We start from the raw sequence: 144179 nt of genomic DNA on the forward strand, positions 1-144179 counted from the left end.
AGAACTTTCAGCCTGACTTGCATGAAAAATGTTGGGTCTCCAAATTTGTACACACATTTGAAAGGATTTTAAAAAGTCACCATAGCAGCAAACATGGGACCCATCTGTGATTGACTAATCTAGCTAGGGGGTCTACATTTTTTAACTGGAAAGCTTGACAGTAGATCTGAAAATCTGACAAGGCAAGGCCATTGTCATACAATTTTCTCTTGAGCTTTTTCCGGGATATTTTTGTGCCCTTGGACACCCATATAAAGCTAGAGACCCTCCCTTGCAACTTCTGAATCTGTTTAGTTGGGAATAGCAGCTGGATTGTATTAAACTCAAAGGTCAATTTTGGGAAGATCTTCATCTTGATGACTTTCACTCAGCCATAAATACCCAGGGGGAGATTCATCCATCTCCTTAACAGCCCGCCAATCTCTTAACTGAGTTTAGCAAGCTTAGCCCCTTGGAGCTCATTAAGATTTTGTGTTCCCAAAATCCCTAAATGTCTGATCTGGTCTTTCAAGTAAGGGGTGGAGCTTAACTTCAGCCACACCATTACCTCTGTTTTTTCTCTATTTATAGAGTAATCTTAAATTTCCCCCACAGCTTCTGCATGCTGCTCAACCATGGTGATCCTACATTCCAGGTTTTCAGTATACAGGATTTGCGTAAAGAGCGAGGTAATTGAAAAGTCAGCAACAACAACAGGAAGCATGGATCTATCTAGACAGGTCATCTGAGGTAAAGGGCCTATACACATATCAAATAATAGTGGGGAGTGTGGACATCCTTGCCCTGTAACCCTTTGGATCATAAAGGAGTGGGGCAGGCCACCATTAATCAGTACGCTAGCCATTGGGGTCCTCAGGGTGTTGGGGTCTGTGTCTTCTTTATAGACTGTTATATATTGTTTAGCATCTCTAATTGTATTTCTTCAGTTCGAGTCAACAGCTTTCCTCTACCCTGTTCCACCAACATATCAATATAAATACCAGATGTACTTTGTTCTTCCAAACTAAGAGCTTTCCACTGCTTCTGGCACATTAAAAGTTTTGTAATTTACTGGTGTACCCTCTATGACACCAACTAAAGTACAAAAGGCTCAAGGTTGCATTGTATTTCTTTATTCTTTTTTTATATGTATATGTGAGCAGAGCATAGGTGCTTTCCATCCACACCAAACATGATCTACTGCTCTTCTCCTTTTGCCCCTCCCTTTCTGGTTCAGCCTCCTTTCCTGTCCCGTAGCTTTCCCCTACCATGGTCCAAGTGCCCTGTTCATGGATGTGTACCTTACAACAACATTGCAACTGGTATTCCACTTGGCTTATATTCTTTGTTCAAGGATACCCTTATATTACTTTTACTTTCCCTCTAACAGTGCCCTCAAAATTGAAGTGCATTGCGCCTGTCCCAACCTGTCCACTTCACTTCTCTTTCTTTCTGGGCAATACTACAAGTCAGCTCTCTCTCCTTCTTCTGTGCCTTTCATTTTTCATCAAATGAGATCTTATAATATAGCCCCTTAGATATGCTTTATAAGCATCCCACATGATCTAACTGTTGGCACTATCAGTGTTAAAATCAATGAAGTCCCTTGTCTTCTGTCTTAAATCCTTAATAACATCTCCATTTAAGAGAAGAGGCCTATTGAGTGTCCATCTCTTCAGAGGTTTTAACCATTGGCATATCTAAAGAAAAAATCACAACTGCATGATCTGAGATTATTGCTGAATGATGCCCCACTGATTTCACAAGATGAGCTAGTGACCAATCCAGCAGGAAGTAATCAGTATGCAAACAGTGTCTGTACATTTTACTATAGTAAGTGCAGCCCCTTTTGAGACTGGACTCCTATCTCCATATATCAACCAGTCCTATATTGGTCATTATATCCTTAGTTTTGTCCTGACTTTAGTCCTGCTTGTGTAGCTACTCTTTGATGATGTATCCAGGTCACTATTCATAACTACATTGAAATCCCCTCCCCCACTATATATGGGGAGGAAGATTCCATCAAATGCTGCTCTCATTTATTCAGATGGTATGGTTCACCACAATTGGGGGCAATAATATTCTATGAAGACCCATTCAAAGTCTGCTATGCCAAGGAAGCTGATTTCTACCTGCCAGACTCATCAGATTTCTAACTAATTACTCGGATCCTGCTATTTTTCTTTACTACTATTGCCACCTCTCTTGTGCTTCCCCTTTGATATGACAAAATAACATCCTGCACCCAAGAGCACTTTTTAAAACACTGTTCATACTCCCACCTTTCCAAATACATTTCCTGTAATATAATCACCTTAGCCTGTACCAGCCATTTGTTTTTCTTGGCCCTTAGTCCATTAACATCTAGTGTAACCAAATCAACTGCAATACCCATCGCCATTAACAACAACCTCACTTTGAACCCTGACACAAACACAGTCATCCTCCTGGAAAACATAACGCTCAAAGAGGACTTTTATTTTCCTCCCTAATGCTCCCACACCACGTGTACCCCCTTCAGCAACCTACTGAGCTATTTGTGGCATCAACCTCCTGTCTTTAGAGGCTCTCCTAGGTCAAAGCCAATGTACTAATTCTAAGAAAAGAAAAACAAAAAAGGAAGAAAACCCTGATATACTAATTATTTCATCAACTACCCTAACCTACCATAACTTGGAGCTTTTCCATCTTTATAAAGCATAGCTCAGTTCCTCTATACCATTACCTTTCCCCCCAAACCTCATCCCAGCCAACCCATCAACTCTTAGAGGCCGCTGATTGCTTAATCTTCCTGATAAGATAATCAGCATCATCTGTCCCTAAGGTTGTGCATCTCATTGGAACACAGGACCTTCAATATAGTTGAAAGTTTGGACTGAACAGAAGCACATAGACTCCTTAGCTCTTCCATCTTTCCACCTAGCTAATGCTATCTCTGTGCTGTTACCCTCCCAATATCTGATCTGACCTGATATGGGAAACTCTCATACGAGAGTAACTTGAGATTTAGGACAGCTGAGAGGATCCGCTCTTCAATGCATACGTCTGGAATGTCACTAAAATTCTCCTTGGGGCTTTACGATTAGGGTTCTGACTAAAAGGGTTTCTGTGTATCCTCCATATATCTGCTTCAAGGTTAGGATCTGATCTGTCCTCAGGATTTTTATGACAAAAGTTTTTAGGTCAGAGACCTCTGTTCCTTCCAGAACATTCACGATTCTCAGGTTGTTCTTTCTTGCACAGATCGCTAATCTTTCACTGTTGTCTCTCAGCTGCTTGTTCTGATCTTTTAAAGCTTTAATTCCCTGTGAGTTCTAGGTGACCTCCGGATTCACCTGGGCGTCCTTTCGTCTGAAAGATGTGTGCACTAAGCTAGCTTGTCAAATTTGTCTTGCAGTGCATGGCATGTTCAACTGATATTTTTTGGATTTCATTCCAAGATCTCAAACCTTTGCATGATGTCTGATTTAAGAGACAAAAGAATCTCTGCTAATGAGGAACTTTCCCATTCAGGAGATCCTGTAGTCCAATCAATTCTTATAGAAAGCTGCTCCATTGACTGGCTAGATGGTGGTAGAAGTGGCTGCAAAATGGAATATGCTTTCTGAAAGTGCTGCACCAGATAAGACTTGGTTTATATTGGATATTTCAACTGGTGTCAAAAAGGGGGTTGGGGGAATGATCCTACTATCTCTTTGACTAGCCCCACCACCTCTCCCAGCTGTTGCACCCCTGCCTGAGAAACCTGAACACCACGTTTTCCCTAAGGATTATCTCTACTTTCTTTCACCTGCTTCTCCATAATCTTTAAGTAAGAGTTGAAGGAGGGAGAGGACCTTATTTGGGGTTGCTTTAACTTGTCTCCTGAGTCATGACTCCCTTCCCTTGTAACTTGGTGTGCCTAGTCTTTCCAGAGGCTTTTTCTACTGGAGCACTAGCAATGACACTCTTCTGTTTATTTCCATTCAAAGGGAGACCTGCTCCGTTTGCTCTTGCAGACCTAAATGCATATCTATTTAAATATTCTTTACGTGAAGTCACCATCTTCTATGAGACTGGCAGCATAGCGGCAGCCACACATTCACATGTTTGATCTAATTGCTCTCTCCTCCCCACAAAAGCATAGGCAACCCCTCCAGGTGTCCCCCCAATCCCTCATAATAACCTGGGCCTGCTTCTCTTTAGCTTGATCCATGTTCATTATGGAAACCTGATGCTCTTTGCTTGGCCGTTCCATGAAGGTGAAGTCTGTCCCAAACCACTTTTGACTCCTGCTACTGCCAACTCTGCTCACACAGAAGTTGTGAACTGATTTGTTTCTCCTCAGGACAGGGGAATGGGCAGGTCAGAGAGGCATGAGAGGAAAGGAAAGGCTTTTCCTTTCCTTTCATGTCTCTCTGAGCATTCCTTCGCTTTGCGATCCTGCTGCAGGAATGCCCACTAGACACCAGGGACTTTGTTTACATTAAGTAAACAAACAAGGGGAGTGGTCCCTTGGGCAAGGGTCACTCCCCAAGGGGAGGTTGGTTTTTTTAGGCCATTTGGGGCAGATTGGCCACTTTTAATTAGGCCGATCTGCCCCCAAGGTGGGCAGAAACCACTAGACACCAAGGATTTCTTTTTTTTTTACATTTTACATAAGGGGAGAGACCTCTTAGGCAAGGGTCGCTCCCAGGGGAGTATTTCATATTAGGCTATTTCTGCCCCCCCCTGGGGGAAGATCGGCCTACTTTCATTAGACCAATCTGCCCCGAGGGGGGCAGAAACCACTAGACACACCAGGGTTTTTGAAAATTATTTTAAATAAGGGGAGCGGCCCCTCAGGCAAGGACCTTTTCCCATGGGGGCATATTATTTTAGGCCATTTCTGCCCCTCTTAGGGGCAGATCAGCCTATTTGTATTAGACCCTTATGCCCACAAAGGGGGCAGAAACCACTCAGGCACCAGGGATCGGTGTGAGTCTTTTTGTTTTGGGGGGCGGCCCTTGGGCAAGGGTCATTCCCCATGGTGGCACATTACTGATGGGCATCTCTGCCCCCCCTGGGGGCAGGTCAGCATATTTTTGTATGGCCCATCTGCCCCCAAGAGGGCAGAAAGCCCACTAGACACAAGGCAAGAATTTTTATTTTAAAAAAGAGGGTGGAGGTATGGCCATACCTCAACCCAATAAATGGGGACAAAGCTATTCTGCCCACTCATCCACCCCGAGGGGCGGCAGAAAGACTACTAGATGCCAGGGAATTAAAAAAAAAAAAAAATAGAGCAGTGGGAACTTCCAACCAGTACGGGCATAGTTATGTCCCCCCCCTCAACTGAAGGGGGTAACAGTCTTTAACCCCCCCTGCAAACTAAAGGATCTTATCCCAAAGGAAAGCAAGAGGACATTTGATTATTTTGGGTTTTTATTTTACATTTGGGCCAAGAAAGCTTGGCTAACTCCCAATATCATCCCGCTTGGAATGGTGAGCGGCTGCACTTTTTGGACTGTGAGACGCTGCCACCTAGAAAAATCTACCAGACCTAGACACATCTGAAAACTAAACATCTCGGAGAGTCCAGGGTGGTGTGCTTCACATGCACCCCACACTATTTTCCTACCCACAATGCCCTGCAAACCTCCAACTTTGCTTGAAATCACATATTTTCTTCCTACATTTTTGTGATGGAACCTCCCGGAATCTGCAGAATTCCATAAAATTCCTACCACCCAGCATTGTTGTATCCATTCAGATAAAAGTTCTGCCCCACTTGTCAGCCTAAAAACTTTTTTTTCAAACTTCCCTTTTGGACCCACTTAAGTTCCCTCTCAACTCTGACATGTTTTTGGCCCTTCTCTGTCACAGGCACTTAGCCCACCTACACAAGTGAGATATCATTGTTATCGGGAGACTGAGGGGAACGTTCGGTGGCAGGACATTTGTGCTGGTGCAGTGATGCCACACAGAAATGTGAGGAAAATTTGATTTTTTAGGTAAATTTGAGGTTTGCTGAGGATTCTGGGTAAGAAAGCACTGGGGGATCCATGAGGTCACCTCTCTGGACTCCTTCTGATGTCCAGTTTTCAGAAATGTCTAGGTTTGGATAGGTTTCCCTAGATGGCTGCTGAGCCCCGGACCAAAAACGCAGGTTCCCCCTTGCAAAAACATGTTGTTTTGTAATAGATAATTTTGATGTGTCCATGTTGTGTTTGGGACGCTTCCCTGTCGTGGGCACTAGGCCTACCCACACAAGTGAGGTACCATTTTTATCAGGAGACTTGGGGGAATGCTGGATGGAAGGAAGTTTGTGGCTCCCCTCAGATTTCAGAACTTTCCATCACCGAAATGTGAGGAAAAGTTTTTTTTTGCCACATTTTAAGGTTTGCACAGGATTCTGGGTGACAGAACCTGGTGAGAGCCTCACAAGTTGCCCCAACCTGGATTTCCCTAATTGCCTAGTTTAAAAAACCCACAGGATTTCTAGGTTTCAGTAGGTGCTGGCTGAGCTAGAGGCCAAAATCCACAGTTAGGCACTTTCCAAAAAACAAGTCAGATTTCAATGAAAAAATGTGATGTGTCCATGTTGTGTTTTGGGGTATTTCCTGTCATGGGCACTAGGCCTACCCACACAAGTGAGGTACCATTTTTATCAGGAGACTTGGGGGAACACAGAATAGAATAACAAGTGTTTTTGCCCATTGCCTTTCTCTACATTTTGTTCCTTCCAAATGTAAGGCAGTGTGTAAGAAAGAAGTCTATTTGACAAATGCCTTATTCACATGCTAGTATGGGGACCCCTGAATTCAGAGATGTGCAAATTACCACTGCTTCTCAACACCTTATCTTGTGTCCATTTTGGAACTGCAAAGGTTTCCTTGATACCTATTTTTCACTCTTTATATTTTACCAAATTAATTGCTGTATACTCTGTATACAGTGAAAACCCATTGCAAGGTGCAGCTCATTTATTGGCTCTGGGTACCTAGGGTTCTTGATAAACCTACAAGCCCTATATAACCCCGTAACCAGAAGAGTCCAGCAGACATAATGGTATATTACTTTAAAAATCTGCCATACCTGGAAAACGTTACAGAAGAAAACGCGGACAGAAATGGCTGTTTTTTTCAACTCAATTTTAATATTCTTTTAATTCATCTATTACTTTCTGTATTGCCATCAAGTAAGATTTTTGCATAGAGCTTCCCTGCCGTGTTTTGTTCAGCGCTGGCAAACTCCAGGTGGGCAGCTGAGTGCTCTATAAAACGTTAATAGTAATATTATGGATTTTCTTATGTGATTTCTCTGGGGCTATGTAATTTGTGCTCAGGGCTCTGTCTTTAAAGACTCACACATAGCCCTGATCCATTAATCAGCCCTTTTAACGCTAATAAGTGCCGATAATACAGAGGAACCCAACATCAAACTGAATGACTATCTTCTATTTACAAAGAGTTTGCAGGATTGTGACAGCAGAGCTACTTTTTAGGTAACTACTTTAGAGCTGAAATTCCCAGATGGAGATTTACACCTCAGTTTACGCAGATCACATGTACCATAATTCTAGATAATGCAATTTACATCCATTATGAGAGGTCTTGAACACACATTGGAACTTTCATGCAGGGTATGCGATTGGCAAGCTCTATCAAAGTCCACAGACAACAGAGCTGTTGATATGGGTATAAAACTTAAAGGCTCTGACATCAGACATCATAACTACCTGAAGAAGCATATCACAGAGAGGTCATGAGCACCACACTACCAAATACAACCTGAATTTGGAAATTTTGCAGGATTAGGGTCTGATTTAGAACTCAGCGGATGGGTTACTCCATCACAACCATGACGGATATCCCATCTGCCAAAATTTAAATCCCATAGGATATAATGGGAATTAGATTTTGGCAGACAGGATATTTTTCACGGTTTTGACGGCGTAACCTGTCTGCAGAGCTCTGAATCAGGCCCTCAATCCTTATAGGTCTTATGGACTCAGTTCTCAAATAACAATGCAGTCTATCCTGTTACAGAAACGTTACAGGACCAGCCCTAGAATAACAGAGATAACTCTCTGATTATATCACACTTTGGACACCTTGGAGATACACACATCACTCAGGCCACAGATAGCACATCTACTACTACAGGTAGACACTTATCACAGGTAAAGGCCACAGAGAGCAGAACTGTCTGTCAGGCTACATGAATCTTACGGTCTCAGCCTTTAATTGCAGAGTTTCTCCTATTCCACCTATTGGATTAGGCCTAAGACTGTAAGTGCATTGCACTGAGTACCCATATCTTACAGGCTAAACCTGCAGAGTAATGAAAGAAGTTACATATTTTAAAGGTCAACACAACGTTTTTCAGTTCTCAGAGAACCTACAGTTTTATTCACTATAAAGCAGTACTTTCTCTTAGGTGACAAAGAGGTAACATGGTTAGGCCTAGAACAATGGAGCTATTGAACAGGTTATACATATTTTGAAGGCACAAACCTTAGACAATAGTGCATTCTGTGATACTAGAAAGTTCATACAGAAGCATGTCTTAGTCCCTCTTTTTGAGTGGGGGAATGGGGATAAATTCTGATCTCTATACAAACAGGAGTTTGCCTAGAGATCAGAATTCCCAGTATTCAGTAAATATCACACCTACCAGTGCAGAGGGACGGGGAGCAATTTGATGACTGTGCAAGTAGATCTAGGCTGGTGGTTCCGGTATTTAACTGCTCCGGTCAGTGGAGTATAACCTGGGGGTGCACTGACTGAGTGCCACTTCATACATGATGCTTAATCAGTGCTCTTTCTGATGATCTGTTTGCCACTGTACCCATGTCTGTAATACAACACTGGCACATGGTGGTATATTATTTTCATGTGGCCAATGTACCCAATGTGTGCCCAACTCAACGTTTTTTTTTTTATCTGAAGAAAAATATGGGTCAGAGGATGAACCAATATTCAACACTGTGACCATGGAGCCACATATACATCTTTGCAGTCCACCGAGACATCAGACCTATAATAGAGGCTCAGGCCTCACACCAACAAAGCTATTCCTCAGTTGCACAGATCTTGAAGCATTACGCCTTCAGAGAAGAGAGCTATGCCTCCCATTACAGAGATCCAGGTGGGGCTCAGTAGCATTACATGAGGTTTCACTGTTTGATGAATCTTCTCAAAGCTTTCCACACAAAATGTTCAATCACCTCAGCTCCTTTCTGGAGAGTTTTGGAGTGATTTGTCAAGCAGGAGGCGAACAATCTGATCGGCTGGCCACAACGTCAACCAAAATGTTGTGACTGCAATTAAAGGAAATGGGGATTTGGTTCCTGTGTCTTGAACATTTTTTAAAAATAAGATGTAGGGGAAAGGCTATGGGTATCTCCTTGCCTTTGGGACCCCAAGGTTAAAATGAAAAAAAATGGCGGTGGACATGTCCACCAGTGCTCGCGCATCACCAACCAAGGCCTCTATTGAGGTCCAGCAGGACCGCTGTGAGACCCAGCCAAATTTCTCGAAGAAAGGAAAGAGGGTACAAGTATCAGCAGGGGGAGAAGAAGGAGAGTATGTTGGTGGAGAGGGAAGAAATTGAGTAGAAAAGGTGAAGAGACAGGCTGGCACCAACAGTATGGAATAAGAATGAAGGGACAGGAAAAAGGAAACATAGGGGGAATATGCAAGTAGAGGAAATTTAAAGGGGAGTCAACTCCTAACTAATGAGATAACAGTGAGAGAAGGGGTTATCAGTAACTGAAGGAGAGAGCGGCAGAGAGAAAGAGAACTGGATACAAGGCACTAGGAGTGTACAAGATTGAGAGAATAATGTTGTCAGACACAGAAGGAGAGAATAGGATGGGGAGAAATTATAGATGTCAGTCCATACAGGTGAAGAGAAGAGAGTGAGACAACTATGGTGCCTTGGACAGGGCTGTGAGTATTAGGGATGACAGGTGCTTATTAATGGGGCAAGAAACAACACATTGAAGACTACAGAGAACCAGACGAAATATGGGATTGCCAATAACATCAGGCACATTTACTCTAGGGACATCAGAGACATTTGGAGCGTGTCTTCCTCCATTTCCTTTTGAAATTAAATGAGGGCATGAAAGCTGTCCCAGCCCATCAGAGATTTTGATGAACCTTATGGTCAGACTATAATACCTTCATCATGAAAACTTTGTTCATACTGGAGCAGTAAGGTAAGTTTGGTGTTTCCTTTTGTACATTTATTTTTCATATCTATGACATTGTGATCTATTTGAATGGCAGCTTTCCATTGTTCTCTGATGGAGTAATCTTCCTCCCCTGATGTGACTGCTGCTTTGTACACTTGCCATGCTGCCCCCTGGCTGATTGTGTGTGGCTGTCTCTGGTAATCTCCCATGCCTAGTTTTCCTGTCCGCTGTTTGGTTTCACATGCTGGTGATGGAGATTTTTTGAAGGAAAATATAGCATTACCATGAGCAAATGTCTTGCTTTCAATGTCTGCATTTAAAGTGTTCTGTCGGCGACGGGATGCCCTTAAGATCAGTCATTGTGAGGGGGGTCTTCATGGGTGTGAGCACTGCGTGGAACAGGTGTACTTGCACGTTTTTAGCTTTTTTGTTTGTGAACAATGGAGGTTCCAATACATTCCAGTACTTTCTTATACGTTTGGAAATAGCAGTGGACACTGGAGAGCAAGGTGTAACACATATAAGTCTGTCAGATTTGGTTTCGATGTTAGTTGTTAATAATGCGTGGGCAATATCATGCCATTTTCATGGATCGTTTGACCAGGTTTTTAGGGAAGCCGCTCGGTAACAATTTGTTCGAAAGGACTCTGCGTCTTTAAAGTAAGCTACTATTTGTTTGCATTTGTGTCTGATACTTAAGAAATGACAATATGGGAAACAGACACATAGAGCAAGTAGGTGATAACATGCATAAGCTGATAAAGTATTCCTTTCAGTAGGTTTGCGACACAGAGTAGTGTAAAGATCATAATTTCCTGTTTTAATTGTCATATCCAAAAATGAAATGTTAGTGTTGTGGCTATGTAAGGTGAACTTGAGGTGCGGCAATGATGAAATCGAGCGAGATCAGTATCATACTGTTTATAAATAGTAACAATTTCATCAATGTAGATTGTCCAGAAAAGTATATTATCCCTGAAAGAAATCTTGGGAGTCAGGATAGTTGTGGATTCAATACTGTCCGTGTATAAAATGGCAAAATTCGGAGACAAAACTGCTCCCATAGAATGTTCTCTTCATACTTCATCCACTCCACAATGTCCTTGTGTTTCTGCATCAACTCCACACTCATTCTCAAGGCCTACATCACACACAAAACAAAGATTAACTGCTAAACAGCGACCCTGTTCTGTATGGTCAATACCTTCGGTCCAGATACTGACTTCAGAACAGACTTATGAGCACTGATCTTGTCCTATCACACTCAGACTACTACGTTTTTGCATTCAAAACACCCATGCCACAGCAAAGTCTTCAGGTAGCACATCGATAACAAAGCAGCAGCATCTCCCTCCAAATTAGAAGCCTGCGGCTGAGCTCCAAGAATCTGACACACAATGCCATTCTAAATCCAGAAGGTAAACTCCCTTTTATTGGTTCAGAAACAGCCCAAATTTACCTCCATAAGCAACAAATAATTGTTTTATAGCTCCTTCTCCCACTCCATCTGAGGTACACACCCCTCCCGTTCCCCTTATTTTGTCTCTCATCTACCCTGCCTGCCGGTACCCCTCTACGTAAACCTGGCTGTCACCCTCCACATTCCACTCCCTACTCACCAGCTCTCAATTCTAATGGAAGGCATTCTGCTGTACAGTGCCCTGATGCTTTATGCTAGATTAATAGAAGGGAATAATACCTTCATTTTCTCCACCCTAGAAAAACACTTACTCCTGCTTCTCACTGTAGTAGTTTTGCATACGTTTTTCTGTGGGAAAATAGGGGCCTCATTTACAAGGCCCATGGTGCAGGGTGGCACAGCAAGTGCCTTGCTGTACCTCCCTGCACCACTAGAAAGGAACAGAAATGCACTGTATCTACAAGATATGGCACATTTCTGTCCTCTCTCTCTGTGCTGACACACAAATTGCTGTCATGCACCAATGCAGGCACACTTGCACCATGGTGCAAGTGTGCCTGCAATGCGGGGATGATTGTTTTTGTGCAGGAAAAGACACCTTCCTGTACAAAAACAATCACAAGAGGTGTTTTTCTGTTTCTATTTGTGCTGCAGAAAGAAAAATCAGGGAGAAATAAAGATATCTCTCCCTGTTATGTCACTCTTATGACACCCCGAGGTGGTGTAAGAATCTGATGCATTCTCAGTAAATCTGGGGATGCGTCAGATTTCTTCGGGTTCCATGGGTGCTGTGTGGAAACACTCCAAGCAACACCCATAGCATGCACCTCTCATGCAGTGTTATGCGCAAAAGGGGTCCATATTTACAAGGCTGTGAAAAGCCACACAAGGTGGCTTTGCATGGCTTTGTAAATATGGGCTGGCACACTGTGCCACCACAGTGTCAAAAATAATTATGCTTTGGTAGCATAGTGTGCCACTAGGGCCTCATAAATGAGTCTCTAGCTGTTTATTGTGTGTCAGTAGCCACTAATGGATGAATTTATAAGTGTTGATTTAAGTGAATGAATGACCTTTACTGCACGATTACTTAAAATCATTGCAATGTTCCAAAAGATAATAAATAACATGGGTCAAAAAAGTTAAAAGTCAAATAAAAACAGAGTACAGAAAAGCTAAAAAGAAGATGAATAGGTTGTAGGACCTGCAGTTACCACTTATCCACAATTCCCACTTTTTTAAAGAGAAACAATAAGAATAACAAGAATTCAAACTGCATTTCCCATTTCAAATTCTCCAATCCTCATACATGATAATTGTATTAAATGTTAAAAAAGGTTGAGTTCTAGCTTAAGACCCTGGCCTCTAAAGTGCTAATGTACTTTTTATACCTCAACAGTTTTAAGTGCATATGTTTGGTGCATAAGGGCTTCTACACCACCCATGTCAGTCTGGCCTCATGTCTGGTCACTTGCCATTTGGTCTTACATGCCACATTCGCACTTTGAGGCCCTTTTAATTCACTCACCCAGGAGTGCTCCTCTGCCATATATTTCCCAAATTTGGTCAGCTCTAACGGGGAGCTGCAGGAGAACAATGTTGTAACTGCAGCTGCGCATGTCGGTACCCCTTTTGACAAGAACATAGGCTTTAGCAGCTTGCTGCGTGGATGTAGCAAGGCTGGACAGCAGCAACCCAAGTGCAACAGAGACTCCTCTCTGTACTTTCAAAGTCTACATTTGACTATATGTGATAGAGATTTCCAGCCTGTGTTTAGTTTTTTTATTGACAGGGACACCAGCCTGGCCCATTGGATGTCTTTTAGGCATTTTCTTCCCAATGCTTGGTTCATATCCTTGGTTCAAATATGGCTGTGTTCTATTTGCCTCATAAAATGTCCCTAAGTCTGGCTGCTTAGTATTAATTGAATACCTTCAGGGCCACCCATACGTTTGAATGCCTACATTCATGCCACCCATGCTACTGCATTCACATAGCAAAACATTTGCCATATTAGCAGCTTAACTGTATTTGCTAGTTCCATTTACAAGACTGAAGGTCTGTTAATCCAGATTCTCTGAATATGAATGTGAAATATATTCTCATAGCCTTCTGCATTTGGGCATCTAAGTAGAAATGTAAGCCCTTATTTATCTTTCATCATGCAGCACAATGCAGCAAGACAACTTGCTGCACTGCATGAAATGGAGAGGGCAAGAATGTGCCATATCTATTGAGATAGGGCGCATTCCTATTGTCTGCCTGTGCGGGTGAAAAATCAGAAGCCTAGCACCAACACATGCACCCTTGTGCCATGGGGCAAGGGTGCCTGTGTTACAGGCAAGATTGTTTTTGTACAGGAAAGGATAACTTCTGGCAGAAAAGCAACCCTTAGAGACACATTCCTCTTCCTACGTGTGCTGCAGAGTACAAATATTTCTCCTTGTTGCGCCTCTGTTGGGAAGGCTTCCAATCTGATGCATTTGCAGGTCTATCAGTGTTGGTAAATCTTTGATTACCTTATAACACATTAGTAAATGCTTGTGAACACCCATGCTCCACCCATGTAAAGTCCCCACCACATAGATTAAAGGAAGCAGTGAATTGCTCTGCCTTGTGTTCCCTCAGATTTGCCACACCACACACAATGGCCTTGCATGGCTTGGTAAATCTCATCTAGGTTTTGTGTCACCCTTGCGTTACCTTGTGGGGTAAAACAGTGACGCAAAACTTTGATATATAGGATGTGTGCAATCATTTGTGAATCTGGCCCTTTTGTGCATCTGGCTTCATGAATTGAGTTTGAAGGCAGACTACAATTCCTGCCTTTTTAACTTCACCGTAGATAAGTAACTTGTTCAGAGAAACTGGATCTACCACACCGTATACGTGCACACTGGAATACTTTATTCAAAGAAACATTCTTTAATGGATGTTTTTTTTTTAGAGTGAAAATGTACTTTAGATGTTATATTTTTACATGAGGGCACCCTGTTGCTCTAAAATGCTACTGTTAACCTCTGAAGTCTAATGCTTGCAATTGCATGTTGTTTTATTTTAACAACAGCACAGTTTCAGGATTGCTCACAATTTTTATGTACTCCTAAAAGCTTTTTGGGTCAAAATAGGCGTTTGACAGTAAAACAGAAAACCTGTTAAAATGTCAAAAGTGGCTAGCAAATAGCCCTTTTGGGCACTGCGAGGGTCTTATGCCATTAGTTTTGCCAACCAGAAGGTGAAGCAATCCTTTTATCCACATTGCACATTCCGCTGAGGAAATGTTAATTAATTTCTTATAGGCCTTGTGCACAAATCACCTATTTCTGCTGCCTAGAAAAAAAACATAGGGTGCCCAGAAAAAAAAAATACAGCAAGTCCCAAACCAGCTGTAAAATCTCACACATGAAGTGCATAGACAAATTAATCATTTAAAGCAAATCTCTTGATTTAAACAACAGTGAGAGAAATCTCCCTGCTACTCCCATCTGGATTTTTCTGCCCTTTTATCAGCAGCGGCCACCACAAATCTGAAGGAGAGGGGTTGGAGGTGAGGCTCGTGGGACGGAGACAGAGGGGAACAATAAAAAATAAAAAAATAATCTTAATTTATCGCCATCTCCCGTCCTCTCCTGCCGCCTCGCGCCTGTTCCCTGGATGTGGTGTCCCAACATGAATGCTGGGACACCAGCACAGGCTCCCAGCAATCCTGGTGCTGCTTTCATGCTAAACCTAGCATGAAAGTGCTGGGATTGGTCTGTGTGGCTTAGACTGCCACTCAGACACAACCCTGGGGTCTGTGCAGTTTCTTCAGCCCGGCTGTTAAACACAGCTGGAGAAACCTAAGTGTGCATGTGTTTGACGGCCTGAGATGGCCGGCCAAACAAAAATGCGCACTTAGGTGCACTCTCTCCTAATCCCCCCTCCTACTTCCTGTGGCCCTGCCCTGCCCCTCCCTGCACTGCTGGCTGGGCCAGCAGCAGAAAAATAAAATGACTATGGTTTTGGCTCAGCCAGGGGGGCGATGCTCCTTCACCATAGCAAAGGAGTCGCCCCTGCCTTTTATTCCTCTCACCATTTTTCCTATGGGTGTCTCCACTCGATCTAAGCTATTTCCACCCATATGCCGTCCACTGCTGTAATCTTCCTCCTTCTCTTCAGATGGCGCTTTTGATTATGTTGTGGAACGTCCCTTGGATCAGATTGGGCACCAAAATAAAAGCAGCCCCTACTACGAAATCAGATAGCCCAAAAAGTTGACCTAATTTGGAAATCAAGCAGTTTTTAACTTGTTAATACATGCTGTATAGCTGTTTTGCACCATTGATACTCCACACATTTCTGCTTGCTGCAGGGAGTGCTTGTGGCCATATTGTCGTAGTTGGACTTGCGCTTCTAGGTGAGACTGCTGGTTTAGGGATGACAGCACTTTTGTTTGTAGGCAACTGAGTCACTCCTACAACAAGTCACATCTGTCGGCCCAACCCTCCCTCCTCACAAGCAGTACCTCACCAAAAACCCAAACAGTAAAAGGTGATTTCTGGTTGCCTTACGCATAGACCCGAGAATGCGAAATATGAGGGGAGTCGTGGTGGAACGGAACTTATCCTTTTCTAACATTAGTAATAAGTCTCGGTCACACACAGCCATTAAAGGAGCTGCAGGAAGGTTTGCAATAGGTTTGTTGAAAAGACTGCAATCTATGGTAAAATGCATGAGCTTCAATGATTAGGATAATGCCTAAAAAAATAAGCTTGATTGTAAAGATGGGAGTCGTGAATACAAAGACCCCCATCATCTTGTAATAAACATGAAATGTAAAATCCCTAGCGTGGAGAACCTAATCTCTAACCTAATGAGAGCTATGTGTGTTAAACCTAATCTGACAGTACCATGTCCTTGAAAAGTTCCTCCCAACCCTCGTTACCTTGGAATAAGATCTCTAGGTCAGACGCCATGGTGACACAAAGGCTGGGTCTGCATCAAGGCAACGTGCAGCACAGATGGCTTCGATAGCATCAGGTAGGAATCCCTCTGATAACCCTGTCTGTGTGAGGTGTATTTATACAGACCATGTAAGACCCCTGATGAAGGTATGGTCCAAAACAATAGATAAGGAGGCATACTTGTGGCGGGAATTATGTAAACAATCCCCAACAAGTGTACATTATGTTCCTGTCACCTATAAGTGAGAAGGGGACATGATGTGCCTACCAACATACATTACTTGATTATGACACTAATAGTGAAGCCTTCACAAAGTAGCACTGATAACGCAAATCAAAACAGTACTCTAATTCTAAACAAAGGCAGCCATCTTAAAACAAATATTAAAATAAATAGGTTAAGACAGAGCGGACTAAGTAGGTTAATAGTCAGTAGGTGATGGGTGCACAGGCCTGCAAGCCGGAAGACTAAGCTAAACTCCTGAGACCCATTAAAACTAAACAGGATAAAGTACATCCTCCCCATTGCCGGAACAAGGGTGACGCCATAATAATGATGCCATAGAAGGTGTATGAGTCCAAGCTAAAATGCTCTGAGATAAAAACATCTAATAACATTTTATTAAAAACTAGCTAAAAACATACAAAGAGATCAAATGTCGATCATGACAAGCATAGCATGCCAAAGTTAATCTACTTTAATACAGCAATTTGGCATAACTTTTTAAACTTTAGAATTGGGATCTTAAAGAATGTCTCCGAAGTCATAGACTGTGAGCACATCCAGGAATGACGCCACATCGTCAGATCGATGACAGGATAGACAGACGTGTTGTTGTTTCTTCTTTGTAGAAATATATCTTGTTGGGTAGTGAGAGGGAACCGGAGACTACCCAAGGGACCTCTGAGTCTACTGTGCAGGATCGGCTACATGATGCAAGTTTACGTCGTCTATGGAGACAAATCTGTCTGCTTTGAAACCTGGCAGCGGTGGTAGAATGACAGTTCTGGTGCCTTGTATTCACAGGACTGGAACTGGTGCTCTGTAAGGTGGGCCAGATTCCTTCTTCACAGCAATCTTCTCACAAACCAGATCCCCAAATTTAGGAATCCAACCGGTAGAAGTTGTCGCCAAATCCCTTATTCCTTAGGTGGCAGCACTGGTGGATGAATTATCATCATGAAATTGCTGAAGCTCCTGTAAGACAGTGAGACATTCATTTATGTCAAAAGGTGCGTCTACTGTCACCATACCAGGGTCATCTTCATCTGGGACATACATAGGTATCCCAAAGAGGACCTCATAAGGAGTGCGTCCTCCCAAGGACCGGCTTGGCAGATTATTCAGCGCTCTCTGGACCCCATATGGGTGATGATGCCAACTGCTGCCTGAACCCAATACTATAGCTGTTAAGGACTGCTGTAGATCACAGTTCCTCCTCTCCACAACAGAATTACCCTTGTGATGATATGGGGAAGAATAATAGAGTTCAACACCCATCGTCCTCATGGTGTACCTGAATGCCCTAGAGGAAAAGGCAGGACCCTGGTCCGAGTGGAATGCTGCAATGGCATATGTACCGACAAAGACCAGGAAGTCCTTTATAACAGTTTATGCCCACAGGAATCTAGAACAAGAATCAACAGTGACTAAGATGTATTTGTATGCACCATCAGGTTGTAAGGGACCACAGTGGTCCAGGTACACACATTGTAGTGGTCTATTGGACACTATGGGGGATATCTGCAGTGGGTGTTTGGGGTTTGAACCCTTTATTTGCTGGCAAATGTCACAGCAAATAGCACATTGCTCAGTCTGTTTGCATCCACCAGGCCACCAGCAGCATTTCTGCAAGAGTGTTATTGTGGCCACAACACCAGCAAGAGCAGATGCAACACCCTCATGCGCTGCTTTGATGAGATCTAATCTCTGGTCTTGGTTGTGGATCACTCGATCTCCAACCCCAGGGATTGCTGCAAAGGCAACATTCTGTGCACTGATATGATACGAATACTTAGTAGGGTATGCTTTTGGGAGAGGCTTGCCCTCAACCGAAGCTTTCACATCAACCAGAATTTCATTATCCAATCTCGTCTGACAACGAGTCACTGCAGCAGCAGAAGCTGTAGCTACTGCAGACTTGGCTACTTCATCAGCGAAGGTGTTTCCAATAACATGTACTCCTACACGTTGGTGGCCAGATGTATGGACTACATGAGCCTCTGGTAGCCTATCCTTAAGATCAGCAACCCTCCCCCACAGAGTTCTGTGTTTTATTGTGTTCCCCTTTGAGTCTCTGAACCCGTTCAACCGCCAATGAATAAGATATTAATTGGAGGACTGGACACAATAGTATGAATCACACACAATCAATGTGAGCTGTTCTGGATCCATATGTTCCAGTGCCAAGATAAGACCTTTAAGCTCAGCTAACTGAGCTGTGCAGTCCCCCAGGGTCTGCGTGTAGGTATTGGGAGGGTGCAATACACGATCCTTCATCACTCTGCACATGGCTGCGCAAGCAGCTGAGAATTGATGTTTTGTACCTACAGCTGGTTGTGCTGAACCATCAGTGTAAATGACAATTTGGTATCTTTTAAGTGGCAAGATGTTAAAGGTGTGGGGTACTCTTGTTCGTATTGGAGGAATTCTTGTGTTTGAAGTTTGGGTCAAAGATGTAATCAACATCAGTGGCAGTCAGGGAGGTTGCCCATTGAATCCAGTGTGGATGTAATGTCTTAGAATTAGGAACACTTGCTTTAGTGATCACCTCTAAGGCTGGCCCCGGGGCAAAAATAATACTGTGTTTCCCTTGGGCAAGTGGCCTCTCCTTAATGACAGCCATCTGTACAGCAGTTAAAATCTTTTCTGTGGGTGCAAAGCATTATTTTGCGCTGGTGTACAAGTGTGACTTGTATGTTATTGGCACCGTGTGACCCTCATTAAAGGTGACATAGGTGTACCCAATGGCACCAGCAATGATTCTGTTGACCAAGTTTATTTTGCTGTCATGTGTGTGTAAGTGTTCACTTCTAGCATTACTTGTCTATCAACTAAGGATGCACATGTGTTCAATTGTGCAGTGTCTGCTTGAGAAATCTGGTCGAATTAAATCATAGAGTGGCTTGATGCGTTGTGCATAATCAGGAATGCAAGTTCTGGCAAAGTTAAAGAAACCAAGTAAAGACTCCAGTTTCTTAATAGTGTTTGGTGGTTTGAGTTGAACACACTTTTCTAAAAAGTGTGGGGCCAGGCTCTTGCCCTCGTTTGATAGCTTGTATCCCAGGAACAATACATTGAGAAAGGCTATTTTATTTTTTCTAAAATTGAATTTGTAGCCAAGAGCTGCGAATCCTAGGATGATCTGATCGACCCTGGCAAGATGAATGTTGAGGTTGTCATCCGTAAGATAAATGCCATCCACATAGAGCAACTCCTCTGGCTCAATATCATGCAATATTAATGTGGCACGGGCTGAGGACAACCCTGGGCTGTTCTTTTAGCCTTGCGGCAAACTGCAAAGCCATTTTTGTGAGCCAAATGAGAATGTACTCAGGTCCCAACTTTCATGTGCTAAGTTTTGGCAGAAAAAAATGTTGTAAATATCCAAGGGTGTTTTATATTTTTTACGCACTATGTTGTTAATTAGTGCAGCGCTGTGTGCATTTTGTATTTCATAAGTGTGTGTATAGTTGTTTAAGTGTCTGTAATCTAAGACTATTCTATATGAATGGTCTAGTTTAATATATTAATGGGTTATTCATTGCAGAGACACATTGCTCTATTACTCCGTGGTACTCGAGCTCATCGAGAATTTCTCTCACTGGAGCTTTAGCCGTGTGTTTAACATGATATTGGGGCTGAGGCTGGGGTTTAGACCTAATAGGTATTACATGGTAGGGGGAATCTCTATTCCATCCTACGTGGTTGTGGTATAGTTCAGGTGCCTGCTCCTAAGCTCAGTCAACAGCGTAGGCTTCTTTTACCGCGTCCAGAACAAGATCTGAGAAAGAAGGCAAAATTACATCTTCCCCATATGGGGGCTTATGGACGTGTTCAGCTTACTCTCTCACTACGTCTATCCAGTGTGTCTTGAAAGGAATGAGAGAGACGTGAATCAGTATATCTGTCAGGAGCCTTTATATTTTCTCTGCTTCTGAGATTATGGCCCTCATTACAACCCTTGCGGTTGGTGATAAAGTGGCGGTAATACCGCCAACAGGCTGCCGGCAAATACCGCCAAATTATGGCCATGGCGGAAAGAGCTCGGACAGACAGACACTTTAACACACCGACCGCCAGGTGCAAGTCAATGTTCCGCCCACTGTATTAAGACCCTTGAAACCACCACCTTTTCCGGGGCGGTACCAACGACATCAAAAGCTTGGTGGAAACACTGCACAGAAGGGAAATGACTCACCTGTGGTGACTCAGGGAAGACCCACGCCGCCATGGAGCCGGAACTGCATATATTCCCAATGTTGTTCTACGTCCTGCTCCACCACGAACACCAACGACGGTGAAGACGACCTCGGTGAGTACAGCCACCTAGCACACAGGGGAGGGGGGAGAGGAAAAAGAGAGTGACACACAGACACAACATGTAACACCCCCACCCTCAACACCATACACACAATCAGATGCAATAATAAAACATTTTTACCCCGTACCTCTCAGGAATAATTCAAAGGCAACACGAAGAGATAAAAGTGAGTGCAAAAAGAAAAATAAAGTAGTAATACGTGCATCCAATCTAAAAATATATACACATTTACAAATCAAGGGACACTGCCCAGTCCTTAATGTTCGTGGGCCACAGGGCCACATCACAAAGTCCAATGCCCCACTTGACTCCTGCAACAACACAGAGAGAACACTGCAGGGGCATCAGTTTGAAAAATAGGCAGGCACCTCAGGGGGACAGGCAACGGGGAATGGGGGGGGCTCAGCTGGCAGGTAGAACTACACCATTGGTCCTGGAGGGGGCAACATGCCCTGTGCTTGGTCCTGGGGAGTGCAAGGCCACAGTCGCTCAAGCGGGTGACTGGCCCACATGCTCTGGAGAGGGCAACATGCCCTGTGCTTGGTCCTGGGAGGATGTGGTGATTGGATGGCTTCTCCACTGGTTCTGGAGGGGGCATTGTGCCCTGTGATCTTCATCCTGGGGAGGATGGGGTGAGTGGATGGCCTCTCCACTGGTTCTGGAGGGGGCATCATGCCCTGTGATCTTTATCCTGGGAGGATGGGGTGAGTGGATGGCTCCTCCACTGGTTCTGGTAGGGGCATCCTGCCCTGTGATCTTCATCCTAGGGAGGATGGGGTGAGTGGATGGCTTCTCCACTGGTCCTGGAGGGGGCATTGTGGCCTGTGTTTCTGATCCTTGGGAGGATGGGGTGAGTGGATGGCTTCTCCACTGGTTCTGGAGAGGGCATCATGCCCTGTCTTCTGATCCTTGGGAGGATGAGGTGAGTGGATGGCTTCTCCACTGGTTCTGGAGGGGGCATTCTGCCCTATGATGCAGGTCTTGGGGAGTGCAAGGTCACAGTCTCTCAGGTGGGTGTCAGTCCCACAGGATTTGCAGGGCCAGCCTGCACAACAGTCAGACTACACACTGCCTGCCGGCGGTGATGGCTGCTCAGTGGTGGTGATGGTGATGTTGCCGCTGGTTGTGGAGGGAAGATCCTGCCCATCCCCTGCAGCCTCTGGCGGCTTCCCACTGCTGGTGGTGGTGCTGCTGCTGGTGGTGGTTGTGGGGGTAAGCTCCTGCCCATCCCCTGCAGCCTCGGACATCTGCCCGCTGCTGGTGGTGGTGCTGCTGCTGATGCTGGGGGTGGTTGTGGGGGGAAGCTCCTGCCCATCCCCTGCAGCCTTGGATGGTTGCACCACCATGGTTCGTGGTGGGGGCTCGAACAGAGTCCCAGCACCAGGCCCCTTGCCCTTTCTGGCTGCGGGTGCAGGCCCCTTGCCCTTCCTGGCAGCAGCTGAGGATAGCTCCTTGCTCCTCTTGGCAGCAGCTAGGGATGTCACCTGCTCCTCTTGGCAGCAGCTGGGGATGACTCCTTGCTCCTCTTGGCAGCAGCTGGGGATGGCTTCTTTCCCCTCTTGGCAGCAGCTGGGGGTGGCACCTTGACCTTCCTGGCAGCACTTGGGGCAGGCACTCTTTCCGTGTGGCTGCCTGGTGCTCAGGATCCCTTACCACCACGAGTTGCTGGGGACACCACTGGGCCCGTGGACTGGGTGGCTGAGGTGCTTGCCTGGGTTTTACACACCCTGGCCAGACGTGAAGGACAGGGGGTAGAGGTAGTGAAGAGGTCAATGGTGGAGAGGAAAAGCTTCCTTGGGACATTGGGGCAGGAAGAGGGAGAGGGTCTGGGAGTGGAGGAAGAGGGAGTGGTTGTAGGAGGCGTCTGTCTGCTGTGTTTGAGTGCAGCTGCATGGGCTGGATGCTGTTGTGAGGTGGATGGCAGTTAGGTGTCTGAGTGCTTGCGTTTGTGTACTTTGTGAGGAGGGGGCACAGACACAGTGGGAGAGGACACAGGGGACATGTGCATGGCTGTTGGGGTGGTGACTGCCAGTGAGGTGTGTATTCTGACGAGTGTGCTGGTGATGGGGCTAGTGGATGAGGATGTTGTGCATGTAGGTGTGAGTCTAGATGCAACTGGGAGGGAGGTGGAGGATGAGGAGGAGGGGGACACAGTGGAAGCAGTGGATGTTGGTATGTCTTCATCTGAATGGTGTTTGTGTGAGTGCCTGTGGAATGATGTGTGGTGCCTGCGTTTGCCTGTGCCACTTTTGTTTGTTGTCTTGTGTGCATGCTCATCTGCCTGTGTGCTTGGGATAGGTTGGGGTTGAGGGGAATGGCATTGGGTAGAGGAAGTGGGAGGGGGGTGGAAATAGGGACAATGGCTGCCATCACAGAGGAGGCCAGAGCCTGGATTGATCTCTGTTGGGCGGCCAAGCCAGTGTGAATGCCCTCCAGAAATTCATTGGACTGTTGCATTTGGGCTGCCATCCCCTGGCTGGCATTCACAATGGTTGACTGCCCAAAAGAGATGGATCGCAGGAGGTCAATAGCCTCCTCACTCAGGGCAGCAGGGCTAACTGGGGCAGGGCCTGAGGTGCCTGGGGCAAAGGAGATGCCCACCCTCCTGGGTGAGCGGGCATGGGCTACTCGCTAAGGGGCTGCTGGGAGGGCAGTTCTGGTACAGGGTGGTGGCTGTACCTGTAGATGGGGTGGGCACAGAGGTGTCCACCACCACCAGGGAGCTTCCATCCTGAGAGGTATCCATGTCCGAACTGTCCCCTCCAGTCTCCGCCGTGGTGCTTCCCTCGCCCTCCATCCCATTGGTGCCCTCAGCGTCGGTGGAATCTGCCTTCTGGGTCCTTTGGGATGCAGCTCTCTCCATCGCCGGTGCCTCTGCTCCTCCACCAGATGATGCAGGGACAGGACGACAAAACAAGAAAGGGGGGAGGGAAACAAAGGATACACTTGGTCAATAGCTGTACCAACACTACCGTTGGCGTACCCAGCACCCTCACTCACAGGGAACAGCCCTACACACTTTGCATGCCACAACCAGTAACAATGCTACTCACCAGGGCATGGGGAGGGACACATACTGCCCACTGCAGCATACTAGGGACCCACACAGCTCTGCCCAGTAGTGGATGCCTACTAGCTAGGTTGGAGGAATATCACATCAGAACCCTGCCAACATGGGACCTACACTGCAATGTCAAGCCTGGCCTAGGGTCACCCACAGACACACATCCCCCACCCGGCTACCACCCCACCAGGCGTAAGTAGTAATGATGGGCACTGTACTCACCCCCTTGTTGCTGCAGTGATGCCCCCAAGCGCCCATCCAGCTCCCGATAGGTCACCACCAGTATGCAGGCCATCAGGGTTCGACGGACACCCCTTCCTCGTTGGGAGGCCATCCCTAGCTGGGCCTCCACCGTCTTCCATGCCCAGAGTCTTAGGTCCTCCCACCGTTTGAGACACTGGGTGCTCCGCCTGCCGTAGACCCCCAGGGTCCGCACCTTCTTGGCGATGGCATGCCATATACCCTTCTTTTGATGGGCGCTGACCTGCAAACGAAATATACACAGGGAAAGGTATTAGTTAGACCATCCTGCATGTTACACTCATTGCCCACCATAGCCCACCCATCCCCTTACGCACAGACATGGCCCAGCATATATGCTGCACGCTGCCCAGGGCCCATCCACCAACCCCCCCTACACGAGGTCTTTCCACACACTACTCCATGCATTCATGCCACATGCATCGAGCTCACAGTGTACTCACCTGTAGGTCTGGAGGCCCATACAGCTGTCCGTACTGGGGTAGGACCCCATTCACCAGTTGCTCCACCTCCGCCGAGGTGAAGACAGGGGCCCTTTCCCCAGTCACACGGGCCACAGTAGGTTTCAGACACAGGTCACAGCAGCACATGGAGTGTGGGTCCTCTCCTGTTAAGGTCAGGTAGCAAGTGAGTGAACAGATAGAAAATGGCGGTGACGTCCGTGGAGGTGCAAACCGTCACCGCCGGCGTACATCACCATTGGCCACTGTACCCTGTAGGGCCCAATAATAACCAATGAGGAATTGCACTGCGGTTCCTGACCGCCTCCCGCAACAGCACACAAAGTCAGCGGAATTACCACACTTCCACCTGTCCCTCCATGCAGGACAGGCAGATGCCATTTCAAGGGGGGAGGGGCAGACCATGGATCCTGACTGCGTCACAGATCAAAATTGCACATTCAAGACTTATGCCAACAATACATTAATAAATCACATCATGCATTGAACTGTAGTGGCTAGAATGTACAGATTATGACCGGCTCCTCACTCTTTTGCCCCTTAGATTGCAACTGCTGTGAATGAATAGGAGATGGAGACATCCCCCTGTGTAAAGACCCCTGGTGGACTTGGCAACAATGGAGGACAGGCATATTATCCTCACCTACAGACTTGACAGGGCCACAATCACAGAGCTGTGTGCCCAATTGGAGCCTGACCTGATATCTGCTATCCGTCACCCCACTGGGATCCCCCTTCTTGTGCAAGTGTATCCGTGCTCCATTTCTTGGCAACTGCTTCTTTCCATGTGACAGTGGGTTTGACAGCAGGAATGTCACAGCCAATGTTCTCAATAGTGCTGACCAGAGTGTTGTCTGCCCTGATTAAACACATGTGCAGCTACATCGTTTTCCCCCAAGTGGAGGATTTGGCCACAGTGAACGCTGGCTTCTATGCAATGGGACATATTGCCAACATCAGTGGGGCGATTGATGGAACACATATTGCATTTGTCGTCCCCCCTGCAAGAATGAACAGGTCTTCAGAAATCATAAAAGTTCTCACTCAATGAATGTGCAGATGGTGTGTTTGGCAGACCAGTACATCTCCCATGTCAATGCTAAGTATCCAGACTCAGTGCATGATGCTTTTATTCTGAGGAATAGAAGCATCCCAAATGTGATGGCCCAACTCCAGAGGCACAGGGTGTGGCTAATAGGTGAGCCCTGGTTCCCACCCAGTGGCTATTGGTGTATGGGTATGGTGTGGGCCGTATGGCATAGTGTGAGGCTAACAGTTGTCCCTCGGAATTTGCAGGTGACTCTGGTTACCCCAATGTCTCATGGCTCCTGACCACTGTGAGGAATCCCAGGACAAGGGCAGAGGAACGTTACAATGAGGCACATGGGTGAACAAGAAGGATAATAGAACGTACCTTCGGCCTCCTGAAGGCCAGGTTTCGGTGCCTCCATCTAACAGGTGGATGCCTATGCTACTCACCCAAGAAGGTCTGCCAGATAATCATGGCATGCTGCATGTTGCACAACCTTGCCTTAAGACGCCATGTGCCTTTTCTGCAGGAGGAGGAGGCTGGAGATGGCTGTGTGGCAGCAGTGGACCCTGTGGACAGTGAAGATGAGGAGGCACAGGATGAGGATTAGGACAACAGAACTGCAGTGATACGTCAATACTTCCAATGACATACAGGTAAGACAGTGGTACTTCACATTTCATTGACAGTTTTGTGTTTGACATTGTTACTGGCAGGCTGTTATTTCCCACTTCTATGCCCACTCACTGTACCCTTTGACAACTCTTATTTGCAGATGTTGGTGCCCCACTATCGCTCCTGGTTTGTTAAACGAATACATACTTAAATCATTTGACATTCTCCATACTTGTATTTTTTCAAAGGGTGTTTATTTAAGTGCTATGAAGAAAAGGGGTTAGTGCCATGGGCTGGGGTGTTGATGGAGGAAATTCCAGGGTAGAGTCCAGTCTATTGATAGCACAGGTGCATTGTTCAAGGGGGCATAAGAAGGGGAGCAATGGCAGTTCAAGGTGGACAGGGTGACAGAGTGGGACACAAGGGTGACATTCAGGAGAGTCTTACTTCCTGGAGGGGGGCTTAGCAATAGTCTCTGGCTTATGCCCAGATCGCAGGGAACATTTGCGGGGTGGTTCACCTACTGCAGGGGGAGGGTTGCTGGTGGCCTGTTGGTCCTGTGATGGGGCCTTCTGTCCACTAGCGGCAGCGGAGGTGGAGGGCTGTTCAGATGTTTGGCTAGTGGCAGGGGCCCGCTGGTGTGAGACTGCCTCCCTCATAATGGTGGCCATGTCTGCCAGCACCCCTGCAATGGAGACCAGTGTGGTGTTAATGGCTTGCAAGTCCTCCCTGATCCCCTAATACTGCCCCCCCTGCAGCCGCCTGTTTTCTTGCACGTTGTCCAGGATCTGGCCGAGTGTATCCTGAGAATGTTGGTATGCTCCCAGGATCTCGGTGAGTGCCTCCTGGGGAGTTGGTTCCCTGGGCCTGTCCTCCCCCTGTCGCACACCAGTCCTCCCAGCTTCCCTGTTGTCCTGTGCCTCTGTCCCCTGAACCGTGTGCCCACTGCCACTGACCCCAGGTCCCTGATTGTCTTGGGTATGGGGGGTGCCCTGGGGTCCCTGTAGTGGTGGACACACTGCTGCTTGACGTGTCCTGGGGACAGAGGTATGGGCTTGCTGGATGGGTGCTGTGGTGGTGTTTCCTGAGGGGGGAGTCTTTGTGGTGGCGTGTGACTCGGCCTAGGTAACCAGCTGCCTGGAGGTCCTTGATGGGCCGGGTTGGTCATCCAGATGCAGGCGACCAGAGTTGCTGTCATCACTGTGGGCCTCTTCTGTGGGGGAACTGGATGCTGCTGGCACCTCTTCTCCTGTGACATTGGCTAGGATACCTGTGGGGATGTATATGCAGTGTTATTATTTCTGTGTGTGACATATTGTGCATGGGTGGGTGGCCCTCTACGGTTGGAGGGTAGTAGTAGTATAGAGTTGACTTACCAGAGTACAGTCCTCCTGCTACTCCTGCCAGGACCTCAGGTTGCATGATTGCCAAGACTTGCTCCTCTCATGTTGTTAGTTGTGGGGGAGGAGGTGGGAGTCCACCGCCAGTCCTCTGTACTGTGAGCTGGTGTCTTGCAGCAATGGAACGTACCTTCCCCCGTAGGTCATTCCACCTCTTCCTCATGTCATCCCTGGTTCTTGGGTGCTGTCCCATGGCGTTGACCATGTCCACGATCCTTCGCCATAGCTCCATCTTCCTAGCAATGGATATCTGCTGCACCTGTGCTCCAAATAGCTGATTTCTTCCACCATGACCCTTAGCTCCTCCTCTGAGAATCTGCGGTGTTGTTGTGGTGCCATGGGTGTAGTGTGAGTGGTGTGGGTGAGGGTGTGTAGGGTGATGTTTTGGGTTGTGTGATGTGGGGTGCGTGGGTAGTGTATAGGTGATGGTGGTGTGTGGCTCTGGTTGTGTGAGTGGTCCTGCTGTCTCTCTCTGGTGCAAATGGTTTGTAATCGTAAAGGGTTGTGGGTAATGTGGGTGGGTGTTTTATAGTGGTGTGGGTGTGGTGTGTGTATTGGTGTCAGGTGTGTGTTGTTTGAATTGTCCAATGCAGTGTTGTTTTGTTTGAGTGTGTGTATTCTGAGCGCGGCGGTATGTACCGCCAATGGTTTACCCCATTGGATGTCCACTGTGGTGATTCGTGGGTCATAATGTGGTAGGCATTGTTCTGTTGGCATAATGGTGTGAGTTTTGATATCGCCAGTTTATCACTGACCTTTGAAGTGGTGGAGTTGTGTCTGTGGCTGAATATTGACGGATTGGTGTGTGTGTGTCATAATATGGTTAACGGATATCCGCAGCGGGGTGGTATGTTGGCGGCAGTCAGCATGGCGGTAAGTGGGATTTACCGCCAATGTCATAATGAGGGCCAATATCTCCTTTCGGAATTCTCTGGATGTGGAGAATGTGCTCTTTGACTTTGTCTGTCTATATTATGTTTTTGTTTATACCACGTTTTTTTAGAACCCTCTTGTGCTTGTTTAGTAGTGTCCTTAGGGGTGGTAATCTGAATTTTGGTGTTTTTCGGCTTGACTCCCAAACTATCCCGTCCTATATTAGTATAAATTTCGGAAATAATTTACGGTAGTTGATGCTCCTGTTCCAGCTATGGAATCTCCCGGACGCACTGACGTATAGCCAACGCTACTGCTTCCGCTTTAATGTTACTTCGTATTATTGAGGAGACTCTGTAGAACTTACATATCAGTTTCATCCCCAAATCCAGCAAACCCATGATTGTTTTGAATGTGTTTGAACACTTCAGGTGAATTGGCACGTGTTGGGATACCATGTGTGGTAGTGTAAATTGCAATGAAGACTGTGCCCCATGTGGTGCAGTCGCCCATGGAGGGAACCATTCTGAATGGCAAGCACATTATAAGTATTCTATGTTTATCTTGGGCTCCTGTATGGGGAAACACTGCTTCCAGCTGTTAGTTTTTTGTGCTGTCCAGAATGGAATCTTCTCACATTCTGCGGGTGCTTTGCCCATGATAGAATGTATTGTTTGTGGCTTAATCCTAGTAATGACCAATTAGTGACCAGCTGGTGCAGCCCGGGCTGCGTGGTGTTCATGTTCTGCATAGCAAATTGTACTAGTCGTCTGTAAAGTTGTACTAGCTCATTATAGAGTGTGCATATGTCACCTACTTGCATAGCCTGTACCACAAGATGTGGTGTGTATGTGGCAAACATAGGCTACATTGGTCCATCATTACTTAAAGGACCTAATCTCACAGGTTGTACTACATGTGGTAGGGTGCCATTGAACCAATTTTGATGTTCTTGATAGGAACGGGGTATCTCTAGATACTGATATGCTTGGTACGGCTGCAGTACATTTGCTATTTTGTATGTGTGAAATGTGTATGTTGTAGTGTCTTCCTCCGGGAAGGTAACCCAGGAATAGAATGTTTCTGTTTGGTAAGCTTCATGAGCTTCCATGATAAATGTGACATCCCCGCCCTCATCTGTTAAGCCATGGGCTACTAAGTGTTCTGTAAATGCGTGTCTGACATTTTCTGAAATGTTTATGGCATTAGCCATGTACAGTAATGGGAACAGACATGAAACACCAAGTGGGGAAAAAGTCCTTTTAAGAGTTCAAGCTTGATCAACCTACGGCCTAGTTAGGTTTTCTCTGTTCAGCTAAGGAGTACTTTCCCCAAGACCACGGATGTCTCCGTATAATGGTACTTAGGGTGCCTACTGTGTGTGAGACAGAGAGACTCAGGATATCCGTAAATTAGTGCCAAAACACCATTGTTGGTGACGCCACGTCATAGTTGGACTCTTGCTTCTAAGCAAGACTGCTGGTTTAGGGATGACAGCACTTTTGTTTGTAGGCAACTGAGTCACGCCTACAACAAGTCATAACTCTTGGCTCAACACTCTTGGCTCACAAGCAGTACCTTACCTAAAAACAAAGCAGTAAAAGGTGATTTCTGGCAGCTTTACACATGGACCCTAGAGTGCGACATCTCAGGGGAGTTTTGGAGGAATGGAAGTTATCCTTTTCGCACATTAGTCACACACAGGCAATAAAGGAGATGCAATAAAGGGTTTTCAATAGGTTTATTGAAAAGACTGCAATCTACAGTAAAATGCATGAGCTGCAAAGATTAGGATAATGCATAATAAAAGAGGCGGGATTGTAAAGGCGAGAGTCATGAATACAAAGACCCCCACTATCTTGCAATAAACAGTGAAATGTAAAATCCCTAACATGGAGAACCTAATGAGAGCTAGGTGTGTTAAACTTAATCTGCCAGTACCATGTCCATGAGAAGCAGGCCCCAATCCTCCTTACCTTGGAATGAGGTCTCTAGGTCAGACTCTGTGGTGACACGAAGGCTGGGTCTGCATTAAGTCGACAGGCAGCATAGATGGCACTGATAGCATCTGGTTGGAATCCCTCTGATAACCCTGTCTGTGTGAGGTGTATTTGTACAGACCATGTAGGACCCCTGACACAGGTATTTTGCAAAACAATAGATAAGGAGGCATATTTGTGGTGCCAACTATGTAAACAATCCCCGACAAGTGTACGTTATGCTCCTGTCACCTCTAAGTGAGGAAGGGACACGAAGTGGCTACCTGCGTACATTACTTGATTATGACTCTGATAGTGATGTCTTCACAAAGTGGCACTGATGACACCAATCAAAAGATTGCTCTAATTCTAAACAAAGGCAGCCATCTTAAAAGAAATAATACAATAAATAGGCTAAGACAGAGCCGGCTAAGTAGGTTAAAAGTCACTAGGTGATGGAGGCACAGGCCTGCAAGCCAGAAGGCTAAGCTAAACTCCTGAAACCCGTTAAAACTAAACAGGATCCACTACAATATCAGAAAAATCTACAGTGAAAACCTGTCCAGCAGGCATTAAAATAGCCTCTTAAACAGCTACAAAATGGCCCACTCACTGAACTCTCAGACCAGACCTTCTGGCACAGCCAGATTGCCATATAGGCCAATCACACCCAGGATATCCCCCACAACCCTTCACACTACTCTCCTACGGTTGACCTGCAAGATTATTTTGCTTGCCTATCACTGCATGTTCCAGGAATGTATATATTTTCCATTCTTAACTTCACATCTACTTACTTAGGTATATCTTGGGATGTGGTGATTGCGTCGGTCTAGGAGATGAGAATTTTTTTCATGTGATATACAGCTTTCAGTACAGTGAAGGTATAGCCTCTCCTAGGAGTTCCTCCCTCCCCTCCCTCCCAATTCTCATTTTTTTCTGCCGCCACCTACCTCTTCAACCTGCTCACACAATTGCCTCCTTGGCTTTCTTATATTTGCAGTTTACTTTACTTCATTCCTTTTCTCCTTCATTCTATTTCATTCTTCTAATTCTGTGTTAGCCTCTTGCTTTCTTTGCTTTGTTCAGCCTGTTTCTAAAGTTGAGGAGAAAACAAAAATAAAAATAAAACTTTGGCACAGCCAATGGTTTTGAGTTTATTGTGCTAAAACATGCAGTTTTTGCATATTAGTGAAAACAGATCGAAAAGATTGAACAAGAGTGGACAGAGAGGGCTATCGTTTCAAAATAGTCCTGCATGCAGTTCAAAGCAATAATTTGACTGGAGGGGAGACACACCCAAAAAGCCAATGGTATTAGGTAATAGACGGATACCCCACAGGGTTGACCCAAGACATGTTTGACAAAGCTTGTTGCTGAAAGATGCTGATCGATGAAAGCCAGTGGTTGAAAGGGACCTAAAGCATATTGTTAGTGATAGTTCTATTTAAGAGCTGTAGTGTTAAAACCCAGGCCTGAAAGCAGAAATCTTTGACTGGGAGCCCAAAGCAGCTCTTTCAAAAATGTTCAAACCAACCTCACTATTGTTTTTTTTTTTTTGTTTTTTTCTCGTCGCTCCTACTGTGCCGGCCGCTATAAACCCGTGGGTGCTTCAAAGAGTAACACAAAATGTGGCCCTGGGTCTTAAAAACCAGCCTCCATCACCTCTATTACCAGAATCCTCTAGTGCCCGGTAACGCCCAATAAGGTAAATCGGAAGTCCCAGCCTACAGTGAGTGTATTCTTTTCTCTACACGGATATTCCACCTAGAATTTTATGGTATGATGTTACTTTTTGTGCAACTAGTATGTCGTGTGTATTTGTACAGCACATTATCTCCAGAGAGGGTGCCCTGGCGATGACCAACTTAAAAAACAACTTTAAAATGTTTTTTAGTATCCAGAACCGTCTTTGTTTTTCAGTTGTCTGGGCATTCTTCAAACTAGATTTTGATCAAAACTGTTCAGCGTGTTGGAAATTCTCCAGATACGTTTAGGACAAATCCTGGGGAGAGCAAGACAAAGCTATTATTCAAGGCAATTCCTCAAACAAAAGACGTCCTCACGCAGAGTAAATAGCATGAGCCAACAATAGGGAGAGATGAGAAGAAAATCGGAAACCTGCAGACAAAAAGCAATAAATGCAGCGTTTCACTGAGACATGATAATAGCGTGTCTATTGTGAAAATGTACTAATGATTTCTTGTGTGACTTGTAATTTTCTTGTCCCCACAACTTATCATATTTAACAAATGCTGTTTTTTTTGTAGAGGATGATTTCTATAAACTGTTCGTGACTTAACCCAGTTTTCTCTTTATAAAGTAGATAAGGTACGTTATATTTTAGAAGCCGAATCAGCCCATGGAGTAAGAGGTGCTCATGATGTCGATTGGAAGGCCATTATTGCTCCTTTTTTAGGTCGCAGCCTACCAGACAGCAGAGCTTTCTGATTTGCTAAAGGCACATTGGGAAAGCCTAGGCGAGACCTATTGGATTTGTCAGTGCCTGTTATTACATCATAAGTCTCACTCCGAGTGAATTGGCACCTTAAAAGTGTGTCACTCCGAGTTCTTGTTTCCAAAATATGAATTCTTAACTACAGAGTGAGAAGAAAGTCTGTTTTGGCACCAGGCGACATTTAACAGCAATGGAAGGGTTCGATTACGCAGAGTCCATCACTGCAATTTTGCAATGACATTTCCGAATTGCAGCAATCCCAGTAGTGACAGGCACTTTTGCAACAGTATTTGCAGTAACGTTTGGGCCAACCATTGTTTGCAATGGTAAATTGATGCAAATGCTATTTTTGCACTTATCAGACTGGGCAAATTTCAATTTAAAAATACAATAGCCGCTCTGCAATCGTTTTTAATCAGACACAGTTTGTGAAAAGGTATTTTCCTGGTGAGACCTTTGATGGAAATCCGGCAGTAGGCTGTCGAAACAGTTTTTATCATTTGCGTTCCGCGAGGAATTTAATACTTCGGAGAATATTTATTTTCAAATTTAATGGTCATCATTTTAACATCGCTTTGTAAAAGTATGATTGTAAAATCATTTTAAAGCCACAGAATAAATTACATGTACCCAATAAAAAAAATCTCTCCAGCAAAACCAATAAAGTTAACATTTCTCGTCTATTTTAACCCTGCTAAAGACACCAACGCAGCAAACAAAGTGAACTTTCTATGTGCAGTAGACATTTTGACATTGAGATGAATTGCTGCTCAGTCAATAGGACTTGTGGTGATCACAGGCAGAAAAGAAGCATTAGCAAAGCAAATCGTTTTTGCCTTTTTGCATCGGCAGAAATAAAAAAAATGGTCAAAGCTAAATAGCATGGACAAACAGAACGCGCGTTGATTTACATGTACGCATGTGTCATCGTGTCATCGTGCATACATGAGTATGTGTCATGACGCTACAGCAGCCGCTGCGTGATAGTGTATATGCCTGCACACAATATGATGCGATGAACCCTTTGTTTTTTTTAGATTTATTGTTCCAAGACTGGGGACGCCAATTTTAGTGTGGTACATTTGAAAAAATCTGTACAAAAGCGCTCGAAAAAGAAAGGAACATCCTGGCAGCAAACTGCAGCTGTCAAGCCCTCTAAAATGCTTTAAAAGGTATGCATGTTTTTTAAAAGAGCTCAATGAGGAGTGGCGGGGGAGCAATGAAGAAGAGGAGGACTGTGGGGGGAAGCAGTTCTTAATCTAAGCTGGTGGTTCTGGTGGGACTCACTGGCACTCGTTTCTGGGGACAAGAAGTTATTTTCCTAGTCAAACTTTGAGAGCAAGATAAAGAAAAACTCAAAAGGGGAAAAGAAGGTGGAAAAGAAAGATGGAGAGAGTGACAATGAAAGAAACTAGGAATCAAAAAGAACTTGAAAGATTGAATCAAAGGGGCAGGGAGTGTCACATGGTGGATGAAAGAGGCATGAGGTGGAATCTGGCCTGCATTGCTTTAGCACTCAGCACTCACGAAATTTGATAGTCCCAGCTATGGGTTTCTGAGCAAAACTTTGGGTCTGGCACTTATTCTTTTACAAACTAAGCACTGGCCCGGGTAAAATGTCAGCACTGATCTGCAGGGTAAACATCAGAGCTGCCGAGGCTTGTGGAGCAGCAGATGAAGAGCAGTGGAGATTAAATATAAAAAATAAACCCAGACGGGGGGTGTAGGTAATGAAATGGAATAGATGTGGACAGAGAGTGGAGCAACTCGTGGAGTTTGGGTAATTTAAGGAAGGAAGCACCATATTACTGAGGCAGCCAGAGAACACCTTCCCAAGGTGTACATTAAATGAACAACAAGTATATATCCCCAAATGCAAATAATGGAAGGACATAGTAAAGAAGAAATGCAGTACAGTTGAGAAGTCCAAAAAAAGAGGGGGAAGCTATGGAATACAAAGCAGGGAAATTAGATAGACTAGACAGATCCCCCCTGAAGAAGACAGGGCTTTTTCAAAGCCCACTACTTGTCAATATTTTGATTTTGCACTACCTCCCTGGTGCGGGTCACGACCGGTGGCCTACACCAGGGAGGGGGTGAATAAATCCTTTGGTGCGTCGCACCCGAGGATTATATATATTTTTTTTATATCCCAGGTAGACACGGAAGCTTCCGTGTGTCCCCCCGCCCCCCACGCTGACGTAACAAAGTTGATTTCCCCATCAGAGCAAGAAGCTGCCTTGCGGCCGCTTCCTGCTCCGATGGGGAAAACGGCCTTCCCCACGTTCGGGAAGGCCTCTTAAGAAAGGGGAGAGTCTCCCCTTTCTTACGAGGCCTTCCTAAAAGTGTTTCCTGGCCCCCGGTCGCAGCTGTGCTGCGATCCAGGGCCAGGAAACACTTTCAGGTTTCCTGGCCCCGATCGGCCAGGAAACAGTTTCAGAAGGCCTCGTAAGAAAGGGGATAGTCTCCCCTTTCTTACGAGGCCTTCTGAAAGTGCTTCCTGGGTCCCAGGAAACAGTTTCAGGAAGGCCTCGTAAGAAAGGGGAGACTCTACCCTTTCTTACGAGGCCTTCTGAAACTGTTTCCTGGCCCGATCTCAGCACAGCTGCAATCGGGGGCCAGGAAACACCACTAGACGCCAGGGATTTCACTTGGGGGGGATATTTTTTAAAAAAAAATGTAGGTGCCCCCTGAGGGGGCGCGATCGCACCCCCCCAGGGTAAACATTTTTTATTTTATTTTTTCAAAAATAAAAATAAATAAAAATAAATGGACAGGGGGTCGCCCGTGGGGCAATATTTTTTTTAGTTGTTGCAGGGTTTCCCTGGGGGCCATTTTGGCCCCCAAGGAAACCATACAACAACTAAAAAAAATAGATCTATATATGTATATATATATATAGATCTATATATATAGATAGATATATCTATGTAGATATATCTATGTACATGGATATATCTATAGATAGATCTATAGATATATATAGATATATGTATATATATATATATATATATATATATAGATCTATCTATAGATATATCTATGTACATAGATATATATATAGAGATAGATCTATATATATATATATATATATCACTTTTGTCAAAACGTGTGTGGTTCCCCTGGGGGCTGCGATCGGCCCCCAGGAAAACCAGACCCACATATAAAAGTGATATATATATATATATATATATATATATATATATATATATATATATATATCTATATCTATATATATTTGCCGCCAGTTGTCTTGCAGTTGCAGCTTGCGTCTTCAAAGCAATGCACATACTTCAACTGACGCTTTTCAACTGTAGCTTTTAGGCAGCAATAAAAAAGTCAAGTAAGTATTGTGACTATGTTTCTGCTACAAAAGGGTCAGACTTGTCTAGTGGCAGTTTTAGTCCCATAAAGAAGCACAGAAGGTTTATATGCCTACTGCAAAGAGCAAATCTGTATTTTATGTAAATAGCTGAGTACATTAGTAAAGTCAGCCATTACCTGCGCTATAATACCAATGAAATGTATGTGCGGGGTGGAGGGCGGCTATGGAGAGATGAAGGGCACTTTTGCTGGGTGGTAATGAGGGAATCCGAGGAGGAGGGAGTGGGAGCACCAATAATGATTGTTGGACTGGGCGCAGGAGGTGCTAAAGACTGTGACGAATGGTATGTGACAAGGTGTTTTTTGAGTGTCTTGAAAGAACGTGCTGATTGAGGGAAGAAGCGCAGGTAAGGTGGCCTCTACTATTGCACGTATCTCACACACACCATCGATTTTGTGACTGTCTACGTAGGCTAGTGTTTTAGAGCAACAGTTTAGCCAATAGCAGAGATGGCATCTTGATGGATGACTGCTGCCGGCACTCGGGTTATAGAGGACAGCTCTGACATAGGATCAGAGACTGAGACATCAGATACTGAGACAGCATCTGAGGGATAGGACAATGGCGCAGACTCTGGGAGTGATTTTTCAGTCCGAGGAGTCCCATTCGATAACTCCTCTTCCAGTAAATTATGAGGGAGGTGATGAGGACAGTCCTGCTGTCCCTTCGCAAGCAGTTTGTGCAACTGGGTAATAGTGGGTTAGCCCAACCCAGAGAGCAGGTGAATGCGGCGGCAAGCAGAGAGAGAGAGAGAGTGCTCTCTTGGGAGCTCCCCAATTTAGTTCAGCCCCAAATTCCACCACCCAAATCGTATTGTGGAGACATCAAAATTATCTATGGCAAAACAAACTGGTTTTGTAAGGCAGGCACCTGTGTTTTTGGTCCTGGGTTCGGCGGCCATATAGAGAAACACACTAAACCCAAACATTTCTGGAAACTAGACATTCGGGGGAGTCCACAGAGGTGTGACTTGTGTGGATTCCCCAAAGTTTTCTTACCCAGAATACCCTGCAAAGCTGAAATGTTGAATAAAAACTCTATTTTTCTCGCATTTCTGTCACACAAACTACAGGAATATGCTGGAATCCACAAAATTCCTACCACCCAGTGACTCCTCACCTGTCCTGATAAAAACACTACCCCACTTGAGTGCCTACACCTAGTGCCTGCGTCAGGAATGGATCACCCCAGGGTCAACAGCTGCCTCATGTAAGGACCAACATTGACCGTTGTATGATCTATTCCTGTCGCGGGCACCAGCCCTACCCACACAAGTGATGTATCATTTTTATCGGGAGACTTGGGGGAACGCTGAGTGGAAGGAAATTTGTGGCTCCTCTCAGATTCCAGAACTTTCTGTCACCGAAATGTGAGGAAAACGTGTTATTTTAGCCACATTTTGAGGTTTTCAAAGGATTCTGGGTAACAGAACCTGGTCAGAGCCCCACAAGTCATCTCATCTTGGATTCCCCTGGGTTTCTAGTTTTCAAAAATGTGCTGGTTTGCTAGGTTTCCTCAGGTGCCGGCTGTGCTAGAGGCCAAAATCCACAGGTAGGCACTGTTTTCTATGAAAAAATGTGATGTGTCCACGTTGTGTTTTGGGGCATTTCCTGTTGCGGGTCCTAGGCCTACCCACACAAGTGAGGTATCATTTTTATCCGATTTGTGGCTCCTCTCAGATTCCAGAACTTTCTGTCACCGAAATGTAAGGAAAACGTGTTATTTTAGCCATATTTTGAGGTTTGCAAAGGATTCTGGGTAGCAGAACCTGGTCAGAGCCCCACAAGTCACCCCATCTTGGATTCCCCTAGGTCTCTAGTTTTACAAAAAGCATAGGGTTGGTAGGTTTCCCTAGGTGCCGACTAAGCTAGAGGCCAAAATCTACAGGTAGGCACTTTGCAAAAAACAGCTCTGTTTTCTGTCAAAAAATGGGATGTGTCCACGTTGTGTTTTGGGGCATTTCCTGTCGCGGGCGTTAGGCCTACCCACACAAGTGAGGTATTATTTTTATCGGGAGACTTGGGGGAACATAGAATAGCAAAACAAGTGTTATTGTCCCTTATCTTTCTCTACATTTTTTCCTTCCAAATATAAGAGAGTGTGTAAAAAAGACGTATATTTGAGAAATGCCCTGCAATTCACATGCTAGTATGGGCACCCGGAATTCGGAGATGTGCAAATAACCACTGCTCATCAAAACTTTATCTTGAGCCCATTTTGGAAATGCAAAGGTTTTCTTGATACCTATTTTTCACTCTTCATATTTCAGCAAATGAATTGCTGTATACTCAGTATAGAATGAAAACCAACTGCAGGGTGTAGCTCATTTATTGGCTCTGGGTACCTAGGGTTCACGATGAACCTACAAGCCCTTTATATCCCCGCAACCAGAAGAGTCCAGGAGACAAAACGGTATATTGCTTTCAGAAATCTGACATTGCAGGAAAAAGTTACAGAGTAAAACATAAAGAAAAATGGCTGTTGTTTTCAGCTCAATTTCAATATTGTTTTATTTCAGCTGTTATTTTCTGTAGGAAAACCTTGTAGGATCTACACAAATGACCCCTTGCTGAATTCAGAATTTTGTCTAGTTTTCAGAAATGTTTAGCTGTCCGGGATCCAGCATTGGTTTCACACCCATTCCTGTCACTAACTTGAAGGAGGCTGAAAGCACCAAAAATAGTAAAAATGGGGTATGTCCCAGTAAAATGCCAAATTTGTGTTGAAAAATGTGGTTTTCTGATTCAAGTCTGCCCGTTCCTGAAAGGTGGGAAGATTGTGATTTAAGCACCAGAAACCCTTTGTTTATGGCATTTTCAGGGAAAAAACTACAAGCCTTCTTCGGCAGCCCTTTTTTCCCATTTTTTTGGAAAAAACGAAATTTTCACTGTATTTTGGCTAATTTCTTGGTCTCCCCCAGGGGAAACCACAAACTCTGGGTACCATTAGAATCCCTAGGATGTTGGGAAAAAAGGACGCAAATCTGGTCTGGATAGCTTATGTGGACAAAAAGTTATGAAGGCCTAAGCCCGAACTACCCCAAATAGCCAAAAAAGGTCTCAGCACTGGGGGGGGGGGGGGGGGGGGGGGGGGAACGGCCCAGCAGCTAAGGGGTTAACAATAGACAGCTACATGTGTCTTTAGTGAGACCTAAACACCTGGAATACATAATATTTGTATCAGGTAGATGGTTTGGCACCTGAATCACATTAGTAAAAAACCATGGCTATTAAGCCACAAATATATTGTGCCAATTTTGTGTGCTTTAATACTGCTTGCACACAGCTATGCAAAGCCATCAAAGCAAGGTAGTAGCTGGTGATAAATGCATTGGAAAAGCAGAAACAACTGCAACATGCCCTCAGCTCTTAATAGGAACTATGCGAAATGGGTTCAAATGTGTGTTTCCATTATGGCACATACTAACAGGGAACCACAAGGTGAATCCAGTGAAACTAGATTAAGAAAAACATTAGCACTGGGTATCGGGTGTGTTGTTGCACATAATTGCACTGTGTCACTGTGTTGTTATCCATAGCACACTGTTTTGCATAGAAAATTAAAATCTAGGTATTAGCTGGTAGGAACTGTATGTGCAACCTTTTAGTACGTACAGGTCTCAGTAAACATGCACCTTGCCCAGACGAACCTATTAGAACTCACAGCATTAAAGGGCATATTTAAGAAAAGGGGCGCTGCACACAGTGCAGTAGCAAGGAGATTAGCGTCAGAATTTTTTACGCTAGTCCAGAGTTTTGCAGGATTAGCGTAAAAAATTCTGACTCTAATCCTGCAAAGCTTATTGAGGCCCAGTGTAATCAATGATGTGCCTCCTTTTAATGGTTGCTGGGAGCAGGTGTTAAAAGTGCCGAAAAAAATGATGCAAAGAAATCTCTTAGATTTCTTTGTGCCATTTTTTCGGCCCCCCATAACGGGTGAATGCCCCCTTTAAAAACATTATGCCTTGTGCAGGCATAATTTAGCACAAAGGATTACTAAGTGGTGCAACGTATTTCGCCACTTTGTAAATATGGTGTGGGGATTTTGGCCTTGTTGGGCCACATTAGCGTAAAAAAATGACGCTAATGTGGCGCAAGGAGGTGCTAGAAAAGTGGAGCTGCAGCCAGTGAGCGCCACTTTTCTTGTGGCCCTTAGCGCCCCCTAACGCCACCATGTGTGTGCCATATCTAGGATTTGGCGCACTGTGGCGGTAGTTAGGGAACTCACATCAACATTTTTGATGCTAGTTTGGATTTTTCAGGATTAGCGTAAAGTTTTTTTGACGCTAATCCTGCAAAGCCCATTGAGGCCTCTGAACAGGCATTAAAAGAGCCTTAAAAAATGACACAAAGAAATCTTTGCAAAGCCCCTTTGCATACATTATGCATTGCGAATGCATGATGTACCGCTGCCACACTATAGCCCTCATTACGACCCTGGTGGTAAAACCGCCAACAGGCCGGCGGAAAAGAAAATGGAATTATGACCATGGCGGTTACCACCATGGTCATCCTCCACTTCTCCACTTCGACCGGCAGGGCGGTGACGACCGGTGGGCTGGAGACTTCGGTCTCAAGCCTGGCGGCCGTCACCAGACCGCCGGCAGTATCAGGACCCTGCATACCGCCATGGATTTCGGGTGGTTTGGAACCGCCACGAAATCCATGGCGGTCTGATAGGGGTCTCCCCCACCCCTGAGTCCTCCCCCCCATGCCCCCACTCCCCTGCCACCCCCAAAGGTGGCAGGACCCCCCCTCCGACCCCACCTCCAACATGCACATACACACACCCCATCCCCACCTCCACCCCCAACATGCACATACACACACCCCTACATGCACACATACACTACAACACATACCCGCACACATACAAACAGACATGCACACAGACCGACCTGCACACATTTCCCATACACACAACACCCCCCGCATGCATACACGCACTCACACACCTCCTCACCATACTCACACGCACAACACACAACACCCCCCCCACCCCTCTCCCCTAACGGACGATCAACTTACCTTGTCCGTTGATCCTCCTGGAGGGGACGGGATCCAATGGGGGCTGCTCCGTCGCCAGATCCCCGTCACCAGAACACCACCACACCGAATCATGGGACGTGATTTGGTGGGCGGTGTTCTGATGACGGGCAGTGGAGGTGGAGCAGCCTCCACTTCCCCTGCGACCGCCAGTACGGCTGCTGGCGACTCTCCATCCGAAAAAGGACAGAGGGCTGCCAGCAGTCATAATACGCTGTGCAGAAAACCACCTGCACTGGCGGTCTTCAGCACGTCGGTACCTGGGCAGTCTTTAAAAAAGACCGCTGAGGTCGAAATGAGGGCCTATATCTCAGAAAGAGACCACTTCCCTAAAATGGAACCCAAATATGGCTCATGAAGTGGTCACCCATAAAACAACAGAAGGTCATTTACCATCAGCAGCTGGTGACAAATGGGACAAAACTCTCAGTGCCATATTGTCCACTAGAAAAGTATTAGAAGCCAAAGTGAATCGGTTGTAATTGACATTGGCCTCTTCCAGGAGGATTAGAAGAAGCTGGTAGACATACTCAAGCACACTGCAGAAGCTATGGAGGTGATCCGTCCTGCAGTGAATACGTTGCAAAAACAGGTCTATGACCCAACAGTCAGGGTGAAAATGTTGTAATACAGAGTGAAGGACTCAGAAGGATGCAACAGGAGGAACAATATAAGAGTGATTTGAGTTCTGGAGGGGATCTAAGCAATGGAATTGGTGGCCTTCTTGGCAAAATGGATGAGGGAGGTGGTGACATCCATGGGTCTGACTAAATTCTCCACCTTGGAAAGGCTGCATAAAGACCTTGCCAAAAGACCACCCCAAGGGGCACTTCCCAGGTCAGTGATGGCCAGGTTATTCTCCTTTGGAGTCCATAATACAGAAGGCTAGAGCAGAGGGTAAGTAAGTAAGTAACCTTATTTGTTTAGAGTAATTAAAATCGTACAAAAAAGAAAACAATGATTAAAATCTTAAAATAGCTAAAAAATTAGATAATTGAGAAAAAAAGTAATGAAGTACAAATCAAACTCACCAGTTAACAGCTTTAAAGTGCTTTGTGCACTGTTTAAAGTTTTTCAAGAACCACGAGGTGCCAAGGTTGCTCATTGTTTTTTAGGTTGTTGTGTTCAAACCGACTAGCAACCTAGCTCAAGGTTCTGGCTGGTCCCCAATGAACAGTGTGTTAAAGGAAGAATAAAGTGCAAATTAGCAGCCTTAAAAGTGCTTGTGTGCAGTCAGAGTCAGGTAGAGAGATCCCTGATGGGCCAGGATAGCCTCAAAATTGTGGTAATGATTGTTTTACTATGACTAGCAGTGTGACCGGTGTACCTGACTGGTCCTCAAAGGTAATAAGTTACACAAAAGGACCAGCTACACGTTGGAGCACACAGTTGCTAGTTAGAAGAGTTGTTTTCAAATTTGTTTAAAAATTTCATGAAGTGACAGTTTAGGATAGAGTCGTCAAACTCTAGACATGAGAGGATGTCCTGCCTACATGTGTAGACCCCTTTATCGTTTAACAGAGGTTCAAGGAGATGCTTGCTCTCCTCTGCCATTTTCAGGCTAATGTAGATTACCTGCATAAGGTCCTCTTTATATCAGCTGCATAAGCGGAAGTTTCTGTCACAGGTATACAGCCAAGCAGGTTCTTCTGCAAGAGTTGGAGGCAAGCACAGGTGACACCACAACAATTTGAGCTTCAAGTGGAGAGGGTAAGTGTCGAATACATACGGCACTTGTTTTAGTTTCAAGGAGTAATTTTTGACCATCCAGGCATAACTTCCTTTTGCAAGCTCGACTTTATCTTCTGGCAGTGAGATTTTGGCAAATGCTGAGTTGATTGCTTTTTTGAAGGCACTAAAGGACAACGGTAAGGCCCAGAGGTTCCCAAGATGCAAGCTGGCTAGGCTTCGGGCCAGGTAGTCTTTGAGGCTGTTGCCATACCTGCTGCCACTTGAGTTGTCAATTACTGACCACAGAATAGAATTTAGTGAGCTGGGCTCTGCATGTTTTAGTTTGAAACAACGTTTGACAGTAGTCCCCTGTTGCCCTATGGATTGCCTCATGAAACCAAGTTCCAGCCAAATTTGGCTTGGGGGGATCTCTGGGGCAGGTTTAGTAGAGCAGTGGTTGATAACCATACAGTGGGGATCCTCCCAGACTCCATGGTAACCATCCATTGAATATGAGCATCATTAAGTTGAAAAAGAGCCTGATAGAAAATTACTTGCAACACATGCTGATTTTACCTCCTAGACTTAAAATTGTGGTGGACAGTAATGTACTATTCTTCTCTGAGTCCGTCAAGACCTGGGATTGGCTATAAAAGTATAGAACAGGCTCAGAGAACAGCCAATGTAAAAATCGACTGGTCCCTAAAAGAACACATACACCACAGCCAATCAACAGGAATGCCAAGCGACCAACTAAATCCCAGACTCGGGTGGGTAAAACAGTGGTGATAGAGGCATCTTCAGCATCATAATGAAATAAAGAGAAATCAGATGTGGAAACTTCTACGCAGGTAGAGGTTCAGTTGAGTTTGAAGTCATACGGGCGGTATGTGGATGATATGCTGATGTTCTTGAAGGATGTATCGGCAAGTTTAGACATAGTGGTGCAGTTAGTGAAGAATATGGGAGGCTATCTGGCCTCAGGTTCAACTGGTCTAAAAACCTCTGTATTTCCCAGAACTTCTGCTGTAATGCAAGAACCTTCAGGCCTAGGGTGGTGGAACATAGTGTGGGACAGTCACAACTTTCGATGTTTAGGGGTGAGTGCATATCATGCTGATGTAGACTTCTTGGATGGAAACAGGGGCTGAGCACTACGATCCCTGAGAAGCAACAAAGATTTTTGGAAGACCCTTCAGTTATCAGTGATGGAAAGGATCGCCCTTAACAAAGTAGTAATATTACCTAGATTTTTGTACTTCTTTCTTACTAACGTGTGCATACAAAATAGTTTAGGACAGGACCCTTAAGGCACTTCTAATGGACTTCATATGGCTCTGGCAGACAGAGTTTCCTTCACTGTATTGAAACTACCATTCACTGAGGAAGGCCCGGATGCCCTAGATCTGGAGCTATTATTATTTAGCAGTCCAAATCCAGGGATCGGCTGATGAGTGGATGAGATGCAGCAACCAGAAATAAGTGAACTGGGAACTTCTAGGAATGGTGTTAAGAAAGAAAGGGATAAAGTACTAGCTTAGTACTAGAAGCACTGAGATGCCGGGGCATATGTGTTGAAAAGACAACGTATATACTGCTTTATACTTTCATTATCTGGATAGTTTGTTGCAGGCATGTGGTTGCCAAAGCTGCAAATGGCTGAGAACCAGGCCCGGTTCTAAGTTGTCCGCCAGGTGGCATGACCCACCCAAGATAACCCCTCAGATGACCAAAAGCCCATTCACAAGCAGAAAAACATCTTGTCTTCTTCTCATAATGAAAAAACTATCATAGGCCTCCTATAGAGTTCCAATCAGAGTGTATTTGTGCAATTTTCATCTATAATGCCAATGCCCAGCGCTACATCAAGTGCCTCAGGACAGGGGAGAGGCCAGGAGGATGACTGCCAGGTCAAACAGAAGGGGTACCTGAGACACCCCCACTATATCGGGACCACAGCAAACAGTAATTGAGAGATGAAAACAGTTTTATGGCAGAAACAGTGTAAAGAACTTTGCATTTGCAAGGGAAGTAGGTGAAAATGAGCATCCAAATCAGGATATATACCTTAGTAGTGTTTTTCTCTGTCTTTTCTGCTGTGACATTATTCTTAACTTATGGCCAGGGCCACTGGAATTATGCGACAGGGAAAAACCAAACTATGCAGCAGGACTGATTAAATTATGAGGCTAAGAAAGACAAATTACTCGGCATAATTTTGCACATTTTGTGATAGAATTACTTAATTTTTTTTAATACTGTTTTGGAAAAGTTTATACCTCGTTATTGCCACTTTAACACCGCAGCAGGCGCAGCCCGTCCTTTAGGGCGGAGGGGCCACGCCCCCCCACCTTTTGCCCCTAATGGAGAGTGTCGGTCAGGCTGAACAAAGGTCAGCCTGACAGACACTCTTCATGTTCAGGTCAGGCAGTCAGGAGTAGACATGTGTGATTTGCACAGACTCCTGGCTGCTTGAGCTGAACTTTGCTGGGCTGAAGAGGTCACAGCTCCTGTGGGCGTGACTTCCTCGGCTCAGCAAAGGTGCCTCAAGGCCCTCCCCCGGGTGATGAGGGAAGCGTCACCCATTGAGTTCCACCTGGGTGAGCGTCAATCAGTGACACCTCATCACAGAGTGGGGTGGGGTCAGCAGTCTCACTGACCCCATCCCATTCTGTGACAAAGTTGGGACTGCTGCCTTCCCTCACTGGCTGGAGGGAAGGCAGCAGTCCCAACCCTCCTGGGTTGAAGGTAAGTGTGTGATTGTTTTCAATGAATGTTTGGTGCGTGCATGCATGTTTGAATGCGGATGAGTGTTGTTAATGGATGTGCATGCGCGTGTGTGTGTGTGAAAGAATGACCGTCAGTGTGCTTCATGCCCGCCTCCCTCCTAAAACTGCTGGCAGTATGCTACTCAATGTGTCTAGACACGTTTTTGCAAAGGGCCTTCCACAACGCAGTAATACATGTCTCTGCATTATAGTAACTTCTGATCTTTTTGAGATAGAAGCAACATTTTCATTTGTTAACCCCTTCGCTGCCAGGCCTTTTCCACCTGAGGTGCCAAGCCTTTTTTTGGCTGTTTGGGGCAGTTCGCGCTTAGGCCCTCATAACCATTTGTCCACATAAGCTACCCAAGCCAAATTTGCATCCTTTTTTTCTAATATCCTAGGGATTCTAGAGGTACCCAGGCTTTGTGGGTTCCCCTGAAGGAGACCAAGAAATTAGCCAAAATACAGTGAACATTTCGTTTTTTCAAACAAATTGGAAAAATGGGCTGCAGAAGAAGGCTTGTGGTTGTTTCCCTGAAAATGGCTTCAACAAAGGGTTTGTGGTGCTAAAATCACCATCTTCCCAGCTTTCAGGAATAAGCAGACTTGAATCAGAAAACCCCATTTTTCAACACAGTTTTGGCATTTTACTGGGACATACCACATTTTTACTATTTTTTGATCTTTCAGCCTCCTTCCAGTTAGTGACAGAAACGGGTATGAAACCAATGCGGGATCCCAGAAAGCTAAACATTTCTGAAAAGTAGACAAAATTCTGAATTCAGCAAGGGGTGATTTGTGTAGATCCTACAAGGGTTTCCTACAGAAAATAGCAGCTGAAATAAAAAAATATTGAAATTGATGTGAAAAACAGCCATTTTACTCTGTAACTTTTTCCTGCAATGTCAGATTTTTTAAAGCAATATACCGTTACATCTGCTGGACTCTTCTGGTTGCGGGGATATATAGGGCTTGTAGGTTCATCAAGAACCCTAGGTACCCATAGCCAATAAATGAGCTGCACCTTGCAATGGGCTTTCATTCTATACCAGGTATACAGCAATTCATTTGCTGAAATATAAAGAGTGAAAAATAGGTATCAAGAAAACCTTTATATTTCCAAAATGGGCACAAGATAAGGTGTTGAGAAGCAGTGGTTATTTGCACATCTCTGAATTCCAGGGTGCCAATACTAGCATGTGAATTACAGGGCATTTCTCAAATAGACATCTTTTTTACACACTGTCTTACATTTGGAAGGAAAAAATGTAGAGAAAGACTAGGGGCAATAACACTTGTTTAGCTATTCTGTGTTCCCCCAAGTCTCCCGATACAAATGGTACCTCACTTGCATGGGTAGGCCAAATGCTCGCGACAGGAAACGCAACATGAACACATCAAATTTTTACATTGAATTCTGATGTGTTTTTTGCAAAGTGCCTAGCTGTAGATTTTGGCCTCTAGCTCAGCCGGCACCTAAGGAAACCTACCAAACCTGTGCATTTTTTAAAACTAGACACCTTGGGGAATCCAGGATGGGGTGACTTGTGGGGCTTTCACCAGGTTCTGTTACCCAGAATACTTTCCAAACCCCAAAATTTGGCCCAAAAAACACTTTTTCCTCACATTTTGGTGACAGAAAGTTCTGGAATCTGAGAGGAGCCACAAATTTCTGACTGAGGTAAAATGGTACCTCACTTGTGTGAGTAGGCCTAGCGCCTGCGAAAGGATATGCCCCAAACCACTATCTGGACACATCAAAATTATCAAATACAACACTTCCTGTTTTGGGGGGGCGAGGGCACCTACGTTTTTGGTCCTGGGCTCAGCAGCCATCTAGGGAAACCTACCAAACCCAGACATTTCTGAAAACTAGACACACGAGGCAGTCCTGGGAGATGTGACTTGCATGGATCCCCCAATGTTTTCTTACCCAGAATCCTCAACAAACCTCAAATTTAGCTAAAAAAATCAAATTTTTCCCACATTTCTGTGTGGGATCACCACACCGAGACAAATTCCCTACCACCCAACGTTCCCCTCAGTCTCTCAGTAAAAATAATACCTCACTTGTGTAGGTCGGCCAAGTGCCTGTGACAGGGAAGAGCCAAAAACATGTTGAAATTGAAGGGGAACCAAAGCGGGTCCAAAAGGGCAGTTTAAAAAAAACATTTTTAGGCTGACAAGTGCAGCAGAAATGTTATCATATAGATGAGACAATGCTGGGTGGTATGAATTTTGTGGATTCCTGCAGATTCCAGAAGGTTCCATCACAAAAATGTGGGAAAATTGTGTGATTTCCAGCAAAGTTGGAGGCTTGCAGGGCATTGTGGGTAAGAAAATGGTGAAGCACACCACCCTGGAATCACCCAGATGTTTAGTTTTCTGATGTCTAGGTCTTGTGGATGTTTCCCACATGGTAGCGTCCCGAAGTCCAAAAAGTGCAGCCCTCACAATTCCAAGTAGGACGATTTATAGAGTTAGCCACGGTCTCATGGCCCAAATGTAAAACCAATCCCAAAATAATCAAATGTCCTCTTGCTTGCCGTGGAATGAGATATTTTTGTGTGCGGGGGGAGAGCTGAAAGACTGTGACCCCCCTTCAGTTGTGGTGGCGGCATAACCAGGCCCAAACTGGTTGGTAGCCCAACCCCACTATTTTTTATTTTTTTAATTCCCTGGCATCTAGTAGACTTTCTGCCCCCCTGGGGTGTGGATCCTGGGTAATTGCCCCATCTGCCCACTGCTGGGCAGAATAACTTTGTCCCATTAATTTGGGGCGGGGTATGGCCATTTCCCCACCCTCTTATTTTGAAAAAAAATCTTCCCTGGTCTCCGGTGGGCTTTCTGCCCCTCTTGAGGTCAGATGGGCTTTCCAAAAATAGGCTGATCTGCCCCCGGGGGGGCAGATATGACCAACAGTAAAGTGCCCCCATGGGGATCAACCCTTGCCCAAAGGGCTGCCCCAAAAGAAAACACACACATACACACACACCAATCGCTGGTGCCCAAATGGTTTCTGCCCCTCCCAGGGGCAGATTGGCCTCATAGAAATAGGCCAATCTTCCCCCAAAGGGAGCACAAATGGCCTAAAATAAATTTGTCCCGCCCCCAGGGGCGCAACCCTTGCCTAAGGGGTCGCTCCCAATGTGCGAAATTGGCACAAAAAAAATAATCCCCGGTGCCTAGTGTTTTCTGCCCCCCTTTGGGGCAGATCGGCCTAATAAAAATAGGCTGACATGCCCCCAGTGGGGGCAGAAATGGCCTAAAATAAATTTTCCCCCCAGGGGAACAACCCTTGCCTAAGGAGCCGCACCTTGAAAATTGACAAAAAAAATAAAATCCCTCTGCATCTAGTGGTTTCTATCCCCTTGGGGGCAGATTGGCCTAACAAAAATAGGCTGATCTGCCCCCATGGGGGGGCAAAAATGGCCTAAATACAATCCCCCCCCCCCAGGGGAGCAACCCTTGCCTAATGGGTCACTCCCCATATATAAAAAACAAAAGTAAACATGAAAAAATAAAATCCCTGGTGTCTAGGGGTTTCTGCCCCCCTGGGGGCGGATTGGCCTAATTAGAATAGGCTGATCTGCCCCCAGGGGGCAGAAAAAGCCGAAAAATATTTTGCCCCCCTGGGGAGCGTCCCTTGCCCAAGGGACCGCTCCCCGTATGCACAAGTATAAAAATAAATAAATACCTGGTGTCTAGTGGTTTCTGCCCCCCCTTGGAGGCAGATTGGCCAAATACAAATAGGCCGATCTGCAGAAATGGCGTAAATTTTGCCCCCCGGGGAGCGACCTTTGACTAAGGGGTAACTCCCCATATATAAAAAAATTAAAAAATTAAAATATCCCTGGTGTCTAGGGGGTTTCTGCCCCCTCCCCTCCCCCGGGGGCAGATCAGCCTAATTAGGCCGATCTGCCCCAAATGGCCTAAAAATAATTAGCCCCCTTGGGAGCTGCCCTTGCCCAAGGGGGCGCTCCCGTTATGAGTAAGTATCAAAACATTTTATTCCCTGTTATCTAGTGGGCATTTCTGCTGCCCGATTGCAGCAGAAATGCTTGCAGAGACATGAACGGAAAGGAAAGGCCTTTCCTCTCCTTTCATGCCTCTGCCTGCCCCCTCCTGCGCATTTCTCTTCCGCATCATGCTGGAACCATGCTTCCAGGGCGATGGGGGGTGACCTCTGATGAGGTCAGCACGCGATTGCGTGCTGACGTCATCAGACGTCACTGGGGGGTGGAAGCGGAAGCAATTCCCCTTCCAGCCCTGCCGTATGGGGGTGAGGGGGAGGCCCTCGGGCTGAGCGCCAGTGCTTCCTCTGAGGGTCTATACCAGGACATAGTGGTTACGTCCGTGGCGCCTCAGAGCCGCGCCACTGGACATAACCACTACGTTCTTGGCAGGGAAGGGGTTAAAATCAGCTAACTATGCATCAGATGATGGTTATGTTGCAAATGTGACAAATCCATAACTATACAGAATATGCTGCAGCCGCAGAATCACATAATTCCAGTGGAATGATGTTAAGCAAAAAACAATTATAATAAAGTTTTGACTCTTCTTTAGTGACAAGACTTGTGAAGATTCACTAATACAACACAGATATGGAATGGGAAAGAGCAGTACATGTGCCTATCACACAAAGAAAAGCCATAGCATCAATTCCATGGCAGCACTGGCATGATGTGGTGTCCTGATACCTCTCAATCTCCTGAATTTATCATAGAAGGCAGAACTTGCTAATATAATTAGAAGGGGCTTAAAGAAGAGACACCTCACTTTGTGGCTCCGGTGATGGTGCATGCATTCTTTCCCAATAAATTCTCTCATTTTGCCACGTGAATAGTCAGGGCCACTATATTTATGCATCGTTGTATGCCTAGTTATGGCTTTCTCACATTTGCCACATAATCCATTATCTACTGCATAATTTGCAGATTTTAATAAAAAGCCATTTTAAACTGATCAAAAGCGACTAAGAACACAGCTAGATGTTGCTGCAATGTGAAAGGCACTTCACAAAGGTTTACTAGTCACCTTTCAGTTGCTTTTTGCTATAGTTGAGATATAAACTGTTACTAATGAGATTATGCTCTGTTCCAGGCAGTGTTAACATGTGTAGAAAATGAGAAAATAATAATGTAATATTACCCCCACATTAGCCTGCATAATTTAGTCAACCCTGCTGCATAATTTGGTCCTCCCTGTTGCATAATTCCAGTCGCCTTTATTATAGTATGGCTATTACTCCTTGGGTCCTAAACTGATACAGTAATATACTGGGCTAGTGCACGTGCTGTGGAGATCTTCCTGCAATATTTTACTTCACAAGGTAAAATCTTTCTACTCAGCCTCCATATTTGAAGAAAAAGTAAGTTACTGTAGAAAATCAGCCTTTTCTGCATAGCCACCCAAATTGTTTTCACCTGTTTCTGGAAACTATTTTGCTAATTTTTGAACTCTGTACATTTTACCCCGGCTAAGCAGGAGTAAAGGGCATGTGCTCCCCCATTAAACATGGCTAAAGTGGACTATTCCTAATTGACACATTTAGTTTGCCTGTAGGTCTCTACTATATAATCTAGAAAATGCATCTAAGGCTGGAAGTTAAATGTCACTTGTGGTCCACAGCATCTATTGTGCGATCCACAGTGTGGACCTGCGAACCATGGGTTCAGACCAACCATTGCAACCTGACTGCAGTAATGAAATACCTGCAGTGCAGCCTGTTAAGGTAACCCGTTTGACATGCAATGGCCTCCTTTTTTAAATACAAAAAGTTCTCCCCTATTTTAGGCCTTGGTTTCTACAAGGTAGGGTACATGGCATTTTGAAAGTGGAACACATAGCAAGTAAAAGTCACCATTTCCCTACTGTGACAAGGCCCCAACACCTATTTTCACCATGGCAGGTCTGGCTGTCCTGTACAAAAAACAAGGTACTTATTAAAACATTAACACTGTCACTTTTGGTTTGAGGACAGCAAGGAAAATAAATAAGCCACCATTTTTAATAGTCAATGAAAATCCAATTTAACTGTAAAATTGGATTTTTAATATGTATTAAGGAAAGGTAACTTTTAGAAAGCTACATTTACCCTATCTGAAGCTCCTGGAGGCTACTTTGTATCAGCTCTCAAGCCAGGAGACACACACAGGACCACTTTGACTGCTCTGAGGTCAGCTGGACATGCAGGGTGAGGAATACTGCTCCTGCTTGAAAGGCCTGTCTGAGGCGCATGTAAACATGTAGCACAATTGAAAGGGGTTAAACTGGATCAGCTCATAATGTTTGTGTGTCTGTTTGTAAAAGGACAGTTCTTTGTCTTACCAGACTTCTATCCCATTTTGTGTGGGTCCAGGTCCTGCTTCAAACTGGATTTTAGTGTTCAATGTGAGAGGACACTAGCCAGTTCCATACCTCACTCCCCTACACATCCTCAGTTGTCAGTGCCCAAGCTTAAAGTTCTGAAGGCTTTGACCATATTTGAATTGCCCTGACAACATTTTGGGCCTGTTTGCAGTAGGGAAAGCAGGAACTAAAAAAAAAAAAGAAGGTAGGCCAGGACATGGCAATGTTTACCTCATCCAGGAGCTGCCCCCTCTCACTAGTTAGTGGCAGTCATAAATTTGGCACCCCAATGTGCCCTCCTCAGAACACTGTCTGGACATGTAGAAGCTTAGAAGAGGAATGGACCTGCTGTCTATGACCTTAGCGGAGCCCTGAAGGACTAGAGCTGCTCACTCCTGACCCAGGACAAAGAAGTGGACTCCAAGCCCTTGAATGCAAGGGACACGCTGTCAGTTGGGGAGAGGTCTACACGCTGAGATGGGAAAAAGGTTTGCAAAAGGCCCATTGCACAACTCTGGGATTTAGGGCCAGAAAAATTAGCGACTTGCAAATTGCGAGTCATACCGACTTGCAAATTGCAACTTGCAAAATTGTATGCAGAAAGGTGTCTCAGACACCTTCTGCGACTCGCTATGGGGTCGCAAAGACCCACCTCATGAATATTAATGAGGTGGGTCGCAAATTGCAACCCCATAGCGAGTCCCTGCACTCACAGGGATGGTGGCCTGCTGGAGACAGCAGACCTCCATGTCTGTGACTGCTTTTTTTAATAAAGCAGTTTTTTTTTTTTGAATTGCAATCCGTTTTCCTTAAAGGAAAACAAGTTGCAATTCAAAAAAATAATGAAACCATTTGGTTTCATTTTTTCAGAGTAGGCAGTGGTCCATTGGACCACTGCCTGCTCTGAAAAAATATTTTCAGTGACATTCACAAAGGGGAAGGGGTCCCATGGGGACCCCTTCCCGTTTGCGAATGCGTTACCATCCACTTCAAGTGGGTGGTAACTGCGAGTTGGTTTGCGACCGCATTCGCGGTCACAAAGCAACTCAGCATGGCTATGCGGTCGCAAATAGGAAGGGAACACCCCTTCCTATTTGCGAGTCACATCCTCAAATTGCGAGTCGGTACCGACTCGCAATTTGAGGATGAGCATCGCGTTCGGCCTTTTGCATGCCGCAAACTGTGTTTTTCGCAGTTTGCGACAAACAAAAGGCTTCCTACATCTGGCCCTTAATTTTTTCTGCTTTTTAAGACTCCCAGGATGTGGTCCAGGATATGAATGAACTAGGTGGACCGACAGGTCAGCCTTCTGGGACCTGATCACCCTACAGAATGAGCTGGGAATCAATTTTAATAGAAGGACTACTCCCCAGAGCTATACACATTGTGTACAGTTTGAGTTGTCAGAGTGAAATTGAATCTGTAAAGCGTCAACTCAACATTCCCAACATGGTGATTATTCACGTTGACAAAGATTTTCGCACACATTTAAAATGCATTATATGCAGGGGCGTAGCTTGGTCAGTATGATTGTAGGATATTAGATTCAGAATTCCCGACAATCACGCTGGCGCATGATGTTAAAATACATTATACAATGAGCAGGGTGCACAAGAGGTGCTTAAGGGGCAGTGGAAAGGGAGAGGAATGTACATTGGTAGGTGTACTAAGTGAGAGAAAGTGCATTATTTAGTGAAATAACCAACATTTTTTAAGTCTTTTCAAACAGAGAGAGGGAAAGAGTGTGTGTGCGTTTTTGTCTATGTGTATAATAATTCCTGGTGAAATCCGACACATCACCGTACCCAACTGAAAGCACCTGCACTCAACTAGTTATCTCAAAATATATTTATTCGGGGGATGTAACACCCCGCACACCCTCTGAAGCTATGTTCCTGATTATATGACACCCCTAGGGGCTAGTGTTGGCTTGTGATCCTGGATTGAATATGTAATAGTGACTGTTCAGGAAACTAATAAAACTCAAGAAAAAGGTTTAAAAACATCACTGTTGCAGAAAACCAATAATGTCAGAATTAATAAAATCATAAAAGAGTTTATATAGTGGAAAAATGCCTATTAGGGTGTTGCTATGATGTACCAGTGACTCATCCATTGTCTACACAGGTTCAGCCACCTTATGTTCATCATAGGCATCTGCAGTTGCATCTTAAAATGGTGAGACAAATCCATTCTCAGACCAGGCACAATCACAACTATCATATGTCCTGCATAAATACAGTATATGTGAAGAGGTACATTTTTAAAACGTGAGGAAAAGGAAGCGGAAATGTTCATTCTCATAAATAAAATACTTAATTATTAAAATTCTGGGTGCACAAATTACAGAAACAATTATTGATACCACATTAAATTGTTTTACTGATTTATTTATTCTGCAAAGGTTCATAATAAAGCATGAGCTTTGGGGTAGCTCCCATCTGACCAGTGCATATGCAAGGCCTGAAGGGCTGGTGCAGTGACAGTCACTTTACAGATTGAGCCAGGCTCTGCATGCCATGTAAGTGACTAAGGGGCATATTTATGAAAAGCAGCGCTGCACCATTTGTTTGTGCCCCTTAGTGCTCCCCGAATGCCGTGTGTGTGCTGTATTTGAGATACGGTGCACCATGGCAGTAGTTAGGGAACTTATGTCAGAATTTTCGACGCTAGTTTGGTGCGTTTGCAGGATTAGTGTAAAAAATTCTGACGCTAATCCTGCAAAGCACCCAAAGGCCCACTGTAACCAATGGGAGCCTCCTTTTAACGCCTGCTCTCAGCATGCGTTAAAAGTGCTGAAAATAATTACGCAAAGAAATCTCTTAGATTTCTTTGCGCCATTTTTTCGGGGGAAAGCCTCCTTTGCATGCATTATGTCTGGAGCAGGCATAATGTAGCACAAAGGTTTACAAAGTGGCATAATGCATGCATTGCGCGGCTTTGTAAATATGGCACAGTGTTTTTTGGCCATCTAACAACACATTGCGTTAAAAAAAATGACGCTAATGTGTCGTTAGAATGGCTCTAGGCCCTCTTACATTTGGGCCTAAGTGCCTTTTATGAATTCAGTCGGTAAGCCATAGGCTATGATTCCTGCTCCACTGGTTGAAGAATACTTGCAGGGTTTACAGATCCACCTGCCTTGCAGGGATCTCTAAGGTCGCACTGAAATCACAGATCCTTTGATGATCGGATGCCATGTTTAAAAAGCCTGCTCAGCAAACTTATTGCAACATCAAATTCCTAATTATGAGCTTATTCTTGCAGAACAAAATAACAATGGTCCAACCCACAAGGAGCTTTCTCCCTGCGCTTTTTTTCATTGAGAGATTTCTGTGCCAGAGACCACCATGTCTCGCATGGAAGTCCCACACTGTGATTGTCACCCTCCCCTCAATAGGACAGGATGACGATTATAGTGAAGCCACAGCGCTATAATGGACACGCCCTTTATGCAGAGGTTTTTGATGGTAAAGCCAGCTGAGGTTCTGTTTCACCAAGCTCTACATGCCCCCCTAAATCCCAGCTCGACACGCCTTACTGATGCACCGACCTGTCATATTTCTCCTCATAGCCAGTCAGAACTCGTGAGGCCATGCGCCTGACCTGCTGCACTGCTGCCTGGATTGATTGTGTACTTGTTTACTGCTGTTTTCTGGTAACGGTGTGTCTAAGGCCTAAGGGATCCTAACGTGGCATAGCCGGGTGACATTCCGCGACCTCAAACAATAAAACTTCGGTATTAATTAATTTATTTAAAGAAAAAAACTAAAACAAGAAATACACAGCCATAAATATGATAAAGTTGTATTTACTCCACATATGGGATGAAGGTAATCGGCATTAGAATGCATGAAGAGGTGCCCCAAGGGCATTAAAGCGCCTGGGTGTGCTTGGCGTATAGAGGAAGCAGCTGAATTCTGAGCCTTCTTTTTATAACTATAGCCCAATAATAACAATAGTAAGTGTTTCAGTTTGTTTTTTAATGTTCTCCTTTTACTGTGTGACTTTACAGCTATACCACTTGGGCATGATGTGCCCTAAACAGAGGAACCTTTCTCAGCCCAATGCACATTGTTCAGTGCAGGTGACTCGCAAAGTCCAGTAACTCCATTAACCCTCTTAGGATCAGAACCTTTACCTACAAGAGACATGCAAAACTTTGTATTAGAAATATTAACTCAGTGATCTGGAACCAATGGGTCCACAAACATCTCTGTTGTTAGTATATTAACCCCCTAAGCTGGGTCGCTCATATGCAGGACGCTCTACCGGCTGTATTCCTTCTCTTTTAAATTATTTTATGTTTTCTTATTGTCTCTTGTTAGTGAGCCCCAGCTCAGTGGAGTAGCCAGTGTCATGATCCATGTGTTTCCATCAAACTTGATAACCGTCAGTACCCAGTTTCCTTGGTGAAGGCAGCATTTAAACGGGCTAAGTCCTGCAATAGGGATACTTTGCTCTCTACCACTCCTCGCAATTTGGACACTAAACTCACATGTGTGTCTAATTTTACTCCTATGTCCAACTCCATCAAAAAAATCGTGAACAAGAGGTGGTCAATCCTATGTAGTGGGGGTGAACAGATGCCCAAACCTCTTTTTGCCTTCAAACGAACTACTAATATCAAGGATTTACTAGTCCAAACTAGACCACGTATCACCCCCCCACCAGTCCGCCAGAATGTACTGTGGGATACTCTCCCTGTGGTGGGTCACTTTCCATGTGGGAATTGCAATGTCTGTACCTTGACGAAGAGAATGAAAACTGTTGACCTTGACCCCATAGGCACTTGGCGACTTGTTAAACACACCAATTGCAATACCCGTAACTGTATATACATGATTACCTGTCCCTGTGGATTACGTTACATAGGGATGACCTCCAGAGCAGTTAAGCTACGGATCAATGAACACCGTAGCAACATTAGATGCGGCCGCATTACTACCAAATTGAGCCTCCATTTCCTTGAGGTCGGACATGGTCCCGATGAGATGTGGTGGGTTATTCTACAAACAAACCCATCGAATTCTAGTAACTCCCTATTCGAACTAGAGCAACCGTGGGTGTTTAAACTGCGCACTCACGTAAAGGGTCTAAATGATGATATCCCGTGGATTAGTCTGACCAAGTAAACACTCTGGTAGATATATCCTATTTACCCTTTGATTCCCAGCAGTGGCTACACTTATTTCAGATGTGTGCTGAGTTGTTCCCCTGACCACATTTACAGTTACTACACCTAGCTAGCCTGCTCCTCACTGGTCCATAGTATTTATCAATTTTTTCAAAAAATGTTCTTATTTGCCTCCATTGTCCCGTTTTCCATACTCTTACAACTAGTTACATCGGACTACCGCAATCTTTGTGAGTCCTTTGTTTATTTTTATTATCCAGGACTCTGAACTTGCGAGTCCTTTCTCTCTGTCTACACACCTCTAACCAGCACGCATGCGTCCTGGTAACTTCCTAGTTCCGGGTTACACTGTTTATTACCGGCGCCTCCGTGATTCCCTTTACTTTCCAGGGAACACGGACCCGGGTAGATGTACCTGCCGCGACGGCAGCAAAATCAAGTAAGCGACTTTGGTCTCTGGTCTCTAAACAACCCGTCTTTACTACTTACAGACTTGGGTTTGTTCACTCGTTTTACTCCATACTGACCATGACTCGCACGGCAGTTTATATTTGTTTTTTGACTTAATGATGCTGATTTGGGCTAATAGGATGCCTGCTTTCTATCCTGTTTCCACATTCATTCTTTACATAACCAGTACGTTCGATAACCTGACAGATGTTTGGTTCCATTTATACTGATTCCGTGCATTTTCCTTTTTCTTTAGAATAATGTTACTGCCATTTCAGATGGGTTGTTTTACTACTACAACTCCTGGGCATTCTACTCAAGGGTAGCAAGTTGCTTTTCCCTCAACGTACTATGTGAACCTCAACATATAGGTTTTAACTATTTGTCTATACCCTCATGGTTTGTGTATCCCTGCTACAACCAACCGTTATATATATAATAATTCTTTGTTCTGTCGTGCACTTTTCCTGCAGATTCTTTTTGCGCTCGACCAAAGGTCTGTGTGGCCCTATGAAGCGCTTTTCCCTAATTGGGTTGGTAAGTTGGATATGACTTGCAATCCTATAGATCTTACTCCGCACCTTTTTCACCAGCACTGTACAGCACGGTTACCCACCATCACCTTTCCCTCCCTTGACATTATTCAGTGTCCGTTTTGATGAATAACCTGTGTACCTTTACTTTTTAGGGCGACGGTTAAGAAAAAATTCCTTTTTTATGTGAGTGATTGGATACCTTCATGATAATTTCTGAATATATTTCCAGACCTCTCCCTTTTCTTATCTAGGAGATACTCATAGCTGTTTATTGGTCCTGATGAAGCATCACTGGATCCGTATGGACCACCAGGATGCGAAACATGTTGACCCACGATAGGGATGGTTCCCCCACCCTTTCTTTGACTAGTTTGATACAGAGTGACTGAACATTATTTCGGTTTCACTCCTGTGACCGCTTTTAACCTTGGCCCCTTTTTCTTTGCATTGGGTTAATAAAGTAGTTACCCTGTGCCGATTTAGAGAGTCAATTTTAACCATCCATTTTTTTGATCTCCTTCTATACATTTTCCCACATTTGGGGTCACGGCTTCACCACTATAAAAGATCTCTGGCAAAGAGCCCCCCCCTTTCGGGGTGGTGCCCGTCAGACATTGCAGCGCCGGTCTGACGAGGAGCAGCTCCGATGATGAAGCATGACATCCCTTGGGATGTGTGAGGTGCCTTGCTCCTAAAATTTAGGACCCCCTCTACGGTATCCTCTAGTCTTCTCTCACACATTTGGAACAGTGTATTATATATTTTTGACCTATTACTTGGGAGGATATACACTGGACCATAATACCTCCCCATCCCTCCTATTTTTTGACTTACTAGTACAGCAGCTTAGCTGTGGGATTCCCTTTGTTTTCGTGTCACTGAACACCCTAAGATGGATAATTTCCAAGGGCTGAGTTTTGACGACGACATAGTATCTGCAATTCTTCAGACTCCTTCCATTCTGGGAAGTGATGGTGCTGGACCTTCGGGCCCTTCGAAGGAAGAGTGGAACAAATTGTCTACACTTAAACGTGACCTTATAAAAACTGTCCTACATGGGACTATTATGACCGAATACTTGAGAGCAAATATAGCCCCTAATGGTCTCCTTGTCTCCAATATGCCCAGGATCTTTCTTCAGGACTTGGCCTTTAGAAAAGACTGGGCTCAGATAGCATGGAAATGCACCAGGGACTGGCTGGTGCTGATTATCAATACATCAAAACGGTTGGCTGACTCCATTATGGTGCAGATTACACACATGGAGGGCATGCTCAAAACCACAGTTACACTGGCCTCCTTCAAAAGCCAATTAACAGAAATTAACTCTGAACTCAACGAAACTAAGGAGTTCTTAACCCAACAGAAGATCACAAAACTACAGAAAGACATCTCGCTGTTCAGCCGCGAGAAAGTTTATCCATATATTACAGATGACTACACCTGCGAGACACACTCTGTCTCCTCAGACGAGTCATTTTCATCATTGAAGAAACCACGGAAATACAGCAATAGTTCCTCCTCGGACGGATGGAGCACGGATAATGAGGGCAATCATCCATTCTACCACTATCCACAATACCCTCCGGGACAACCCTTAGCCTGGCAACAATCCTTTCCCTTCTTTCAACCTCGCCCGATGTTACCATACTTGCCTTTTTTAGGCCACGGCCAGGGCAGAGGAAGAGGCAGAAGGAGAGGAAGAGGCAGGAGGGTACATTGGGCACAGGACGAGCCACAAATGGTGACCCGCAGCCAGGGGAAGAATCCTCCAAATCGGATTTAGTGGTTAATCTCTCTTCCAGAACTCTCTCACCTACTGAGATGCTGGTTTTGAACAAGGGACTGGGTTTTGTACCCACACCAAAAGAAAACACTTTTCGTCTCCACTGTGAAATGTCTCATTTTTTTAGGAAAATTAGATTACAATATTTCTTTAACGACAGACCCAACATTGAACAACCTATGGACACGGGCCTTAAAAAAACATCAAAATGTATGCCCTGTGCCTCATCAGTGCCTTGTGAGGTGCTGGCGTTCGAAAAAACAGTCTTGAGTGACCTGTCTGCACTACAACCAAAACACAGCTTCTCCAATGTTTCTACTATTGAAAGAGATGCTCTACGAACACTGGCCTCTGACACGAGCATAGTTATCAAACCTGCGGACAAGGGTGGAGCAATAGTGGTAATGAATTCCACTGATTATAGGCAGGAATGTCTACGCTTACTTGGTGACTCGACTTATTACGTCCCTATCAATATGGATCCCACGAAGAAACTACAAATTGAAATACGTGGCATTATAGAGGAGGCTTTAGGCAATTCATGGATTACACGCAAGGAAGCAGAGTTCTTGGATACTGAGAATCCACGTACTCCCTACTTCTACTGCCTTCCTAAAATTCACAAGAACAAGATCCCTTCACCGGGTCGCCCGATAGTATCGGGTATAGGATCTGTCCTTTAGCCCCTTTCTGTTTTTTGTGACCACTTCTTACAACCTATTGGACAGACATCTACCACCTACCTGAAAGACACTAAAGACGTCCTTAATTTGATAGATACCATCAATTCATCTGTGCAGGTTCACGCTTTAATCACTCTGGATGTCGAGGCCCTATATACCAATATCCCGCAGGAAGCCACGTTACAAGTAGTTGAAATTGCTCTCCAATCAGCTAACCAACCTTTGACGTCTCCAGTACACTTCATTATGCACTGTGCAGCTTTGGCTTTGAAAGAAAATTTCTTCCAGTTTGAGGATTTTCTTTTTCATCAGATTCGCGGGACGTCAATGGGGAGTACCTTCGCCCCCAGTCTTGCCTGTTTATACATGTTTGATTTTGAATCTCAATTCATACTTCCAGACACCAACCCATTCCAGGCACACATCAAACTATGGCGCAGATACATTGACGATATCCTGGTAGTGTGGCAGGGCCCCCTCACTGAGGTTGAACATTTTACTACATGGATTAACACTCTAAACCCCTACGTACGCTTTACCTCCGCTGTGTCTGACACTCAGATACCTTTTCTCGACCTTCATATCAACATTGAAGGGGGTAAACTACATACACACACCTATCAGAAGAATACTGATCGTAACAGTCTCTTGCTGTATGATAGTCACCACCCTAAGGCCCTAAGAGATAATCTCCCATACGGTCAATTCCTTCGACTCAGACGCAACTGTAGTACCCCACATATGTTCAACTCCCAGGCCAGAGATCTTTCCATCAAACTTGATAACCGTCAGTACCCAGTTTCCTTGGTGAAGGCAGCATTTAAATGGGCTAAGTCCTGCAATAGGGATACTTTGCTCTCTACCACTCCTCGCAATTTGGACACTAAACTCACATGTGTGTCTACTTTTACTCCTATGTCCAACTCCATCAAAAAAATCGTGAACAAGAGGTGGTCAATCCTATGTAGTGGGGGTGAACAGATACCCAAACCTCTTTTTGCCTTCAAACGAACTACTAATATCAAGGATTTACTAGTCCACACTAGACCACGTATCACCCCCCCACCGGTCCGCCAGAATGTACTGTGGGATACTCTCCCTGTGGTGGGTCACTTTCCATGTGGGAATTACAATGTCTGTACCTTGACGAAGAGACTGAAAACTGTTGACCTTGACCCCATAGGCAATTGGCGACTTGTTAAACACACCAATTGTAATACTCGTAACTGTATATACATGATTACCTGTCCCTGTGGATTACGTTACATAGGGATGACCTCCAGAGCAGTTAAGCTACGGATCAATGAACACCGTAGCAACATTAGATGCGGCCGCATTACTACCAAATTGAGCCTCCATTTCCTTGAGGTCGGACATGGTCCCGATGAGATGTGGTGGGTTATTCTACAAACAAACCCATCGAATTCTAGTAACTCCCTATTCGAACTAGAGCAACGGTGGGTGTTTAAACTGCGCACTCACGTAAAGGGTCTAAATGATGATATCCCGTGGATTAGTCTGACCAAGTAAACACTCTGGTAGATATATCCTATTTACCCTTTGATTCCCAGCAGTGGCTACACTTATTTCAGATGTGTGCTGAGTTGTTCCCCTGACCACATTTACAGTTACTACACCTAGCTAGCCTGCTCCTCACTGGTCCATAGTATTTATCAATTTTTTCAAAAAATGTTCTTATTTGCCTCCATTGTCCCGTTTTCCATACTCTTACAACTAGTTACATCGGACTACCGCAATCTTTGTGAGTCCTTTGTTTATTTTTATTATCCAGGACTCTGAACTTGCGAGTCCTTTCTCTCTGTCTACACACCTCTAACCAGCACGTATGCGTCCCGGTAACTTCCTAGTTCCGAGTTACACTGTTTATTACCGGCGCCTCCGTGATTCCCTTTACTTTCCAGGGAACACGGACCCGGGTAGATGTACCTGCGGCGACGGCAGCAAAATCAAGTAAGCGACTTTGGTCTCTGGTCTCTAAACAACCCGTCTTTACTACTTACAGACTTGGGTTTGTTCACTCGTTTTACTCCATACCGACCATGACTCGCACGGCAGTTTATATTTGTTTTTTTACTTAATGATGCCGATTTGGGCTAATAGGATGCCTGCTTTCTATCCTGTTTCCACGTTCATTCTTTACATAACCAGTACGTTCGATAACCTGACAGATGTTTGGTTCCATTTATACTGATTCCGTGCATTTTCCTTTTTCTTTAGAATAATGTTACTGCCATTTCAGATGGGTTGTTTTACTACTACAACTCCTGGGCATTCTACTCAAGGGTAGCAAGTTGCTTTTCCCTCAACGTACTATGTGAACCTCAACATATAGGTTTTAACTATTTGTCTATACCCTCATGGTTTGTGTATCCCTGCTACAACCAACCGTTATATATATAATAATTCTTTGTTCTGTCGTGCACTTTTCCTGCAGATTCTTTTTGCGCTCGACCAAAGGTCTGTGTGGCCCTATGAAGCGCTTTTCCCTAATTGGGTTGGTAAGTTGGATATGACTTGCAATCATATAGATCTTACTCCGCACCTTTTTCACCAGCACTGTACAGCACGGTTACCCACCATCACCTTTCCCTCCCTTGACATTATTCAGTGTCCGTTTTGATGAATTTACCTGTGTACCTTTACTTTTTAGGGCGACGGTTAAGAAAAAATTCCTTTTTTATGTGAGTGATTGGATACCTTCATGATGATGTCTGAATATATTTCCAGACCTCTCCCTTTTCTTATCTAGGAGATACTCATAGCTGTTTATTGGTCCTGATGAAGCATCACTGGATCCGTATGGACCACCAGGATGCGAAACATGTTGACCCACGATAGGGATGGTTCCCCCACCCTTTCTTTGACTAGTTTGATACAGAGTGACTGAACATTATTTCGGTTTCACTCCTGTGACCGCTTTTAAACTTGGCCCCTTTTTCTTTGCATTGGGTTAATAAAGTAGTTACCCTGTGCCGATTTAGAGAGCCAATTTTAACCATCCATTTTTTTGATCTCCTTCCATACATTTTCCCACATTTGGTCACGGCTTCACCACTATAAAAGATCTCCGGCAAAGAGCCCCCCCCTTTCGGGGTGGTGCCCGTCAGACATTGCAGCGCCGGTCTGACGAGGAGCAGCTCCGATGATGAAGCATGACATCCCTTGGGATGTGTGAGGTGCCTTGCTCCTAAAATTTAGGACCCCCTCTACGGTATCCTCTAGTCTTCTCTCACACATTTGGAACAGTGTATTATATATTTTTGATGATCCATGTGTAAACAAGGAAATGCCTCACTTGGCTGATGTTTGAACTATGAAATATAGCAATAACCAGCAATAACCAGGGTTCAATGGACTTGCTAAAGCAGATGTTTTAACCAGAAATTATTAATGAGTGTTTACGTATTTTGGATAACTGAATTATGTAGAAAATGAATAATGTAGGAAAAAAATAATGCACACATTTGGAAATGTGACCTTGAAGAATGGCCATCCATGTTCACGAAGTGTAATAATTAATGAACAATACTTATGAAACATTGAAAATGCACTAGAATAATATAGTAATATGTTATATTTAGGGTTTTGAAGTATGTTTTAGCTTGTTAATTGTAGGCCTTAACATAGTGAGTGTCTTGGCCTAGTTTTGCGAGGCCTCCTGCAGAAGCTGTATTTCTTAGCGTTTAATAAAATTGCTGATCGAGTGAACTAAACTGGGAAAATGTCCATTGTCTTGTTAAAAGTGCTTAACAGATGCTTTTTGTGGGAACCGAGTAACAGGAGATGATGTTCCAGCCAGAGTAACAATTTGTATGTACCGTGTATGAGATGTACTTTGCCAAGACGAGAACAATGAAGACACTGACTGGAGCTGAAGATGCAACAGTATTGTTACCTGACGAGCCGGATGATGAGTACATCGTAAAGTGGACCAATCAACTGCATGTGAATAGAGAAATATTAGAACTCATAGATTTGGTATAGAAATATTATTGGGTAGAAAATAAACATACGATTAACTGACCAATAGGGAATTAGGGGATAGTTAAGGTAACTTTGATATAACAACACGACAGAGGAGACTTATTCAGATTTTTTCCAGATTTTGAGAAGAAGAAGAGACTTTTAGAAGAGATTCAAGATTCTGTCATTGGGCTCATACTCGCTGACTGATAGTCTGATGTTTTGCTGATCGACTGATGACCTGATGACGAAGACTGATTCTGCTTGCTGACCCATACCGTGGATAGGTAGATATGGCGATGTGACTGTTATGCATTTTATGACTTTCCTTCCTAGGTACCAACTGCGCTGTTGACAGATCCATAGATAGATGTTTTCTTCTAAAATTTGTGTTCTAAATTGTTTTACATGAAGCCCAACATGCTGATGCTAACCTGGTGATAGTTAAGGGTATTCACAAATTACTGACGAATTACAGGGACTAATGAATGACAAATGACCTTGCTGGTTTCAATGTACATAATATCCTTATTGCAGCTGACTCTGCTGTTAATTTGCACTGTAGCTCTTGAATGTGTCATGATCCAAGCTTTGATTAGATTGCGCTTCTTCCGCCGCTTTGGTCAACCAGTACTGTTTTTATATGTGTTTCATTTGATTTTGAGACTAATCTACATGACCTTAGTTTTGTTATTATAAGGGAAATAAACTTACTAAACTTTACTAAAGGTGTGGTTATTCATGGCTCAAAGGTCATGGTGTGTGACATTTACTGACTCCATTGAATATTGATTTATTGATTACTAATGGTTATTGAGTATTGTGTATTGATTATTGATTTCTGCACTGGAGCTGTGGCAAGAACATCTTAAACGAGTCAAAATGTTCATCGACCTATTCGCGTCCCCTTGTAAGTTTACTTATTAAGGTCTGACACGCTAACATGGACCCCTCTGGCCTCTGGGCCTCGGTGCTACTGCACCAATGGAAGCTATCCCCCATCCCATGTGACATCTGGAACTCTGCCATTCTACCTCTATTTTGTTCTTTCTTTCTAACTTAGTATCTTTCTTTCCTGAACAGAGTAAACAAAACTCAGTCACCAATAAGGTGTTGCACATGGTTCCTCTGATTACTGCCTCTAGACTATCCTATACCTTGGAATGCATCTAAAGTGTACCCTCAACCCTACCGGAGAGTGCCAACATCCCAATCACTAGGCTTTCAGATGCAATCTGACTATTGTTGCAAGTGAGCACTTAATTTTGTTTTAACCATTTGGGTGCTATTCTTTTAAAAAGATATGGTGACACTGAGCACAAAGAAAGTCCTGTTGAGGTGAGTGAACGTTTTTCCGCTTCAATCACTCTAAAATGTGTGTTTGTCATCGTGTTACTCTTGCCTGCATCCCATGTCCTCACTCTTGGCTGTTTTTCTCTGTCTGCTTTTGGAAAAATAATACACACATCTCAGAACCTACACACTGACCAGACACATAACTCCCTGAGGAAGGGTGGATGCCATTCACCTTCTAGGCAAGTCAAGACTATCTGCTCCACTACATACCCCTGGACAAAGAACCATCTGTGAAGTGTAGATTGTATACACATGCTCAAATATTTTGTGCTCTCCCTCCATCTCCAGCCACCTGGAATTCAGAGAGGACATCGCCATGACTGTATTTTACTTTTCCTCCCAGTGGCTGTAGCACTGGACATGTACTAGTACATCAGACCTAGTACATACCCTCCACTTGCCACCTAAATAATAATGTTTTCATGGGGAAGGTGTGGACTAGTGATTGAACCATGTATTCCTGCAATCCTCAAGATCAAGTATAGGTGTACAATTGATCAGAAACCTCAGCTGCTTTGCTCTGTGAGGACTGCCTGAGAATGAGAGACTGGCCTTAACCAGAGCAAAGTCCCAGTAGCTACAGCTCAACTGTGGGGACTTCATTAATGTCAAGGAGCCTGCTCAAGATTAAATGATCATCTGCTGAGCTGCCAAGTGCAACCCACAAGCAACAACAGTAACATTCGGCAGAGAGGTGTGCAGAGGAACCTTCAATCAGACATCACATATCATTTGAGCCCGTACTCCTGCTTTGTCCACACGAAAATCATCCTAATGCAGCACAGGATCCAACAAGTCAAGAAACACTAAGGTAGACCCACTTGCATCTGACCTGTCCAGTGCCCCGGCAGAGCCAGACTACCGTGGACAGCATAGCTCCATGACTGCATCGAGAGAAAGTGCAGGACCATCTGCAGCATATGGTAAATTTGGTGTTGTGGAGAAAGGTGAAGAGCCTATTTTCTGTCACTGTTTGAGAGTGTGTGCATGTTTGTGTGTGTGTTTGTGAATGTATTGGAGAGTATATGTGTGTGAATGCGTGAATATAACAGATATAACCTTTGTGTAGATGCTTATGGTGCAGGGAAAGGGCAGTCTCTGTACCCTGTGCTAGTAATGTCTGGGCGTAAGCTTCATCTCCCTCCCATGATCAAAATTGGCATTAAGGTGTCCTTGGCATAATGCTACACATCCTTGATATATTTGTGGGTATTCTTGACATACTCAGGCCGTCCCTGGCATATGGATGCTCCTGGCATAATGGTGCCTGTTACTAACATACTATGGCAGTAGCAGAGTGCAAAATTGCTAATGTCTTTCAACAATCTTCATGACATTTTTCGATCGTTTGTAAAATGACACTTTATAGTGAGAATATTGATAGCATCTCGTGACTTTTTTGCACACAATGGTACAATGCCTCATGTACAAATGTCACACAAGATATCGGAAGAAAACTTGGTGAAACAGAAAATGTCTCTCAAAGAGACTTTTTCTGTTCAAACACGTCTCCTGTAGATGAAAATAGTAGTCCCTTTTTTGACATTCGGTGGGCAATCTTGACACGCTGCTATCTCTCTCATTATGGTGTTCTTTGTCCAATGGTAACTTTCTGAGAAATATTGTGGGCATGCTTGACATGTTTGTGGCTGTCATTGGCATAACTGGCCTTTGCACAATAGTGTCCATTCTTGACATATTTAGTGCATTCTTCATAACTGTTGCTCCAGGTGGTATAGTAGAGACTCTAACATATGGATGCTAAAACATGACATATTGTGCACTTCTTGACATAATTGTAGTAAGCTGTGACATTTTGTTGGTTATTACAGGGCCTATTGTGATATAATTGTTCTTGTCCATTGAATAGTGGTGACCCTCACATAATGATGCCAATTCTTGACATACTGCGAGCAATCTTAATATAACTTTGACCATCTGTGGAATAGTGGTGGTAGAAATTCTTAACACACGTGATAATAAAGGAAACTGAAAGGCAACATATGGGCATGTGTGGCAGAAATATATGTGAGTATTAGTTGAAAGTTACACCCTGGTGTTTGAGCATTGAACATATATTTATTTAAAATGCTAAGCTGGTGTTTCAAGACCGAACATCGATGGCAAGCTCTCTGTAAACAGAATGGTAACACTACTGTAAGATTGGTCTGGTTTTACTGCCTATAGACTTTGAACACGAGATTCATATAGTTTTTTTATTTTCCTCCCGGCTACTTCTAAGTACATAGTCAGTCATACTGATAATCTCGTTGAGTGGTGAAGGTGGAAAATGAAAGAGTATCATAATAATCAAAACATTTCTTGAAAGTTGGGAAATAAATTAATTCAGCATATTCCAGCACTGGCTATTTTTTTATCCTACTGAAATCCAGTACAATTAATTAGGATAGTGGACATGTTCATTTTTTTGTTGAATCCACACCCCTGTAACTTTGTGAAGGACATTTAGAGCAATTGCATCGTATTCCAGGGGCCATTTAGTAACAATGTGGGGCGTTGCACCTTTGTGACAGACTGTTAAGCAGTTACTCCTGACCTGAGAGGGTCATCTAGTAAAGTTTGAGAGGTCTGTATTCTTGTTAAAGACTCCACACTGTTCCTTCTGACTAGAGAAGGACATGTAGTAATTGCATCATGTATCATAGCTATGGGAAAGGCCAGGCTGATTGGCCTTGCCTAAGCTTGTTTCAAGATGTTTTCAGGGAGTGGACATTCATGAACTACCATGAAGAAAGGCGGGCTCCCTCACGTTGCTCACTCATTCGATTAATTTGAGGAAGGTAGTTACACTGCTATTTTCAAAGCTCATCAAAAATATCCCCACATAACCTAAATGCGTCATTTTTAGTAAAATCTCAACCACTGCGTTGACATTATTTGCACTACAGCTGATTTTTCAGCTATCTATCAATGCCAAGAATGATCCTCCAACATCTTACATTTTTGCTAGAAGTCACTCTTGAGATTGTCTATAAAAGGTTCTCAGTTTTGATCATGTATTTTGCACGCCTTTTTTCCTAAACGTTCTTTTCCAGCAGACACTTTGGAATGAATACCTAGGTCCTCACCTTTTGCGACGTTTATCTAATGCCTGTGTGTTTTTCTTTTGGTTCAGCTATTGGTTTTATGAATGGGTTTAAATGGCGACTGATATACGTCAGCCAGTGAATAGTTTTCCTAACGTCGTACAAAGTGAAACAAAAACACGAGCTATGGTGTTTAACATAAAGGGAAAAAGCCACACATTCTTGACTCCATTAACAGGTCGACCTGGCCTCTGGAATGCTCACATCTGCATTGTGTATAAGTCCTGGTAGTAGATTACACACCTCTGTAATATTTCAGTGTATGTGGGCAGGCACCAGCGTTCAACGGAGCGCAACTGTGATCTTGTCTTGCCGCAAAACAATTTCACAGCTGTCAACAAAGATCGACAATGTATGTTCTGTTTGTTTCGTCTGTCTGTCAGCAGCGCTTCAGAGCACCAACCTGGAATTTTGCCCAGAACAGTTAACAGGTCGTTATCAATTTTAGAAACGAAAGAAAAATACTGTGTTCTTTCTCGGACAATCATTTATTACGTTCAAATTAGGCAAGGTTTCAAGTAATCTCCAGTTATATACCATGTTTACATTTTAATATGCTTTGCTTTCTATATACGTTTTCATTTATTAACAATACAGCATAGTAAATATGCAATACTACAGAACTATCTAACAAGATGTGTAATACAGTTAGATAAGCAACACTGTAAAAATAAATCATAGCAAAGTTCTGAATTATGGAATACTAATATTAAGCATATGCCAAAAGAATGGGTGTATCTTCAGTGTAAGAATGTTATCATTGTCACCGTGCCAGTATCTAGATGGGACATAAAGCACTGAATACGACACAGACAAGACAAGCTTACACACAAATTAGAGCTAAGGTGTTGCAAATATCAGCACGGGAGAAACATTCGAACAGATTGGCAGATAATCAACCAAAAAACTGTCTTAGAAACGTTTCCAGATTCTATTCTGTTTGATTAAAGAAGCAGATCTTCCAAGCGTGGCCTTTTCTCTCGCCCATCTAAGCCCTGATAAATCTTGAAGCCAAATATCAGCAGTCAGCCTAAGCCGCGATTTCGAGATAAAAAGAATAGCCTTCTTAGCTAGAGAGTCCAAATAATAAACTCATGCTCGCCTTTAGAGGTCAAAAGTAAAGCAACATCAAAATGGAGTATGGCTAAAACTGTTGCACTAATAAACTCGAGGCGGCTAATCCTATTCGGTCTCGCAAATATATATAACTCCAGAGAGTCCAGAGTGACCCAATCACATTTCCTTAACATGTGGGCCAGAGGACAAGGCAAACTATTAAACCCAGAGTGTGTCACACAACAAAAGACCACCAATTTTCACTGAATCAATTCTTACATACCCTAAATATAATCTTCTGCATAGTAAATCTCAAATTTTAGTGTAGAGTTAGAGCAAAGTTTATTGTAAGACCCCTTCCCAGTCCGAGGACCTCAGAGACTGATTTGTATTAGTGGGCTGTTCTATAGGTTTTCCAGGCATATTGTATAGTCTTACTCCAATCTTAAGAGTTTACCAGAGATTGAGGGACTCATTATAGATCCTTAAAATAGATGAAGAGAAAGGGAATTTGCCAGGAGAGCATCAATGATTTATTTGTATTTACAACAATCACAAGACAAAAAGCATGTATTACTGAATCAGAAACTAGTTAATTCAAAAGAAAGTTTGCAAAGGAAATGTTGTTATGTTAATTTTTTTTATTATGCAGGTTTGGTGAGCGCACTGCCATCCAAGAGGGTATCCTGGCACTGGGCCAGCGGGAGCCTAGGCACACCTAGGGCCTAGTGGGACTACTTGAAAAGCCAGATGATCAACTTCTTGTGGAATTCAAGGAAGTGAGGAGGAGGCTGTTATGTGTAAAGGCATTTCATGCAATGCTTTCGGAGCGATGGGAGGGAAGGCTCTGCCACCAGATCTGGTGTCGGTATATGTAGGATTTGTGCAAGTAGGAGTCCAGATGAGGAAAGGTGTCTGGAAGGTGTATGAAAGCTGATTCAATTGTTGAGGTACTTTGGGGAAATGCTATTTAGTGTCTTGAAAATGTGTGTGAGGAGTTTAAATTGTGCTTGTGTGTGATTTGGGAGCCAGTGGGACTCCTTCAGGTGCAGACAGATGTGATTGAGGGGTGGGAGGTTGAGAGTGATTCCAGCCACCGAGTTCTAAATGGTCTGCAGCCTTCTAGTGAGTTTTTTGTTGGTCCTGGAATAGAAGGTGTTCCTATATTCCAGCTTGCTAGTGACCATGGCATGAGTGGCAGTTTTCTGGGTGGTAATTGTGAGCCATATGAACATCTTCCTCAGCATCTTCAGGGTATGGAAGCATAAGGTGGTGACAGCATTGATATGGGTAGTCATGGTGTGTTTGCTGTTGATAATGATCCCAGGGTTCTTGGCATTATCAGTCACACTGTTTTTGTCGGTCACACTGTGACGAATCTTAACACAGCACCCACTACTTTGGGCCATGTTAGAAAATACTTGACTAACTCAAGCAGGTCCAAATTGTTACTGCAACACAATTAGCAGAACTGCAAAACTGGGCTACATCACTCCTCAGATGTAGTTTCTACACAAGTTACCCATCCAGAAGTGGATCCAGTTTTACTCTCATGGTGATTTATACACCAACACCTGGCTTCTTGCCAGCTAAATTTAGATAGCATACCACATAGCTCATCTAACTCATCACTGCTTCAAATACCTAATACATGTAACCTTTGATCCACAAACTAACAATTTCGTGTTGCTGCATCAAGGCTTTGGAATTCCATGATTTCCTTCTGCTCACTCAATCTTGCTTTATAGAAAAGAGGGTAAAACGCTGCTTTTTCATTATAACTTCTTTTGTCTTTTTTCTTGTTAATTAGCTTTGTTCATTATAGTTCATAATGCCATTAAGCTTTGGAGTAAGTAATCTCTACAAACAAATATTTACCTATTTCCATAATATTTCTACTCAGGAAATGTCCCTACCATTAGGATTAAGTGAAATAGGTTAGACACACGCCAAGGTCCTGATTCTGATGCTTGGACCGGTATAACTTTATCCATTTTTTAAATTTGGACAAGCCATATCAGTCAATCTTCATTCTATTTTAATTTAGACTAATGAAAAAACAATACTGTGCGATAATTGATGCCACCGACATTGAGAGAAGAAGGTTTTATAATTATTACGAATATAAAAGAAGAGGTCGGACGTTAAATTGGAAATAAGTGGGCAAATGTTCTCAGAGTACTGTTTTCCCAGTTGGTTCCAAGTCATATTGCTTTAATAGGCCATGACTCAATAGACCATTTAAATTCACATTAGAGAATGCAATGTGTTTGTAATAAAAGTCGTAAACCATTCTTTATCATGCTGTAGACACTACATTTAACTATTTTTTGAAAATTCATTGGCCAGTACTACAAATCCCTTCACGGCACTGTGAAGTGGTCGAACAAATACATTGTTAGCAAAGTCCATAGGTAGCACAATCAAAGATCACCACTTCAACACAAAGTTGGTGAAAATTTAGCACAAAGCCAAGGCGCACAGACACACCCATCAAAATATATTTCCCACAAACCTCCAACCACATATTGGTATCGATACACAAACATGAACACATCTGGCATGAAATAAACTACAACAGACAAGATACTGCGGTTAAGAAAATTCTCTGCAAGTGTGCAAAGACTGCACTATTTAAAATTATTTTGGAAACAATGCCGCTAAAGCCATACACAGCAAAAAATCACACCCCATTCACACATATCCCCATGTGTTCCTGAGGATATGTCGAAATTGCAAAGAAATCTTGTGCCAGGTGCCAGTTACAGTCCGTACACAACAAACCAATGAATAACTTATTTATACAGTGTGCCCAATACAATTGAGAGAGCATAATTTAATATCATATACTATAGACGTGAAATGCTTACATTTGACTAAAACATTCTTAGAATATATTAAATAAAGGTATAAGTTTTGCTCATGTATGAACGCTAATGCTAAAAATAATAATAATCTTCAGTTATATGTAGTATTATGAGTTGAACTGCATTCATTAAAATTGTGTGTCTTAAGTTAGCATGAGTCGCGAACTAGCTGTGTAACTCTCATTTAAAATCTATTTTCTTGCTTTTCCTGTATGCGGACTCGCAAAAGAACTATGACCGAGCTATTGTTCTCTTCTGTATTAAATCGTAACATGAACAAAATTTCTCATCCGCATTCTAGTAGCTTTTAGTATAAAGATATGTGCTTCGAAACAGTAATAGACACTCTCAAGGACGATGAGACGAGGGGAGAAGAACTCCTGACCCGAGATGTGTGCCAAGATGGTGAAGTAACCCCGGACGTACCACCTACGAAAATGCTGATTATAAAGACCAATTGGAAGATGAGAAAATATCTTAGAATGACAAATGCATTACTTAATGAATAATTTGATTGGTTATCAATAATGGGGTGTAGTTATTAACTGCCGCAATATCACTACCTATCACTACCTATCACTGTTGGTCCCCCAGTACCATTATATGCCCAAGAGAGAACAAGGACATGTGAACAGGGAGTTATGGCCAATGAAATGATAAGAGGAGGGTCTATTAGAACTCCACAAATAATGGCCCAGGGAGGACAGGTTTTCGAGCAATCAAGACCCCTAATGGACCTCAGTCCAATAGGGGCACCTCTTGAGGCAATGCGACAAGCAGGGTTGGGAGTTTTGACTCCCCAAACTATGAGTATAAATACCTCATACACTCCAATGATACATACAGGGAACATTTCACTGCAGGGTTTTACAGTGCAGCAGTTAAATGAATGGTTAGAGAAAACCTGTAAATCACAAAAGACTACAGCAACTACAGTAACCAAAGTCAATCCCGAAAAAGAAAAACAAAATGAATACCTGAATCTGGTACAGCTAGGTGCAGAAGCTGCTGAGTTGGTGGAAGGAACCATGGGGGTAAACAGGTTAGAATCTTACACTGAGGCAGAATTAAGATACTTGTGCCCTAAAATTACTAAAGAAGTGGGAAAAATACACCAGAGATTAACAAATTTGGCAGACAGATACAACATCGATATTGGGAACACGAAACATTTGAAACTAAGTTACAGATTAGACTTCGACACAAAAGATTTCGAACACATGAGATCCGCATGTATGAAAACACACCTGAAAGAATTGCTGCAGAGTGCGCAAATCTGGGGAGCATTAGAAAAATGGGAAAACCGATGGGCAAAGAAAAAGGATAAAGGGAAGAGGGATAGTCCAGGATCTATTGAAATGGCGACCGCACCCGATCTGGATTCAGTAAAAATCTTGCCCATGAGAGAAACAGCTGGTGGTGTTTTAGTCCATGTGCCATGGTCCAGGGGAGATATTTTGTCCTTTACAAATGATTATCCGAGGTTGAGAGAGAAACCGATCGAGTGGTATCAGCAGACAGATAGATTTGTGAAGCTTGCAAAATGTCTCTGGGAGGACTTGAATACTTTGTTCGAGATTATTGTTCCACCAGATTTATGGCTTGAGTGCAAAAGAGGGGTGGATTGGCCCACAAAGGAACCGGCAAGGGACAAGGTGACAGGAGCACCTTCTGAAGAGGTGATGAAATATTATCATAAAGTCATTGAGTTTTTGAAGCAAAAGGTGTCACCGAAGGTGACCGATTGGCAGAAAATCGACCGGACTTCGCAAGAAGTTAAGGAATCAATACATGCCTATTATGAGAGATTGTTAAAAGCATTTAAACATTACAGTGGTACTGAAACGATCGAGCCGAAAGACATGAATCATCTTGTGTTCAGATTTGTTGAAGGGCTGAGACCAGAGGTTGGTCAGATGATTAAGAATCATTTAATTTGTTGGCAAGCTAAACCGATTGACGAGGTGTTGCAGTATGCGAAATATTGTAGTGATGAAATTGAGTTAAAGCAGAAAAAGCTGAAGGAAAAGGTGATGGTGATGCAGATAAGAGCTGCACAGGCTGGAATTCAGGGAAATGGTGTTCAACAAATTATGAATCAGCACCCGCAAATGAATGGAGGGTTTCAGGTACAGGCGAGAGGAAGAGGTCGAGGTTTTGTGAATCGAAATTTAGACATGAATAACGTTGTCATACCAAATGATGGGCAAATAATAAAGAGGATGTCACCATGTCACACGTGCGGGGGCATGGGACATTGGAAGCGGGATTGTCCAAATATGGTGCATGATGGTACAGTTCAGCAGAGCATGAATGTTGGGGCACAACAGAATCAACGAGGTCCAAGAATGAGACAGCAAATTCAGAATTATCAAAATAATTTGGCACAGATGTCAGGGGTACAACCCATACAGCAAAGGCAGACGCCACGTTTCCAAACTGTGTCAGTACAACCAATACAACAGCAGATTCCTATGGTACCTAGACAGCAAATGCAGTTACCTCTAGCCCCGATGGGTCAGCAACAGGTGATGCTTCCTCAGCAGGTCACAGGTCAGGTGTCGAGTCAAAACAATACTGTACAGCAGTTCCCATTACGAGGTGAAAATGAGACGAATGACGATTGGTCAGATGACAGTTCAGACAGTGAAGAGTGTAGGCTCACAGCCTCACTAGAAGTAGATCAGAGAGGCCCATATGTAGAAGGGAAAGTAATGGGCTATAAGGTTTCATTTTTGGTTGACACCGGAGCTACACGCTCTACAGTCCGTAGTGTGGAAGTACCAAGGTTACCTTTATCAGGATGCACAATACGAGTGGTTGGTGTGGCTAATCAGTATCTGACAAATCCAATTACCGATCCAGTACAGGTTGAAATTGGAAATTTCCAAGGCCTGCATAGGTTTGTTGTATGCGACTCAAGTCCAGTATCCCTACTGGGAAAGGACTTACTATGTAAAACTAAATGTTCAATTACCTGTTCCAACGATGGAATAGAAGTTCAGACAAACAGTGATGACGAAGGTGAAGAGGACCAGCTTATAGGAGGAGGGGAGACGAGCAAAGATTACCCTCTAATTACCTTATTCCCAGTGTTCACATTAATCGACTTACCTGCTGACCTACAAGGGTCCGTAACAGAAAAAGTGTGGGATTTTACAGGAAAGGAGGTTGGATTGATTAAAGGAATTAAACCAGTCAAGGTGCAGATAAAACCAAATGCAGTATTCCCACAAGTACCACAATATCACATGACTCAAGACGTACTCATTGAGGTGACACAGATAATTGCAGATTTTCTCAGGCAAGGAGTTCTAAAGGAAGTTTTGAGCAGTCCATGTAACTCACCTATTATGGGTTTGAAAAAGCCCTGTGGGAAGATTTGGATTGTGCAGGATTTGAGAAAAATAAATGAAATTGTGATAAAATGCTGCCCTGTAGTTCCTAATCCAGCGGTAATAATGTTCCAAGTTCCTTGTGATGCTGAATGGTTTACCGTAGTAGACCTATCACAGGCATTTTTCTCAATACCACTGCATGAAGAAAGCCAATTTTTGTTCAGTTTTAAGTTCCTAGATAAGGTGTACAGTTGGTGCAGAATCCCTCAAGGGTTTTCCGAATCTCCATCTATCTTTAATCAGATCTTAAAGAAGGATTTGGAACCTCTTGTACTGCCTTTTAATTCAACTCTTGTGCAGTACATTGATGACTTATTGATTGCATCCAAGACCAGAGACGGTTGCAAATATGATACCATTGCATTGTTGAACCAGTTGGGAAAAAACGGGCATAAGGTGTCACCTAAGAAGCTGCAGTACTGTCAGAAAGAAGTAAAATATTTGGGACATTTAATTGAGGAAGGATCCCGAAGAATATCAAAAGAAAGAATAACAGCTGTCATACAAATGAATCCCCCGACAACAAAAAGAGATGTCAGGATGTTTTTGGGAATGGTGGGTTATTGCCGCCAATGGATACCTAATTTTTCAATTATTGCAAAGCCCTTGATAAAATTGACAGGGAAAGATGTCAAAGATGAACCATATACAATCACTTTGACAAAAGAAGAACTTGAGTCATTTGTGGAGCGGAAGGAATTCATGTGCAGGGCCCCAGTATTAGGGATGCCCGATTATGAAAAACCTTTTCTGTTGTTTTGTCATGAACCTGATGCTTGTTCTTTGTCTGTTTTAACACAGGTCCACGGAGATGCAAATCGCCCTGTAGCATATTTTTCAGCTACTTTGGACCCTGTCGCAGCAGCCCTACCGGGTTGTTTGCGAGCAGTTGCAGCAGTTGGTCAAAGCCTTTCCCAATGTGAGGGCATAGTCATGGGATACCCCCTAACAGTTTTGGTTCCACATTCTGTTGAAATATTGCTGACAAGAACGAAAACACAGCACATGACAAATGCACGACTTACCAAATATGAGACGATTATTTTGGGGTCACCAAATGTCACATTGAAAAGATGCACAGTACTGAACCCGGCAACTTTGCTTCCCAATGAAAATACAGAAGTCAAAGAAGGGGAAGAATTTGAGCATGATTGTCTTGAGGTAACTGACCTCTGTACCAAACCTCGCCCAGACATACAGGACACCCAATTAAAAGAAAACGATTGCATTATGTTCGTAGATGGGTCCTGTTTAAGAGATTCAACTGGAACATTAAGAGCTGGCTATGCAGTATGTACAATGGCTGGCATAGTCGAAGCCTCCTGGCTTGAAAAAGTATTTTCAGCACAAGTGGCAGAATTAATAGCTCTTACAAAGGCCTGCCATGCTGCTGTAAATTTGAAAGTTACAATTTATACGGATAGCAGATATGGATTTGGAATTGTACATGATTTTGGTCAGATCTGGTCACAAAGAGGTTTCATGACCTCTTCCGGATCACCTGTGAAAAATGGAGAACAGATAAGAGACTTGTTACATGCGATTCAGTTACCTCTTGAAATTGCCGTGGTAAAATGCAGTGCTCACACCAGATCACAAGACTTTGGGGGTCATTCTGACCCCAGGGTCGGCAGGAGCACCGCCAACAAGCTGGCGGTGCCCCGCAGGGCATTCTGACCGCGGCGGTTTGGCCGCGGTCAGAAGAGGAAAACCGGTGGTCTCCTGCCGGTTTTCCGCTGCCCACATGAATCCTCCATGGCGGCGCAGCTTGCTGCGCCGCCATGGGGATTCAGACACCCCATACCGCCTTCCTGTTCCTGGCGGTTCGCCCGCCAGGAACAGGATGGCGGTATGGGGTGTCGTGGGGCCCCTGGGGGCCCCTGCAGTGCCCATGCCAATGGCATGGGCACTGCAGGGGCCCCCGTAAGAGGGCCCCACAAAGAATTTCAGTGTCTGCTTTGCAGAAACTGAAATTCACAACGGGTGCAACTGCACCCATCGCACCTTCCCACTCCGCCGGCTCCATTCGGAGCCGGCTTCCTCGTGGGAAGGGTGTTTCCCACTGGGCTGGCGGGCGGCCTTTTGGCAGTCACCCGCCAGCCCAGTGGGAAACCCAGAATAACCACAGCGGTCTTCCGACCGTGGTGCAGTATTCTGGAGGGGGGAACTCTGGCGGGTGGCCTCCGCCGCCCGCCAGGGTTAGAATGACCCCCTTTGTGTCAATGGGAAATGATTATGCAGATCAGGTAGCAAGATTTTGTGCATTAAATTGTATCTCATTCAAAGAGCAATGGGAATTGTTACCTCAGCCTGAAAATGACACAACTCTGAATCTAGCATTGCAAGTGGTTGATACTCTAGATGGGTTAAAAACACTACAGAACCGTGCTAACAAGGAAGAAAAACGCTCCTGGCAGAGAATGCAATGTATACAGAGAGCAGATGAAATATGGGTCTCAGATGATGGAAAATTAGTCTTACCCAATAGCCTACTGTCACAATTTGCCCGATTATATCATGGGCAAGCACATTTAGGAAGAGACGCCATGATCAGATCTTTTAAAGTTGATTGGTTTAATCCAAAATTCAGACATGCTGCAGAAATTATTTGTCACAGGTGCATCATCTGTCAACAGATGAATGCTGGAAAAGGAACAGTGGTAAATTTGAGCCACATTGGAAGAGCTGGAGGTCCATTTAATAGAATACAAATGGATTTCATTGAGATGCCTGTTTGTGGAGGATTGAAGTACGTGTTGGTGATTGTGTGTGTTTTCAGCCATTGGATCGAGGCATACCCTACACGTAGAAATGACAGTCTCACAGTTGCAAAACTATTACTGAGGGAATTAATACCACGATTCGGGTTCCCGGTTTCTATAGAATCAGATAGGGGAAGACACTTCGACAATGAGGTGATCAAGCTTCTGTGTGCAGCACTCAACATCGTGCAGAAGTTACACTGTAGCTATCGCCCTGAAGCATCAGGACTAGTTGAACAGATGAATGGTACCTTAAAATCAAGAATAGCGAAAATGTGTGCAGCAACGAACATGAAGTAGCCAGATGCATTACCGCTAGTACTGATGTCCATGAGAAACACACCAGATAAGAAAACAGGATTGTCACCCCATGAAATCCTCATGGGTAGAGCAATGAGGTTACCAGCGGTACCTGCCAATGCACTAGTGAATATTACAGATGATATGGTGCTGGATTACTGCAAGAATTTAGCTGACGTGATACGCTCTTTCTCTCACCAGGTAGAAGCTAACACGTTACCACCAATCGGCGAACAAGGACACTCTCTGCAAGCTGGAGATTGGGTGGTTGTCAAGAAACACGTAAGAAAATCGTGTCTTGAGCCGCGTTGGAAAGGGCCATATCAAGTGATATTGACAACCACTACTGCTGTGAAATGTGCCGGGGTTCCCAACTGGATACATGCCAGTCACACAAAAAGGGTAACGTGTCCTGTTGAAGAGGAACTTGAAAATTCCAGTACAGCAACTTCAAGAGAAGAAGTCTCGGAGTCAGAGATCAGTCAAGAAAGATCTGAGACTACAGGAGAGCCCGCTGAGAACAGCCGCGTCCCTCAAACTATCAGAGAGATCGAGAGAGGTGACGGAGTGCCAATCTTCAGAACCTGAATACAGTATTGAACCAGAAGGAGAGCGAGACGGAGTAGCGACAAATACAGATCAGAACGAATCAAACTATTCTGATCGAATTCCAAGCCTGCCGAGAGAAAACACCATATCCCGAGAGGAGGGTACTGTCCAGAGTCCTGAAGGAGATCACCGACACAAGACTCACAAAGGTGATACATGGCCAGAAAGGTCATCCTTTAGAATAAGAGAATTAACGAACGAGTCAATAATAGAAGAAAGTGATACCTCACAGGTGGATGATCTGAGCGAAGGTGAACAGCAAGGTGAACGAAGATTAAAAAGAAAGAGAATAGCAAATCGAAGATACACAGGTCCTGAATGGGCATATGCTACAACCTCTGAATGGCAACAAGAATTCTTAGCATTCTGCTTTGATCGAGAAGTGCCAGGCCAATACTACGGTACCTGAAGGAAAACATCAGGAAAACTTTGTGGAAAATATATTAAAAGAAAAGAGACTTTATGAACCTACCGGAAAGAGACAATCAAATCTGGATTTGACATCAAGAAACCTGATTACGACAAGCTGCTAACCTGAATTGACAAAAAGGGTCCTGGAGTGAGAGAAGACGCTGTAAATACGCATAGAGAGTTTGCCATCTTAAGTTGATTATTGATCTACTATTCTGATTCTATACAAACATGGCTTATAGTAACAAGGGAAGTAAAGTGTGTGGTTGGTTAGGACTATGATAGGTGTTGTATGCGCAATAATGATTGTGGGAGTGATTGTGGGAATGCCATGGAGAGAGAGAGAAACTATTAATGCAACTTCAAAACCTGAGACTACCACTACAACTAATAAATTATCACTGTGGGAGAAATTCGAACAAGGTACTAAACATCTACATGAGGGAACTAATACAAAGGGGGAACTTTCTACTAATGTCTTCTATCGCTTATTAAATGAGTATGTGGAGACTATGGATACGAAAGATTGTTATGTGTGTACTAAAATTCCTTCAACTGTGCAGGAGGGGGTCACTTATCATAGTCTCCCTCTTACTTATGAGATTAGTTGTAGTTTGTTACTAACGAGATTCTATAATCAAGAGCATGTACAATACTTTTATTCGAATCTAGATGTTGTGTTCTCTTTTGTGCCTGTAATTGAATTCCTAAATAAGCTAGCTAAAGAGCATGACATAAAATTAGTTAGAGGATTCTTTGAGCCAACACTAACATTTGGAACCGCTTATGCACACCGCAACAATTTAACATGCTTACTATCTCCTGTAAAGAAAAGATTTTTAGATCACACAGATGATAGACGCAAAGCATTATAGGAAAAACTAGAAAAAGGCTTAGAAAAACATACCTATGCGAATGATTACGCCTTCACTGCTATTAAAACACAAGGCAAGTTAGCTATAGATGCACTACACGTAGGTAGGCTATGTATATACAGACCGAAATCTGATAACGACAATTTGTTTGTGGGTACGAGTGAATGCAGGCATGTGTTTTTGTTTCAGAGTAAATGGACCTTCATGTTAAATGGACAAGACCCAGCGATTCCTGGAATCTATTACATCTGTGGGTTAAATGCATATTATCGTCTCCCAAAGGGATGGTATGGGACATGTTATTTGGGAATAGTTTTCCCAAAAATATACCAGATTGATGACTTAAAACAAATACATAAGTCTTCTGAAATACAACATTCTAGACAAAAACGAGAATCAGTGGCTGCTGTCATTGGTGATATATTTGGAGCAATAATCCCATCAGTTGGGGTTATCCTAAATTCTATGAAAATTCAAAAGTTGTCCACTATTGTGGATAACATGCTGACAAACTTTACAGGAGCAATATTATTAATGGATACTGAACTTGCTGCAGAAAGAGCTATGACTCTTCAAAATCGGCTTGCTTTAGACATTCTTTTAGCCAAAAATGGAGGTGTGTGCAAAATGCTTAATGAGCGTCACTGTTGTTCCTACATACCTGATAATAGTAAGAAAATTAGAAACATGCTTACTAACCTGACTAGAGATAGTACAGATTTGAAGGAACTAAAAGAACCTGGAGTTTGGGAAAAATTTGGAAAAGGAATTGCCCGGGTAGGAAACTGGTTTACCAATATTTGGAATGGTGTTCTTGCAAAAATTATGATGGGCCTACTAATTGTTTTAATTTGTCTACTAGGATTATGGCGAGCATGTAAAATTAATGACAAAATTAGAAGAAACTTATCAAAAAGAGCCAAACAGAATGAAGAAAGTGAAAGAGAAAAAAAATTTCAATTAAATATGGGAAAGTTCACATAAAGGGCAAGATGTTGAAATGCGCATAATGCGTAAGGTGAAAAACTGAAAATGAAGAATTGTGTGATGACGTGCGTCATCAGAGGAGGGACTGAGAGAGCATAATTTAATATCATATACTATAGACGTGAAATGCTTACATTTGACTAAAACATTCTTAGAATATATTAAATAAAGGTATAAGTTTTGCTCATGTATGAACGCTAATGCTAAAAATAATAATAATCTTCAGTTATATGTAGTATTATGAGTTGAACTGCATTCATTAAAATCGTGTGTCTTAAGTTAGCATGAGTCGCAAACTAGCTGTGTAACTCTCACTTAAAATCTATTTTCTTGCTTTTCCTGTATGCGGACTCGCAAAAGAACTATGACCGAGCTATTGTTCTCTTCTGTATTAAATCGTAACATGAACAAAATTTCTCATCCGCATTCTAGTAGCTTTTAGTATAAAGATATGTGCTTCGAAACAGTAATAGACACTCTCAAGGACGATGAGACGAGGGGAGAAGAACTCCTGACCCGAGACGTGTGCCAAGATGGTGAAGTAACCCCGGACGTACCACCTACGAAAATGCTGATTATAAAGACCAATTGGAAGATGAGAAAATATTAGAATGACAAATGCATTACTTAATGAATAATTTGATTGGTTACCAATGATGGGGTGTAGTTATTAACCAATAGAATTTTGGGGGAATGGGTTAAGAAAAGGGGATAAAAACTAATGACACAGAGGACGAAGTTCAGTTAGGAAGGGATGACATTGATTGCATCCAGAAACTCTGTCACTCTATTTGGTGATTTGAGACTTAGACAAAGTATTACAGTCCATCGACTGCCCTATTACACTGTCCTCCATATGAGGACAGGGACCCATGATTTTCTTTAGATAGATTGACGGTGAACCAACTGATGCCCTGAAGACGAAGACTAATCCTGCATGCTGACTTAGCTTGAGGAGGGTAAATATTATTGCTAACAGAATCTCTATGCCTTTCTTTCTAGGTACCAACTGCTGTATGTTTAATTAAGTATTTTAGTTAGATGTTTTTCTAAATTGATGTTCTAAATTGTTTCGCATGAAGCCCAACATGCTGATGCTAATTTGAGGTTAGGAGAGGTATTCAATTGACTGACGAAACTGACGTGACTGACATGAAGCTATGCTGAACTGATATTCTGATGTTTATCATGCACTATGGTTTAATCTCTGCTGTTATATCTATCCTATGATTCTGATTATCGCATTATTGAAAGTTTATTATAATTGCCACTCTGTGATTATGTTTTTATGCTTCTTGGTTTTGAGATTAATACGTTTAATATTAGATTGTAATCAATAGGGAATAAAATCACAAACTCTTCTTTAAGGTGTGGTTATTTGAGTCAGAAGCAATTGAATGCGCCGATAATTAATTAATGATTATTGTAAAGGATATTTGATGTTTGATAATCTCGTTTTACGGAGACCTACCACTGGGTCAAAAGGTTCATCGACCTAAAACAAGTCCTGATGTGTATAAATTAGCATAGACGAACGCGTTAACACAATCATTGCTGCGGCGTAACACTGGGCCCAGCAACCCCTGTGGCACAGAGGGCCGCAACCTTTAAGGGAGGGTCCAGCCCTTCAGAGGATCCCCATTGAGCACTTGACTAAGGAATATATGTGCGATATGGAAGACTCAGGGGCCCCTCATCACATTCTGGAGTGGGCTCATCATTTTGCTTTACACCACTGACTCACTGGGATATCAAATACATTACAAAGTCAAAATTCAGGTCTGACTCTAGGAGACTCTAGAGTAAAGATTCCATGAATATGCAGCTCACCTGGCCCTGCATGACGGAAGGAGACAGACAAACAAAACACATATATACAAACATATGTAGACTGACTGGAGATGAAGGATGGAGTGGCAAAGAGCAAGAGGTAAATGGGGATGTTGGCCTCTTGGGTGATGCCATTGCTCCCACTAGCCCCCATCCCTGGCTCCTTATAAGTTCAAGATATAATTACATGCAATTTACAAGTGAAATAAAAGCATTTCATTTACAAAAAGAAACCACCCATGACTATTGCTGTTCAAATGTAAAATGTATCACAACGCATGTTGCTACCCTTTCCTGCTAGAGGTAGGCCTATATCAATATCCGGCCATTGGAAGGGTATGTTGAGGTGACACTGGCTACTCTTGTCTCTCAGGCTGGGCTCACAACTCTCTGCTGGCAGGTGTGTGCACCTGTTAACTTTAGTGCTAAACAAAGATGACCTGACTGGTAATGCCCTGGGCCACAAATGTACCCTCCTGTGACTCCCTCCCCCAAGTGGCTACAGCTGTTTTATTTGTGACGGTAACTCCAGTATGTGACTAAAAATGAAAGTAGTTCTCAGAACACCACACCACTTTAGGAGGTGGGCTTTTCTATTGTATTGAATTGTGCTTCCATATGCACAGCATTTCATTCTATGAAGAGGGATGTATGTCAGAATAACAATTACAATGACAACAAATGGCTTTACAACGCTAGCTCTAGAACGAAAAAAATGCCTTTAAATGCTTTACCACTAATATTTCTTTATCACTGAAGCTTTTACTACGAACAAGCGTTCAACAAGTAATATCTATCTATCTATCTATCTATCTATCTATCTATCTATCTATCTATCTATCTATCTATCTATCTATCTATCTATCTATCTATCTATCTATCTATCTATCTATCTATATGGTGGTCACCAGTAGGTATTTATAGTTAGGACCATGTTTCCATAGGAAAAGCATTTTTTGACTTGCCTATATCTTTAGCGTGGTTTGACAAATCTTCACAAAATTTTCCAAAACAGTTTGCTGGTGATTATTTTTGTGCATGGAAAGTTTTGAGGTGATCTGCCAACCCGGGGCTGAGAAAAAGGGAGTGGAGGGGGTCAAAAAAGTGCATTTCCCATGTTAATTCCCATGGAATCCTTGGACACCCCTACAGCCCGAACTGCTAAACGGAACTACATGAATTGTGTAATTGGCTGAAAGGTAACTGTTGGTCCGCAGATGAAACTTTTTCTTATTTGGTGTTAATCCATTCAGTAGTTTAGGAGAAATTAAAGAAAACCCACATTTGTATATCTAGGAACGCAACTAATTCTCAACAAATTTATGACCAGTTCTGAATGGGCACGTGAATAGAAGCATTGTAGTTGGCTTACAGACCCACTCAGACATTTAGACACCCATTCACAGACCCACTCAGAGACTCACGTACCCACTTTCAGACCCACTCAGACACTCATGCACCCACTCAAAGACCCAGTCAGACCCTCATTCACCCAAAGACTGACTCAGACACTCACACACCCACTCACAAACTCACTGACAAACCCACTCACAGACCCTATCAGAACCTCATGCACCCAGTCACAGACCTACTGAGACGCTCACGCACCCGCTCATAGACCCACTCAGACACCCACACACCCACTCATAGACCCACTCAGACCCTCATGCACCCACTCATAGACCCATTCAGACCCTCATGAATCCACTCACAGACCTACTGAGACACTTACATACCCACTGACAAAGCCACTCAGACACCTATGCATCCACTCAGAGACTGTGGAAGGCTGGCTCTCTATATTGTGTATGAAAAAGATGTGCACTGTGCAGGGACTCCAAGCAACCCCACTTTGATATCTAGAGGTAAAAAGCAGACCACCTAATGGTCTGTGTTTGTGGTAGTGTGGGCGAGCAGATAGGCTTATCATGGAGATGTGCTAAGCATTTGGGCCCGTATTTATACTTTTTTACGCTAAACTGCGCTAACGCAGTTTAGCGTCAAAAAATTTTGCGCCGGCTAACGCCATTCTGAAGCGCCATGCGGGCGACGTATTTATTGAATGGCGTTAGCCGGCGCAAGCAGACCGGCGCTGCCTGGTGTGCGTGGAAAAAAACCACGTACACCAGGCAGCGCCGGCGTAGGGAAAAATGGCGTTAGGGCGTCTTAAAAATGGCGCAAGTCAGGTTGACGCAAAAAAATCGTCTTAACCCGATTTGCGCCATTTTAAACGACGCCCATAAGCCATTTACATGACTCCTGTCTTAGTAAAGACAGGAGTCATGCCCCCTTGCCCAATGGCCATGCCCAGGGGACTTATGTCCCCTGGGCATGGTCATTGGGCATAGTGGCATGTAGGGGGGCACAAATAAGGCCCCCCTATGCCACCCAAAAAAAAAAAACTTACCTGAATGTCCCTGGGATGGGTCCCTCCATCCTTGGGTGTCCTCCTGGGGTGGGCAAGGGTGGCAGGGGGGGTCCCTGGGGGCAGGGGAGGGCACCTGTGGGCTCATTTTGAGCCCACAGGCCCCTTAACGCCTACCCTGACCCAGGCGTTAAAAAGTGGCACAAATGCAGGGTTTTTTGACCCGACCACTCCCGGGCGTGATTTTTGCCCGGGAGTATAAATACGACGCATTTGCGTCGCCGTCATTTTTTTAGACGGGAACGCCTTCCTTGCATCTCATTAACGCAAGGAAGGCGTTCACGCAAAAAAATGACGCTATTTGCCCATACTTTGGCGCTAGACGCGTCTAACGCCAAAGTATAAATATGGCGTTAGTTTTGCGCCGAATTTGCGTCGAAAAAAACGACGCTAATTCGGCGCAAACGGAGTATAAATATGCCCCATGATGTACTCACAGTATCAATAAATGTGGACATACACTCGAATAACTCGAGACCAATTTACAAAAATACTTCAGATTTTTATAAAAGTTATAAGACCAAGGTCCTCAATATACGGTAAGTACGTCTTTTGTTATGATTTTTCAAAGTTTAGCAAAAATAGACTTTTTGTGTGTAATTACGCAGCATAGGAATGAATGGAAAAAAAACTTTAAAAAGGCATAGAGAATCAGGAAATGCTCTCACAAGTCTCACCTTCTATTTTTAGGTCAAGGTTGTTGAGATGTCCTGTGGGCCAGCCAGAGAAATTCAGGCAGTTCCCAGTTCAAGCAGGAGCAGCGGCTGAAAGTCTTGGAGCTGGTGCACAATGGAGAAGGGGACCACTTGGAAACACACTGCACAGGTTGACTTAAAGGTAAGTCCGGTGGGTCCCCTTGAAATGTAGATGTTGCTGGGGATTAGGGACCCCTAGAATACAGCTGGTTTTGCATTGTGGGGCCAGGGAGACTGGGTGCAGTGCAGATTGGTCAGCCAAGAGTTGTGCATCAGGAAGTCCTTGGAGCCAGGTGCAGGTCACTTTGAGGGTAGAATTCAGGTGTTAGCGCTCTAGCAGTGTGCATTCTAGGGCCCTTACCTGCAACCTGCTTTTGCTCTTAAAACCACATGGATAGCCCTTGGTGTCCACCCTAGTGTCCATTACACTGCCCAGACTCATTGTGCAATAATCCATCATTTCCACTCTGCACGTTGGTGGCTGAATTGTGTTTAAAATGGCTAGCAATGATGAGTAAGCATTGCTCATAGCATACTTATTTAACTTGCAGTAATTATTACATTATTTTTTCTTTTAGTGAAAAAAACCTTCTGGGGACTTCATTTACCCGCAGCCTTTGTGGACGGCCATGTTGGGTGTGGCACAAACCTTTATAGGTGGCCCCACCCTATGCCGAGCACTCACTATACTGGAGAATTCCTGGACAGCGGTTCATCCCTGAGTTCTGCTTTTCCTGAGGCAGTCCTACCGTTTATGGCCTTGACATCGCGCTCCAAGCTGCAGTGCTATTTCAGCATGTACAGACATGGGTGCTTTCTTGCTTCAGTTTCCAGTATTCAGCACGGCTCCTGCTCACCTCCCAAGAATTGCAGGGGAGTTTCCTGCCTCTCCTTGATTATTACAAAGTGGGTTGTGCTCCATGCTGTAAGCCCTCCTGGAGGGGATCATTGTATACCTTATCTTGGGCCATTAATCTTGGCTGAGTGTTGGTTGCTACGTTTTCCTGATTATCTAGTGACATTGTATTTGCGAGAAAGACACAGAAATTAAGAGAGAACATAAACTATGAATGAGAGTGGAATTTGTGATAGATATTTGAACTCTGACTAATACTTAGCGTATGATGACGAGATTCCAATATGCTAAGAGAAATCCTTTGTGGAATTTTGCCTTGCATTATAAACATGGTGTGAAACTCACCAGCTAAGGACATGGACACACTCCTTATGGTGATCTACTGTCATTGTGAGAAGCAATCATATTGCTAAAACAGAAGATACATATTCAAATATACCCTGCAACCAGAGACTAGGAAGAAATAACACCATCAATGTAATTGCATTAAGTTTTATTTTGTGTACTAACTTTGTCTCCTTCCTCGCAGTCCCCTCCCTAAACCCTTCCTCTCATTTGGTCACTCTAACATTCAGCACTACCACAGTAAACTGAATTGGAGGTACAAAGAGGTGGATCTAAAAAATCATCATGCAGATCCTGAGAAAGACGACCCTCATTGAAAGCAGGTCAGCAGGGTCACTCTGGGGGGTGGATCTTATTTGTCCTGGAGTTCCTTGACTGGCGCCTCCTTCTGGTCCTCAGAGAGTCCAGAGTGGACTTTTTTTCTGGGTGTCCGACATTGGGGGCCTAGTACCGCAGGCAATGGTACGTTTCAACCCCTGGAGGTCACAGCGCTACCAAACTTGGCACACTGGCAGGGTTTGTCCTCTGTGTCCGTTGTGTCAAATTTGGTCTGGCTGCTGTGTCAGGTTCATTGGTCAGTGGGCAATCAGGGACCTGGACTTCAACGGTTTCTTCCTTGAAGGTTGCAGGACAGTGATACCTTCACTCTGAGGGTGGTTCTTGGCAATTTGCAGAAGTCTGGAGGTGCTCTGAAGGTTTTTAGAGTCCTTTAGGTTTCCAGACGACAAATCAGTGGCGATTGTCAAGTCCTTAGAGCAGGAGGCAGGGTTTCGCACCTTTTTCTTCTTGCAGCAGGACATCTGTTCTTGTGCCTTGGGCCTTCTTTGTTCCTGGTCTTCATGTTTCTATTGAATCTGATCTGCAGGTCTAGGGCTGCCCACTAAATACTGCATTTGTTGGGCATTAGGGGGAGTACCTGGTAGTGGCCAATGGGCCACCTACCTTATGGTGGCTACACCCACTATGTGGCCACTTCCTGTGGGAAGGAGTCACATCCCTAACCCTGATTGGCTATTTTCCTACCATCCAAGATGGAGGAAAATGAAGCGGAGGGGTCACCTCACCTGCCACACCTGAGGAGTGGTACAAGCTGAGAGGGGCCACTCCTCCTACTCTGGCTAAGTTTTCCTGCTGGTTTTCCTGCTCAAAGAGGGGAAAAACATTGGGCTGCCAACTGCTGCTAGCAGCAGAGGCGTGGGTCGGATTTCAAAGGCAGAAAAGCCTTTGAAGCTGACCGCTGGTCCCCTTGCCTGGGAGAGGAGGTGTAACACCCCTACCCAGGAAAGGCTTTGTGTTCTGGCTCCTGAGCTAAGACTCTCACCCCAGGAGTCCAGACTTATGTCTGGTGGTAGCAGGCTGACTAAGACCAGTCTTGTCTAGTAGGTTTTGCAAGGGGACCTCTAAGGTGCCCCCTGGGTACTTTTTATAATAAATCCAAAACTCTGGCATCTGTGGGTTTATTATTCTGAGTTATTTTATACCAAACAACCCCATATTCAGAGAGGCCATCATGTGCTGGAGAACTCGAAATGGCCAGTGTCCAGCTGATGTATTTGCAATGGCTTCCCTGTACACTTACTATGTCTAAAGGTTTTGTAAAGACTTCGTAAGGGCACATTTGCTCATGCGCACATATGCCTTCATGTGCTTTATAGTGCACCTTGCCTTAGGGCTGTAAAACCTGCCAGAGGGGTGACTTCCCTATAGTGCATGCAGTGTTAGTGGACATGGCAATCTTAGTGAGGGCCATGTTGAGTTTGCAACTTTTAAACACACCTTGTCATGCACTTGTAATGGCAGTCTGCATGAGCCTGGTGTGGGGCCTCTCAGAATGGCACAATTAGTGCTGCATCTCTGGGGGCCCCTCTTCAATACCAATGCCTCAGGTGCCAGGGTTACCATTTACTAGGGACTTACGAGGGCAGCTGAAGTGCCAATACAAAGTACAGTTTTGGGGAAAGAGATTTGGCCCTGGGAACCTCTTTAGCAGGGACCCAAGGCACTTACAGTTTAACCCACATCATTTTCCAGGCAGACCATGAGGGCTAGCATGTCAAAAGATGCCCTTCCTCACACAGACCCACTCAGTGACTCATGCACCCACTCACAGACCTGTGTGAGTGTCTCAGTGGGTCTGTGAGTGGCTTCATCGGGTCTGAGTCTGTGAGTGGGTGCATGAGGGTCTGAGTGGGTCTGTAAGTGGGTGTGTGAGTGTCTCAGTGAGTCTGTGAGTAGATGCATGAGGATCTGGATGGGTCTGTTAGTGGGTGGGTGACGGTATGTGTGGGTCTGTGAGTGGGTGTGTGAGTGTCTGACTGGGTGTGTGAGTGAATGCATGAGGGTCTGCGTGGGTCTATGAGTGGGTGCATTTGTGTCTAAGTGGGTCTGTGAGTGGGTGCGTGAGTGTCTGAGTGGGTCTGTGAGTGGATGCCTGAGGGTCTGAAAGGGTCTGTGAATTGGTGAGTCATGGTCTGACCAGGTCTGTGAGTGGCTGCGTGAGGGTCTGAGTGGGTGTGTGAATGAGTGTCTCTGTGGGTCTATTAGTGGGTGTGTGAGTGTCTGAGTCGCTCTGCCAGTGAGTGTGTCAGTGTTTGAATGGGTCTGTGAGTGGGTGCCTGGGCGTCTGAGTGTGTTAGTGGGGGTTTGAAGATCTGAGTGGTCTGTGAGTGGGTGTATGAGTGACATTTTGGGTCAGTGAGTGGGTGAGTGAGAGTCCGAGTGGGTTTATGAAGTGGTGCATGAGGATCTGAGTGGGTCTGTGAGTGGGTGCACCAGCATATAAGTGGGTCTGTGAAAGGGTGCAAGATTGTCTGAGTGGGTCTGTGAATGGGTGTATAAGTGCAGTAAAGGCCCTGCAGCCAATCCCCATCACTCACAACCTTCTGCCTTGCAAGGCGGTGGTTGGATTAATGTATAGTAATTAAAATTACTTTACTATGTGTGTGTGTGTGTATATATATATATTTATATATAGATAGAAAAACATATAAATATATATATACATATATACTTTTTAACCTACTGGCAGTCACCAGTAGGTAGTTATTATTAGGGTCTAGTTTCCATAGGAAGAGAGTTTTTTGTTCTGCCAATAAATTTGGGGCCACTCGATGAATCTTCACAAAATTTTCAAAACTTATACTTTTGTCGGTTTAGCTGTTGTTTTGAAAGTTTCAGGGTGACCTGTTAAGCAGGGGCCAAGAAAAAGTGGGGTCGTAAAACACGTCTTCCACATTCATTTTTCCATAGGGTGTTTAGACATGCTTACAGCCCAAACTGCTGAATGGAATTACACTAAATTTAGCAAGGAGCTAGATCCCATTTGGCAGATTGTGCTTTTTGTGGTTTGGTTTAAATCCAGTCAAAAGTTTTGGAAATATCAAAAGTTAAAAAATATAGATTTCTAGGGATGCAGATCCTCCACGGATCCAACTGTTACTGGGCTGAAATCTGATTGGCTGCCAGCACTTCAACAAGGAAGTGTTGGAACCCATTTTGAGACTGAGCTTCAGCTGAGTCCCACAAAAAAGGATAAAGAAAAAGAAAAGTGGCTAGAGTAAGGACACCCTGAGTCCCTAGCCTTGGTGCAGGGATCCCCCAGGGACCCTGCCAGGGCTTAAAATATATATTTTTTTAAAGCGCAGTCTCTAGGGGGGATGGAGGCTAAAAAAAAGAAGGGGGTGCTCAGGGCCCCCCTCCTAAGACGTCTTGTAGCCCCTGTGACCATCACCTCCCTGGGGCAAAATGTTGATTTAATGCAGGGAGGCCCACGCGGCCCCCTCTTCAGCTCTGAGGACAGGCACCTCCCTAGGGTAAAGCATGTTTAAAAACTGTGGGGGGCAAATTGAAGTAAAATAATGTGAGGGGCCCAGAGTGGCCCCCCCTGCAGCCTTGGGGACCTCCACCTCCCCAGTGATGCAAATAAAATGATTGGGGGGCTGGATGGACCCCCCCCTGTAATCCGGGGACCACCACCACCCCAGGGTGGCCCATCCAAATAAAAGGAGGGGGCCGCACAGAACCCCCTCCTGGAGCCCTGGGGACTGCCAACACTCCCTGGTCCAGCTCCCCTATGTCCTGGGGTACCCACCCCAAAGACATAGCTGTTTACTTTTGCTTGGCAGGAGCTCTGACTGTTCCCACCAAGCAAAAGCAAACACTCCAGTTCCAGTGGTTGGGAGCTCTTGCAGATGGGGAGCTGAATTTCCAGCAGCTCCTTGTGTTCAATAGCAATGCTGGCTCCCCCAGGAGGCGAGGAGCTGACCGGGACTGCGGAGGCATTGAGGCTGTCCTCCCAGTCCCCATCATGCACACTACTTGCCCAGGGCATCCAGGTAACATAGTCGGCCCTGGGGGATGGGGTACAAGAGACAAAATTGGCCTGGGGAGAGGGCCCCCTCCACCCTATCCAATGAAAGCCGGGCTACCAAAAGGACCCCCATTGCGTTTCCCATCGATTTTGGTGGCACTTTCTTATATCCGAGGAATAAGAGGACATTTCCACAAAACAAAGAAACACTTAGGTTATATAGATAACAGAAAGGTTTGGTGCAGGTTTATGTCCTTGTAGTCTTGTTTGCCTCCCTATAGGAGGATTCTTGTTAGCACATATTTCGGAATAAAGACGCACCAGGAACAATCATATTGGCAAAATGCACACAAAGTCACTGGTGACATTTCCTTGTGCTCCATTGTGCAGCTGTCGTGTTGAACACGTATTGGACATTTACCCAACGAGGCATAAAGAACTCCACTTGGGTAGATATTTTGTGCAAAACTGTGGGTTCTTGTTGGATGAAAGTTCCTTTGTGGCTGAATCACTGACACAGCTACTGACACACCCACACAGACACTCACTCACCCATTCATAGACCCACTCAGACATTCATGCACCCTCTCAGAGACCTATGCACCCACTCAGAGACTCATGCACTCACTCAGAGACTCATGTACCCACTCATAGACCTACTCAGACATTCAAACACCCACTCACAGCCCACTTAGACACTCACACACCCACTCAGAGACTCAAGCACCCACTCATAGACCCACTCAGAGACTCATGCATCCACTCACAGACCCACTCAGAGACTCATACACCCACTCGCAACCCCAGTCAGAGACTGACGCAGTCACTCAGAGACCTACTCAGACACTCACGCACCCACTCATAGCCCCAGTTAGACACTCACACACCCACTTACGGACCCACTCAGAGACTCAAGCATCCACTCACAGACCCACTCAGAGATACACATATCCACTCAGAGACCCATGCACCCACTCAGACTCATGTGCTCACTCACAGACACACTCAGAAATTCATGCATTCACTCACAGATGCACTCAGAGACTCATGTACCAACTCACAGACCAACTCAGACACTCATGCACCAACTCACAGACCCACTTAGACACTCACACACCCACTCAAAGACCCACTCAGAGACTCACGGACTCACTCACAGACCCCCTCAGAGACTCATGCATCCACTCACAGACCCCCTCAGAGACTCATGCATCCACTCACAGGCCCACTCAGAGACTCACACACTCACTCATAGACTCACGCATCCACTCACAGACCTACTCAGACACTCACACACCCATTCACAGACCCACTTAGACACTCACACACCCACTTACAGACCCACTCAGAGACTCAAACACCCACTCACAGACCCACTCAGAGATGCACACACCCACACACTGACCCACTCAGAGACCTATGCACCCACTCACAGACCCATCAGACTCATGCACACACTCACAGACACACTCAGAAACTCACTCACTCACAGATGCACTCAGAGACTCATGTGCCCACTCATGGACCTACTAAGACACTCACACACCCACTCACAGACCCACTTAGACATTCAAACACTCACTCACAAACCCACTCAGAGACTCAAGCACCCACTCACAAACCCACTCAGAGATGCATGCACCCACTCACAGACCTACTCACGGACTCAGGCACTCACTCATAGACTCACTCAGAGACTTCATGCATCCAGTCACAGACCCACTCAGTGACTCATGCACCACTCACACACACACTCTGAGACTCACGCACTCACTCACAGACCCACATAGACATTCATACAGCCACTCACAGACCAACTCAGACATTCACACACCCATTCATACATTCATGCCCCCACTCACAGACCCACTCAGGCTCACACACGCACTCACAGACTTACTCAGACACTCACACATTGACTTACAGACCCACATAGACACTCATGCACCCATTCAAAGACCTGCTTAGACACTGACACACCACTGGCAGACCCACTCGGACACTCTCACACCCACTAACAGACCTACTAAGCCACTTATGCACTCACTGTCAAATGTTAGTGGTTACAGTTAGGAAATAAAATTTAAAAAACTTAAACAAATTACTTAATAAAACAAAGGCTAAAGGGATGTTATAGTTAGGCTCCCGTTTCACTCATACAAAACCAGTGAAATTCAGCATTTATAGTTACCTGAGCTAACTATAATTTATGCCCCGCAATACACTGCTTATGACATCACATAGACACCACTTATGACATGGTCAGTGCCATTACTGATTACATCACTGATGACATCTCAAATGCCAACACTGATGACATCATCTAATGAGTATGAGTGTTTTTTTAAAAAGTTTATGAGAGTTAAGCATATATATCAAGGTAATACAAAAGTATAAATAGTAAACGTTCTGTACTACTAATGAGAGATACTATTTCTAACATATATTATGTGAGTGGGTGTGTGACTCTGTGTTTCTGTGTGTGAGTGGGTGTCTGAGTACCTGTATGGGTGTGTGAGTGGATATGTGATTTCCTGTATGGGTGTGTATATATAGGTGCGAGTACCTGTGTGGGTCAGTGAGTGGCTGTGTGAGTAACTATATTGGTGAGTGAGTGGCTGTGTGAGGTGCTGTATGGGTGGGTGAGTGGGTGTGTAAGTGACTGTATGGGTGAATGAGTGGGTGTCTGAATGGCTCTATGAGTGAATGAATGGCTGCGTAAGTGGCTGTATGGGTGAGTGGTTGTATTGTAGAGTAAGTGTCTTGGTGAGAGGATGTATGGGTGAGTGAGCAGATGTGTGAGTGCTTGTCTGGATGTGTGAATGGGTATGTACGTGGTTGTGTGTGTTTGAGTGAGTGTGTGATTGCTTGTATAGGTGAGTGAGTGGCTGTGTTGAGTGGCTGTATGTGTGCCAGCGGCCAGCATTGCCTCTGCATGCAGGGAGCAACAGTAAATGCAGCTTCCAGCATGCAGGAACAATTTTTCTGCTCTCAGTAAGCTGGAGCATTTTGAACGCTTCTGCTTGCTAGGAGTGGATTTATATTTGTTTTTCTTGATGGGAGCTGTCACAGCTCCCGCCAAGCAAAACCAAATAGCTACCTCCAGAGAGTGGGCACCATGGGAGGTAGCAGAGCTGGCCCTGGGGGGTGGCAGTCCCCAGGGCCATTTGTGGTTCGAGGAGGTCAGCTGTGCAGCCCCCCTCCTTTCTTTTGCACAGGGCTGGCTGGAGGGATGTGCTAGACGCTGGGACATATATGGCCCAGGAATTAGCGCCCGGTAGGTGGTGGTCCCCAAGACCTGGAGGTCAGCACGCCCCCCCCTGCATCATTTTTAAAATTTACGATAGCCATTGGGGAGGTGGTGGTACCAGGGACCCGGGTGGGTCTGCACAGCCACCACATCATATTAATATTGTAGCCCTGGGGAGGTGGAGCCCCCAGGGCCTGGGGCGTCCGCACAGTCCCTGCATCATATTACGATGATAGTCCCAGGCAGGTGGTGGTCCCAGGGTCCGGGGGGTCCACACGGGCCCCACACATCATATTATCATTGTAGCCCCGGGCAGGTGGCAATCCGTGTGGCACAGGGGTCCCGCATGACTCGTCTGCATCTCTTTCTTTCTTGATGGCCCCAGGGCGGGGGCATCCCTGGGGCCTGCGTTGTTCCATGCGCCCCCTGCATTTATATCACATGTAGCCCTGGGGAGGTGATGGTTCCCAGGGCTTTTGAGAGTCCTAGGACAGGGACCACAAGCACCCCCTCCTTAATAATGATATTAAGTATGCCCCCGGGACTTGGTCCACCTGGGACAAAATTAAAAGTAAGCGCAGGAGACTGCGCCTGCTTTTTTTTTTTTTTATTCACAGTGAAATTCACAAATATTTGTGAATTTTGCCATTAATATTTTTAAAAAATATTTTTTTGCTCTTACAGGGCCTCAGGGGGACCCCTGGACCAAGGCTAGGGGCTTAGGGTGTCCCGACCCTGCCCCCTTTCCTTTTTTATCATTTTTCTTTGGGACTTGGCTGAAGCCAACTCCCAAAATGGCTGCCAACACTTCCTGGTTGAAGTGTTGGCAGCCAATAAAATCTTAGCATGAGATCGGGACTATTTGCAAAGTATTTGCACTTCAAGATATACAAATATGGATTTCCTGTAATTTAATATCTCGAAATCTACTGAACAGATTTACACCAAATAACAAAAAGTGTGATCTGTGGTCTAAAAGCTACCTTTCTGCTAAATTTGGTGTAATTCCCTCCAGCAGTTCGGCTCCAGGCATGTTAAAAGTGTTTATAGGAATTAACATTGGAAACCCACGTTCTTTGACCACCCCTTTCTCTTGGCCCCCACTTGACAGATCACCCCGCAACACCCCACAACAGGACCTAGCTTGACACTTCTTGTACATGTAAATCATTCCCTTCTTAGCATGGTACTTTTACTTTTATTCTTTATGTTCTTGTTCATGAAGGAAATACTTTAACAACCAAAAGACCAATCGTAATAATATGTGCATCCATACTAATTGTTCCTCTTCTTCACATGTATGCCTATTTATGCAATATTTGTGTAGCCTGAACCTAGACAAAGGCACTGAAGTGCTGTACAGTGTCATGGGCGAAGATATAGTCAACAAGGGAATTGAAAGGTCACAGATTTATAGACTGTGTTCCATCACAATATAACACTCTTTAAAGAGGTGCATTCACAAATCTTTCCTGAATTGTTACAAGATAAGAGCAGTCCAAATTAATACAGGAATGCTGTTCCAGATCCTATGTGCATGGATGGAAAAGGCCATTTACCTTGTTTTTTTCTTTTTTATACTTCCTTGTCTCCAGTCTGATGATGTCCTGCATGTAGGTGTGCAGAGAGCCACCAGAGATGGTAAGTTTGTTAGCCCCCCTGGCCATGGTTCAGGTCATGATGTCTTGTAAATTATGCAGCTAGTTTTGAGGATGGTATGGGCTGGCAAAGAGTGGAGTTCCATTAGGACACTGGTTAATTAGAACTGGTCTGTAAAGATGAGGTCTACTTGCACTTCTTTTGCCACAGACTTTGATCCAGAGCAAGAGTGGGAAAACATGTAAGGAAGAAAGAAAGCTGAAACAGTGACAAAGGGAGAAAATAGAAGGCGAAAGTAAGAGTGAGATTAAGAGACAGGGGGTGACATAAAGTGGACTCAAGACTACATAATCTTGGTATTCAACACCCCTACCTATGATAGTGCCTGAAAACTGAAATATTCTACCTTGGGTATGTTAAATCACTGTTGTGGGTTCATAGAATGTCACCCTATGATCCAGAGCGTTAATCCTAAAGGTCTATAAACATGTCCTGCCCAGGAATGTGTCTCTCTGCAGCACTCCTTGGTTGGTACCCCACAGGATTTTCTTCCTAATCCATTCTTGTCAGTTTTTTTTATTTTGGTTATGAATTGCTAGATTAATGAATGAAATATCTTCTTTCCTAACTTGATGGTGTTGAAATCTTATGTTTATTATTTCATTCTGTGTCTAAATTTTGATCAGTGCATTTATCTGTGCCGCATGCCCCAGTGTATTTTGGACCACACTTGGCACTTCCTCAGGGGGTGTCTGCCTCCCACAATTCCACCGCGCTTCATCTCAGCATTCTGTGAACCACAACCATTGATACTGCAACACCCTCCATTAGAAAATAGAGGCAGGGACTTAACAAAAAATAACGTTAAATTAAAATAATTTATTTCACTTTTTTTTAAAGGATACATTAAATTGAATGTTACAAAATTATACACTTTAAAAGTAAATCATTTTAAAGCTTAAATGTTTTAATAACTTTTTTTAATTTAAAAATAAATGCAAGTTTAGTTTAAGAAAAAATAAATGAATTTCAGTTAATTCTTTTGATAGTTTTTAGTAACTTTTAATATCTAATAAGTATATATACACATTTTACTTTAGATGGACTTTTTAAAAGTAAATCTTTCAAAATAAATTTTATGTAATTGTATATATTTGGTTAATTTAATAAGTATATAAAAAATAAATTACTAGTTTAAAGCTTACTGCTAAAAACTTTTCAGCCACCTGGGTGAAGACCTCGATCAGGTAAAGTATAGAGAAAAGTGTAAAAGTTTAGTAAACTATATAAAGAAAGGAAACATATTTTATTGTAAAATATTAATGAATTTTTGGATATTTGTGTTAAAGTACAAAATTAATCACAGGTCTATAAAGGAAACCAACATCAGGCAACGCATAATTACATGCGACTAGTGGTCATCCAAGGAAATTGATCTAGAGTATCCCATATGGGGAGCTTTTACGAGCTAAGAGGAATTGTAGTACAGACCTATCTTTCAAGGTGGAAAGTGAAGTCATGGAAAAGAGATTTAGGTTGTGAAGTAGGAGTCATAAGAACAGCGAGACAGAAAGCAGGAATGAGAAAGAGGGAAGAACTTTTGAATCCAACATGTGTGAAGAAAGATGATGAGAAATGTAGATTTATTACTACTTTCTCAAATAAAGCCCAGGAGGTTATAGAGATCTTAGAAGCATATTGGCCGATTTCCCTAATATCACCTTTAGAAGGGGCAAAACCTTGAAGGATAAATTGAGCATGAGTGATATAAATCAAGATAAGAGGAATGAGTTTAAACAGGGTGTTTTCCCTTGTGGAAGATGTAAAGTGTGTAGATACTGTAGTGTGAGAACACAATATCAGTCACCTCTCACGGGTAAGATGATAGACATTACAACTCATCTTACTTGTTCCAGTGACTTTACGGTATACATTCTGGAGTTCCTTATAAACTGTGGTATGTTGGTAGTATTAAACATGCCACTAGAAAATGCATATTGGAACACATAAGAGCAACAACTAGGGTGGATACACATTACCCTATTACAAGACATTTTGATCAGGATCACAAGAAAGACGTGTCTAAATTGAGTTTTTTCATAATTGACAGGATACCTCCTCTGAAGCGAGGAGGTAATAGGGAATTATTACTGAGGAGACAAGAGTCCCAGTATATAATATCCTTAAATACAAAAACACCGAATGGATTGAATAGGAATGAGGAGTCAGAGGTACATCTTGGAGAATAAAATATAATAAAAAAATTGGTGACCTTGTGTAAATGAAAAAATTGGTGACCTATGTAGATTCTGTCGCTTTCATGTTACATAAGAGGCTCCACTTTGTTCTTACTCTAGATATCTTTGTGTAGAATTTTAAGAGCAGTCTGGGGGTGATGTGTTATAAAAAATAAAGGACATTGCCTTCTCTGTGTCTGGGTAAGCCTCTATGGGGCTTTATTAGTTTCTTTTTGTTTTTTAGAAATTTGTGGTCACTGTCTGCTGTTGTTAGTAGATTCATGGGATGCCTTCTTAAGTTTGCAGTGATTATTGACATTTTGTTTCTCTTTTTTACTGTATGTGTTTTTGTATTTGTGATGTTTCTATTATATATTTTTTTGTTTTATAATTTATAATTCCCTTTTGTGGCTGTTGGGTTACCCTTAAATATGTTTATGCAGATTTAATGGAAGAATGCACAGGCTGCTGTGCAACTAATTTTGAAATCTGGACTTCAACGCAACAAATAGAGGAAAATAAACGTTGGGATGCAGCAGTATGGTATCGAAATCCCACTGGGGCTGAATATATTTATATTTATATTTAGATGCAGATAATAATGAAGTGGCACAATAGTGGGTGAAATCATTTTAGCACTATTGCATATGCCCACTCGGGTGACACGGAGTTGATAATTTTGTGAAATATAAAATCATGTTAAATAATATTGAAAGCTAACAATGAAATGGGAAGAATGTGGGAAATAATTGTCAAAATTGTATGAAATGAGAAGTGTAATAGTCCAAAAGCGTACAAATGTGTGGATAGAGGGCATGTTTTAAGATGGCTCCCATGTTTAGATTAATTTAGGCTTTTGGTGGTGGTCCTTTGTTTAATTTAGTTACTGGATGTAGGTTTGAAATTTCCAAGCAATCATGTGAATGAGTTACCCGTGAACAAGGCGTTGGACGTCGAAACGTGTTGGGTTGTTTCAAGGTGCTAGCGATTATGGAGTTTAAATAAATAACACATTGCTAGACATTGTGGAGTTCGTGTACTTCTTCCAAAATTGTGAAGAGCTCTTGTGGATATATATATATATATATATATATATATATATATATATATATATATATATATATATATATATATATATATATATATAAAACAAATGTATTATGTACAATACTTATTAGAAGTTATGTATATAATTCATTGATAGTAATTTGACTATATGTTAATACAAACTAATGTAATATTAATTTTTATTTTGAAAAAGATGATTAAACTATGTTAAATTTGAATAAAAACATTAAATTACATTTATCTATATTTTAACTACTTTAAATAAATGAATTCAACATTATTTTCTATGAGGTTTATTTTAGGACCCTAGCTACAATATTTTTATGGAAGGTTGTTGCAGTACATTTAAGACAGTTTTGGGTCCTTTTTGGCTGTCGTAACTTTAGAAATGGGCTTACTCCTTTGTGGGTGGCTTCACATCCCTTCCTAAGTTCCTCACTAACCCTCTTTTAAGCCCTCTTTACTCCTCCCATAACCACTTCCATATTTTAATAAGTGTTCCCCATTTTCCAGCCACTCCCCTTTGTCCCTCCCATATTTACTACTAAAATGTGTGCAGAGACTCCTTAGTTCCGGTGGAGATCGCCACACAGAAAAAGAGTGGAGATGTGGCACCTCACATTTAGGGGTCTGTCTGCCGAAGTCCCAGTGTAGTGGGAGCCAGTGCAGCCACCTCCCCGCTGGCCCCATTATGAGTTTCCCGCTGGCCCAGTGGGAAACAGCCTACAGCATTGTTTCAGGCTCTTCATAGAGCCGGCGGCAATGCTGTAGTGTGTAGGATGCACCAGCACCCGTTACAATGTTCACTGTCTGCTTTGCAGACAGTGAACATTGCAACAGGGCTGGCCAGGGGGGCCCCTGCACTTCCCATGCAAAGTGCATGTGCAGTGCAGGGGCCTCCTGCACCCTGTCTCTGCCAGCCATTTCATTGAGGTGTTACCGCCTTACAACTGCTGGGGGCAAAGGGAGTCATAATCCCCCAGATTAGGACCGCCAGCACTGCCACACTGTTGTGTCAGCAAAAAGTGGCAGAACTGGCGCTCCGACCGCCCCCGTGACCCTGTTGGTTATTGGACCACCAGGTTTGTAATAAGGCCCATAGTGTTTGTGAATAGCATTTTGTACTATCTTAGTAGCACTAAACGTACTATTAAATGCAGTTACTGAACAAGCCCCAAAGTGTTTTTGGGTAACAAAAGCAAGGTGATGGATGAAATGCTTGAAATATTCCCAGCCACTGGCAATCACTGGGGAATGCACCATAGTTGTTTTCCCCCACCATGCCACCTTAGTTTGGCCTAGCCATATGCAATCAGTCTTCACCCTGCTTTAATAGGAACAGCCCAGCTTAAATTGCCAGGCCAAATGTAATTTCATCACAGAGTACTGCTTTTTTTCAATTACCCAGAACATATAGATCCATCATAATAGGTACCAACCAGCTCTATTTTCTCTAAGACAGACCTTTTGTACATCCCTAGAATAACAATTATAGGAGTATGCCTTTTCTTCATGAAAGTGAGGTGTTTTCATATCCTACATCAAGGTTCATTAGAGTAATTTCAGGAGATGGATTCCTTAGGAGGAACATTTATGACATTTAGTTGCATAGTTAGTGTTTGCAATTCTGGTAGTTGGATACTTGTAGGTAGTTAGAAGTGTGTCTGAATGAAGACTCTCTCTACCTCTACTTGACTACATACCATTAGATACGATACTGGTGGTCGGACTGCCAGCACACCGCTGCCACCGCCTGGATCAGAGATCCCAATGGGTTGGCGGCAGTGCAAGTCATGGTCAGCCATAGTGGTGCCGAGTTCGGAACCGTCGTGCTGATCGCAACCTTACTTTCCACCATCCATGTCATTGCGGAGTCACCACCATGAAAAGGCTTGTGGAAACGCAGAGTTGGGGCCATAGGGGAGTGCTAGCACAGCCCACAACCATGTTGTGGGCAGTGCACAGGCCCCCCTCTCAGCATACTCGGAATGCACACGGTCTGCACAGCAGACAGTGCTCATTCCGAGTGTGCTGTGTGCAGTGGCATTGACTTCGGCCCTCTCTGGGAACAGAAGCCAATGCCACCGCACTGATTCCGTCGGCCAGCCTGGTGGAAACATCGTAATACAGAGGTGGGGAGGACTCCAGCTTGACTGCCGCCTCTCCACCATCGTATTGGCGGTCTGGCGGTTGGACTGGTAATATTGTAATAAGCCCCATAGTCTTTAAAATGGAAATCCAAAGTCCTCAGCATGGCAAGATAGCAGACTGTGCAGAGATGGGTTCACAAGGCCAGATAGCCTTCAGACAAAGGCGGTCATTCTGACCCTGGCGGTCAAAGACCGCCAGGGCGGAGGACCGCGGGAGCACCGCCGACAGGCCGGCGGTGCTCCAATGGGGATTCCGACCGCGGCGGTAAAGCCGCGGTCGGACCGGCACCACTGGCGGGCTCCCGCCAGTGTACCGCCGCCCCATTGAATCCTCCAAGGCGGCGCAGCTTGCTGCGCCGCCGAGGGGATTCCGACCCCCCCTACCGCCATCCAGATCCCGGCGGTCCGACCGCCGGGATCCGGATGGCCGTAGGGGGGGTCGCGGGGCCCCTGGGGGCCCCTGCAGTGCCCATGCCACTGGCATGGGCATTGCAGGGGCCCCCGTAAGAGGGCCCCTAAATGTATTTCACTGTCTGCTGCGCAGACAGTGAAATACGCGACGGGTGCAACTGCACCCGTCGCACAGCTTCCACTCCGCCGGCTCGATTCCGAGCCGGCTTCATCGTGGAAGCCTCTTTCCCGCTGGGCTGGCGGGCGGTCTGAAGGCGACCGCCCGCCAGCCCAGCGGGAAAGTCAGAATTACCGCCGCGGTCTTTCGATCGCGGAACGGTAACCTGACGGCGGGACTTTGGCGGGCGGCCTCCGCCGCCCGCCAAGGTCAGAATGAGGGCCAAAGTCTCCGTGAAGCTGTTAAAATGTGACTGGAAACCTCAGAGTGGGAGATATAAAAGAAATTCACCAAAGGAAGGTCCATCTCTGACAGGACATTTTTGCTGCATTAGCCAGCCTTAGCACAGGAAAGATTTCCACCTTCTGACTTAGCCACTTTCTTTTGGAGATGAGATTCCTCTAACAGAGCAAGGCTACAAACTATAGCTAGACAGGGCTCCACAAGGCCAGATACTTACTCCACAATGTTCCACTGAAACTGATTTGCTGCTATGGAAAAGCTCCAATCAGGAGCAAACTGAATCTTTGGCCCAGTGATCATAGTTGGATTAATTTAGCAGTTTTGTCTTGGTCTCCTGTGGGCTCTCCAAGCAAAAAGTCTTCAAAACGTTTCTAAGTTTTGGGTTTTGGCAGGAGGAGCACACTCTGACACCAGCCAAGGTTTTCAGGACATCTGGAACAGAACTTGGGGGGCAGGTCTCACTCCAACAGAAGCTAACAGGACATTCCTTGGAAGGTCCAGATTAAACTGGTCTACTGGACTCCTTCAGGAAAGAGGGCTTCTTGCAGATTTGATGTCATTGTAGCTCAGGAAGAAGTCAGCCAACTGACCTTTAGAGTCCACTTCTTAGTTCTTAGACTTTAGCACAAGTTGGAGCAGGCCCAGCCCTTTGGGTTTGCCTCATTGGTCACAATAGCGGGGCTAGTCCTTCATCTCTCTTCCACAGGTCTAGTAGCATGCTGAGGAGGTACCCAGGGGTACCACATTTAGGCCTGGCACTAGCCTGTGGGTAGGGGTGACCTCCGGCCTCTACCTAACCAATAGGGGAAATGTTCCCAGGGGTAACCCTGCCCATTTTTGCAGCAGTACCTGTGTGCCCTACACAAACAATCCCACAGTGCCCCTCCACCTAAAACCAAGATGGCTGACCCTTTCGTTCCTTGTGCAGAGTTTCTGTATCTACCCAGTAGGGGTGGCCATGGAAATAAGCAACCTCTCCCCTGTGGTCACTCAAAACCGGCTCTGGGGTCAGCTCCTCTTCCACTGGCATTAGTGCCCGGCCAGCTGGGAGGAAACTAAAGGGGGCGGGCCCAGGAGTGAACTACATCTGGCGGTGACAGAGAATTCCCCTTTCAAGATCATTATTTCCTAAACACAGCCCAGATGGTTATCATACCAGAGGAACAACAGACTTGCCAATACCCAAGGCATTTTGTCTCACTTCTGGGAGCAAATTCACACCTAATCAATGAACAATTCATCTTCAGGATGACAGTTGAAAGCTTGGTAAAATGGGCTTTTAGAGGCTTTAGGCAAGCTAACGGTTACCTATTACAAAAAAACTGTTACAACCCTGACATTACCAATTAATTGAGCTTATAAAAAATAATTTAAAAAGTCTAAGAACTAACATTTGTATCTGGTTTCATAGCAGAGATAACTTGTTTAACTTTAATAAAGTATCCCAAATGCTTTCCTATGGGACAGTGAACCCTGCTGCAGTGGAAATAGATTTACGGCATTGTTACTGTGAAGACATGTTTAACTTCATATGTTCACAAGTCTTTATTTCATACATCCTGCCTTATGGATACTCAAGGCATACTTAGGGGTGTAAAGGAGGGTTTAGACCTGCCACAAGGGGTTACATTGACAGGCAGAGCTGGCAGCTTAAACATGCACAGCCAAGTTACTGGTTGCAGGCCTGCAGTCATGTTTTGCATTGTGACTTACAGACCCTGGGCACATTTTGTACCCTATAGTTGAGACACGAGGGCTAAGTTAATTATGCTAAATATGAGGAAAGCCAATTTAGACACATTTTAAGTGTAAGAAAACATGCACTGGGCCCTGGACAGCAATGTCCTAGTGTGCAAAGTTAAAAAAAAAACATCAATAAAATCTAGTAAAAAACGGGAGTGACCACGTAAAAAGGGATATTTTCCTACAGGCTTGAATATATATTTGTTGTGCATTGTTTCTTATTATCATAGGGAGTTCTTTCTGGGAGGAAGGGGGCTAGGACTAAATTAGAGCCAATATTGCTGTAGTTTTTGTCTGTACTGAAATGAGTAGGATGTCTTGGCTAAGTAGTATATGCTTGTAGCAAGACACTGATTACTATACCCAATTGTAGTCCAGCGAAAGAGAAGCCGTGCACAATTACATGCCTTGGCTCCTGTTACTGTGTGTGCTGAAATCTGAATATCATAAATAGTAGGTTGGTGTTGTAATCTATGGGGCATTATGACTAGATGGATATTGGTTCTGTTTCACCTCGCTAAGTTTGAGCCTGCTTGTGCCATCCATTTCCAACTTGCTCAGGTATTAGTTAAGAAACTTGCAGAAGTAAGTTGTCACCAAAATATTCAAATATAATTGTGTACTCTCTGTGGAGAGTCTAAATGAATCCAGAAGGCTTGTGACTGCACTGAAGATAGAAGACGCCTCGTTGAAGACCACAACTTATTGGTAAATCTGAGACGAGAGTTCCTGTCTTTGGCCTGTGCATTTTAGTAAGAGTTGAGGATTGCATCCTAATGGGGCCATTGCCAGTGCAGTGTGTGTTAATCAATTATAGTCATTTTCCTTTATTTTTCTAAAGCTGCATAACCAGAGCTTCCAACCGTAGAATAATTTTCACTGCGTGATCGTACAGTGAGAAGGAAATGTGGGTTTGGTGGACGGGCAGGGCGTTGAAGAGTTATTTGCACCGACTGCTCTGCCTAAACAGCCACACCTTCAGGTATGGACTGGCTCCTCTGAGCACCTGCCAGTTTTCTGATGGGCTGGCAGGGTAGCAGCTGGTTTTACTGCTGTTGGCGGCAGGTTTTGTTGCTAGGGACCAGGCTGGTCACGTTCGTTGCCTGCAGCATTTTGCTTCTTTACAAACTGTGCAAACCACATTGTTTAAAGAGTGCCACTCAGTCCAACGTCATTTTAAAAACCATTTGTTTTTGCTTTTGGTTGGTTCATGTCTCCTGCAGAGTCATCACGAGCAGCATTGACCTACAGGGCTTTCGGGGGCGAGTGTTGAGGAGTCTGTTGCTGCTTGACTCAGAGAGTCCAGTACAGATATGATCAAGACTTTTCAAAATTAGAAAAGTGCATTTCTTTATAACTTGACTGTTGCAAATCATTTCAGTTTAGTATACTACACAATATCATTGCATTGAGTGACACCTGATAGAAGTGATTCTACTCATATATCTATAAGCATTCGTACCTACTATTACCACTGCCCTGATGACGATGGTAGTAGTGAAACCCAGAGCAAAGTAAGTAGTCTTTCACCCCCTATGTGTGGCCTAGGCCTTCCTATAGATGGAATACCTTTATAGTCGCATAGTTTTTGTGCAGTTCACATAATGAACTGATGTATTTCAAGGTGCCCTCGTGTGATGATGAAAGAAAAAGAGGCAGTGTGAAAAAGCAATTACCCAGGATCACTCAATTTAGTCAAATGGAAGCCAGGATTTATACATGTTTTCCTGGTTTCATGTTATGCAATTTGGTGATTACATGGTTATCACCTCCTGTCTCCCATTTACAATTCTTTGTATTTAGTTCTCTGAGGCACTAAGGGCCTCATTACAAGTCTGCCAGTCCATGGACTGCCAGACTCGCCATGGCGCTTGGATGGCCGCTGACAGGGGCAGTCCGACTGCCATATTCTGACCGTGGCGGATGTGCCACGGTCCGACCGCCAGTACCGCCACGTTGCCGCTAGCCAACTACCTGGCGGTGTCAATGGTCTCAGGCCCTCCGGATTATGACCCACGTTTCCCACAGCCTTTGCATGGCGGTCCCACTGCCAAGCAAAGGCTGATGGAAGGGGGGTGTAGGGACCCCCATGGACATCCCAGTTGCGCTTTCCGGTGCCCGAATTACCGGCAGTGAAATGTGCGAGGGGCGCTGACGCACCCGACGCACAGCAACATTGCTGCTAGCTCTATTACGAGGCAGCGTCAATTATGTTGTGTGTTCTCCGCTGAGCCGGCAGGCAAAAACGATGTTTCCCCCCACCAGTCCAGAAGGAAACTCGTAATAGGTACAGCGGAGGGACGGCCGCATATGTGGTCACCCTGACGCAGAACTTTGGCGGGCGGCATAATGAGGGCCTAAATCTGTGCACAGTGTTAAACACGTCTGGGCTATGCATGCTTCACAAGGATTGATGGTGGTAGTATTTGGGCACTAGTGTTTCAATACAGAAGCTAAAATGAAAATCAGAGCACCCACCATTGGTCAGTGCACTGAAACCATTTGTTCCATGAAGCTTAAAATCTTCATTCATTACCATCCATTGCTAACTCTTCATCCACCAACTCCTGAACAATCCACCTATTCCTTCATTGATTGTGCCATGCAGTCCTGTTTAATTTCCAACCATCCATTCAGTAATTAGGCAATTTTCTGTAAAGAAATTGTGCTGTAAAACGCATCATATTAGAAAGAGGTTTTCAAAACATTCTTGAAGGAAGAAGCCCTTCTCCCAAAACCCCCTTGTACTGATCAGGTATGCTCGTTGCACTGGCTCGCTCGTTCAGCATGATGGCTGTTCTGACAAAATTTACCAGAGCTACTTTTGGTTCTCAGTCTGGCCCAGCACACCTTGTCTCCTTCACCGCAAGAAAGAACATATCTGGAGCCACCTCCCATGTCCTAGGGAGGATTAAAATGAAGCCCAGCAAGCAGAGCGTTCATACTTTAGCTGGAAACCTATTCTGTGGAAGAGTTTCAAGCTCACCGTGTAACACTGCAATTTCATCCGGTTCAATGAGGGATAAAACAGTGTGTCGTACAGCGACATCACGTGAGCCGGCAGGCCTGACATAATGTCCGCACAGGATGAAACTCAAAATTTAAGTAGAATCTGTAATTGGCTTAGTGTATTTTACTTTTCATTGAATTGAATAATGTTTTTAAATAACGCATATTTCTTTTTTGCTCTAGTAAGTGGGAGGGTGTGCATTATTCTTTATTTTCGGTTAAAGTTGTTTTCTAATTAGTTGCATTCATGCTCCCAGTGTTTTTACACAAAATTACGTTGCCTTAAATTGACATTTCAAAAATACACAGCCCACGTATTAATTGCTGGAATTAGTCAAACGAAAAAAAATAATTTCATGTTTGCATTTGACAGTTTCATTTATTTTTCACTGTGTGCGCTGTCACAAAGTTAATTTATGACATTCACGTTAGGTGGTATCCAGATGCACCTAACTAATGTGATGTTTTATGTTAAGTTAAGAAATTGTTTGCTGATATTTTCTCTCAGCTTAATATTTCACTCAGGCGTCATGCCTGTCGATCTATGATGTAAGGCATTACATTTTTGTAAGTAATGATAATGGACTTCTGCACAGGTGTGTGAGTAAGGCATTAATTAGGCTACTTGGAATAAGCACCCCTGAATTGTGGTTAATACCCAGAGAATGCCGTGGCTGTATCTGAAAGCATCAGGCTTTGCTCAACTGTAATCAGTGCTTAAATTGTTTAAAAAAAATAGAAGTGCCTGAGCCTAAGGTTTTTCTTAGGAGGATATCGCCCACTTGTACTAGTGGTACCACTAGCTTCCACCACTGTAACTGGCCTCAATGAACACCAATCAGAGAATTTAGTGGTCTCACTATGCCTCTGGCATACTTTTACATTGGAGGCGGTGGGGGGGGGTCAAGAGTGTGAGTGTTTAGCTTACTGTCTTGAATGTCGTATTCCTAGTTCACAGACCTGCCAATACACACAGTGTCACCATGTGCCAAATGATATCGGCTCCCTTCACAAAGTCACCTAGTGAGGAGCCAATATTGCACGGTGGAAGGCAAGGCATGCTTGAATCTATTCCAATGAGTGTATTTCCAGCTCATCTTTTGAAGTCTCAAACCTACTTAAACTGAACGTAAGCTATGACTAAGAATGTTACTCTGAAGTGCATAGTGGAAAAATAGTACATACTTCAAAACAAAACTGAACATGGGTTGAGACATCCCTGCAGTTAGGGCCTCTGCATTTTGAAAGGACCAAGTGGCCAAGAAGTGTAGCACAGATATGACTTAAACGATGGGAGGTATGCTATTGGGACATCGAATGTCAGCCATCAGGTCTGGCTTCAACTGATTACAGAGATCCATGATTGTATGCCTATTCAGGCAATGGATCTGTATTATGTGTCTTTCCTCCATGGTGTCCAGGTCTACTAGTGGGCTGTAAACTGGAGGTTGTCTTCCTCTCCTAATGCCAGGGTACCTATGTGGAATAAAATTATATTGTAGGTGACTTTGACTATGTACACATTATAGTTATGTTCACATATAAGTCACACATATCTCCATATAATCTCACATACAACATATTCCATTAGAAATACAGTATCTTGCTATGCATCATATGACAGTCCCTTTGGCTCAGATACCATGTATCCTCTGATGTACTTGACATGCATATTTATCTGTGACTGTCAGTGTTTTATAGTGCAACCTAGTTTACAGGTGACACATATTTGTTGGCCCTATACTCCATTGTTGTTGCATGTAGGATGTTGAGAAAAGGCTTTTATTTACATTACTACCTATTCCTGTTACCCAGCTATTACTACACACATGCACACTTAGACTACTTGAATGCAGCACTTACTTATAGTTCACACAATATAGTGAATCATCAATGACGCAGATACCATAACTTTTCCATACATATACTTGCCTCAAAATGGCAGCTGCCTGAGCTACTGTACTGGACATGAGGAAGTGACCTAACTCCGCCGGCAGATGTCGCCGTGGTGGTAGGGGGTCACAACCGTAGTGCACATTGCCATTGTAACACAGTGCTGCCTTTGGCGGACCAGGTCCAATGGTGATATCCGCTGGCAGTGACTGTCATGTACGTGGCAGACGTGACCTCCATTTCTGCTGTAATGGTCGCTTGACTCCTGACACTGCTGCCATCAAGACCTCCGCTACCTGAGCTGCTGTGTACTGCCTCTGGGAGCTACCATGCCACAACCTGCAGGTGATAGGGCCCCTGCCTTCATTATAGAAGCTTGTGGAGGAGGTCCTATCTCTGTATGAACAGCTATATGATGCACCAGAGGAGCAGGTAAGTACAATGGTATACCAATGTGTGAGAGGTGGAGTGTTTGATGGTATACATGATATGTGGGTTAGCGAGGGATTGGGCAATAATGTCTGGGTGTATGTAAATGGGTACATGCGCAGAGGCAGACATCCAGCACTGATACAAGGTAGCTAGTGTTTAATCAAACTTCCTTAATACTCAACATAGTTTGCAGTATGTACAACAATTAAGGTGTGAGAAATGTTCATACAGCCATACCATGTTATGGATGATAATGTGGCGTGGTCATATGTATCCAGGCAGTACCAGGTACTGTTCATGCATGTTGTATGGAAGAGTCCACTCCACACATGGGTTGGCTGCAGATGTTAATTTGTGAATGGGTTTTGACTGAGAGGAAGCATATGTTTGCCTACTTATTGTGACGGAAATGTTCAGACCACTTGTGTTTGGGTGGTGCATGTGGACATATTTTTTTCCTTTTCCCTGTGTCATCCATGCAGGTCAACGCCCATCAAAAGAAGGGACTCTGGCGTGCCATCACCAAGGAAGTGCGGACCATGGGGTCCACAGCAGGTAGAGCACCCACTGTAGGAAGTGGTGGGAGGACCTGAGATACAGGGCCAGGAAGGCCGCAAAGGCCCAGCTGGGGATGTCCTCCCAACAAGGGAGTGGTGCCCATCGGACATTGACCCCCCCAATTGCCCACATTTTGGCAGTGGCCTACCCGGAGTTGGATGGGTGTGTGAGGGCAGCACAGCAGCCACAAGGGGGTAAGTGCTGACTACACACATGTACATCTCTCTGTCAGTTCAGTGGGTGCTGTGTGAGTATTTAAGCAGTGACAATGTGGTAATTGTTAAAGGGAAATGGTCCCCTAAGTACACTTAGGAGTAAAAATGTACATCCAGATGTGGAGCTTTTAGTGTGTATACAGTAGAGACATCCAACTCACCAATGTTGACCATATTGTACTGAAGCATGTGGTGATGCACATGTGACTGTGTCATATGTGTACCACTATACTGCCCTATATATGAGATGCTGGGTAATCCTTACCACCTACTGATCCATACCTCATGTACCCTATTAGTAAGTTGTTCAGGTCATTGGTCTCTGTCCATTCCTATTATACCGGATCTAGCTCTATGTGCAACAAAGGGTCTGACAGGTGAGCAACAGACTAATTAACCATGAGTTATGCGTTGCGATGCTCGTGCACAGTGTATTTAGAATTCTATTTATTGTGGTGTCACTGGGCTCGAGCATCGCTAGGGAACGGTGTTCGATGACGGGGAGATGAAGAGGACGGTTGAAGGCTTGAGTCGCTTACCTGTTGCTGTCCTGTTATCGGGGTTTTTGTACACCGTACGAATAAACGCTTATTACACCTTACTTGCGGCGATCTTCTTTCCAACAAAATTGGCGATGAGCGACCCCAACGAAGAACCCGTGCGTCCAGCAATACTTTCGCTCAAAATGTGACGCTGGATTACTAGCGCTGTAAGGCTGTAAGGATTCCTGTGCTCGACCAGGGAGTGTTTAGTTGGACCTTCTGGCGGTAGGACTTAATTTGCTTATAAACTTTTATTGCCCACTGCAGTTTGCCGGCCGTCTCATGCACAGTCTCTTCCTCACTCCTCTCACACTGCTGCACACGCTCCACTGCCATTATTCCGGACGTCTGGTACTACTGCGCATGCTCCACTGTGCACGCGAGTGACTCGTGCTCTTATGAATTATTGGAGGTTGCCTAGCAACCAATCTTGAAAGGATACTTACGTAGTTTTTCGACACGCTCAGCCCTCAGCGCTATGTTTGTAAAAAAAAAAAGAAATCACTACTGTCCTTTAACAATAACATTTTATTATATTGGAAAGGAATTTAATAATAAGGAAAACAATAACAAAGAAAACAAAGTCGATATGGTTTCAGGAAATGCATGGAACCTCACAGCTCCTGAAACTTTCATGCCTAAAAATGGAGAACCTACCTTAAAATGGGAGGAGTGGAGAGAATATTTTGAAAATTATATTTCAACGTTTGAAGATGAAGATGAACTTACTCCAGAGAAGAAAAAGAAAATTCTTTTACATTGTTTAGATGCAAAAGGCTTAAAAACTTACAACAGCATTAATAAAAAAATTAGAGCACAGGATCAAGGCGATGTGTTCAGTCACGCACTTGAAGATCTTACTAAGTATTTTAAGCCTACTGTATGTGTGGCTGTGGATCGATTTAAATTCTATCATAGGAAGCAGCAACTCGAGGAGTTGGTAGAGGATTACGTTGCTGCGCTAAAGAATTTGGCACTGTCGTGTAAATTTTGGAATCTTCATGACGACCTCATCAGAGACCAACTAATAATGCACACAGCCAACCCCTATATTCAAGAGAAACTTTGGGCTAGAGGGGAAGCATTGTTACAAGAAGTTATTGAAATGGTTAAAAGTGCTGAACTCACTGGAAGGTGCGCAAAGGCTGTTCTGCGCAGTGAGGATAAGACATTTTCGAAATTAGAAGACAACGTTACTATTGCCATGGCCAAGAAGAGGAACAAATCGTCCAATAAAGTGGGCTGCCCTACACGTAGAGAGAAAGAGAACTTAAATCTGAAAGATAAGAGAACTTGTTTCAGATGTGGAAGCAAGTTTCATCTAGCAAATGATAGGAAATGTCCTGCTCGTAATCAGAAGTGCTCAAGTTGTAGTGTGTTGGGGCATTTTGCGAAAGTGTGTTGTAGAAGGAAATTGGGAGGTAGTGACACGTATGTGAAATGCGTTAAAGAGTGTGATTTAGACAATAAAGTTCGTCAGAGGAGTTAGATTCTAATTTATGTATTCTTAATGTTGAGGATAATGTCCAGAATGCTAAAGGAAACATTACCAGACCTTTGTGCCAAGTCACGATTGAAGGTATAAATATTTCAGTTGTTGTTGATTCTGGTTCCCCCTACGCAAACCTGAACAAAGTAGTTTGGCAGCAATATTTTGAACCTGTTTTAGGTAATTGCTTTGAAAAAACAGATATCTCTCCCAAAACATTCACGGGTGAGCCCATTAATATTGTGGGTTACAAAAAATTGCTAATTAGATTCAAACACAAGCAGGCACATTGCAAGGTATATATATCTGACACTGGCCCATCTGTGCTTGATTGGAAGGACCAAGGAGAACTGGGTATCATTTTGGATCCCAGTAGTTCTACACCTGTGTCTGTGGTACAACACGTTGAAGAATTCTCAGAAATTATTGCAAAAAAAATTCCAAATGTCTTTTCAGGGCAATTTGGAAAACTTAAGGGTTTCCAACACAAGATTCTAATGAAAGCTCATGTCACCCACTATATTCACAAAGTTAGAAGTATACCTGTTTCTTGAGCGACCAGGTAGAAGAAGAACTTAAAAAGTTACAGTCTGATGGTATTATTGAACCAGTAGAATCGGCAGAATGGGTCGCACCTTTAGTTGTGGTAAAAAAAAGAAAAAGGTAAATTGAGACTCTGGCCCTCATTACAACCCTGGCGGTCGGTGATTAAGCGGCAGTAATACCGCCAACAGGCCGGCGGTAAAAAAAATTGGATTCCGACCATGGCGGAAACTGCCAACACAGACAGCCACTTTAACATTCCGATCACCACGGCGGTAGCAACAAACACCGTGGCGGTAACCGCCAACAGACAGGCGGAAGACAATGTACCGCCCACACTATTACAAGGCACCAATCCGCCAGCTTTTCCGGGGCGGTACCAACGACATAACTTGTAACGGAAACACTCACCTCTCAACACCGAACAAGGAACCAGGACGCCATGGAGCCTGAGTTACAGGTGTTACCAATGTTGGTTCACCTCCTCTTCTACCAGGAACATCAAAGACGGCGGCGACAACCACGGTGAGTACTGCACCTAGCACACAGGGGAGGGGGAAGAAAAAGAGAGTGACACACACACGCAACATGCAACACCCCCACCCCCAACAACACACACATAAACACATGCAGCAACATTACATTTACTCCCCGTAACCCCCTGGAAGAACGCAAGGACCAAATGAAATGATTGTAACAAGTGTAATCATCGAAAATCCAGATAGGCCAACATAACTTTAAGAGATCAGTATATATAAATATTTACAGCAAGTACACAAGTCCCGATTTTGTTCCATTCAATGTCCGTGGACCAGTGGTCCCAAAAAGCATGGGTGAAGCCCACACATGACACCTGCCTCAAAACGGAGAGAACACTGCTGGGGCATCAGGTCGAAAAAAAACAGGCACCTCAGGGGAAAGAGGAAGGGGGCACCTCAGCAGGATGATAGGACGACGCCACTGCTCCACGAGGGGGCTCCATGCCCACTACTTGGTCCTGGGGAGTGCAAAGCCACAGTCTCTCAAGTCTCTCAAGTGGGTGGTTTGCCCACTGATTGGTCCTGGGGAGTGCAAGGCCACAGTCTCTCAAGTCTCTCAAGTGGGTGATTTGCCCACTGATTGGTCCTGGGGAGTGCAAAGAAACAGTCTCTCAAGCCTCTCAAGTGGGTGGTTTGGCCACTGATTGGTCCTGGGGAGTGCAAAGACACAGTCTCCCAAGTCTCTCAAGTGGGTGACATGTTCCACTGGTTCTGGAGGGGGCTTTGTGCCCAGAGTGCTTCATCCTGCCAAGGACTGGGGTAGTGGATGCTGTTCTCCACTGGTTCTTGAGGGGCTTGGTGCCCAGAGTGCTGCACCTGAGGTGTGGCAGTTCCCATTCCCTCACCTGGGTGTCTGAGCCACGAGATTCTCTGGGAACAGGTAGCATGATACTCTATGGAGGCAGAGATACACTCCACCCTGCGGTGACTTAGCCTGCCAACTGCTGGTACTGCCAGTGCTGGTTGTGGTGCCTCATGTAGTGTGTGCATGGTCCAGGACGTCTCCTGCAGCCTCGGACGACTGCCCACTACCGATGATGCTGATGTCGGCTGTGGTGGCACTGGCTGGGCACGTCGGGCTTGGCAGGTGGTGGTGGCTGCGGCAGTGTCTGCGGCGGAGATGCTGCCGGTGGCGCAGGTGTCAGCACCTGTGGAGGGAGACAGCAGGACGTCTCCTGCAGTCTCAGATGGCTGCCCACTGGGGATGATGCTGGGGACTGTAGCAGAGGCAGCAGACGTGCAGGTTGCGGTGCAGGTGGTGGTGCAGGTGGCAGTGGTTGCGGCGGTGGCCACCGCCGTACAGGTTGCTGTTCTGTCTTGCAGAAGGGGTGACACCAGTCCCTAACCCGGAGGCTCTGTGCTCTGAGCGGACTTCCCTTTGGCCTTGTGTCCCTTCCCCACCTTGGAAGTCGCTGCTGGGACCTTGGCACTGTCCTCTTTTGTCTTGGAGGAGTCCTTGCTGGGTAGTTGGTGCGGCTTTTCCCTACGTCATGTGGGCACCTTGGCAGGTGGTGGAATAGGGTGGTCCTTGGCCTCACTAGGTGGCACACTGGCAGCCCTAATGGGTGCAGCCTTCGATGTTCCCGGACTTGCACAGACCACAATGGACGATGATTTTGTGGCTGAGGTGCTGGGCTGAGATCTGGACATCCTGGCCCTAGGGGAAGGATGGGGGGAGGTGTAGGGAAGAGGTCAATGGAAGCTAGCAAAAGTTTTTTAGACACACTGGGACGGGAAGATGGAGGGGGTTTTGGATTGGAGGAAGAGTTAGTGGTTGTAGAAGGTGTACATCTGCTGAGTTTGGGTGAAGGTGCATGGGCTGGAGGCTGTTGTGAGGTGGATGGCTGTTGAGTGGGTGTGTGCCTGCGTTTGTGTACTTTGGGAGGAGGGCTCACAGACACACTGGGAGAGGACACAGGGGACGTGTGCATGGTAGTGGGGGTGGTGATTGCACGTGAGCGGTGTGTGGTGATGGGTGTGCTGGTGATGGAGGTAGTGAATGAGGATGTAGTGCATGCAGGTGTGAGTGGAGATGAGACAGGGAGGGAGGTGGAGGACGTGGAGGAATGGGACACAGTGGAGGCAGTGGATGTTGGTGTGTCTGTATGGGCATGGTGCTTGTGTGAGTGCCTGTGGGATGTGTGGTGCTTATGTTTGCCTGAGCCACTTTTGTGTGTTGATGAGTGTGCATGCTGGTCTGATGGTGTGCTTGGGATAGGCTGAGGTAGAGGGGATTGGGTCGGGGTAGTGGAGGTTGGAGGAGGGAGGCTAGAGACAGGGACAATGGCTGCCATCAGTGCGGAGGCCAGAGCCTGAAATGCTCTCTGTTGGGCCGCCACGCCAGAATGAATGCCCTCCAGGTATGCATTTGTTTGTTGCAAATGCCTCTCGACACCCTGGATGGCATTCAGAATGGTTGACTGCCCAACAGTGAGGGATCTCAGGAGGTCAATAGCCTCCTCACTGAGGGCAGCAGGGCTGACTGTGGCCGGGCCTGAGGTGCCTGGGGCGAAGGAGATGTCCACCCTCCTGGGTGAGCGGGCACAGTAAACACGCTGAGAGGCTGCTGGGAGGGCGGTGCTGGTAGGGGGGGTGGTGGCTGTACCTGTTGTTGCGGTGGGCACAGAGGTGTCCGCCACCGCAAGGGAGCTCCCATCAGAGGAGGAGTCGCTGTCGCTGGTGTCCCCTCCTGTCCCCGTCGTGGAGCCCCCCTCGCCCTCCGTCCCACTGGTGCCTTCAGACTCCAAACATTCACCCTCCTGGGCCATGTGGGTTGCAGCTCCCTCCTGCTCCGGTGCCACTGCTCCTCTGCCAGATGATGCTAATGCACACAAGGACAGGGTGACAAAACAAAAAGGGGGGGAAAGACAGAGGAAACACATGGTCAATGCCAGCAACAAAACCACCATTGGCGGACACAACACACAGGGAGCAGCCCTATGCCTGTGCCTAATCCCATTTGGTGCACACCTGGAACCCACAGGAGCCTGACTAGATGTAGATGGCCACTACCACTTTTGGGGTTGGAGTGCCACAGAGCCTGCCTAACAATGGACCTACCCTAGCAAGTTTGCCCTGGCGTAGGGGAACCAACAGCCCACTTCCCCCACCCAGACACCATATACATCGCGCAGAGTCAGCTGAATGAGACTGTACTCACCCCCTTGTGGCTGCTGTGATGCCCTCAAGCGCCCATCCAACTCAGGATATGCCACCACCAGGATCCGGTACATCAGGGGGGTCATGGTGCGATGGGCACCCCTTCCACGTTGGGAGGTCATCCCCAGCTGGGCCTCCGCCATCTTCTTGCTCCAGCGGCGCAGGTCCTCCCATCCTTTGCCGCAGTGGGTGCTCCGTCTATGGTAGACCCCCAGGATCCGCACTTCCTTGGAGATGGCACGCAAAATACCCTTCTTCTGGTGGGCGCTGACATAGAGGAAAAGTGAAGTACGAATGGATTTTACTCCCCCGTCTGGTTCTTCTTACTCATTGGCCACAATTTCCCACCCTGGCCCAGAAACACATTCACTGACCATCCTCACATGCTGGCCACAACCCCCCCACCCCCCTGTATCTTCCATCCACCCCACTCCATACAATCATGTCCCATCCATCATGCTCACAATGTACTCACCTGTTTGTCTGGAGGACCGTAGAGTAGCGTGTACTGGGGGAGGACCCCAGCCACCAGGTTTTCCAACTCTTCCACGGTGAAGGCAGGGGCCCTTTCCCCAGACACTGTAGCCATTGTCGCTTCCAGACTCCGGTCACAGCAGCACTTGCAGTGTAGGTCCTCTCCTGTTGAAGGTCAGGTATCAAGTGAGTGAACAGATAGAAAATGGCGGTTACGTCCGCGGCGGTGCGTACCGTCACCGCCGGCGTACATCGTCATTGGCTCCTGGCACCCATAGGACCCAATGATAACCAATGCTGAATTGCGCCGCTGACTTCGTCCGCCTACCGCGACGCTGCACAAACAGACCCCTGGTGGACCTGTCGACAATGGAAGACAGACACATCATTATACCCTACAGACATGATCGTACCACAATCCATGAACTGTGTGCCCAGTAGGAGCCAGACCTGATGTCAGCTATCCACCAGCCCACAGGTATCCCCCCTCTAGTGAAGGTCCTGTCAGGGCTCCATTTCCTGCCAAGTGGTTCTTTCCAAACAACAGTGGCCATAGCATCAGGGATCTCTCAGCCAATGTTCTCCAACGTGTTGACCAGAGTGTTGTCAGCCCTGCTTAAACACATGCACAGCTACATTGTATTCCAACAGGTGGAGGATTTGGCCATAGTGAAAGCTGACTTTTATGCCCTGGGACATATCCCCAACATCATTGGTGCCATTGATGGTACTCATGTAGCATTTGCCCCCCCCCCCCCCCGGAGAAATGAACAAGTGTTCAGGAATAGAAAAAGCTATCACTCTATGAATGTGCAGATGGTGTGTTTGGTGGACCAGTACATCTCCCATGTGAATGCCAAGTATCCTGGCTCTGTGCATGACGCCTTTATCTTGAGGAATAGCAGCATCCCATATGTGATGGGCCAACTCCAGAGGCACCGGGTGTGGCTAATAGGTGAATTCAAGGTCCTCACCAAGTATATGTTGGTGTCTGGGTATGGGGTTGTCCCTAAAGGTAAGTGTGTCTAACAATTGTCCCACAATGTTTTCAGGTGACTCTGGTTACCCCAACCTCTCCTGGCTACTGACCCCATTGAAGAATGCGAGGACAAGGGCAGAGGAACGTTACAATGAGGCACATGGGCGAACAAGGAGGATCATTGAAAGAATCTTTGGCCTCCTGAAGGCCAGGTTTTGGTGCCTCTATCTGACAGGTGGATCCCTGTGCTACTCACCCAAGAAGGTATGCCAGATCATCGTTGCATGTTGCATGTTGCATGTTGCACAACCTAGCCTTGAGACGCCAGGTGCCTTTTCTGCAGGAGAATGAGCCTGGAGATGGTCTTGTGGCAGCAGTGGAGCCTGTGGACAGTCAGGAAGAGGAGGCAGAGAAAGAAGATGTGGACAACAGAAGTAATATCATACAGCAGTACTTCCTGTGACACACGGGTAAGACACTGCAACTTAATTTTACTTTTACAGTTTTCTGTTGGACATTGTACATGGCAGCCTGTTTTCCCAATGTCTATGGCCACTTACTGTACCCTTTGGCATCTCTATTTTCAGATCTCTGTGGCCCACTCTGGCTCCTGGTATGTTTACTGCTGCCCACTAAAGGTCATACCAATGTATATATAACTGTACATATGACTTGCAATGTTTTCAGAATGTTGTACTCATACATATTTCAATCATTTGACAGACTTCATATTTGTATTTGTTCCAAGGGTGTTTATTTAAGTGCTCATATGTAGAGGGGGATGTGCAATGGGCTGGGGTGATGGTGGAGGAATGTCCAGTTAGAGTCCAGTCTCTTGGTATCACAGGTGCATTGTCCAATGGGGCATAGAAAGGGGAGTAATGTCAGTTCAAGGTGGACAGGGTGACAGAGTGGGACAGAAGGGTGACAATCATGAGAGTCTTATTTCCTGGTGGGGGTCTTGGCAATGTTCTCTGGCTTCTGCCTGGATTGCAGGGACCGTTTGCGAGGTGGTTCTCCTTCTGCAGGGGGTAGGGTGCACAACCTGTGGCGGGGCCTCCTGTCCACTAGCACCGGCTGAGGTGGAGGGCTGTTCTTCAGTGTGGCTAGTGTCAGGGGCCCGTTGGTGTGCCACTACCTCCCTCATGGTGTTGGCCATGTCAGCCAGAACCCCTGCAATGATGACCAGGATGGTGTAGATGTGTTTGAGGTCCTCCCTGATCTCAAGGTACTGTCCCTCCTGCAGCCGCTGGGTCTCATGCAACTTGTCCAGTATCTAGCCCATCATCTCCTGGGAATGGTGGTATGCTCCTAGGATGTTGGTGTGTGCTTTGTGGAGAGTCGGTTCCCTGGGCCTGTCCTCCCCGTGTCGCACAGCAGTCCTCTCAGCTTCCCTGTTGTCCTGTGCCTCTAGCCCCTGAACCGTGTGCCCACTGCCACTGATCCCAGGTCCCTGATTGTCCTGTGTTTGTGGGGTTTCCTGGGGTCCCTGTAGTGGTGGACACACTGCTGTTTGACGTGTCCTGGGGACAGTGGCATGGGCCTGCTGTGGTGGTGTTTCCTGAGGGGGGAGGCTCTGTGGGGGTATGGTACTGTGGCAGGGTAACCAACTGTTCAGAGGTCCCTGATGGGCCAGGTTCGTCATCGTGATCCAGACATGCAGAGCTGCTGTCATCACTGTGGGCCTCCCCTGGGGGGGCACTGAATGTTGCTGGCAACTCCTCTCCAGTGACATTCAGTAGGGGTCCTGTGGGGATGCAAATGCAGTGTTATTGTATCTGCTTGTGCCATTTTGTGCATGGGTGTGTTTCCCTTTATGGTTGTGATTGCCCTGTCAGCTTTGCCTTGTGTGCGTGGTGATTTTGTGGGCTAGGTGATTCTCTCTAATGGGCATGCTGTGGTGATGGATGTCCATGCAGGTTTGTGATGGGGGTCCATGGATTGTTGTGGCATGCAGGGCTTGGTATTGGGATGGGTGGGTTGTGATAGTAGGGTATATGTGAGGTGGTGGAGTGATGGGGGTGAGGGTAGGGGTAGGAGTTTGTGATGGCATGCAGGTAGGGATGGGGATATAGTAGTAAAGATTTGACTTACCAGAGTTCAGTCCTCCTGCTACTCCTGGGAGGCCCTCAGGATGCATGATCGCCAAGACTTGCTCCTCCCATGTTGTTAGTTGTGGGGGAGGAGGTAGGGGTCCACTGCCAGTCCTCTGTAAAGCTACCTGGTGTCTTGCAACCACAGACCGCACCTTCCCCTGTAGATCGTTCCAACTCTTCCTAATGTCATCCCTTGTTCTGGGGTGCTGTCCCACAGCGTTGACCCTGTCCACGATTCTCCGCCATAGCTCCATCTTCCTTGCAATGGACGTCTGCTGCACCTGTGATCCGAATAGCTGTGGCTCTACCCGGTACTCTGGTAAGGCAAATCTATACTACTATATCCCCCCACCCTACCTGCATGCCATCAAAAAATCCTACCCCTACCCTCACACCTATCAACCCAACACCCCACAGTACCCCACTATCACAACCCACACATCTCAAAACCAGGCCCTGCATGTAACAGCAATGCATGGACACCCACCACCAAAGCATGTCCAGTAGAGAGACTCACCCAGGCCCCAAAATCACCAATCACACAATGGCCAAGTCAATAATGCAAGAACAGGAGTAGAGGGTAACTCACCCATTGCACAAGATGGCACACACAGATACAATAACTATGCATTTACACCCCAAGTTGTCAACGACCGCCGTGCAACTTCGCATTGGTTATCATTGGGCCCTATGGGTTCCAGGAGCCAATGGTGATGTACGCCGGCGGTGACGTTACGCACCGCCGCAGACGTGACCACCATTTTCTATCTATTCACTCACTTGCTACCTGACCTTCAACAGGAGAGGACCTACACTGCAAGTGCTGCTGTGACCTGTGTCTGGAAACGACAATGGCTCATGTGCCTGGGGAAAGGGCCCCTGCCTCCACTGTGGAGGAGTTGGAGAGACTAGTGGATGGGGTCCTACCCCAGTACACATTACTCTACGGTCCTCCAGACAAACAGGTGAGTACACTGAGCATGATGTGTGGGCCATGAATGTATGGAGTGCTGTGTGTGTAAGCCACATGTAGGGGGGGGCTGAGGCGTCCTGGCCAGAGTGCTGCATGTATGGTGGTCAATGTATGTGCGTCAGGGGATGGGAGGGATATGGTGGGCCATGAGTGTGACGGTCCGGACGGGTAACTAATTCCCTTTTCTGCTGACTTTTTACTGCAGGTCAGCACTCATCAGAAAAAGGGTATTTGGCGTGCCATTGCCAAAGAGGTATGGACCCTGGTGGTCTTTGACAGGCGGAGCACCCACTGCCGCAAACAGTGGGAAGACCTGCACTGCTGGGCAAGAAAGACAGCGGAGACTCAGCTGGGGCTGGCCTCCCAACGAGGAAGGGGTGCCCGTCGTACCCTGACCCCCCTGATGTTCCGCATCCTGGCAGTGGCCTATCCGAAGTTGGATGGGCGCTTGAGTGCATCACAGCAGCCATAAGGGGGTGAGTACAAATTCAGATTTATTACTTTGCATGCGTTTAGGTTTTACCTGGGTGGGGATGTGGACTGTGGGTACCCCTAGGCTAGGGTGAACATGGCAGGGTAGGTCCCTTGTTGGGGAGGCTCTGAAGCACTCCAACCCCAATAGTGTTAGTGGGCATCTACTACTGGTCAGGACCCTGTTTGTTTCAGGTGTGCAGCTGATGGCATTAGGCATTGTACCCCATGGGCTGGTGACTAGCATTGTAACTGGTAGTGCATGGAATAGTGCATAGGGCTGTTCCCTGTGAGTTGTGTACGCCAACGGTAGTGTTGTTGCTGGCATTGACCAAGTGTATCCTCTGTCTCTCTCCCCCCTTTTTGTTTTGTCACCCTGTCCTTGTGTGCATTAGCATCATCTGGCGGATGAGCTGAGGCACCAGCGACGGAGGGAGCTGCATCCCCATGGCCCTGGAGGCCGAATCCACCGACGGTGAGGGCACCAGTGGGACGGAGGGCGAGGGGAGCACCACGATGGAGACAGGAGGGGCACCACAGACAGCGACTCCTCCTTCGATGGAAGCTCCATGGCGGTGGCGGACACCTCTGTCTCTGTGCCCACCCCAACAACAGGTACAGCCACCCCCCCTACCAACACCGACCTCCCAGCAGCCCCTCAGCATGTTTCCCTTTGCCCGCTCACCCAAGAGGGTGGGCATCTCTTTCGCCCCAGGCACATCATGCCCTGCCCCAGTCAGCCCTGCTGCCCTCAGTGAGGAGCCTATTGACCTCCTGAGATCCCTCACTGTTGGGCAGTCAGACATTCTGAATGCCATCCAGGGTGTCGAGAGGCATTTTCAACAAACAAATGCATACCTGGAGGGCATTCACTCGGGCGTGGCAGCCCAACAGAGAGCATTTCAGGCTCTGGCCTCCGCACTGATGGCAGCCATTGTCCCTGTCTCTAGCTTCCCCCCCTCCAACTTCCTCTACCCAGTCCCAATCCCCTCTACCCCAACCTATCCCAAGCGCACCTTCAGACCAGCATTCACCCAAATCAACACACAAAAGTGGCTCAGGCAAACACAAGCACCACACTTCATCTCACAGGCACTCACACAAACACCATCCCCATGCAGAAACACCAACATCCACTGCCTCCACTGTGTCCACCTCCTCCTCGTCGTCCACCTCCCTCCCAGTAGCGTCTCCACTCACACCTGCATGCACTACATCCTCATCCACTACCACCATCACCAACACGCCCATCAGTACACACCCCTCACTGGCAGTCCCCACCTCCACATCCATGCACATGTTCCCTGTGTCCTCTCCCACTGTGTCTGTGACCCCTCCTCCCAAAGTACACAAACTCAAGCACCCACCCACCCACCCAACAGCCATCCACCTCAAAACAGCATCCAGCCCATGCATCTGCACCCAAACTCAGCAGACAGACACCTCCTACAACCACTCCCTCTTCCTCCACTCCCAGACCTTCTCCCTCTTCCCACTTTTCCTGGCAAATATTGACCTCTTCCCTCCCCCTCCCCCATCCCCCATCCTTCTCCTCAGACCAGGGTGGCCAAACCCCAGCCCAGCACCTCAGCCACCAAGTCCATGTCTGCTGTGGTTCCTGCAGCTGTCAGAGGTTCAAAGGGGGCACCCGTCAGCCCAGCCAGTGAGCCACCAACCCCCGCCAGGGCAAAAACCATTCCGCCACCTGGCAAGGTGAAGAAGGGGACAGCATCCAGCAAGGGGAAGGAGCCACAACCACCCAGCAAGGCCATCTCAAAGACTCCAGCTGCCAGACCCAAGATGACACCACCATCTGCCAAGGTGAGGAAGGGGCACAAAACACCAGGCAAGGCACTTCAGCTGTCTGAGGCTGCAGGTGAAGGCCTGGTGGCTACCAGCCCAACCGCCAACACCGCCACCTGCACCGCGGCCAGCACCGCCATCAGCCCCGCTGCTAGCACCGCCGCAAGCACTGCCACCTACACCGCCGCAAGCACCACTACTGTCAGCTGTCCGAGGGTGTAGGAGAGGGGCTGGAGCCTCCCTCCACCACTAGCAGCACCTCCACCAGCACCTGCACTACCACCACGCTGTGAAGCCGTACCCGCCGCCGGATTGACTCTAACCCTGCCTCCATGGACTATCATGCCTCTTGGTCACTCCAAATCTCGTGGCTCAGACACACAGGTGAGGGACTGTGAACTGCCACATCCCAAGTGTTGCATCACTGGGCACAGAGCCCCCTCCAGAACCAGTGGAGAAATGTATCCGCTCACCCTATCCTTGGCAGGATGAAGCACACTGGGCACAGAGCCCCCTCCAGAACCAGTGGAGAAATGCATCCACTCACCCTATCCTTGGCAGGATGAAGCACACTGGGCACAAAGCCCCCTCCAGAACCAGTGGAGAAAGGCATCCACTTAGACTGTGGCTTTGCACTCCCCAGGAGCAAGCAGTGGGTAAACCACCCACTTGAGAGACTTGAGAGACTGTGGCTTTGCACTCCCCAGGAGCAAGCAGTGGGCAAACCGCCCACTTGAGAGACTTGAGAGACTGTGCCTTTGCACTCCCCAGGAGCAAGCAGTGGGCAAACCACCCACATGAGAGACTTGAGAGACTGTGGTCTTGTACTCCCCAGGACCAGGCAGTGGGCAAACCACCCACTTGAGAGACTGTGGCTTTGCACTCCCCAGGACCGGGCAGTGGGCAAACCACCCACTTGAGAGACTTGAGAGACTGTGGCCTTGCACTCCCCAGGACATCGCTGTGGGAATGGAGCCCCCTCCATGAGCAGTGGCGTTGTCCCATCTTCCGGCTGAGGTGCCCCCCTTCCCCATCCACCTGAGGTGCCTGTGTGTTTTCGACCTGATGCCCCTGCAGTGTTGTCGCCGTATTGAGGCAGGAGTCAAGTGTGGGCTTCGCCTATGAGTTTTGGCCCAGTGGCCCACAGACATTTTGAATGGACAACGTATATCTGACTATTTCTAATATGACACTCATTTGACTCAATTCCTTTTATCCTTGCGTTCTTCCAGAGGGTTACGGGGTGTATATGTAATGTTGATGCATGTGTTTGTGTGTATGGTATTGGAGGTGAGGGTGAGGGTGGGGGTGGAGGTGTTGCGTGTTTCGTGTGTGTGTCACTCTCTTTTTCCTCCTCCGCTCCCCTGTGTGCTAGGTGCAGTACTCACCATGTTCATTGCCGTAGATGAGAAGATACACCAACATGGGTTTCACCTGTAGTTCGGGCTCCATGGCATCCTAGTTCTTCCTTGGGTGTCGAGAGGTGAGTGGTTTCCCTTCTGTGTACTGTTTCCGCTGTGCTTTTGATGGCGTTGGTACCGCCCCGGAAAAGCTGGCAGATGGGCGGGTTGTAATGTGGTGGGCGGTACATTGTCTTCCGCCTGTCTGTTGGCGGTTACCGCTGCGTTGTTTGTTGCTACCGCTGTGGCGGTCGGAGTGTTAAATTGGCTGTCTGTGTTGGCGGTTTCCGACGTGGTTGTGCTTCCATTTTTCCACTCTCTTTCCCCCCCCCTCCCCTGTGTGCTAGGTGCAGTACTCACCGTGGTCATTGCCGCCGTCGTTCATACTTCTGGTAGATGAGAAGATACACCAACATGGGCAACACCTGTAGTTCGGGTTTCATGGCATCCTAGTTCTTCCCTGGGTGTCGAGAGGTGAGTGGTTTCCCTTCTGTGTACTGTTTCCGCTGTGCTTTTGATGTCGTTGGTACCGCCCCGGAAAAGCTGGCAGATGGGCGGGTTGTAATGTGGTGGGCGTTACACTGTCTTCCACCTGTCTGTTGGCGGTTACCGCCGCGGTATTTGTTGCTACCGCCGTGGCGGTCGGAGTATTAAATTGGCTGTCTGTGTTGGCGGTTTTCCGCCATGGTCGTGATTCCATTTTTTTTACCGACAGCCTGTTGGCGGTATTACCGCCGCTTTAACACTGACCACCAGGGTTGGAATGAGGGTCTAAATGTTCCCAAGAACAAAGTAAATTGTATTATGACACAAAACACAGGTGTAAAGAACATTTCATCAAAGTTGGTGATCTGGTCAGGGTCAAGAAGCCTGGTTTCATTGGAAAAGATTACAATCGATTTTCAGATCCTTTTAAGGTAGAAAAAATGTATTGCAATTCTGCATTATTGAGTGATGGTAAAGTTTGGGACATGTCATCTTTGTCTGTGTGTAGAAATGTTAATTCTGGTTTTGCTGGAAAGAAAGTAAAAGAAATCATTCCGGAACGCAAGGAATGCAAATTCGACTGGTTATGGGACTGGAAGAAGTCAATTCCTAATGAGTCTGGTCATAACTCAAATGAACAGCCAACTCTTCCAACTATTAATAATCACTCTGGTTTGCCTACAAAGGAAATGAGCAGCTATAGTCATTTAGTCAGGACACCAAGCACATTAGAAGATTTTGTCTGTTTTGTATGAGGGTATGGATGTATACTTACTCTTTGTTTTGTAAAATTGTTCCTTTTGTTAGTGTATTAATTTAAAAAATGTATTGTATTATTTTTTTAATTTAATTTAATTTTTTCCTTTTGTGAAGGGGAAGATGTGTTGCGATGCTCGTGCACAGTGTATTTGGAATTCTATTTATTGTGCTGTCACTGGGATCGAGCATCGCTAGGGAACAGTGTTCGATGACGGGGAGATGAAGAGGACGGTTGAAGGGTTGAGTTGCTTACCTGTTGCTGTCCTGTTGTCTGGGTTTTTGTACACCCTACGAATAAACGCTTATTACACCTTACTTGCGGCAATCTTCTTTCCAACAAAATTGGCGATGAGCGACCCCAACGAAGAACCCGTGCGTCCAGCAATACTTTCGCTCAAAATGTGACGCTGGATTACTAGCACTGTAAGGCTGTAAGGATTCCTGTGCTCGACCAGGGCATGTTTAGTTGGACCTTCTGGCGGTAGGACTTAATTTGCTTATAAACTTTTATTGCCCACTGCAGTTTGCCGGCCGTCTCATGCACATTCTCTTCCTCACTCCTCTCACACTGCCGCACACGCTCCACTGCCATTATTCCGGACGTCTGGTACTACCGCGCATGCTCCACTGTGCACGCGAGTGACTCCTGCTCTTATGAATTATTGGAGGTTGCCTAGCAACCAATCTTGAAAGGATACTTACGTAGTTTTTCGACACGCTCAGCCCTCAGCGCTATGTTTGTAAAAAAAAAAAGAAATCACTACTGTCCTTTAACAATAACATTTTATTATATTGGAAAGGAATTTAATAATAAGGAAAACAATAACAAAGAAAACAAAGTCGATATGGCTTCAGGAAATGCATGGAACCTCACAGCTCCTGAAACTTTCATGCCTAAAAATGGAGAACCTCCTTAAAATGGGAGGAGTGGAGAGAATATTTGGAAAATTATATTTCAACGTTTGAAGATGAAGATGAACTTACTCCAGAGAAGAAAAAGAAAATTCTTTTACATTGTTTAGGTGCAAAAGGCTTAAAAACTTACAACAGCATTAATAAAAAAATTAGAGCACAGGATCAAGGCGATGTGTTCAGTCACGCACTTGAAGATCTTACTAAGTATTTTAAGCCTACTGTATGTGTGGCTGTGGATCGATTTAAATTCTATCATAGGAAGCAGCAACTCGAGGAGTTGGTAGAGGATTACGTTGCTGCGCTAAAGAATTTGGCACTGTCGTGTAATTTTTGGAATCTTCATGACGACCTCATCAGAGACCAACTAATAATGCACACAGCCAACCCCTATATTCAAGAGAAACTTTGGGCTAGAGGGGAAGCATTGTTACAAGAAGTTATTGAAATGGTTAAAAGTGCTGAACTCACTGGAAGGTGCAGTACACCTCCTAAATGGTACAATATACTCTGTTTTTAGCCAACATCATGTGTTCATTACTAATTCCTGGACTTTTCCAGATTTCTGATCCAAGTACGGTATACTTACAGTAGCAAGACTGAATCTGTTCAGATGAATGTTAGTATGGCTAGGCTAATTTCCATTGACTTCATTGTATTGCTGGTTTTGTTGTTGACATTCACATGTTGGTGGACTGGTATATGTTATCAGTCAATTTGTTCCACTCTAGGTGTATGTCTCAATCATGGTCAATCACAAGCTTGTTTCTGTCAGTGTATATTTACTTGAAAGATGGAAGGTTAATCATGTCTGAATGCTGATAGCCATGTTGTGATTTGGATGATGTTGATGATTTTCAGTATTGTTAGTACTATTTGTGGCCTTCATGCACTTGACAGGTGTCAATAGTTTTGAAACTGTTGGCATGGTTCCTGGGCTTGTCTGTGGGTAAATCCTATGTGCTGGCTAGGCCCTTTTTGCTGTAACTGACTTAGTTGACTGTGAGAATAGCTAAGATGAGTAGGTCCACAAATTGCGTATCAACCTTACTTAAAACACAATTGATACATGAGTTGTTGAAATGCTATTGAAATCTTTAAACTCTTCTTTGGATATGCCAAATTGAGTAGCTGCATATGTGCCTTTTTTGTATTTGTGAATGAAACAGGCACAGTTACAAGTTATGTATGTGATTGCTAAGCAGCATGCTGTGTCAAAATTGGAATGTGATGAGGTAATTGTCATAGGACATGACATATGTTAATCGACTAAGCAAGTGTAGATTTGGAGTATGTTTTAATGTGATATCACAAGAAACACAAATTTCCATTGGTGGATTATAGTTTCACAGTGATGCTGTGTATAGGGACACACTTCTAACCTTGCCAATTCATCTTGTGCTGGTATAGGGCTTGTTATAACTGTACTGATTGCACGGTGATGTAGTGTTCAAATGGTTGGCTTATAATGTGTGTGACATTCTTGTCATGTAGGTTTGTTGGATCATGTTGTTTTGACATGATGTTGGCTCAATTATGTTTCCACCTAGGGGTGTTTTACACATAGATGTGATGTTACTGTTGTATATGGTGTAATGTAGTGGTTCCCAACCTGTGGTCCTGGGACCCCTGGGGGTCCGCGAAGCCTTCTCAGGGGGTCCGCGACTGCTTAGAAAATTAAGAAATATTAACAAATATTGACAAATTAGGTCCCCAGCTTTCAGTAATGACTCAGGCGGGGGTCCCCGGATTCCAATGATGATTCAGTGGGGGTCCCTGGGTTCCATTAATGTTAAAATGGGGGTCCACATAAGTCAAAAGGTTGGGCACCACTGGTGTAATGTATGTGAATGTAAAGAATGGGATTACCCTACCCCTCGCTCTGTTTCTCTGCATCAGCATCAGCAGGTGAAGGGGATGGGGTACAGCTGAATGGGGAAGCTGCTGGCCACAGGGCCGGAAGTCATGATACCACTGACACCGAGGGACCCAGTGGCCTGGAGGGCGAGGGTAGTGCCACGGGGGAGACAGGATCCTGTTCTTCATCTTCACAATCTTCGTCCAGAGAGCACACTCCGGTGGTGGAAGTCCCATCACCATCTCTGTTTGCCACCCCCCCTTACTACCACCGCCGTCCCTGCAGCTCCCCTCCTAGTTGGCCGTGCATGCTCATCCAAGAGGGTGGGCATCTCCTTTGCAGCAGGCACCTCTGCCCCTGCACCTCTCAGCCCTGCTGCCCTTACTTAAGAGGCTATTGACCTCTTGAGGTCCATCTCTGTGGGTCAGTTGACCATTGTGAATGCCATCCAGGGACTGGCAACTCAGATCCAACAGATTAATGCATAGTGCACTGGCTGGCCTACAGAAATCCTTTCAGGCTCTGGCCTCCACACTGACAGCAGCCAGTCACCCTTTGTCAACCGTCCTCCTCCACCTTCCTCTTCCCAAACCCAAACCCCTCTTTCCTGACCCAGCCAAAGCACACAGACAGACAGGCATGCATCCACATCAACATCCAAGGGTAGATCAGACAAACCAAGCACCACAAGACACACCACCAGCATGCACACAAGCAATATACACTTGCACACACAGCAACAGTCAGTACCTGCCCTGACACCCCCACCACCCCCAGCATCACTGACAGCACACCTGACACACCTGAAGACATTACACCAACATTCTCAGATCCAGCCACCACACAAATCCTACCCACAGACAGCACCACAGCAGACCCTCAGACATCCACCCCAGTCATCACACCCGCAGACATCACAACCACTGACACTCCTAAATGCAGCACATCTACCATACCTGCAGTCACCATCCCAATAGACACTCACCCACCCACCACAGCACCCCCAGCACCTCAACTCCCCCCTCAGTCCCATACACATAACTGCCCTCACTCACCCACCCAACAGACACCCACCACCCACAAACAAGCCTCTCAAATACACGCATCCACAACACCCACACCAACAGGTCAGACAACCACTTCCTCACCCTCCTCTCCCAAAACCCCTTCTGATGACCATCCCCATGTGTCTAAAACAGTGTTCCATTTATGTTTTGACCTTTTCCCTACTCCTCTTCCTGCCTCCGTGATGCCCCTACCTATGGAGGTTACCTGGCAGTCAGGAGTCAAGTTCAGGGCACACAGATGTGCATCAAGTGCATGTTGAACTACTTATATTTGGACTGGCCTGTGGCCTTCGCCATATTCATATTTATTGACACTTATATATAATTAGACCAACCAGTTGTTGGTTTGTTTCAAAATTACATTTTTGTCCCACATTTCTTTTCTTAGGGCATATTTCAGAATGGCTGACATTGTGCGTGAGTATTTGTGTGTAAGTGGTGCTTGTGCTACCTGTTTTGTCTGGGCAGTGTGTGAGGTTGTGTGCAATGCATTTGCAAAGCTAAACCTCTACAATGAGCTCTAATGAGAGTGAAACACATGTCAGGGGTTGCTTTTATTCATTCCAGGTTGGCTTGGATGGTATTTTACCAGTCCAAACCTGTAATATTGTGCCTGGAGTGGTAAATGGCTTTCGTCATTTTACAGCACGGCAAGGTTGACATAGCGCTGTGCTGATCCTATGCTTAAAAACTTTGCTAGATAAACAGACATTTGAGGTGAGCAAAGCTAGAGCGCCGCTGGTGTTGCAGGGTGCTCCTTACTGGAGCTGCTCTCCACATAAACTTGGGAACTACCCAGAGTTTTCTCTTCGTTTTTGCGTAATTTATGCATCACTCTAACCCTGAAAGGGTTTTGTTTTGATATATATATATATATATATATATATATATATATATATATATATATATATATATATATATATATATAATTATAATTATAATATATGTGTGTGTGTGTATCTATATTTTTTATATATATGTGCATATATATATAAACTCACTTAAAAAAGCAAAGGTTACAGGGACGTTATAGTTAGGCTCACATTTTACATGTACCAAACCAGAGAAATTCACCAGTTATAGTTATAGTTAGCTTAAGTAGCTATAACTTGTGCCCTCAGGTAACTATTACTCGTGCCATCATCATTCACAGTTTTTTCATCAAAAACCTTACTGCAATATAGCATTGATATTATCAAGGATGTTATCAAAGATGTCATTAGTGCCGTAATTTGTAGGGTAATTAGCAGTACATAGCGAGGGAATGAGTTATAGTGACCTTGGGGCACTCCAAATGTATTCAAGCAGGTGGTGGTCCCAGGGCTGCGGGGGCCCGCACTTGCACCAAATATATTTAATGCGCTGGTGAGGTGGTGGTCCCCTGGGTTTCTAAGCCTCAGGAAGGTGGTGGTCTCCTTCTACAGTGCCCTGGGGAGGTGGTGATCCCCGGGGTGCAGGGGGGCCGCTGGACCTCTGCATATATCATGAAAATCCCCCCAGGGAAGTGGTGGTCCCTGGGGCTAAAGGGAGTCTGAAACTGACCACCTTTCTTTTTTTTAGAATTTGCCCCAGGAAGGTGGTGTCCCCACGGTGTGGGGGGGCACTGGCCCCGCTCATATATCATGAAAATCACCCCAGGGAGCTGGTGTTCCCCAGGGCTCCAGTGGGGCTAGGCAGCTCCCATTTAAAGAATTACCCTAGGACTAGGCCCATCCGGGGGCACAGAGCCCGTGCTTTGGTCTTTTTTTGAATTTTCACCAGATCTGTTGCGAATTGCTGTGAAAAATTTTAAAAATATATTTTTAGCCTCTGGGACCCCACTACCAGAGCTACGGGATTCCTTCTGGCCCTCGGCTGCCGAGCCCCAATATGGCTGCCAACACAGACAATCAGACCTCAGCAGGAGATCGGGAGGGGTCACAAATCCTTCTCGTCCCTAGATTTTTCCCTTAATTTCTCAAAAACTACTGTACGGATTCACACCAAAACAAAAAAGGATTTCCTTCTGGACCAGGACCTACCTTTCTGCCAAATTCGGTGTAATTCCATTCAGTAGTTTCTGAGCTATAGCTGTTCAAAATCCCTATGGAAAAATGAATGGGCAAAAAGTGTTTTGGGACCCTCGCCCTTTTTCTTCCCATCCGTATGGATCACCACGAAACATTCCAGACAGCAGCTAACGTTACTGGCAATGTTTTTTGGGAAAGTTTTGTGAAGATTAGTCAAGTGGCCCCAAAGATATAGGCAAGTTAAAAAGTGTTTTTTTAACTAGGGGCCAGATGTAGATAGGTCCGATTTTGCGAATCGGAAATTGCGAGTTGGTGCGACTCGCAATTTCCGATTCACAAAATCGGATGCAGAACGGTGTCTCAGATACCGTCTGCGATTCGCTATGGGGTCGCAAAGACCCCCTCATTAATATTAATGAGGTGGGTCGCATTTTGCGACCCCATAGCGAGTCCCTGCACTCACAGGGATGGTGGCCTGCTGAAGACAGCAGACCTCCATGTCTGTGACTGCTTTTTGAATAAAGCAGTTTTTTTTTTATTTTGCAGCCCGTTTTCCTTAAAGGAAAACGAGTTGCAAAATAAAAAAAATACCGAAACCATTTGGTTTCGTTTTTTCAGAGTAGGCAGTGGTCCATTGGACCACTCCCTGCTCTGAAAAAACATTTTGGGCAACATTCAAAAAGGGGAAGGGGTCCCATGGGGACCCCTTCCCTTTTTCGAATGGGTTACCACCAGTGTGACACTGGAGGTAACTGCGAATTGCTTTGCAACCGCATTCGCAGTCACAAAGCAATTTAGCATAGAGATGCGAGTCGCAAATAGGAAGGGGACACCCCTTCCTATTTGCGAGTCGCATTCACAATTTGCGAGTCGGTACCGACTCGCAAATTGTGAATGTGCATCACAATGGGCATTTTGCATGGTACAAAATGCGATTTTCGCAGTTTGCACCATGCAAAATGCTTGCTACATCTGGCCCTAGGTCCTAACTATAACTACCTAGTAGAGACCGCTACTAGGATATATATATATATATATATATATATATCTTTATATATATATATATTTAGAGAGAGAGAGATATATATATCTTTATATATATATATATATATATATATATATATATATATATATATATGTGCGTGTGTGTGTATGTGTGTTTTTGCCAAAAATGTGCTGTGTAGTGTCTATCTTACCTTGGTAACTCTACAGGGCCTCTTCATAAACTTTAATTTGTAGTACGTATAGTAGTACTACAGTAGCACTGTGCACACACTGAAAAATTCTATTGCCTAACCTACGTACGAAGGCATCAGCTGCTCGCATCTTTTCAACATGAAAACAGTGATCATGGCTGCAGAAAGCTCAGCAGCCATACATATATGTTTTTGTAGAGAATGTGGGTGGGATAGGGGAAGTAGCTGGAAACATAGGAATGGGTACTACAACATTAGGGGCTTTACAGAGGAAGAAGGAGGGATTAATAGAATTTTAAGCAGGAGAGAGGGAGGTACAACCACCCACCCACAAAAGAGTATGCCCTCTGCTATTCATAAATTGAACTTATAAAGATACTACAGTAAAAAGTTGACATAAAACAGTAGTAAATGTACTCCTGTTCAGTCTTGGAGTGAGTCCAGTACCACACATGTTCAACCACTGGTTCTTCAACCCACTCCCATAAAAAATAATGGAACCACCAAATAACTATAGAAATATATTGGAAAATAAAAGAGTGTTCATTGTTTTTGTTTTTTAGGATCCAATTTTTTTTTAGCGTTTAACCCCTTCAAAGCCAGGCCTTTTCCCCTCAGGAGCCGAGCCTTTTTTTTTGGCTATTTGGGGCAGTTTGCGTTTAGGCCCTCATAAAATTATGTCCACATAAGCTACCCACGCCAAAATTGCGTCCTTTTTTTCCAACATCCTAGGGATTCTGGAGGTACCCAGAGATTGTGGGTTCCCCGGAGGAGACCAAGAAATTTGCCAAAATACAGCACAATTTTTTTTAATGGGAAAAAGGGCTGCAGAAGAAAGCATGTGTGTTTTTCCCTGAAAATGGCATCAACAAAGAGCTTGCAGTGCTACAATCACCATCTTCCCAGCTTTCAGGAACAGGCAGACTTGAATCAATAATCCAAATTTTTCAACACAATTTTGGCATTTTACTGGGACATACCCCATTTTTACCATTGTTTGTGCTTTTAGCCTCCTTCCAGTTAGGGACAGAAATGGGTGTGAACCCAATGTTGGATCCCAGACAGCTAAACATTTCTGAAAAGTAGACAAAATTCTGAAATCAGCAAGGGCTCATTTGTGTAGATCCTTCAAGGTTTTCCTACAGAAAGTAACAGCTAAATTAAACAAATATTGACATTGTGGTGAAATAAAGAGCCATCTCTGTCTACATTGTCTTCTATAACATTTTCCAGCTATAGCACAATTTTAAAAGCAATATACTGTTACGTCTGCTGGAATCTTCTGGTTGCAGGAGTACATAGGGGGTGTAGGTTCATCAATAACACTAGGTATCCAGAGCCAATAAATGAGCTACTCCTTGCAGTGGGTTTTCATTGTATACCGGGCAAACAGCAATTTATTTGGTAAAATAGAAAGAGTCAGAAATAGGTATCAAGGAAACTTTTGTATTTACAAAGTGGGCACAAGATAAGGTGTTGAAAAGCAGTGGGTATTTGCACATCTCTGAATTTGGGAGTCCCCATACTAGCATGTGAATTACAGGGCATTTCTCAAATACACTTCTTTATTACAAACTGTCTTACATTTGGAAGGAGAAAATGCAGAGAAAGACAATGGCCAGTAACACGTGTTCTTCTATTCTGTGTTTCTCCATGTCTCCCGATAAAAATGATACCTCACTTGTGTGGGTAAGCCTAGTGAAACGCCCCAAAACACAACATGGACACATCACATTTTTACCTTGAAATCTGACATGTTTTTTGGAAAGTGCCCAGCTGTGGATTTTGGCCTTGAGCTCAGCCTGCACCTAGAAAAACCTAGCAAACGTGTTCATTTTTTAAAAGTAGACACCTAGGGAAATCCAGGATGGGGTAACTTGTGGGGCCCTCACTGAGTTCTGTTACCCAGAATCCTTTACAAACCTCACAATTTGGCAAAAAACACTTTTTCCTCACATTTCGGTGATGGAAAGATCTGGAATCTGGATACAAATGGTACCTCACTTATGTGGGTAGGCCCAGTGCCCACAACAGGAAATGCCCCAAAGCACAACGTTGGCACATCACATTTTCCCAAAGAAAATGGACATGTTTTTAGCAAAGTGCCTAGCTGTGGATTTTAGCCTCTAGCTCACCCGCACCTAGGGAAACCTAGGAAACTATACTTTTTTGAAAACTAAACACCTAGGGAAATTCAGAATGGAGTGACCTGTGGGGCTCTCACTAGGTTCTATTACCCAGAATCCTTTGCAAACCTCAAAATGTGGCAAAATACACTTTTTCCTCACATTTTGGTGCTGCAAAGTTCTGGAATCTGAGGGGAGCCACAAACTTCCTTCTACCCAGCGTTCCCCCAGGTCCCCCAATAAAAATGTTACCTCACTTGTGTGGATAGACTTAGTGCCCTTGACAGGAAATGCCCCAAAACACAATGTGGACACATCAAAATGATCTATTACAAAACTACCTGTTTTATGGGGGAGGGGGTATCATATTTATCTGCAGACCAAGGAGAACATTGGGTGGTAGGACATTTGTACCGGCACAGTGATCCTACAAAGAAAAGTGTGGAAAATATGATTTTTTAAGCCAATGTTGAGGTTTGCAGGGAGTCTGGGTAAGAAAATGTTGGGGGACCACGCAAGCCACACCTCCTCCCTGGACTCCACTGGGTGTCTAGTTTTTAAAAATGTCTGGGTTTGGTAGGTTTCCCTAGATGACGCAGCACCCGGGACCAAAAGCACAGGTGTTCCCCCCCAAAAACAGGTAGTTTTCATTTTGATGTGCCACGTCCTTTTGTGATGTTCCAAACATTCAAATTGTGAAAAGAAACGCCCTCAGGTTATGCCAAAAAGACCCCTCGTCCACCAACCTAGTTGGTGGCATGCCTAATCATCGTGGTCCCACCTGAGACACCTAGCATGTCATGGGTGTGCTTCGATGCCTGATTACAGCGGAGCGGGTTTTTTAATTTTTAATTTTACCACACATACTGGTTGGATTTGGCACAAGGGTAAGTGATGGTTCAATAGATCAAATTTTATTAACAAGTGATTTCACATAAATGAAATGCACTGTTAATAATTGAAAGGCCAAAAAACTGAACCAATGACTCACAGCTTGTGAGCTGTGAAGCCACAAAAAGGCACTAACTGCTTTACAGTCCATTCATACATCTTTCATACATGACATTCACAAGACCATTAATGCCGCCAGCCGTGGGCCCAGCACATTACAACACTTGCATCAACAGACAGTCCATTCAAGGGCCCATCACTTCTATACGCCCACATGCCTGACAGCACTCACGCCATCTAATGGAGTCTGTGGACTGGCATTTGGCTATCAGTGTCACTATTTACACCGCCAGCCAAGCGCCACTCCATGTGCACCACCTTCACTTTTTTAACCATAAATAAAACACTAACTAATTATAAGATCAAAACCACAAACACAAAAGCTCTAACTAAATACATGACATTAATGCCAACTGTGAAACTGAACATGTGAAAATATTAGACAGGCAGTTTACGCTCACAGTAGTTCACAATAAATCTTTTGGGTGTGATAAATCCTGAAACAGTGGGCCACACACAGCCCAGGCTTTGAAGGACAATCGGGGCAGTACATACAGGTCTCCCTCCAGATACATCTTCAGGCACAGACTCTACATTTCTTAGCGGGAAAGTCTTTTTTGGGAGTGGGAGGAATCTGATCAGGAAAGTGGTGATCTTTCAATCTAGCCACATCCTCCACCACTGCTACTCTAGGAACTCTTGCCTATTCCACCACAACAATGCTCTCTATCACTGACTCCTGAAACTTAACAAATTTCATCCTTGACTCAGGAGAACATTCCTTGAACACAATAAAAGCATTGAAAGTTGCTAAATGAAAAAATGTATAGCTAACTTTTTTATACCAAACGTAAGACTTACTAACAGCTGTGTAAGGTCCCAACCTCTGATCTACTCTAGCAACACCACCTATGTGCTTATTGTACTCCAAAATGCACGCAGGTTTGCACACTTCGACAACCTGACCCCAAACTGTCACAGGGGAAGTATTCTCATCATGGATATTAGTTAGCATGTAGACATCCCACCTGTCTGCAAATTTCACAGCTAGCAGCTCATCTTTCCGCAAGGCACTTCACTGTCCCTTCTTAAGGTTTTTACACTAAAGCTCCCTTGGATAGAATTTCGAATTAGAGTTGATTGTGCCACAAGCAACAGTATCCACTTTGAACAATACCCTAAACAATTGCACTCCAATGTAGAAGTTATCAAGGTACAAATGGTGACCTTTGTTAAACAGTTGTCTACCAAGTTCCCACACAATTTTCTCACTAACTCCAAAACTAGGCGGATAACCAGGGGGTCAATACTGGAATCCCTACCAGTGTTGACCCGGAAATTATAAACATAACCTGCACTACTTTCAGACAGCATATACATCTTAATTCCATACCGTGCCCTCTTACTAGGAATGTACTGCCTTTAAACCAAATGGCCCTTGAACAGGACCAAAGACTCATCTACAGATATTTATTTCCCTGGAACATAGACCTCTGAAAACAGATCTACAAAATGATCAAGGATGGGCCTAATCTTAAAAAGACAGTCAGAATCAGAGTGATCTTGTGGTGAGGCTAAAGCATTGCCAACAAAAAACAGCATACGAAGAAGAAGCAAATACAGATTACAAGTCATGGTTGCTGGAAATATAGCTGTTGCCATCAAGGGACGGGTAGACCAATGAGAAGCCAGTGACGGCTTCCTTATCAACCCCATCAAGAAAGTCAAACCCAAGAACTTTTTCATCTCTTCCAGATTTGTGGGAATCCACTTGGTAGCTCTAGAGTGTGGCAGGGTTGTCCCTCAAATACTGTTCCACATACAAATTAGTCTGCTCAACAATGTCTTCCAAAAATACATCGTCCATAAACATCTGAAAGAAATTGACAGGCAAAACGTTTTCTGTATTCACTCTACACCCCGGGAGACACGTAAAGGCAGGCAACTCTGGCTGCTCCCTGTTTGGGACAACCAATAGTTCAGGACTTCCAATGAGAAACCTTTCAGCCCCAGGCTGCTGCACTAATAGTAACTTTACAGTCGTAAATCATGTTTATGAAGACTCCTTTACCTAAACCTAAGGCGAGAGCATGTAAGTCTGCAGTAGAAGGAGTTGAATAGTGAAAAGTAGTAAAGTTACACCTAAGTGTAAGATTATGGGGCATAATTAAGAGCCCCTACCGCCTCCGGAACGTCACTTTTTGTGACACTCTCGTGGCACTAAGCACTACTCCATATTTACAAGGAGGTGTTACGCCATTTTTTTGTGGCATTAAACCTCCTTGTAAATATGGGCCCCTCTGAAGCATTTTTCTGCGTTCCACCGCAACACCGATTGCTTTTGACATTGCCTCAGATTTACAAGTTGTTGTAAACCTGAGGCAGTGCCAAAAAGTAGCGCCACCCCAGGGATGGCGTTAGCATGGCAAATCAATGAGGAATGCTTTTATTCCTCCTCGCTGTTTGATTTTTCTATGTGTGCTGCATTCTCCAGCACACATAGAAGAAGCAAAATGCCATTATAGATTGATTATGTGCAGGGAGGGACACCTTCCTGCATATAAATAATCTATCCCCTCAGTGCAGACAACTTGCACTATGGTTCACAGATGCCTGAGTTGGCGCAAGGCAGCTTAATTTAGCGGCAGTGCAGGGGAAAACGCAGGGGTGCACTGTATTTAGAGGAATACAGCGCACCCCATCATTTCGAAAGTGGCACAGCGTGGCACTGCTATTTTGGCGCAGCACCGCGCTGTGAAGCTTCAGCATAAATCTGGGCCTAAATTTATAAGTGACCAAATCTGCACATTTAAATTTAGCTTTGTGAATAGAGCACAACAAGTAAGAGCAAAAGCTACAGACAGCACAACTCGGAATTAAAGACCAGTGGTCACATTCGTGTTTCCAAAATGAGTTGTCTTCAATTTATGCCCTAACCCATATATCTTCTGAATTAATGTGTTTGATATAGGCTGTGCTATTTCAGCCAAAAGGTGATTCTAAACCACTTGTGAGTCTGTGGATAGGCACGGAGAAGGTTCAAAATAAGTCTTACAGAGTCTTCCTTCATTCTCTAGCTGTATCTAAATGTATCTAAATGTTACACAGTGCAACAATCCGTTCAATTTCTCTCTCAGACAGAGTTTTGGCTGCCACAGAGCTGTTTCAAAGAGGCAATCCAGTGAGGAGCAACTCTTTATCCAACACAGCCTTGTTAACAAATGTCAACAGTAAGCATTCTAGAATGCTCCTTTATGTGACCATTCACAGTACAGTTGAAAAACGGAACTAAAGGATCTAGCTCCAAAGATGCCGGCATTAAATAAATGTATGAAGCGGTGTACTGATGGCTAACACAATGGCACTCTATAAAACGAATTAATGAGTAAACAAGTAGATAGATTACAAGTTTAGAAGTGGCTCATAAAATCTCGCCTTTTATTGCCTTTCACATAAAACGATGGTACAGGCACCATAATTAGAAGCCTATTTCAATTAAGACGATTCGCTCAATCTCAGCTAAACTGGCGGCTGTACTGCTATAATGAGAAAACCTAGAAAAGTATGACCAACTGTGAGAGATTATAAAGGGCTGTGTTTTTAATCATGAGCTTAACTTTCGAATAGCCATGTTCTTCATAAAGATGAATGAGGCCAAGTTCCTTGTTGATTAAAAATATCAATCTTTAGCGACCCGGTTGAGACCTTCCATTTTTAGGTTTGATGTGGCGAACAAATTGGTATCCAAACATACTATGCATACATTAGATGCTGAGGCTTTAGATCAGTTCTTTTCTGCGATTGCTTTCCATTTGTTTGTTGAAGTGTCATTCACAATTTGGGTCAGCCCATGTAATTTCTTACACATATTAGGAAATCGGCCTGTCTCTTTAAGCCACTGACTATTTAATACATTTTGGTTTAGCCCATTTAACATCCATTGGGTGCCTAAAATGTTAGGTATTGCTAGTTACAGCATTTATGGTGCTCACATATTACGTCGCATTGGAATGGGAAGTAAAGGAGTCCTCCATCCTCACCACTTGCAATCTATTAAGCATATCGTTTATTTTTCAACAGGCTTTGTGACTGACAATTAAAATGCTGCATACGATCTAAATAACATTAGCAGGTCCCAGGTGAAAAGTAGCTTCTCAATCAACGCCTGAATCGGACACCAGAAATCCTGATTTGAGTTTAGAAAGAAACATGACCTTGTTTCATTTAGTTTTATCTTATATATTAGTATCTGCTTGAAGAGGGCTTGTATTACCCTTTGCTTCCGACTTATGTTTTTTATACAGATACTTGTCCAATTTGCACTGACAATCACTTATTGCATGGAATTCACCTTCACAATTTACAAAAGATAACTGACCCAGGTAAGGCTGCCCAATCACACTCTTCATTTCTGTGGTATAAAGGTGCATTCAGTGTTAGTTGTTCCCGTCCCAGAATAATTTGGAAAAGAGCTTACATTTCTGGGTCACTAGCCCATCCCCTGAATATAGCCCTATGTCACATTGTCTCTGTGTTCTGTTCGTCTAACAAAAACTGAAGGCATGACCACCCCAAGGTTCTCAGCCTTACTCCCACGTCTCTTATCCCTATCATTACTAGTGAGTTGGCTGCCACCTCAAGACTTGAACAAAGCCGGCTGATCCTAAAATGCAAGCCCTATCCACCCATACTGGGTATCATAAAGAGGCTGGTACTTCCAGACTCCAAGGCCAGATCTACAAGAAAGTGGCGCATCAGTCCTGACGTGCCACTTTTCTTCCGCCGCCCTTAGTCCCCATAACGTCAGCATAGCAGCGCTGTATTTACAAAACAGTGCACCATGGCGCACAATAGCACAATAGCATCAGAATGTATGATGCTATTGTAGTGCCTTGCTGGATTATCACCCTAAATTACGGCGCTAGTCCACTAAAGCACTAGGGAGGTCCATAGGTTATATGGGCCTGTCACTTTAATGCCTGCAATGTGCAGGCATTAAAAATGACGGAAAACTGAAGCTGTGAAATCTTGTAGATTTTATAGCAGCATTTTTTGCGGCCTCCCTGGAGGCAGGCATAATGTGACACAAGGGGTTACTAAGTGGTGCAATGCTAACATTGCACTACTTTATAAATATGGCGCATCAGAAATGCATACCTAATGCCACATTAGCGTCATAAAAAATTATGCTAAAGTGGTGCAAGGAGGTGCAAGGGCCTTGTAAATCTGGCCCCTAGTGTTTTATTTTCCTGTTCCCCTGTGATGAGGAACATGCAAGGTGTTTGCAAGGCCTATACCATTTTGATGGGGTTTTGTTACCTTCTTTGCTGGGCTTTGAGGGTATGATTCCTCCTCAGATGGATTATTAGCTAAAATGAAGGGATATTTTATTGAAGGCTCCTAGCCAGGACTTTGTTTACTATCTCCTGTTTGCTGCGTGTAATGAGATTTGCTGATGCCCTGCTTCCTTCTGTGCTTTGTTGCCTGGTAAGTGTTTTATAAATTGGCCATGAACATGAAATTGACCATGAACATGCATGAGTAGAAGAATGGGACACATCTGTGCAGATGTATTCTTTCATTTCAGATGCTATGGGCTTCACACTCTTTTCCATCCTTCAGAGAATTTTCAGTTACATATGTTTTTATTTTCCAATACATTTTGGCATAACCCTGAACTAAATTGCCAAAAATGGGGAAGTGCTCTGAGAAGAGAAGGCATATGTCTCTTTCTGCTTTTCTATCTTCCCACCCTCTTGACCCTACCTCTCTTCCTCCCAAGCAGCGCAGATGTGAAAGAGAGGATGATGAGAAAATAATCTGAACAATTGTCTTGGAAACCCTAGCTACTATAAATCCTAAAAAGAAAGCAGTTGCTCCTCCCGATTCTGGGGATGCTGTGATGATGCTCTTGTTAACATTGATCAGAAGCATAAATACATTTCTAAAGACGTTTTGCCAGACCTGTTGGATCACGACTCAGAAAACATGTTTTTCCTCCTGTTGAAAGACGTGGGATCTTGAATGAGCCCCTGCTAAGGCAATTTCAGAAACTGTCTAATATTGGCTTGCCTATCCATCGGTTTGTGATAGAAGTTGTGAAACAAGAATCGAAGGATCCTGATAGGCTAATGCTACCAGAGTTTATAACCAAACTGTACCCTCTAGAGAATATTACCAGTGTTTTGCTAGACATTTTACAT

Source organism: Pleurodeles waltl, chromosome 5 (genome assembly GCF_031143425.1).
Source record: "Pleurodeles waltl isolate 20211129_DDA chromosome 5, aPleWal1.hap1.20221129, whole genome shotgun sequence".
In the NCBI taxonomy this organism is placed as follows: Eukaryota; Metazoa; Chordata; class Amphibia; order Caudata; family Salamandridae; genus Pleurodeles; species Pleurodeles waltl.